This window comes from Cupressus sempervirens, chromosome 10 (genome assembly GCF_028749045.1).
Source record: "Cupressus sempervirens isolate cs-2001-9-10 chromosome 10, ASM2874904v1, whole genome shotgun sequence".
Classification (NCBI taxonomy): Eukaryota; Viridiplantae; Streptophyta; class Pinopsida; order Cupressales; family Cupressaceae; genus Cupressus; species Cupressus sempervirens.
The window spans coordinates 160,859,530-161,003,708 of record NC_143127.1 but is presented as its reverse complement, the minus strand read 5'-3'; the positions used below and the strand labels follow the sequence as shown (position 1 = coordinate 161,003,708).

Genomic DNA, 144,179 nt, shown 5'->3' with positions numbered 1-144,179 from the left:
TCTTATTTCCCAAGCCCACACTTAGTGACTAGCTATGCTCATGCTCTCTCTTCTTAGCCACTCCATCTTCCACATGCTAAAGGAATGACTTAAGACTCCACAAAACCCTCTACTTATTCTAAACCATTCCACAAGTTAGGCTAGCAAGTTACATTAAATAAATACTCATATTAAATACACCCTCAATACATAAGTCAGCTTGGCAACAAACATTAAATACATGAAATAACTAAATACTTAGGACATGCCCCAAGTTTACAATGCATGACTAACTTAAATGAAAAAATTGAAAGATGCACCTTTAGGTATAGGTCCACATACCATCCAACTATCTAAATCCAAGAGCACACATGCCAACTCCCTTGAATTGAAGCTCATAAATACAATCTCCAAAGTCTACCATTAAATCAGGAACATGTTACCAACAACCACCAAAATGGCTCTAACTCCAAGATAATTGTTACAAGCTTCATGTGCAATCAAGACAATGTTCCCTAATATGTCTCAAACATATCTCCAACTGCACAAATGGTTAGTCTACCATTCTGAGCTTGAAGCCCCTACATATAGGATTACAAACTACCCTAGGATGCTCCTTTTTTAGACACCCTAATGCAAAGAAATATTTTCTTAACAGCTAGAAGAACATTTGTCCAGTTTTAGGACATAAACCCTAAACTGGTTCTTCACGTACATGTCTTCCATCACATCAACTTGTACACTCTTACCTTTGTTCCACTTCTACAAATATTTTCTAGAAACAAGTATCTTCACATCTATCTTTGGTGCACAATAGGTCTATATTCCAAGTTGATCTATAACCCTTCTAAAATTATGCAACTCAGCTCGGCTACCAAAACTCAAGTCCCTCCTACCGATCTTTACATTCTACAAAGAACCAAGGAATGCCTCCTACCACCCTTCTCAATAATTAATTCATTATTTACACAATAATGCATTGTCTTATAATCATATTCCCAATATCTACCAAGTAATATGTGATAACTACTCATGTCCACAATATCACACATCACTTTATCAACATACTGTCCAATAAGGAAATCAACAAGACATTTCTCGCTCACTTCAAAATCATTTTTATCTTGTAACCAATATGGACAAGGATTTCTTACTCTCTACAAACCAAGTTTATGAACCACCTCCTTATCAACTAGGTTATCATGAGTACTACCACCATCCACAATTACATTCCAACATTCACCTCCATACTTGCATCAAGTCTTGAATAAATTACTCCTTTTAAAAGGTTCCAACATATTCTTACCAAGAAACACTATTTGAATCAACAAGCTATCCCCCTCCACCTCAAGTTCATTTACTAAATCCACATTCTCATTCACCACAATAACTCTTTTATCACCAACCTTCCTATCAATATTGAGGCATTCAAAGGAGCTATGTCCTTATTCACCACATTTGTAGCAAGAATTGGAGTCCTAAGGAGAAGAAGCAAATTAAAAGTATTCTTCTATTAAAGTTGGGAAAATGGAAGTGTTCACCAGATGAAATCTCTCAACAAGTTTTGGATGCACTCCTACAAGCAATTAATCCACAATGGGATAATGCAAAGAAGACTGCTATGTATATCAGTGAGCAGACACTAAGATAGCTTATGTCGAGTCTTAGCAATAAAGAGGTAAAGGAAGCATTGAAGAAAAATGAAAAGAAACTTACACCTAAGTTCAATACATGTCTTGTGCTCATGAAAGACATTGAATCTCTAGTAAAATTAGTCATTGCCACATGGAAGAACATCTACCAGTTACATCAACCAAGTGACTTTCTATTCATGTTGATGACAAGGTAGATGAAGATGAGGAAGAAAATGTAGAAACTAAAGATGATGAATTTCATGATGCAAATCTGGATGATTAGGAGGAAGAACAAGAAGCTACTAGAGGAAACCTTCCAAAGATTCAAAGCATTAAGGAAACTGATGCAGAGAAGATTGCAGTAGCACTAATGGCTTCATTTCCTCATTCTCTAAGTAAAGCCTTAGTGCCATCTGGCTCTAAGAAAGCTTCTACCAAATTTTTTGTGGTTACCACTACTACACCAAGTACTTAACCAAGCTCTAGACCTGTTCAACAGAATGCTACATTGATAGAAGTGACCAAGATTTCATCTACCAAGCTGCAAATTCCTACATCATTAGGCATGACCATGAAGCAACAAGGTATTCCTACTATTAGTGGCACATCTATATTTGTTGCTAGCTCGTTAGTTTCAACAATTGTTTCTATTTCGCATATATCCATAGCTAGTACAATGACAGTTGAGAACAAGTCTCAACTAAGTACTAAATTTTTAAATAAGGGAAAGCAAATTATCTCTACTATTCTAAAAGAAGAGGGTAAAGAAGAGGAAATTGACTTAGATGAGGATATAGTTATTCCAAATTAGGATATCTCTACCCTCAACCCTGATCAAATGAATACCCTAGGTGAATTATTGTAGAAGAAAGCTAAGCAATAGAAGCTTAGAGGAGCAGAGGAAGAGAACACAAGTTCTTGAAGATATAGAAGATATATTTTTGAATGCTCTAAGTATTGAGGTTGATAGTACTTAACCTATTCTTGATTAGTTAGCAAAAATTGTCCATAAATTTAATGAAGACTTGAATGGACAAGAGAATCTACTACAAAGAGTTGAAAGAAAGTTTGAAAACAAAGTGTTGCAACAAGTTACACAAAGGATTGCAATAGATCAAGTAGAGTTAGCTATTGTTCTTGGTTCACTGGAAACCTCTGTTAATAATGTAATTTCATTATTTGTTAAGTTGAGTGACACATCTATCTTCACTCAAGATATCAAGGACAAATTGTCAAAAATAGATGAAGACATGAAGAAAAGTGCACATCAGCTATCACTTGACCCAAGTTATAGTTCTACCCATTACTCAAATATCATGTACTTGACAAATTTGCAAGCAGAGTTATTAAGGGAAGAAGCCAAGATTAGGGCCACTCTTGTAGACATATAGGGCATGATACTTCCAAACATGGATACATTACAGAAACACATTGCACATGCTAAAACACTCATCCATGATAATAACTTCTCCATAGCTGATCACATGATGGAATTATCAGTAGGAGTTCAGATTGCATTGCATGCAAGCAAGGTATTACAAGAGAATTGGGACAAGAAAATGGTACTCATTGTGAAGGTACATTCTAAATTCTTGTCACATTTTGATATTAACATATAGATAGTATACACCTTTGGAATTTATGTCAAAAAGAAGTACAGTATAAAATATTTATGTATAAAGAAGATTATCTATATAGAATATTATTGATAAAAAGAGGAGAAGGATACTATACTCCAGATGTATGTGTGTAGAAGAGATATATGTATGGGGGAGCAGCATAATATTATATAGATACATGTATAGATAAGTAGAAAATATCTTTACAAAAGCAATTTTTGAAAAATCAGAAAAATAGAGTATGTTACCAAGTTGTAGACACAAAATGATGAAAAAGAATGTTTTAACTTATAATTTTGAGCATTTAGTTTTTGGTTTGTTTCTGTCACTAATGTCAAAGGGGGAGATGTTGACATAAAGGCCAACTTGTCTATTAGTGACTTACACTTAGTCAATTGGTTATGTTCCTATCAAGCTCTATTGTTTCTATCGAGCTTATCTTCCATTCATTAGTGTTAACCAAGTACTCCAATTTCTCCTGAGCCAAGAAGTTAATATACAGTTGCTACTGAGTTCCATAGTTGCTATCAAGCTTCAAAATCTATGTACATTTCATGTTGAGTGTAGCAGTGTCTATTGGAATTTACAATAGGATGATTTACTTCTGAGAGGCGGGGGGGTGAATCAGAAGTAACTAACTTTAACCATTTCAAATCCTTTTAGCTAAAATCATTCACATGCATCTAATTCATCTAATGAACATGAAAGTAAAGACATGCATGAATACAGATAACACACAAATTTGGTAACCTAGAAACCCTCCAAAATGCGAAGGTAAAACTGGAGTGGGGATGACACCCACAAAATATCACTGTAATAATATGTAACTATTCAAGGTTACAATGTTTGACCACTGCCAATGGTCTACCCTATGAAAGGCCTATCCTATTAAAGATTTTACACCCTATTAAAAGTAACATGGTTAAAGGATTTAACTACCTTGCTAAAAGTAGGCCCGGTTAAAGGACTTTAGTACATTCACTTGGAATGCCACCCTGTTAAAGGATTTACAAATGGCTGCTAAGCCAACCTAAGTCCATAGGATTTCCATATCTAATACGATTGCTAGAAAGTATTAGAAAGTTTTGACCTGATAACTTACAATCCTCAATTGTTGATTCCAGATCCTTGTTTTGCTCTGTCTACTCTGATCCTTGCTTGATCTAATATGTCACTCTTCAAAGTTTTGATACTCTATTCTTGATCAACTGGATTTTGCAATGTTGTTTTGCTCTTCTCTAAGTCTTTACACCCTTTTGCACTTTGCTATAATTCACCCATACACTTCTCCTTTGCATATCCTCTCTCACTCATGCATAATGGGGTCTTGTCCTCCTTTTAAAGATTTTGAAGACTTAGGGTTAGGTATGAATCTATGATCAATATTAAATCTTCATTTCTCGCTTAGTTCTTACACTTTTCCTATTGGTTGCATGCCTTCTCCATTTTTATTATTGGCTACATGTTGATTACATAGGTAATGCAAAAGATTTGATCTTATCTTCAGGATCCTTCGAGATTCATCCTATGTCAGCTTCAAGAACGATTTACATTAGAGTTTGTGAAGGCACAAACTCATATGTTTATTCTGTGTTACTCGACACTTACTAGTTTTTGATGCTCGGCACATATTAAAAAATAAAATGGCTCACTCGGCTGCTATAGCAATTCTGTTTCACTCAACATCTATACTTTTCTCGACACCCATAGTGACTTGGCACGTGAACTTCACTCGGCACCTGAACTTCACTCAGCACCTAAAGATTACTCGGCACCTGAACTTCACTAGGCACCTATTGAATTCTCTGGCTTGGCACACACTGTAACTCGGCTTCTATATTATACTCAACACCATCTTGAGAATTGGTTAAGTGTGTTGACACTCAATTGTCAAAACCAATCCGAGACTAATAGTGTCTATCGAGTTACTCAGTGGAAGTAATGGAAACTCTAGTAATAACTAAGCTCTGTAGTGTTGACTAAGTTATTTAGTGTTAACCATGTTCTACAGTGTCTACCAAGCTCGTAGCGTTAGTGATGGGAATCTAGTTTCGCTCGAGCCATGGAATGTCCACCAAATGATTTAGTACATGTTGAGTTTCTCAGTGTTCACTAAGTCACCAGAGCTAACTAAGTCCTTACTACTTAGAAGTGATTAGTATGGACTGAGCCTCTACTTCAACTGAGTACCAGAAGATGTCAAGTGTTGATAGTGGTTTCCAAGTGTCAAAACTTCACCAAGTGTGTTCTTGGAACCCAAGTTACAGTAGTTGGGCTAACTTTGTGGATTATGATGAAATTGATATTGTAGCCAACTCCAATAAGTTATGATTTGGATTGGTATATATGCAATGAATTGTATAATATCCAAAAGCATGAATGTGAAGAATATATGATGAACATAAGTGTGAATTAAGGGCTACAAGTAGTATATGGTGCAACAAAGATTTATCTATCACGGCAAGGTGATTATTACTTTACAAGGAATCTCAACCAGCAAATCAGAGTTACAGATTGGAGATCAGCCACTAGCTCATCCTAATAGGTGTATCAATTAAATCCTTTAATAGGGTAGACTTAACAATCTTTTTATAAATCTCTTTACCGAGTGCATAGTTCATTGTATGTTTTGTAAATCCTTTCAAAAGGTGGACCTAGCAATTCTTATTGCTCCTAATAAGGTAGATCACTAGAAGTGATTAATTGTAAGCCTTAATAGGCCAACTTTTTATACTATAGTACTAAAGCTTGTGGGTATCATCCCCACCCTAGTTTTACTTTCTATTTGGAAGGCTTTTGGGTCACCATATCTTGTGTCAAAGTGTTATGAATGTTTTACTACTTTCATTCTTTCATGCATACAATTAGATTAGAATATTATATGATGGATTAATTAGTGAAATAAGATAAAGTTTTATTGGTTCCTGATTCGCCCCTCCCCTCTCAATAACCTTTCCTACCTTATATTTCCAACAAGATGACATTCATGAGAAGTATAAATGGGGAACTTAAGGCAGGTGAGGAAGAAGTATATTTGGCATTCTTGGAACTTAGATGTTTTTCATCTATGTTTCCATCAATGTCAACAATGAGATTGTTAGCATGAATGCTAATGATATTCCTATGGGGGAGTATATTAGAATTTTTGGATACACGGTTCAAATCTTATGTATTTCTTTCATTCAAAAAATTTTGTCATTGATGTCAACATATTGGTTATTCTATTAATGGTGGCATTGTTATAGAGGAAGAAGCATTTGGCACAGTTTGAGGATTGAAGATTAGCTTATGCATACTTGAGGTTATGTTCTATAGTATGTCTAGATAATACAGTTAAGAGAGTGTATGAAAATATGAATACTGGATAGAGTTATGAATATTTTAGTGATGTGTGTGTGTGTCTGTATATATATATATATATATATATATATATATATATATATATATATATATATATATATATATATATATATATATGCGTTGAAAATAATTATTCAATTGTATCTTGGCATTGATGTTACACAAATGTCACACTCTAACAAAGCACTACTAGTATCAATTGAGCTCAGAAGACTCCAGTATCAACCTAGTTGAAGTTTAGAAGGAACCAAGTTTAGAGATCTAGTGCAAACCGAGTTAGGTCGGTCAATGAATGATTCCGGTATAAACTGAGTCAGGTCAGTTACCAAAGGAGTTCAGTGTAAATTGAGTTAGGTCAGTTATCACACAAACTTAGTGTTAATTGAGTTACTTAGTTTTAGTGTCACCAAAATAACTTTGTTCATTAATTGGTTTATGCAAGACAACTTAGTGGATGTTAATTGTTTATTTGAAGTGGGTATTCAAGCCGACTTGACATGGGATTTCATAGATATGAAAGGTCAAGTTGTGGATTGAAGTATGAAGTTATGGAAATGGAATAAGATGGGATTAAAGGTAGATTTTTTGGCATTAAGGTCAAGTTTGTTTATTAGTGACTCACACTTAGTCAATTGGTTAAGCTACTACCAAGCTTATCTTTCAGTTTGCAATGTTAAGTGAGTATTACAGTTACTACCGAGCAATATAATTGTTACCAAGTTCTACAATTGCTACCAAATTCTAGAATCCATATTCAGTTCACGTCGAGCAGTATCTACCGATTTGATCAGTGACAGTGCAAACTGAGCTTCATAGTATTAATTGAGTTGTCAATCATGGTCTCTAGTGTCTACTAAGCTCGTAGTGTTAGTGATGTGAATCTAGTGTTGATCAAGCCAAGGAAGGTCAACCAAGTGATTTAGTTTATTCCAAGCTCATAGTGTTAGTGTTGACTGAGCCATGTAGTGTCAACCAAGTGATTCAGTTTATATGACAAGTTTTGCAGTGTTCATCGAGTCACACAGTGCTAACCAAGTTCAAGCTACTTCAAAGTGATTAGTATGGATTGAGCTTCTATGTCTACCAAGTGCATGACGATGTCAAGTGTTGAAAATAGTTGTCAAGTATCAGAACATCAGTGAGTCTTTCTTTAGAACCCGAATGCCAATAGTTGGGCCAACTTTATGAATTTTATGAAAACTTGTATTTTAGCTGACTCTAATGAGTTTTTATTTGGATTTCTATATATGTAATAAATTATATCATATCCAAGTGTGATTGTATGAAGTGAATATGAAGAGTAGAAGTGTGAATTGATAAGGCTACAAGTAGTATAAGGGACAAAAAAGATTTATCTATCACAGCAAGGTAATCTTTACACTACAAGGAATATCAACTAGCAAATCAAAGTTGTAGATTAGAGATCAGCCACTAGTTCATCCTAATAGGTTTATTAGTTAAATCCTTTAACAAAGTAGACTTAATAGTCTTTGTCAAATCTCTTTAATAAGTGCATACTTCATTGTATGTTCTTTAAATCCTTTCACAAAGTGGACCTAGTAGTCCTTATTTCTCCTAATAGGGAAGATCATCAGAAGTGATCAATTATAAGCCTTAACAGGCCAACTTTACACTACAGTACTAAAGCTTGTGGGTATCATTCCCACCCTAATTTTACTTTCTATTTGGAAGGTTTCTGGGTCACCATATCTTGTGTCAAAGTGTTATGAATGTTTTGTTGCTTTCATTCTTTCATGCATGCAATTAGATTAGAATATTATATGAAGGATTAATTGGAGAATAAAGTTAAAATTTTATTGGTTCCTAATTCACCCCTCCCCTCTTAGTAACCTTTCCTATCTAATATTTCCAACAATTGGTATCAGAGCTCTTGGTTCTCATAAAAGAATTTTAATAGCTTGAGAAAAGATCAGAGGCAATGGAGGTATACAAGCTAGAAAAGGCTATTAAGAATGAAAAGTTGGATTTGGAACTAGCTATTGGAAATCTAAGAAAAGCAAAGGAGCACCTCTCTCAATCTCTACAAAGAAGGAAAGAACTGGTAGAACAAACCAATGACGATTTCTATATTGAAGAAATAATTGAAGATATATGTCCTGAAAGAAACATAGATGAAGTTGATGAAGCAATCAAAGATCTAATTGAAAAGAATCTTACTCTACAAGAAGAAGTAAGAAAGCTAAAAAGAGAACAAGAAATCTAATTAATCAAACTATGTGAAGTTATGGAACAAAATGACAAAGCCATAGAAGAGATAGAAGAAAAGAATAATGAAATCAATCAACTATCCATTCAGCAAGCAAATTTTATTGATCAACTCACTGGTGCAAATGAAGAACTCAAAACGCTAAAAGACAAACCAATGAGAGGATGATGAAATCTCAAGAAAGAATGAATTAATTGAATGAGAAAAATTAATATAGACACAAAGGAAAATCAAGATTAGGTTATATAGAAGAATGAAAATCATCTAAGAAAGGAGCTCAAAAGAACAAAAGGCCTACTTGCAATCATTGTGGTAAGATAGGTTACACATCAAACAAATGTTGGAGCAATGGAAAACCAAGATTCAATGGAAAGTACTACAATTGCAATAAGCATGGACACAAAGCAATGAATACAATGAGAAATCTAAGTTTGAGGGAAAATGCTATAGTTGCAATAAACAAAGACATAAATCTTCAGAGTGCAAAACTAAGAAATTGAATATGATGGAATAGATTGTAAAAGCTATATTTGGATGGGACTACAACACATGGTGTAGATATCATTATTGTGGAGAATTTGGGTGCATTGGAGAAAATTGTGTGAAACATCACATGAGGAAAATAGACACCACTAGAAGATGTTTTATTTGTATAGAACTTAGACACCTTGCCAAGAACTGTATGAACATTGGAAGAGTTGAAGATGAAAAGAAAGCCAAAGGTGACATTATTAGAAAACAAATGAAGCAACAATGGATGCCAAAGTCTCCTGAAAATGAAAGTCCTAGTCATGAAGTCAATGCCACTCAAGAGTTGGGTGACTCAAGCACCTCAACTTGAACTCCTAAAGGAAATAATTAAAATTGAGATCATGAAGCAGACGTCTCTCATCAGTTCTAGCCAAATTTGGATGGTACTAAAACACATGGTGTAGATATCATTATTGTGGAGAATTTTGGTGCATTGGAGAAAATTGTGTGAAACATCACATGAGGAAAAGAGACACCACTAGAAGATGTTTTATTTATATAGAACTTAGACACCTTTCCAAGAACTGTATGAACATTGGAAGAGTTGAAGATGAAAAGAAAGCCAAAGGTGACATTATTAGAAAACAAATGAAGCAACAATGGGTGCCAAAGTCTCTTGAAAATGAAAGTCCTAGTCATGAAGTCAATGCCACTCAAGAGTTGGGTGACTCAAGCACCTCAACTTGAACTCCTAAAGGAAATAATTAAAATTGAGATCATGAAGCAGACATCTCTCATCAGTTCTAGCCAAATTTGGATGGGACTACAACACATGGTGTAGATATCATTACTATGGAGAATTTGGGTGCATTGGAGAAAATTGTGTGAAACATCACATGAGGAAAAGAGACACCACTAGAAGATGTTTTATTTATATAGAACTTAGACACCTTGCCAAGAACTGTATGAACATTGGAAGAGTTGAAGATGAAAAGAAAGCCAAAGGTGACATTATTAGAAAACAAATGAAGCAACAATGGGTGCCAAAGTCTCCTAAAAATGAAAGTCCTAGTCATGAAGTCAATGCCACTCAAGAGTTGGGTGACTCAAGCACCTCAACTTGAACTCCTAAAGGAAATAATTAAAATTGAGATCATGGAGCAGACATCTCTCATCAGTTCTAGCCAAATAGAAGAAAAGTTCCATATCATCATTTAAGATGCAAAGGGATCACTAAGTAATTACGAAAATTTAAAACTTTACCGAGCTAGGTCAGGTTGCAAGACCTTGCCGAGCAAGGTCAGGATACACTAAAACATTGTGTGGACACCGAGCTATGAATGACTCTACCAAGAATTAAGGTTTAATCAAGTGGAAGATAGACTATCACTAAATGAGTGATCGTACCAATCATTTATGGCAATTGAAAAGTGAAATTTTATTAAAAGGAAGGAAATTGAATTCATTTTTCACCATGAATTTTCGAAGAGCTATTTGCAAAGGGTGATTTCTGTGCTTCCAAGTGATCTATGTGTTTGTTGTTAAAGATTTCTATGTTTTCATAAACCCTACTGAGCATGGTATCTTATAGTAGCAAAACTAGGAAAGAATCTGAGATGTTGGTCTGAGGAGTTGAATGGAAGGCACTAGACTTCAAATTGATACTGGCAATTGCAGAAGTGCTTGACCCAACTGGAGCTCAATCACATATTTTGCCCAAGGTATTACTCATTAATGATATTCGTTCACATTTTCATTGTTTGATACAAGAAATTGGAACCCTAGAGATGGATGAGACTCTAGAAAAGTTATGTGTGAATGGTGTATTGAAGCCCGAGCATCGACATTTGGAGACCAAGGGTTTAACACACATTCCATATATGCCCTGAGACTTTCAGATAAAATGGAGAAGGTTTATCCTTAGCCATGTACACAATGGAAAATTATGGTTGGAGCAGCCTATTCAAATAATAGATAAAATGATTCATAGAATCATAGGGCTTCCAATGTTGAACAAAGTAAAGACTACCAAAACCCTAAGTTAGGTAGAACTGGAAAAAAAGACTCTTGCTGAATGGGATGGAAGAGGAATGAAGATCAGCAATGTGACTGACATGGAGTTAAAATTTGGAATTCATGTGATCACTCATAAGATCTATAGCTTCAGTCCTCTGAACAGTGTGTCTATGAGGCAGTTGATCTGGTCCTCAAGGTAGTGAAGAACAACTTGTCCTTTGACCTTTCCAAGTTAATGCTAACTCAATTCAATAAGAACACGGAAAGCATTAGAAGTGCCAAGAAAAATCTGTATAAGTTTAGTTCACTCATAACTTGTTTACTTTTCTTTGTACAAAAATGCTTCCCTTCTAAAGGTTTAGTCATATGGAGAAAATATGTACTAGTGTTATATCATATTAATGAATATATAGCAAAGATGGGTGAGAACTTTGTCAATATCATGGACAACTATTTTGATTCATTTAAGGAAAAGATGAATAATAGATTGTAGAATACCTAAGAAACTTGTAGAAGACTACAAGGATGATATTTATTTTATGGTAGATTGTGACAAAGTGTACATTCAAGCAGTGAAACCTAAAGTGGTGTGGGTTAAGCCTCTAAGCTATGAGGTTAACATTAATGACACCAAGGATATTATTGAAGCACTACTGAATGATCTTGTGGATCCCAAGGCCACATATTTTGGTACTTATGAAGAAGCCAAATAAAGAATAGAACTTGAAATTAAGCTTCCTTAAGTAGTTAATAAAGGAAAGAAGAGGATAGAAAAATTGAGGCAAGAAAGTTCTGCTCTCCTGCTGACAGAGGGAAAAGAAGATGATCTTGAAGAAGATGATGCAGAGGATGAAGAAGAAGAAACCAAGTTAGAATAAGAAGAGCCTCTAAAGAAGAAAGGAAAGGTTATTATACCCATACCTACTAAATCATCCACTATCATATTCACAAGAAGAGCATCAAAATCCAGGAAGAAGTTGAAGTTGGGAGAAGAGGAAGATGAAAACCAAATTGTACTTCTCAAGTCCCCTCCTACACTTCAAGAAAGGTTGAAGAAGATAGGATAAGGTTTTGGTATGAATAGTTTCAAATCTTTAAAATATGAAACCAAGAACCCCAAAGAGAAGAGATAAATTGAAGACATTCTATTGTCTAAACTGGGTAAGTGGAAATACTCACCAAATGATATTTCTTCACAAGTTCTTGATGCACTTCTTCAAGCCATCAAACCAAAATGATAGAATGCAAAGAAAACATTCACAGGGACATATGAGAAGACATTAAGATAGATTATGTCAAGTCTTAGTAATTAAAAGGTGAAAGAAGCTTTAAAGGAAAATGAAAAGAAGCTGACACCTAAGTTCAATACATGTCTTCTGCTGATGAAAGACATATAATCTGTGGTAAAATCTGCTAAAAAAACATGGAAGAATGTTTAAAAACTTCATCAACCGAGTGAGTTTGTTGTTCATGTTGATGACAAAGATGATGAAGAAGAATATGATGATGATGATGATGTGAAAATAGTAGATGTAAATTTGGATAATGAGGAGGAAGAACAGGAAGCTGCAGAGGAGAATCTCCCTGAGATTCAGAGTATTGAGGAAATTGACCCAGAGAAGATTGCAGCAACAATTATGACTTCATTTCCTCACTCTCTGAGAAAATTTTTAATGCCATCAAGCTTTGAGAAAGCTTATGCCAAGTTGGTTGTGGTAACCACTACAACACCAAGCACCCAACCAATCTCTGCACCTATTCAACTGAGTACTACATTAACAGAAGTGATCATCACTTCATCTATTGAGCAACAAGTGTCACCATCATCAAATAAATGGCAATGCAACAACAAGGTATTTCTATTATTAGTGTATTATCTACTTTTGTTGCTAGCCCCTCAATTTCCACAATTGTTACTATTCCAAATATGTCAATATCAAGTGCAATGACAGTTGAGAATCGGCCTCAACCGGGTGCTAAAGTATCAGACAATGGTAAGAAAATTGTTGCTCCTACTCTAAAAGAAAAGGGTGAAGAAGAAGAAATTAATTTAGATTAGGATATAGTTATTCCAAATTGTGATATCTCTACCCTTACCCCTAATAAGATGAACACCCTAGGTGAACTATTGTAGAAAAGAGCTAAGCAACAAATGCTTAGAGAACATAAAAGAAAGGAGACACAAGTGCTAGAAGATATAAAAGATATATTTGTAAATGCACTGAGTACAGAGGTTGATAATACACAACCTATTTTGAATCAATTGGCAAAAGTTGTCCAGAAATTCAATGAAGATGTGAATGGACAAGATAAGTTACTACGAAGAGAAAAGAGGAAATTTGAGAACAAGGTATTGGAACAAGTAGCTAAGAAAATTGTTATACATCAAGTATAGTTGTCTACTACTCTCAATTCATTGGAAACATCTACAAATAATGTAACTTCATTTTTTAGAAAATTATGTGATACATCTATCTTCACCCAAGGAATCAAAGATAGACTATCTAAGATAGATGAAGACTTGAAGGCAAGTGCACACCAGTTGTCACTTGACCCAAGTTATAGTTCTGCTCACTACTCAAAGATCATATTTTTGACTAATTTGTAAGAAGATTTATTAAGGGAAGAAGCCAGGATTAGGGCCCCACTTTTAGACATCCAAGGCATGATTCTTTTGAACATGTATGCATTACAGAAACACATTGCACATACCAAAACTCTCATCCATGATAATAACTTCTCCATAGCTAATCACGTGATGGAGCTATCAGCAGAAGTACATATTGCATGTCATGCAAGCAAGGTGTTATACAAAAATTGGGACAAGACTATGGCATTGATTTTGAAGGTACATTCAAACTTCCTATCATATTTTGGTATTACCATGTAGCATACATTTTTTGGCATTTATGTCAAAAAGGGGGAGAAGTAAAGTATAAGATCTCTCTCTCTCTCTCTCTCTCTCTCTCTCTCACACACACACACACACACACACACACACACACACACACACAAAAGGAGGAGATATATTTATATATATTGAGGATAAGTATAGCATGTGTATAATATTGTACAAATACATGTACAGATAATTAGAAAATATCTTTTACAAAAACAATTTTGAAAAATCTCAAAATAGAGCATGTTACCGAGTTGAAGAAATGTGATGGAGATAAAAGAATGTTTTGGACTTGAAATTTTGAGCATTCAATTTTGGATTGATAAGTGTTTTTATCACTAATGTCAAAGAGGGATTGTTGACATTAAGGTCAAGTTTTTTTTATTAGTGACTCACACTTAGTCAATTCGTTAAGTTGTTACTGAGCTTGTCTTTCAGTTTGCAGTGTTAATCGAGTGTTATAGTTACTACTGAGAAAGACAATTATTATTGAGTTCTACAGTTGCTACCAAATTTCAGAATTAGCATTCAGTTCGCATCAAGCAATATCGACCGAGTTCATCAGTGATAGTGCAAACTAAGCTTCACAGTATTAACTAAGTTGCACAATGTCAACTGTGGTCTCCATGTCTACCAAGCTTGCAGTGTTAGTGATGTGAATCTAGTGTTCACCAAGCCAAGGAAGGTCAACAAAGTGATTCAGTTTATACCAAGCTCACAGTGTTAGTGTTGACAAAGCCATGCAGTGTCAACCAAGTGATTTGGTTTATATGCTAAGTTTCACAGTGTTCACCGAGTCACACAATGTTGAACGAGTTCAAGCTACTTTGAAGTGATTAGTATGAACCAAGCTTCTGTGTCTATCGAGTGTATGATGATGCAAAGTGTTGACAATGGTTGTCGAGTATTAGAACATCACCGAGTCTATCTTCAAAACCCGAGTACCAGTAGTTGGGCTGACTTTGTGAATTTTATGGAAACTTGTATTGCAACCAACTCTAATGAGTTGTGATTTGGATTTCTATATATGTAATGAATTATATCATATCCAAGTGTGATTGTATGAAGTGAATATGAAGAGCAGAGGTAAAAATTGATAAGGCTACAAGTAGTATAATGGACAACAAAGATTTATCTATCATAGCAAGGTGATCTTTACACTACAAGGAATCTCAACCAACAAATAAGAGTTGCAGATCAGAGATCAACCATTGGTTCATCCTAACAGGTGTATCAGTTAAATCCTTTAACAAAGTAGACTTAACAGTCTTTGTTAAATCTCTGTACTGAGTGCATACTTCATTGTATGTTTTGTAAATCCTTTTACAAGGTGGACCTAGCAGTCCTTATTGCTCCTAACAGGGCAGATCATCATAAGTGATAAATTGTAATCCTTAACATGCCAACGTTATACTATAATACTAAAGCTTGTGGGTATCATCCCTACCCCAGTTTTATTTTATATTTGGAAGCTTTCTAGGTCATCATATCTTTTGTCAAAGTGTTATGAATTTTTTACTACTTTCATTCTTTCATGCATACAATTAGATCAGAATATTATATGAAGGATTAATTGGAGAATAAAGTTAAAATTTTATTGGTTCCTAATACACCCCTCCCCTCTTAGTAACCTTGCCTATCTAATATTTCCAAAAAGAACATCCAGGGAACCACAATGAATATTTTGATCAAGGTGGATCCAAAGGATAAACCATAATAGTGATCTGAATCTGCAAATTAGTTGCTTCATCAATTAGGTCAATCATTGTTACTCTCTAACAATTGTAGTAGTGAAGAAATCTCTTAATAGAGTTGACTCAACAGCCATTTTGTAAATCCTCTAACAAGGTGGAAATTCTAGATTGAAGTGCCTTAAGACCTCTAACAATGCCAATCCTAATAGGGTGATTCAAATCCTTTAACAAGGTCACACCTAATAGTGTATTTTGTAACCTTTAACAAGACTCACTTTAGAAGAGTGAAAATTTTGTAACTATTTGCATTGGTGGTTTTCCCAAATTGGGTTTCCATGACAAATCTTTATGTCTCATATGTTCATGTTATTTTCTTATGTCTTTATCTTTCTACAACTAAGTTACTAAAGATTAATACACATCATTATCATAAGATTGCTATATTAACTGAGCTACAGTGCTTATCTAATTTTAACCAAGTTGTACAATTATTTGAATTTGGAGAAGTTTGTATTGACATCTTAGGGATTTGGAATTATTTTTGTGATAATTGATTCACTCATCCCCTCTCAATTACTCCTCTTATATTTCCAATAATTGGTGTTAGAGCCCTTGGTTCTTACAGGAAAGGTTTCAAGGACCTAAGCTAAAGATCAAGATGTCTTATAGAAGAGAGATCCCTAAGCTTAAAAGAGATAACTTTGCAACATGGTAGAAACTCATGAAGCTACATCTAGGAACCATTGGAGATACATATCTTCATTTCTTAAAGAATCAATATGTGGCACCTCTAAAGCCTTTAAGTGTGGATCAGATGGTGGATATGAAGAATCACAACACAATGATTATTGGTATTGCTTCCTCTATCAATTTTTCTAAATTTGATGAAGTTAAAGATTGTCCTACTACTCATGAAATGTGGAACAAACTAGAAAAAACCTATGGAGGAGATGACAATGTGAAAAGAGCCAAAGCAGAGAGTCTAAGAGGCCAGTTTGATCAAATGGAGATGAGAGAAGATGAAAACATTGCAAAGTACAGTGAAAGAATCAAAACAAGTGTGAGTGCAATCAGAGTTGTAGGAGGAAAAATAGGTGATGTTACAATAGTCAACAAGGTATTAACAACTCTTCTTCTTATTTATTCAATTAGATTTTTAGTTATTCAAGAGATGAGATGTGATCCCAAAAATAATATAACTTTGGATGCACTAGTGGGAAGATTAACAACTTTTGAACTAGATAAGTTTGATAACTATCTTCCTACCTCTCATAACATACAATTGACATTCAAAGCCAAACTAACTCTTGGTAGAAAGGGAGGAAACTCAAAAGGCAAACAAACTGATAGTGAAGAAGATGAAGATTCAGATGATGACCTTGAAGCTATTGAAGCCTTGCTTGCAAGAAGGTTACCAAAAGGCAAAGGTAAATATAAAGGAAAAATTCTATTGATTTGTTTCTCTTGTGAAGAAGTTGGTCACATTGTTGCAAGGTGTCCAAATAAAGAAAACAATGATGATAGAAAGTTTAACAAGTTCAAAGGCAAGAAAGATTTCAAGAGCTACAAAGACTACAAAGACAAAGGTAAGAAATCTTGTTATATTGCTAAAGATTCTGATAGTGATGATAAAGATGAAGGGAAAAGGATGCATTGAATTAATTGATGGACTCAAATGTAATAATGCTTACTGGGTTGAAGGACTAAGACACAATCTTCGAAGTGTGGCATAGCTGAATGACATTGGATACAAGGTAGAATTCATGAATGGGAAAGCCAGGCTACTAGATGGTAAAGGAAACCTAGTTGGAACTAGCAGTCAAACAAAAGGTAATCTACTCTATTTTGATCTTACTAAAAGTTCATGTTTTTTGGCACATGTAGAGGAAAGTTGGCTATGGCATAAAATAATGTGTCATGTAAATTTTGATGATTTGGTTACCATAAGTAAGAACAATAGAGTAAGAGGTATTCCAAATCTCAAGAAACCTGAAATGGCCATATGCAAACAATGTCAGATTGGAAAAATGGGCAAAACTAGCTTCAAAGTAAAAATTATAATACATAAGAAATTGTGGAACTAGTTCATACAAATCTTTATGGACCAATAGGTACAGAGAGCTACACTAGAGATAAATTTTTCATTTTGTTTGTTGATGATTATTCTAGGATGATGGCAGTAATGTATTTAAAAGAAAAATTTGAAGCTTTTCAAAAGTTTAAATGGTATCTAGCTAGAGTTGAAAAAGAAATAGGAAAGAATCTGAAATGCCTAAGATCATACAGAGGAGGAGAATTCATCTCTAATGAATTCAATGAATTAAGCAATGAAAGAGGAATCAAAAGACAAGTACCTACACCCGGTACACATTAGAAGAATGGCATAGTAGAAAGAAGAAATAGATCCATCATGGATTGTGCAAGGACACTAATGATAGAGAAAAATATTGCAACCAAATACTGGAAGGAAGCAATCAACACATCAATTCATACCTTGAACCAATTTCAATTGAAGAAAGCTACATAACAAACACCTTATGGATTATGGTAAGGCTATAAACCTAATGTATGATATTTCAAAGTATTTGGAAGCAAATGTTATATATTGAAAGAGATAAGGAAAGGAAAGTTTGATGCAAAAAGTGATGAAGATATATTCCTAGGCTACTCTAACAAGAACAAAGCATAGAAATGTTTGAATCTTTCTACTCACAAGGTTATAGAAAGTGTACATGTAAAAATTGATGAGTTTGTAGAAAAGAGTGAAGAACAAAGTAGCAAGGAAACTGAAGACTACAAAAACATTGGTTACTTTGAGCCTGATACTTTACCAAAGGTACAAGAAAATGTGATTGGGAAACAACGAATAGCCCACCCTAATAGTCAACACCACCCAAGTCACCTAAGTTTGTAGTACAACCTGAGTTGCAGCCAGTGTGAACTAAGCAATAGTTAGTGCAACTCAATTATAGCCAACAGTAGAAGAACCTAAGTCATACTCAAAGGAAACTAAGTCTCAAATAACAGGACTCGAGAAAATTTAATAAGTTCACAGAACCTTTGAGTTTAGTGAACCAAGTGAAACTAGTCGAAAATCTAGAAGAAAGGAGACTATACTTGCTAGATATGTCAGAAGGCATTATGCACCTGAACAAATAATTGGAAATCAAATAGAAGGTATAGTGACAAGGAACAAGATAAAAGGTACATGTTTGCTTAATAAATTCAAACCCAGAACAGTTGAAGATGCATTGAATAATGAAATTTGGATAGAGGCAATGAATGAAGAAATTTAGAAAATTAAAAGGAACAAAACCTGGACTCTTGTTCCTAGACCCAAGGACAAAAATATAATTGGTACAAAATGGGGTTTTAGAAACAAATTGAATGAAAATGGTGAAGTATCAAGGAATAAGGAAAGACTAGTGTGCAAAGGATATGCTAAAGAAGGTACAGACTATGGAGAAGAATTTGGTACTATTGCTAGACTTGAAGGAGTCAGAACACTACTTGCATATGTTGCATTTAAAGGATTCAAAGTATATCAAATGGATGTAAAATCAGCCTTCTTGAATGGAATTCTAGAAGAGGAAGTCTACATTGATCATCCTCAAGGTTTCATTGATTAAAATAAAAGAGATATGGTCTGCAAATTACACAAAGCTTTATATGGTTTGAAACAAGCTCCTAGAGAATGGTATGAGAGGCTACATGGATATCTAGTAGAGATTGGTTTTCAAAGAACAAATGACAATAGTAGTATGTATATTAAAGAAGGACCAGGAAATAAGATATTGTTAGCAGAAATATTTGTGGATGATATCTTATTTATAGTTCATGATAACTTATGCAAATCATCTCTGAAGAAATGAGAAAAGAATTTGAGATTTCAATGTTTGGAGAGATAAAATTCTTTGTGGACTTACAAGTTCATCAGATAAAGGATGGTATCTTCATTACTCAGTCAAAGTACATCAAGGAGATATTAAAGACTTTGGGAATGGAAGATTCCAAACTAGTTGGAACACTTATTTCTATTGGACATAAACTATCCAAGAATGATGATATAAAGGAGGTAAATCAAACTACCTATAGATCCATGATTGAGAAACTTCAGTATATGGTTCACGCAAGGCTTGATATTGCATTAATAGTTGGTATAGTTGCAATATTTTTTTGCAAATCCTAGAGAAAATCATATCATGGCAGTCAAAAGGATCATGGGGTATCTAAAAGGCACTCAAGACCATGGTCTATGGTACAAGAAAGGAGGAAACTTTGAGTTGAAATCCTTTACTGATGTTGATTGAGATAGAAGCATTGATGACAAGAAAAGCACTAGTGGAGGATCATTCTTTATTGGAAAGAGGTTAATATCATGGACAAGCAAAAAGCATAATTGCATCTCTCAGTCTACAACAGACGTAGAATATGTTGATGGTTCAAGAAATTGTTGTGAGGAATGAAGGAAGAAATCAAGGATCCAATGGTTATCTATTGTGATAACACAAGTGCAATCAATATATCCAAAAATCCAGTGATGCACACCAAGACAAAACATATTGCAATCAAGTATCATTTTTAAGAGAGTTAGTTCAAGATAAAGAGGTCAAATTAGAATATGTAAGCACAAAGGAGAAAGTTGCTGACATATTCACCAAGCCATTACCTAAGGATGCATTTTTTGTATGTAAGAGGTAGACTAGGGGTCATTCCCCTATCTGATGCTCACAAGAGTACAAACTAGTGACGCATCAACCAAACTACATTGAAGATCTGTCAAGTTAATGCAAGAGTTTCATAGAACATTGCATATGAATCAGTATATTAGGTACATTGTAAATTCATTTTATAAAGTCTTTGGCATTTTATGTCAAAGAGGGAGAGATTGAAACATGTCATATTCATTAAGGGAGAGATTGATGTCATGTCAAAGAATCAGAGAAGAATCAGAGGAAGTGATCTATATATGAGCAAGAGAGATAATTTGATCAAATAGAGTCTGAAGACAAAATGATAGAGGGAGAATCTCAGAGGGAGTTCTCATGGATGAAGAATTAGAATCAAACTAAGGATATTTTCTCCAAATTTTTCTTTGCTTAATGACATGTTATGTTTCTATCAATGCCAAATATGGAGATTGTTGAAAACAATTATTCAAATGTATATTGTCGTTGATGTTACAAAAATTTCACACTCTAACACAACACTTCTAGTAGTAACCAAGCTCAAAAGACTCTAGTATCAGTCGAGCTAAAGTTCAGAAGGAACCAAGCTTAAAGATCTAGTGCAAACCGAGTTAGGTTGGTCCATGAAGGATTCAAGTATAAATTGAGTGAGCTCGATTACCAAAGGAGTTCAGTGTAAACTAAGTCAAGTTGGTTACCATAGAACTTAGTGTTAATCGAGTGGCTCAATTTCAGTGTCAAAAACATAACTTTGTTCATTAATTAGTTTATGCTAGCTGACTTAGTGGATGTTAATTTTTTATTTGAAGAGGGTATTCAAGCCAACTTGATATGGGATTTCATAGATATGAAAGGTCAAGTTGTGGATTGAAGTATGAGGTTGTGGGAAGAGAATAAGATGTGAATAAATATGGACGTATGATTAAGGTTAGAACATCCAAGAATGAATAAGAATATTTTGATCAAGGAGGATCTAGAGGATAAACCAGAATAGTGATATGAATCTACAAATTAGTTGCTTCATCAATCAGGTCAATCATTGTTACTCTCTAACAATTGTAGTAGTGAAGAAATCTCTTAACGGAGTTGACTTAATAGTCATTTTGTAAATCCTCTAACAAGGTGGCATTTCTAGATTGAAGTGTCTTAAGACCTCTAACAAGGTTACTCCTAACAGGGTAATTCAAATCCTTTAACAGGGTCAAACCTAACACCATGTTTTGTAACCTTTAACAGGATTGCCTCCTAATTGGGCTCACTTCAAAAGAGTGAAAAAGTTGTAACTAGTTGTGTTGGTGGTTTTCCCAAATTGGGTTTCCACTTTAAATCTTGGTGTTTCATGTGTTCATGTTATTTTCTTATTGCTTTATCTTTCTACAACTATGTTACTAAAGATTAACACACATCATTATCTTAAGATTGCTTTGTTAATCGAGCTATAGTGCTTATCTAGTTTTAACTGAATTGTACTAGGATTTGGATTTGAAGAAGTTTGTATTGACATCTAAGGGATTTGGAATTATTTTTGTGGTAACTGATTCACCCCTCCCCTCTTAGTTACTCCTCTTATATTTCCAACACATATGTACATATAGATATATACATACATGTGTGTGTATCTATCTATCTATATATTTATATATGCATACATACATATAAATATATAAATATATCTACACACACACACACAAATATATATATATATATATATATATATATATATATATATATATATATATAGAGAGAGAGAGAGAGAGAGAGAGAGAGAGAGAGATTCAACGAGGCAAAAACATATGTTAACCTAACCACAAGACATGTCATCTTGAATTATGAAAAGTATATTCTAATATAGTTTAACATGCTAGCACCAAACATAAAAGATATGTCATTCATATGAGAGCTTCATACTACACTACCATAGGACCCAATGATAGGTCACACATAAGATAAACATGTTACATAACATAGACACCAAAAGATAAGTATTTTCTAGGACCGATGGGATCACCACAACCAAGACCATGTCTTGATCTACAATAATCCTAAACCAACTAATGAATAGAACTAGATAGAACATATCCAAAATTTAATACATTTTTTATATAAAAAACTAATGTTACACGACATGCATGTCCAAGTAGAAGAGATACCCAAAAAAACTCTAAGACATAAAATCCAATTAAATCCTTTCAAAACTTCAAATTTATGCACTTATAAAATACCATAGTTATACCAAAGAGATATATTATCATATCTGGAACAATGAATTCTATCCATACAATCTATTACCAAAATAAACCATAAATAATAGACCTAATTTGAACATTAGTAAAGCATCGACAACTGACAAAAGGGTTTTGACATCAAGATAACAATGCCAACAACTTAACAATCTCATCTCAACAATTAGAACCTATAACTAGATTGTCTATTAGGTCCCATTTTGGTGATTTCAAGATATTGTGTCTATTATTTTTGATCCAACCACCTAGCTTCACTTAGCCTAGCATTGTCTTGTCAATTACCAACTCCCCATTTCAATTAAAGCCTTATATACTTGGTATAAAATTCTTTGGCCATTGTGTTATACAATGAATTAAGATTTGGTTACCTTTACTTTTAATCCCAAGTTTAGTTTGGTGTTCCAATGCAATATTTTAATGGGAAATGCGGTCCCATGTCCTACTCTAAATTTTGAATCCCAATTTTTTTTGGTAGGTATGTGAGTGGCCTTTATCTCTTTATTGTAAACATTCATAAGAAAGAATTAAAGAATCATGATCAAGATCTCTTATGTGCTTTCAATATTTGAAGGAAGCATCAAGTTTTAAGCATTCGATACATTTTGAAGGCAATCTTTTCCATTGTAGAAAGAATATCTCCCATGATGGTATAGTAGAGGAGTTATCAGTCAAGAAAGAGATCCCTTTGCATGCACTTCCTTCTTTCATTCTTCAAGGAAAGAGTTATGGATCTTACAAACATTGTAAATATTGGAGTGGCATTCATAGATCTATACATTTCTAAAAAGCATCCTTTATTCTTTCCTACATTCAAAGATTCAAAAAATTACATAAGCATCTTCATTAATATGTGCAAACTCAATATCCATTGTTCTGGCATGGTTTTTTAAGTTTGAAGAAAAAATGGGATAAATGTTTTGCAACATTGAATTTGATCTCATGGATGTGGTGAGGGTAAGTACAAGTTTTAATTAATTTTATAATAAAAAATTTATTTTAATTAAAATGAATTGAGTTGAATTATGTATGTGTATGAGTTTTTTTTTAAATTTACCAATCTAGATTTCAAATGTTTTTCCTTGTAACCCTACATGATAATTTAAGTCTTCAGAAGCATTTAATTGGTTATCACATCAACAAGATAAATATAACATAAAGTTTTTATTAAAAAAATTAGAATGGATGTGGAAAGTGAGAACATGGTAGAGAATAAGCATGTGGGAAGCATACATTTTTCTAATATGAACTTGTTGACATGTATGCATAAATATTTGACATGTATTCTATAACATGTGCATTTAAAATAAACTATATTGCACATGTATGAACACACTTTTCCATCTCAAGTATAACATGATTATTATGGGGAACTTTTCTATTTAATGAACTTGTATGTAACACCACAAACAATTTAAATGATATTATTAAATGATGCAAGAGTCATTTTGGTGATCGTGACACAACACATAATTCATGTTTATTTTGGGAAGCTAAAAGTATGCAATTCAAGTATTCCCTAAAATAGTTGAAGCTTGAAATTAAATTTGATGATTCTACTAAAGAAAAAAATGTTTAATCTATTTGTGACATAAATTGATCAATCAGATCCGTCTATTGTCAAACAATTACTGAGGTTAGAAGTTTGCATCAAGTCATGATTATATGACATATATAAAACCTTGGGTTATTCAAGTTAGAGAGAAATCATGTTTTTGTATTAATTGTTGAGAATACATTGAAGAAGCTAATCAAAGAGGAAGATTATAAAGGGGGGTTGTTGAGAACATACAAGTATGACCAATATGCTTCAATCATTGTTTTATCACTGATGTCAAACTTGCTATTTGTTGGGAAGACAACTGCATATATGATTTAAGTACTATCACTTAAGTTAATTGATGAAGAGGATTTGATCAAAAGATGTAACAATAACACCTAGAGAAAAGGTTGAGTCATGATTATGTAATAAAGTATAAGAATCAATTAAGACAATGATGACATGATGTATTGATAATCTACTTGAGGTTACAAAGGCTAGTTACACTAAGAAGGTTTAGAAGAACAAGTTACACAAAGTTTTTCTACCAAGCTTGACTGAGTGGATAGTAGGTGTTGAGCAAAGTCAGTGCAAGCTGAGCATAAAATTAGTTAGAGTTGAGTAAAAATATATTCTAGTGTATGTTGAGTAGAACAGTGGATGTCGAGTAAAGTTTAGTTGATGTCGAGCAATAGCAAACTTTAGTTCGTGCCGATCAATTTCATTGAGGATGCCTAGTAATGTAGTATGTGTCGAGCATCAGAAGTTTGATAATGCCAAGCTGCTGCATTATTTAAAAGATCATGAATTTGATGAATTTGAGCTGACAAGTTTGTTTTCTTGGATTATATAAACCAAGTGGAAGATAAGGATGATGAGCTGATGGCACAAAATTCAAGGTAAACTATTTTGAGGAAAATTCAAAGAGTATTCTAGGAAAATTTTCTAGAAGAGATGTGGAATGAGGGATAGATTCATTGTATCCTACCTAATCCATCTTAACCCTAAATTGGATGATGGAGAATGAGCAGCAAAATATCTTACTTTCTTATTTATAGGAATGGTTGGTCATGAAGCAAGGTTGTTATGTGTGAGAACCTAAGGGAGACAAGGAATCAATGGTTTTGCTTCATCAAGTGACCTAAGAGAAGAGACTACATTGGCATGGTAAGCAAGAAGACTTAACGGTATGAATGCTTAAAGGGTGAACAAGCTATCAAAGATGTAACGTATGAAGGCTAAGCAGAATTAAGGACTAAAAAATGATCTTTAATCTGCAAATGAAGTTGTAAGTTGTTATTAGATCAAAGCCTTACTGTTACTCCGTAACAATTGTATCAATCTAGGGTAAATCCTTTGGATTAAGATTGACCTAATAGTCATTTGTAAATCCTTTAACTAGGTGACATTCCAAATGAATGGTCTAAAGTCCTCTGACAAGTCTCACTCCTAATAGGGTGATTGAAATCCATTAACAGGGTCACATTTAACAGTGTATATTGTAACCTTTAACAGGGTTGACCTTTTATAGGGCATCACTTCAGAAGAGTGAAAAGAGTAGCACATTACTGGTGGTTTTTCTCAAATTGGGTTTCCACATAAATAATTGTGTCAAGTGTGTTGATGAGTCTGTTATGTTCCATGCTTTACATTTTTGCAAATTTATTTGATAGTAACATACGAGTTTTAAGTGATTGCATAATCTTATGGATGCATACATGAGTATAATTTTTTTTATGGGTTCACTAAGCTGTGAAAAGTTTTATTTATATATATGGACCTTGGATAACTGATTATACGACATATATAAAACCTTGGGTTATTCAAGTTAGCGAGAAATCATGTTTTTGTATTAATTTCATTGAGAAAAACACAAATATTTTACAATGTGAGAACAATTAAGATAAGTATGTTTTACAAAAGGAAATGAAGCAATTAGTTATAATGCCTCCTTATGAATATAGTGACATTATAGATATTTGTAATGATGAAAATGGACAGAGACAAGTGGAAAGGGGGATGTAATAAGTGTTGACTAGGATGATCAAAAAATTAGGAAACATCACATCCCAAACTCCATCTTTCTCTTGTATATTAGAAAGGGTGAAATACCCACTAGGCTTAAGAGGGTTCAAACCTGAATATGTGTAAGGTTTTCTCCATTCAATAAAATATATTTTAGAAGGTTACTAAAAAATACTTGTTGATCAATGAATTCTAATTATTTTTATTAATAATATAAACTAAAGTTTTATATATAATAAACTTTAAAAAGTCCATATTTTTTATGACCACATCCAAAAAAATGTCCAAAGGCCATGAACAAACTATAACCATACCCACATTATCTACAAATCAACTTGGATGGGCACAAAAAAAATTACAAATTATTTTATATCTACCTTCTTGTCATCCAAACCCTAAGAACATAGACCTAGCATGTCAGACTTCTTGCCAAAATCATGCATTTCCAATTTATACACACTATCTCATCTAGAAATAACTATAGTATATGCTACAAAAAAGAGATGACACCTAAGCCTATATAGAGTGTTGTTGTAGTCAGAAAGGGAAGATGAAACATCCTTGGCTAAAGCATAAATCCATGGCCATGACCATTACCACCTCTACATCCTTGCTCATGAGTACCACCCTACCATCTACAAATACTACAACATTTACAATCACCAGCTTGTCTGCACTCGCTATTGTTATGAACCCTTTCTCTTCCCTAATCCTTTATTTGATCTAACACCCTCACCAAGATGAACCTAAATATGTTGAATTTCATCTTATTCCTAGGCACCTTGATAATAATGACCAATTCCCAATAATGCAGGAGATGTGCCCAATACCTTTAGGTATCTACCTTGTGTTTTAGTATGCTCCTTAATGCCCTGTGCAAAATAAATAGGTTCATGTGTTGAGGCACCCTAGAAAACCCAATTTACTCTTTGAGTACTATAAAAACCCTAAGCTAGGTATTGTAAACAAGATTTTATCAAGTCCCACAAACTAATGAGACCTTACACACCACTCCACCATACATCTCACCTCTACCCTCGACCTAAAATTTAGGCCTTGAGCACAAAAGAGGGAAGATATGTTACTGTTTGTACAAAAGAGGACTTTGGAGCCCAAGAAATTGATGTTTAAAAGAGCTCTAAACATAATGAGGAAGAAATGGTTGCTCGAGGTGAAAGCATTCTTCAAATGTTCTTTTAATACATCTCATGAATGTCATCTAGTATTTTAAATCTTTGAAGCTCAAATTCTACCACATCTATATTGTTTCTCCATGCAAAGTGAGTAATTACACATTGTCCTCAAAATCTTTCCAAATCACTACCAAAATTCCTTTGCATTAAATTCCAAACATCCCACCTTAATTATCTTATCATTAAATTGATGACATTCAAAAATATTGCCCTCTTTATGTTATCCACCTCCATCAACAATGATTTATTATATTTTCATTATCATCTCTTGTCATGATGTGCTAGCAATGCCACTTTGGCATTATTTGAGGGGTCTGATTGACAACCACCTTGGAGAGTGAATTTTCCAATGAATTGCACTCTTGATAGATATGGGATAATTTAAAGTTGTACAAGCCCATCAATTTTTTTGAGTGATGGATATTATATTGTCAATCTGCCAAACATGTGATTTTCCTATAGTAATAAAATTGATGATGATCTACAAATCTCTTTGCAAATGCAAACACTCCACCTATAATATGTCATTTCTATAGCTAGTAGCACTGCCCTAGCCTCATATTTGGTAACAGTGCCTCCTCCATCTTTTTTGATTTGGTAGCTAGAGTATATCAAAAGAGTCTCTAGCTACACATCTAAATCTCAAGAGAAATGAGTTTCCTTTTGTAAATCCTAGTAGAAATAGAGAATATTAAGATTGGGGGGCGATGGGGTGAATCAATATTTCAACACTTTTAGCTGAACTATGTATTTTAGTACTTAACTATACATGCACGCACAAATTTAAAAAACTAAAAAGTAAAGTATACAACAACAAGAAACTCATAACACCATGATTTTTTAACTAGGGAAACCCTAGCCAAGGGAAAACCCTAATGGGGATGGCACCCCCAAGAAATGCACTAATATAAAAATTCTCTATTATTACAGTTGACCATGTTAGTATTCTATTATGTATATTTAGTATATGAGTCCTTTTTAGAGGACTAGACCTTGTTAGAGGTCTCAACCCTATTAGGAGTTGTATTACAATAGAGCTCACTGCTCATATAATGATAATATACATAATGAGTTATAAATACTATATCAAAACTGACTATATTGATATCTTCAATATTTGATTAGTTCTTTGTATATCTTACATCTAATTATGTCCATGCAACAACTGATTGCATCTAACTATCAAAATATTTATATAACACCATACATAAAGCTTGCATGTTGTATGCATAATATAATCATACTTTGCATTATCAAAATGTTCTACTTATATACCCTTCTCATTATTTTATATAGTTGACCTTAAAGATGAAATGTGTAAACACTTATCCAAAACATTTTAGCAAAAAAATATAGCCGAGGGTTAACATGTACGATGTTATCTATACATTGTCAAGTAATTGAATTGACAAGGCAATTCAATTCCTCAAGCCAAAATGCTCGATCATTGCCTCATACCCTATACTCTATAATATAGACTTGTCTTCATGTTATCAAACCAAAAAATATGTCAACTAAGATACTAACACCAGTGAACATAGTTACATCATATAGAGACTTCATTATATCCTAATAAAAAATTGTGGTCATCAATACTTGTCTAGTGAAGCTCGCTGACTAAAACAATACCTTTGTTGATAGTATTCTTGAATTATACTTAGGTATTTTTGAACACCCAACAAAGACCAAAACTGTACTTAAGTCCATGTGGCCTTACCTTCTTATATTATTTCCATAAATGACAATATCCATGTATTTGTATCTTCCAACTTTCCAATAATCTCCCCCTTTGGCATTAATGACAACACTTAGTGAAATTTTGATTACATGTCAAAATTGTCAAAATTGTCCAAAACTTAACCTGATCAAAACTCAACCAAAATGACCATCTTTATACCTAATCATTTTGTAATTTACTTCATGTAATTTTGTATATGCTTGAAGTAAACTGCAAAATGACTAGGTATAAAGATGGTCATTTTGGTTGAGTTTTGATCAGGTTAAGTATTTGTAGATGTTGGAAATTTGTCTTAGATCTGGCTGTTGCAGAAACATCTTTGACATTTGCATGGTACACTTGTCATCTTCAAAGTTTGTGAACATGGTTCTTCATGGTGTGTGGAGATGGTTTTCTTCATGGTGTGTAGAGATTGTTGCATCTTGAGGACTCATAGGGTTCTTGGTAAAGGTGTTGTTTATGCTTTTATTTGACATGTTATCCTTGGTGTTAGGATGGTTTCATTTTGATGTCATGGTACACTCTAGATACATGTTTATATTTATGACATGTTATGGTATGTTCATATGGAGCATGCTATCTCTTTGGTTGAGATGGTAAGATCATGTTGTCATGTTTATGTTCTTGAGGCCATGGTTGGAACTTTGACAATGATCTTGGTTTAATTTCTTGGTATTGAGTACATTGATCATACGCTAAATACTTCATGATATTGCTATGTTGTATTTGGATTTGGCATGGATTGATTGTTTAAAGGTGCTCATGGATACTTAGAGATAGTGGTGATGCTGATTTCTCTTGGATTAGAGAAGTATTTGTTAGGATAGTTGACAGTTTCAATAGGAAGTCTAAGGGGCATTCACCTGATATGGACTTGAGAGGAGATTGTTCTTAGATGAGTCTTGGTTGGAGACTTAGATATCTTGATGAGCATTCTCATTCCCCACTCTTAGTCTACTTGGTGTTTTTCTATTTGAGAGGTATAGCCCATTATTTCTCTCAGGTGCATTATATTTATGCTTGTCTTTCATGGATGTGGATCTTGAGCTACAATACATGAGTTAGTTTTGGAGGGTTCATTTGAGAGATGGTTTAGCATTGGTTATCTCCATGTGCATATTTTGTTATGTTGGTTAAGTTTGAGAGATGGTTTTATATTGGGCATATTTGTTGGTTTAGGAATGGTTTTATGAGCTTGATCTTCTTCTGAGAGGCTTACATCCATGATTAGTTATATGGTATGGTTTGGGTGTTGTTTTAGCTTCTTGGTTGGGGTTTTATGGAGGAGGTTGTACTTTCGCAATTTACATTTAGAGGTGTGTGTAGAAGGACATGATACAAGTTATGATTTGCATGGTTTCTCTTTGGTTTTGGTTATCTTCCCGGATGCTTGATTTTGCTTACATTAAATTTGAAATTGGTTAGAGATTGTGATCGATGGTTTGTGCTCATGTATGTCGTGTGAGACATGACATGGTTATTCCTTTATATCTTTCATTTGTTAGTTGTGGAGAACTTGGGAGAGTGTTGGAGACTTGTTCTTATGGGTTATTGGTTTATGTATTGTGGATGTCCATGAGACTGTATGGATTCACTTCTTTGAGATGTTGTGAGTGTATTGGTTATATATTTGAAATTATCTTTTGTAATGGGAGCTTCTTGGTATATGTGTGGCAAGTATTGCTCTTGAGGCTTGTGATTGCAGGTTATAGATTGGATATGTTGATGATGTGAGATTCACTTGGTATATCTTTGGAGGTATGGATAGTTGGATGGGTTTGGCACTTTCTTTGGGTGCTATTTCAACCATAGATATATTTTGACAACTATAAATATGTGATTACCTTTGGATTAGGTTTTTGTGCTTGGCTTTTTAGGTGGTACGGGATTTTATGATCTTCTAATGTGACAGGTTGGGTGGCTTTCTCTTTGGATGACTTCTATGTATGTTCAATGGCAATGGCATAATAGGAGGTGAGATCATTCATGTTTGAGATGTTAGATACTTTGATTTTTTTGTGGGTACCAGGATGGAGCACATGGTGTACTTTGATCCATGATGGTGGATGTGTTAGGAGGGATTGTTCCCTCGTTCATTTATGTGGCTACGGATTGACCTTATGCAATGTATACAACAAGTGGGAGATTGTTGAGATAATGCATGTTGCACAAATTGCATAATATTGTTATATTGTATTATTTTATTTTATTATGTAATGTTGCACCTAGATGAGCATGTAACATGTAAAGATTCTCACAGGATATACTTTATAGGTTGTATTATAACATTGTAATAATATTTCATGTAATTATTTAATATTGGGAAAAAGAAAAAAATGTATAATATTAAATGTGGGATCAATGGTTTAGGTAGCACATGGTTTAACACATGGTTTATGTAATACCACTTGGTGGTTTTGTGGAACTTGCTACTATATAAGAAGCCACAAGGGTAGTTGTTGGTGTGAAAAAAGATAAAGGCAAAAAGGGAAAGAGTCGAGCGGGACAAGGCTTGACAGGTTAGCCAAGGGAGCATTTGTAAAGGTTGGAAGCATGGCATAGGATGTGTGGATTCATACTTGTTCACATAGATTGCTTCATTGTGGCTATGGCTTTGAAGGCTTCCATAGTTGTATTGCAATGGTATTTTTGCTAAATAATACATGGTGATGGATGCTTTTGGAGGCTGGGCTTTTCCCTCAATGAGGGTTTCCCAAGGTATATCTTGTGTCACAATTTTGTGGGTATGTTGTGTATTCTCTTGCATGTGGATTATAATTTCATACTTATTTCAGATCTATTATGGGTTATGTGGAAACAATTATATTCTTTGTTGCAAGTTTCCTTATAGAATGAAGTATGTCATTTTAGAAAAATTTTCAACCACTACAAAGATAGAATCATTGTCTATCTGAGTTCTAGGAAATTCTAGAATAAAATCCATACTAATATCCTCTCAGGGTATGTAAGGAATAGGAAAAGGTGTATACAATCAAACATTCTAACTACTTCCTTTAGCAACTTGACACATGTTCTACAACTCTTCACCATGTCCTAAACATCCTTATATATCTATTGTCAAAAGTATCTTTCTAAAAACATCTTTACTATCTTATCAATCCCAAAATATGCTATGAGTCCTCAACTATGTTATTCTTTATTGATATTCTCCCTCATAGATGACCCAAGTATACATAGTTAAATTCCTTTAAACAACATGTCTTCTTGAATGAAATTATAAATCCACTTATCTTGTCAATCTATCATAAGTTTCTTACAATATTTCTAAGGTTCTCTAAATCAAAGTTAGTTTCATACAAGTTCTTGAAATCCTCGAACTTGAGCACTTCAACTCTTGTCTCTATCAAAAAAAATCTTCTTCTCAATGTATCTGCAACCTTATTAAACTTCCCACTCTTATGTTTCAACACTAAAGAAAATCTCTACATGTATTCAACCCACTTCATATGTCTCTAATTCAATTTATTCTGACTCCCCAAATACTATAAAGCTTTATGATCAATGTACAACACAAACTCTCCAAGCATCAAATAATGTCTCCATTTCTTCAAAGCTTGAATAATTTTATAAAATTATTGATCATAGACTAAATATTTTCTCTTAGCATCATTCAATTTCTCATTGTAGAAAGTTATAGGCTTACCTTATTGGCTCAAAACAATGTCAATGACATTCCCACTAGCATCATAATCAACTTGAAAAACTTTGCTAAAATCAAGTAAAGCAAGTACATGAAAATTTTCAGCCTTTTCATTCAATGTTTCAAAGATTCTATTTGCTCCATGTGTCCATTTGAAATCCTTTTTATTACATCTCATAGTCTCTGTCATAGCATTGGAAACTAAATAAAATTTTGATAAACTTTCTATAGAAACTTGCCAATTCATGAAATGATCTAACCTCCCCAACATTCTCAAGTGTAGGCCAATAAAGAATAAATTTTACCTTTTCAAGATCCATCTTCAGTCCATTAGCAGAAATCACAAAACTGAGATACACAAGTTCCTACTTTATAAAAGAACATTTTTCCAGATTTATCACTAACTTCTCCTCCTTCAACCTCTACAAAACTTGTCTGATATGCTAAAGGTGTTTCTTTTTAGTCTTATTGTAGATTAGTATGTCATCAAGGTATATAATAAAAAACTCACCCAAAAATCTCCTCATAACTTCATTCATCAACCTAATAAAAGTACTAGTGCATTAGTTAAACAAAAAGGCATAACCAACTACTCATACAAACGTTCATTTGTCTTAAAAGCAATCTTACATCCATTTCCTTCTTTGATCCTGATCTGATGATAGCCAATCAATATTTGTAAAGTACTTTGCTCGACTCAATCTTTATATATGTTGTCCATTATAGGCAAAGGAAACCAATACTTTAGTATAATTCTTTTAATAGCTTTAGAATTAGTGCACATTCTCCATTCTGCTTTTTTCTTAGGTGCCAATACATTTGGCACTGCACAAGGACTCAAACTTTCTCTAATAAAACCTTTCTCAAGAAATCCTTGCACTTGTCTATTCAATTCTTAATTCTTTGCAAGTATTAGTCTATGTGGTGTTTTATTAGGCAAACTAGCCTTAGGTATTAGACCCATAAAATGACTTATGCTTCTTATAGGTGGTAATCCATCGAGAACATTATAAAAAATAATGTCTTGAAATTCAGCCAACGAATATCTCATATTAGGTGCATGTTCAAGTTTATCTTGTTTCACAAAACAAAGCAAACATTATGTTTCTTCATGTCTTTCACAAACTAATTTCCCCCAACAAAAAAAAAATCTTACAATAGTACAATGATTCTCTTCAGGTCTCTCAATCAAAGGCAACAATAATTATTTATTTCCATTATCCCAAATAGTATATTGAGTCAATCTACCATCATTCAAAGCTTTGTTATCATACTGCCAAGGTCTTCCTAAAAGAATATGAAAATAATCCATAGACATAATATCACAGAAAACTTCATCAAAGTAATTCCCAATCTTGAATTTCACAAGACATTGTTCACTTACCAACAATTTATGTTCATCTTTGACCCAAGCAATGTGATGATAAGGGTTAGGGTGCTCCAATCTCTGCAATTTCAGCTTGGTTACCAATTCTTCATATGCCAATTTTTCAGAACAACCAATATCAACAATCACCTTGCAACATTTATCTTCAATCTTACATCTAGCCTTAACTTTTTTCCCCCTCAAACCAGGTTCATTATTTAGTTGATCACTCCACAAAGTTCTTCTCATCAATGGTTTCTCTCATTTCTTAGGTTTATTAGGTGCATCAATAACGTATTCCTTAATCAAACCATTTCTGCTACTACTTCCCACTATCTTACCAAAAAAATTATATTCAAAAGCTCTATGTCCTCCCCCACAACACTTAAAACAAGTACCTTTGAACCAAGATCTATCTTCTCTCTTTCCATTATTGTTATTCCTAGAGTAACTAGTATAATTAGCTCTAGGGTAGTCACCTCACTCTGCTTCCATTGTCTTCTTTCCATTCAATTTTCCCTTGTCATTAGATGTGCTATAATATATGCTACTCTCTCCATAAGATCTTCCTCTACTTTGTTGAAATATTCCACCTCTTGCTCTCTATCTATGATCTTGTTTATTTTCCAACTTTTCTTCATCCTTCAAGGCATGTAAATAAGATTTCTCTACACTTTCCATCTTGATAAAAGTGTTTTCATCTTGTATAAAAGTCCTCAAAGCATTCAAGTATCTAGCAACCTTCTCAACTTCATCATCAACATGTTTAGATCCAAGGACCAACTTATAGAACTATTTAGTATAATATTTCACACTCATATCTTTTTGTCTTAGATTTTGTATTCTTCTCAACAAATTAACTTGATAATCAACGAGAAGGAATTTATTTTTCAACTTACCAACCATCTTTACCCAAGTCTTAATATTTTATATTCCTCTTCTCTTTCTATCAGTCTGCAAGTGTTCCCACCAAAGAGATGCATGTCCTTTCAATTTTTTAGTTATTATCTTTGCCTTCTTATCCTCAAGAATACTCTCATAGTAAAAATATTTCCCAATCTCATAGATCCAATCCAACAAAGCATCAATATCAAGTTTACCATTATAAGTAGAAAGTTCAAAAGTAGGTCTTGAATTCACTCTATTCAAAGCTATCAAAAGTCTCTCTTCATCTTGTTCCACTTCAAGTTCAGGATGGTTGCTTCTTCTTCTTCGTCAAGTAACATCTTCAAGATGTGCTACTCTTCTCTAGGTTGTTCCAACAACTTCAAGTCTAGTTGCAATCTATCTCAATATGTCCATAATAACATCATCCACATTTCCTTTACTTCAAATCATTTTGATGATAGTTCTTGCAAAAATTGTAAACTTTTGCAAGTTATAGGTCAAAAACCAAGTATTCCATCCTATAACCAATGTTAAAGAAGGTTCTGCACAATCTCAAGCTTTAACAAGAAAGAAACCTTCACTCTAATACCACCTGACTCAAGGAAGGAGGCGTTGAGATAATGGGTGTTGCACACATTGCATAATATTCTTCTATTGTATTATTTTATTTTATTATGTAATGATACACCTAGATGAACGTGCAATATGTAAATATTCCCATGGGATATACTCGATCAATTGTATTGTTACATTGAGATAATATTTGATGTAATTATTTAATATTGGGGAAAATAATTAAATATCCAATATTAAATGTGGGGTCAATGGGTTAAGTATGGTTTATGTAATACCACTTGGTGGTTTTGTGGGACTTACTACTATGTAAGCAGCCACAAGGGTAGTTGTACAGGCAAGAGGAAAAGGTGAAAAGGCAAGAGTTGACCGAGACAAGGCTTGACAGGTTAGCTAAGGGAACATTTGTGAAAGTTGGAAGCATGACATGGGATGTGTGGATTCATGCTTGTTCACATAGATTGTTTGGTTGTGGCTATGGCTTTGAAGACTTTCATGGTTGTATTGTAATGATGTATTTGCTGAATAATACATGGTGATGGATGCTTTTGGAGGTTGGGATTTTCCCTCAATGAGGGTTTCCCAAGGTATATCTTGTGTCACATTTTTGTAGGTATGTTGTCTATTCTCTTGTATGTGGATTTCAATTGCATATTTATTTCAGATCTATTATGGGTTATGTGAAAATAGTTATATTTTTTGTTGCAAGTTTCTTTGCAAGTGGTATCAAAGCTATGGTTTTATTGTTCTAACCCTAGATTGAATCTATGGGAATGCATGAGAGGATAAAATAAAGGGCAAGATATATGAGTTGTTTATTACAGGTCTGATAGTTTTGAGTTTGTTGTTGTGATGAGATGTTGGTAGATTTTGGGCATGTGAAATTGTTGGACAAAATGGTTTTTTAGATGTTTCATTTAAATGAGAGTTTTAGGGGGATCTTGTAGAAATGACCTCCTAGACAAAAATAGACCTCACCATTGGATCCGGGTCTACATTTTCATAAATTTTGATATATAATATGCCCTAGTTTGGCCATGTTGATAGATAAATACAAAAGTTTTTAGTTTCAGCCCATGATGGCCGTCAAATTTAATCCTATGTCTAATTTTTTTCACAAATTTTGTTTTGCAGTGAAAATGGTAAAAAGACCGTCTTAGTAAAATGGTCATAACTTTCTCTCAAGCTATTGGATTTCAGACTTCCTATAGGCATTGGAAAGCTAATTTAGAGCACTACGACTTGGTGCATGTTTGATTTTGTGATTTTGACATTTTATCAAGTTTTAAGAGCCCAAAATTTAGATATTATTTATTTTAAGCACAAATTAGGGCATAACTTGAGCATAGAGTTAGATTTTGGACTTTGAATAGTCAATGAAAAGATCTTAGAAATCTCTACACATTGGTTCATATTTGGTATAGGTTTGGCATTGTTTATTTGGTGATATATTGATCTGAATAGTTTATGATATATATTGACTATGGTAACATTGTGAATTTATGACATTGTATATTTTAGAGATTTGGATTTGATATCATTGTATACTCAACTTATATTTGAGATTGGTCTCATGATGATATGGTTATCAATATTTGATTTGAATATGAATGATGACTTGTTGCATTTACAAGTTTTGCAATGTTGTAAGTGGTCTATAATTAAAGGTTGCATTTATAGCTTGGTTACGGGTTATCTTTGCCCATTGATTTTTCATTATTGATGCATATTCAAATTGGTGGCTTGGATTTTAGTTGTTTATGCCCTAAGCCACATGATTTGCTGATTTATCTTCATGTAGAAGGGATGAGATGTTGTTACCACGTACAATCATGGTGGAAGATTGTGGTTGACTATTTTATGCTAACAGGTTGAAAATTTTGAGAGTTAGTTGCTTGGTTCATGGATGTGATCATGGTGCCATGGATTTTTGGCATGACAGGATGTTTATTGGTTTGGATTCCTGATTTGGTTATGCTGGTATATCTTCTTGGTTGAGTATCATGGTTATTTGGTTTCTTTTGAGGAGCTCATGATGTGCACTTTTAGTTATTTGATGATATGATGCCTTAGTTGATTCTCATGGTTAGAGGAAGGTTTTTCATCATGATGTCATGGATAGCTTGGATATACAGTTTAGTGGGAGCGTGTGATAGTGATGAGGTGGCAATGCAGGATTAGTTCATGGTTTGGTTTATATCTTCTTGGGTTTGGAGATCTTGGTTTCACTTGGTATTGACACTTTGGTTGTGTAAGTGTAGACCTAGAGGATCTTCATGTAGGAGATGGATTTTATGATGCCATGGGTTACTTGATACCATGGTTGAGTGAGATTTTTTGGCATTGATATATTTATTATGTGTTTGCAAATGTTGGAGGTCTATCTTAGATCATGTTGTTGCAAAAGCATCTTTGACATTTGCATGGTGCACTTGTTATCTTTATGGTGTATGGAGATGGTTCTTCACGTTGTCTGGAGGTGGATTTCTTCATAGTGTGTGGAGATGGTTGCATCTTGAGGACTCATGGGGTTCTTGGTAAAGGTGTGGTTTATGCTTTCATTTGACATGTTATCCTTGGTGTTAGGATGTTTCATTATTATGTCACAATATACTCTTGATACATGTTTAGAGCTGTGACATGTTATGGTATGTTCATATGTTGCATGTTATCTCTTTGGTTGAGATGGTTTAGATCATGTTGTCATGTTTATGTTCTAGAGGCCATGGTTGGAACTTTGACGTTGATCTTGGTTTAGTTTCTAGGTGTTGACTACATTGATCATTTGCTAGATACTTTGTGATATTGCTATGTTGCACTTGGAGTTGACATGGATTGATTGGTTATAGGTGCTCAAAGATACTTAGAGATGGTGGTGATATTGATTTCTCTTGGATTAGAGAAGTATTTGTTGAGACAATTATTTGGTTTCAATAGGAAGTCTGAGGCGTATTCACCTCATATGGAATTAAGAGGAGATTGTTCTTAGATGAGTCTTGGTTGGAGACTTGGATATCTTAATGAGCATTCTCATTCCCCACTCTTGGTCTACTCAACAGTTTACTAATTGAGAGGTATAGCCCATTGTTTCTCTTAGGTGCATTATGTTTATGCTTGTCTTTCATAGATATGGTCCTTGAGCTATGGTACAAGAGTTTGTTCTAAAGGGTTCATTTGAGAGATGGTTTAGCATTGGTTATCTCCATGTGCATATGATTTTGTTATGCTAGTTGAGTTTGGGGGATGGTTTATATTGGGCATATTCCTTGGATTAGAAATGGTTAATCCTTGGTTTAGGAATGGTTTATGAGTTTGATCTTCTTGTGAGAGGCTTACATCCAAGATTAGTTATATAGTATGGTTTGGGTGTTGATGAGGCTTCTTGGTTGGGATTTTATGGAGGAGATCATACTTGCACAATTTACATCTAGAGGTGTGTGTAGAAGGACATGATATGTGTTATGATTTGCATGATTTTTCTTTGGTCTTGGTTATCTTCTTGGATGTTCAGTTTCACTTACATTGGATTTGAGATTGGTTGGAGATTGTGATCACTAGTTTGTGCTCATGTATGTCATGTGAGAGATGCCATGGTTATTCCTTTATCTCTTTCCTCTGTTGGTTGTGGAGAACTTGGAAGAGTGTTGGAGACTTGTTATTGGAGTTGTTCTTGTAGGTTATCAGTTTATGTATTGTGGATATCCTTGATATTACATAGATTCACTTCTTTGAGATGTTGTGAGTAGATTGGTTATATATTTGGCATTATCTTTTACAATGGGAGCTTCATGTTATATATGTGGCAGGTATTGCTCTTAAAGCTTGTGATTGCAGGTTATGGATTGGATATGTCGGTGACGTGAGATTCACTTGTTATACCTTTGTAGGTATGGATGGTTGGATGGGTTTGGCATTTGTTGTGGGTGCTATTTCAGCTATGTATATTTTACAACTACGTATACATGTGATTACCTTTGGATCAGGTTTTTTGTGCTTGGCATTTTAGTTAGTACAGGATTTTATGATCTTCTAATGTGATAGGTTGGGTGGCTTTCTCTTTGGATGACTTCTATGTATGTCCAGTGGTAGTGACATAATAGGAGGTGCTTCATTCATGTTTGAGATGTTGGATACTTTGATTTTGTTCCAGGTACTAGGATGGAGCACATGGTGTACTTTGGTCCATGATGGTGGATGTGCTAGGAGGGAGATTTTTCTTGTTCAACTACAGATTGATCCTATGCAATGTATACAATAAGTGGGAAATTATTGAGATAATGGGTATTTGCACACATTGCATAATATTCTTATATTGTATTATTTTATTTTATTATGTAATGTTGCACCTAAATGGACATACAACATGTAAAGATTCTCATGGGATATACTCGATGAGTTGTATTGTAATATTGTGATAATATTTGATGTAATTATTTAATATCGGGGAAATAACTAAATATCCATTATTAAACGTAGTGTCAATGGGTTAGGTAGCACATGGTTTACGTAATACCACTTGGTGGTTTTGTGGGACTTGCTACTATATAAGCAACCACAAGGGTAGTTGTAGAGGCAAGAGGAAAAGGCAAAAGGCAAGAGTCGAGTAGGAGAAGACTTGATAGATTAGCCAAGGGAACATTTGTGAAGGTTGGAAGCATGACATGGGATGTGTGGATTCATGCTTGTTCACATATATTGTTTGGTTATGGCTATGACTTTGAAGACTTCCATGGTTGTATTGTAATGGTGTATTTGTTGAATAATGCATGGTGATGGATACTTTTAGAGGCTTGGTTTTTCCCTCAATGAGGATTTCCTAGGGTATATCTTGTGTCACATTTTTGTGGGTATGTTGTCTATTCTCGTGCATGTGGATTTCAATTACATATTTATTTCAGGTCTATTATGGGTTATGTAGAAACAATTATATTCTTTGTTGCAAGTTTCCTTATAGGAGGGGATACAATTCACCTCCCAACTACCCTTGCTAAGAGTTACACACAGAAGCCAACCAATTGGAGAAACCACAAGAAATTATGGATAGAACAATTTATAAATGATGATACAATCTTCATTCAACATGTCAGGCATAATGCCTACCTGATTGCAACCATATACATTTAATTATAATCAACAAGCTTAAGAGCTCAAGCTTATAGAGCCAAATCATTTAATTTTCCTTCTATCTAACTTCATTGTACTTTTGCACATGGTTTTAATGCATGGTTTACGTAATACCACTTGGTGGTTTTGTGGGACTTGCTACTATATAAGCAACCACAAGGGTAGTTGTAGAGGCAAGAGGAAAAGGCAAAAGGCAAGAGTCGAGTAGGAGAAGACTTGATAGATTAGCCAAGGGAACATTTGTGAAGGTTGGAAGCATGACATGGGATGTGTGGATTCATGCTTGTTCACATATATTGTTTGGTTATGGCTATGACTTTGAAGACTTCCATGGTTGTATTGTAATGGTGTATTTGTTGAATAATGCATGGTGATGGATACTTTTAGAGGCTTGGTTTTTCCCTCAATGAGGATTTCCTAGGGTATATCTTGTGTCACATTTTTGTGGGTATGTTGTCTATTCTTGTGCATGTGGATTTCAATTACATATTTATTTCAGGTCTATTATGGGTTATGTAGAAACAATTATATTCTTTGTTGCAAGTTTCCTTATAGGAGGGGATACAATTCACCTCCCAACTACCCTTGCTAAGAGTTACACACAGAAGCCAACCAATTGGAGAAACCACAAGAAATTATGGATAGAACAATTTATAAATGATGATACAATCTTCATTCAACATGTCAGGCATAATGCCTACCTGATTGCAACCATATACATTTAATTATAATCAACAAGCTTAAGAGCTCAAGCTTATAGAGCCAAATCATTTAATTTTCCTTCTATCTAACTTCATTGTACTTTTCCTAATCTTAGTCCTCTAATTATATATAGCCAACAAGACTACAAGTTAGTTTGTCATTACAAATTATAGGTCATGTCCCAAAGGAGAATTCAACGACCTTACAAAGAAGCATATAAACTTATGCGGGGAAAAGGATAGGTCCACATTTTTTCTAAGAATAGGTTCACAAGTGAGCAAAATGTAATGATGTCAAACAAAACCTCGAGAAAGCCAAACTTGCATGTTACTTGAGCTACCAAGAAATCAACACACCTTGAACAAAGAGGAGGACAACTCTTGCAAATGATGAAAGTAGATTTTGTGAGCTTAGGTAAAGGATCCACGATAGGTCCACATTAAGGAGCTAATTGTGTGGAGAGAGAAACACGAACAAAAATGACCATTCTTCAAACAACAAACATGAACAATGAAAAAAATTCTTTTTGGTTGATGCAAGATTGTCAAAGTACCCAATATGCACCTGCATCGAATACAACCTTCAAGTTATGGATTACAAGTTAGATAAAAGTGTAATTAAATAATTTTGTATATCAAAGAAGCAATTTTTTTTTTTTTTTTGAATGATGTTGCCTTCATGGGGTTTGAAAACCTCACTCAAGTTGAGTGACAATTTACAATCTACTATGGCTGCACATAACAATGGGATCTCAAAGCTTCTAGAGAAAACTTAGTAACATGTTAGATAAAGAAGCATTCAATAAGGCAATGAATTGACAATGATATGAAATAAATTGTATTAGCTCAAAGCAAGGAAAAATGCATGACAATGTTTACCTTGTTTGTTCAAAACTCTATTGTCACACAAAACCAACTTCCAACCATCACCAAGCTATTTGTGAGTTGTGAACTCCACCAAACATGTATTGTTCTTGAGATATGAATTTGAGAGAGATTAGTTGAACATGTTTTGATGCCAAGACTACAAAAGTAGTATATAAATGTGATTAAAGTGGGTGTGATGTGTGAAATTTAAGAAGAGTTAATGAATTATTACTTGAAAATTTATCTATGTACAAACTAAGTGTGAAGGGACACAATGGCTAACTAGGAGGAAAATATAAGGTTATATACTATTAATACAAAGAGATAGTTGGCTGCCAACTATTTGAAGGCAACATGACACCACTTTTTTAACTCAAATATTGTACACAAGTGTTTATGTAGCCATCAAGAACTTAATTTTTACCAAAGAGAATTAAGAAAAAAATAAAATTCCTTGCACTATTTCATATGGACCACACAAGAGGCAGTGATTAAATGGTCAACTAAAATGTCAAACATCAAAGACAATTGAAAAAAACCTAATTGTCACCCTTAGTAAGATAAATGGTTTTTAGTTTCTTATTTAGACTATCCCCAACTTGTGAGGGTGTTCCCCTCCTTAATCATTCAACCATTCGAACGAGTAACTTTTCCATTTATGAACCAATTGACAATTACACTCAAAAGACTGCTTACACATATGAGGTGTACCCTCTTTAATCATTCGACTATTTGAACAAGTAACTTTTCAGTTTATGAACCAATTGACAATTACATTTAGAAGACTACTTCCACACATCATAATTTTAAAATTGTATGCCCATTATTCCTATACGGTGATATATTGTTGATTGTTGTTGGGTCCATCCTCCACATGAACCTTAGGAGTAGGTATTAATGGACTCCTTCCCCCATATTACACTACTGCTGGACAGAAGAACAGTCCTGCATGGATAAAAAGACGTGCCCTAAACAGCTTTCTGTCATGTGCATCAATAAGTATTGCCAAGTTTGTATTTCGTACTCCAGACAACACATCCTATTTTAGTACACCAATACTGTACAATGGTGTGCAAGACAAATTTACATTGACAATTACATTTAGAAGACTACTTCCGCACATCATAATTTTAAAATTGTATGCCCATTATTCCTATACGGTGATATATTGTTGATTGTTGTTGGGTCCATCCTCCACATGAACCTTAGGAGTAGGTATTAATGGACTCCTTCCCCCATAGTACACTACTGCTGGACAGAAGAACAGTCCTGCATGGATAAAAAGACGTGCCCTAAACAGCTTTCTGTCATGTGCATCAATAAGTATTGCCAAGTTTGTATTTCGTACTCCAGACAACACATCCTATTTTAGTACACCAATACTGTACAATGGTCATCAAGACAAATTTACAGATGGAGGAAATGCAGTACATTAAATTAATTTAATTCTCTACCTCTGCGTTTTGCATACGAATTAAATTGGCCGGACTGTGTGTGTGCTCTATTTTCATTAGGTTTTCAAGAAGCCTTCTACCTCATGCTAGCAATGAGCAGGAAAGCAGGCATACGCTAGAACTGCGAAGGGGATTTACGTTCCATGTCTTACGCGCCATTTTTTTGTGCAAAACCTTCTCAATATTACGTAATGACTGTCAACCCTTCATCGCTTATACCCGTAGAGTTGAAAAGGTATTTTTAATAGGCTCATTCTTTATGACTTTAATGTGGAACATATAACGCATTTAGCAGAGGCATCACCTTTACATCTGGATTGAGTCACCATTATTTATTCTTTATTCTAATAAGTAAACACCAAATTTATTGAAAAGTTTTATTCTGAATTCATGTTCGTTTTCACAGAAACCCACATGGGGAGGACCACAATTGCAACATTTTTTCCTTCTTTTAAGGGCCTTAATGCGGCTACAAAAAGCAGGGACTCCATTGAACATGGCTATGAGGCTACAAAAAGTAGGGGACTCCATTGAAGGTGGCTCCCGTCGGATGGGAGGTAAGGAGTTTTTTTTGAATCCTTGCTTAGGTAATGATTTTTGTCCGTTTCTAAACAGATTCTTTCACTTCCACTCATTATTCATGCCATGCGTCCGCCATAATCTTAATTTTTCAACACATCTATTGTACGTGATGAGGATTATTCTTCATTTATGCATTTGGTTTCAGAATTATGTTGAAGTACAATAATGGCTGAATGAATTATATACCCTACTGGACATGTATATGCACTGATATGTTTAAGAATTGCCTAAAGTTGCTCAAATTTCTTGTAAAAATGTTGTATGAGATTATGTAAATGCACTTCTAGCTCTCTGCAATGGAACTACACGTTACATAAGTAGGAGATATTTTCCACAGCAAGTCAAATTGTGAGATGGGTTCTTGTGAACCACCACTCATGAACATGGGTCAATGAGTTTGACTAAAAAATTGGCACAGTTGAATCCTGATGGCATTAACAAACCAAATGCAATGGACATTGCACTTTATTATATTGCAATCCAATTTTTCAGATGCTTCCTTTAGCATCATCAGTAGTCTCCACAAGAACGTTACGTGTGCTCAAAGTAATAGAAACAGTTTTCATCTTTGAGAACGTTTTCTCTCGAAACAATCTTGGAGATGAATTTTGATGCAATGTAGCAATCAGAGTATGCTAAATTTCTTAACAACTCTAGTTATTGTTCCAGCCTCCAGGGTTCATGACAAACAAACCAAATGCAATTGCTATCTTTTCACTATGGCGGCAAATAAATAATAGGTTTTCCTTCACTTCCACAACATTAACTAGATGTCTTGAGTCTGGAAATACTCTGCTGCCTTAATTTGCCAAGCCAATTCCGCCCTACTTTACATAGATCTCCCGTGTTAGTGGATGTGATCTGTCTCTTCACTAAAAGCATGTACCATATAATGGCCTTCAATCCAACTACATCGAGGTATCTTTTTAATTACTCTATCTTTGATCAATATCCTTACTATGTGAGCTTCGCCACACCTGCCTGCTTCTCCATAGATGTTTTAGAGAAGACACAAGTTGTAGCATTTTTAGATGTGACAAAAAACAATGTTGTTGGAAGTACACAGTCTATATTCATATATGATCTACAGGCACTAAGAAAACATGTTCACAAAACCCCTAGAAGTATAACAGGTATATTAAATCATAAGGTTTAAGGTGTTTAGAAGATAGCTAACACGGGCATGAGGGTCAACCATGCAAACCTGAGGATCAACCATATAATGATATAATTAATGCAATAAGGGTAACTCATGTGATTGAAGTATGTTCTGCCCGCATTCACTGAACCTGCATGTCTGTGTGCACTTAGAACACAAACAAGGCTTACAATGTTAGGATGTGTTCCAGAGTGCTTCATTAATTCAAATTTTTGAGACATTCCTTGCTAACTCTATGTTGTGGACATCCTGCTATAATTTCATTTCTTTCTTTGAGAAAAAAGGCCCACCAAACTACAGTCCCTCCCAACTTACCCAGAGGCCCCGCTGGGAGGCAGATTAGTTGTTGTGGGTGGCATAACTGCTAGAATAAGGTGGTAGAGAGGAGAAATTATCTGGAGGCCCCTCTGGGAGGTAGATTAGTAGTTGTGGGTGGCATAGTTGCTAGAACAAGGTGCAGAGAGAAGAAACAACACATAGACCGTATGCTTCAGAAGGGGTTTCTTGGGTTGAATCCAGATCAGTCTATCTTTTCACCAGGGAAATGGTGTTTTGCAGAGTTTAACCAGGTTTAGAAAATTGTTTCAATAATCCTTAGTTGTGAAGTTTGGCTCTTTGAGCAGTTGTTGGTGGTTGGGTGTCTGAGTGAGATTGAGAAGATAGATTTGACGAAGCAATCGTCACAGGAGGGAATATTTGTTACAGTTGTGTCATCATCATTGGCCAGCAGGAACGTTCCCAGGTTTAAATTTATTTCTAGTAATCCTCAATTGTGGAGGTTGGCTCTTTGAGCTGTTCTTGGTAGTTGGGTGAGATTGAGAAGATAATGTGTTGGAGAAAACTTTGAGGAGGGAGTAGTTGTTGCAGTTGTCTCGTCATCATCATTGGGCAGCATGGAGTTTTCCTCAAGCGAATAGACTGAGGGCGGGCTGAGTTCAGCCCACTTCCAAGAGTTTTTCCTGCCCTTACTGTCTTTGCTGAGGAACATTCCATGCTGGCCATCGATGATGAAGACAGAACTGCAACTACTACTCCATCCTTGGAAGATTGCTTGAACACAAATTATCCTAAGTTTATCAGATTTCCACAATCCATATTTATGTATGTATTCTTTCTGGGATCGATTGTGTAAATATTTTTTAGCATCAACGTTTTGGATCATGCTACATGATCCATCATCAGGATGCAGGAGAGCAAAGGAACATATTGTTTTCTTGATCTCACCTACTTGCCAAGAACTGCTCAAAGAACCAACACAGATTATCTTCTTGATCTCACCTACTTGCCAAGAACTACTTGAAGAGCCAATCTCTACGTCTAAGGATTTACTAGAACAATTTTTTTAACTTGGGAACATTCCATGCTGGCTAACGTGATGATGAAACAACTGCAACAACCGATCTCTCCTTGGAAGATTGCTTCAACATAGATTAGATCTTCTCAATCTCACCCAATTGCCAAGAGCTTCTCGAAGAGCCAACCTCTATGATTAAGGATTACCTTTGAACAATTTTCTGAACTTGGTTAATACTCCAGAGTCCAGAATACCATTGTGACATCTCTTTGAGGCATTCTATCAGACAATTCAGCTGCTTTCACATCCTTTTCTTGATGGGTAATGGACCAAAGCCAATATCAATTGTTATTATTTGTTAAGCTCGTACCAGATGAGAGGCTCAAAAAATTTACCATTGTGTTGTAGGCTGTTGCCTCTTTGATAGGTAATGGGCAGAAGCTGAGATTAACTAATATTATTTTGTGGAGATTAATTTTTATCATTTATTTAAATTAAGAATTATTATTCATTAAGCTCAAATAGACTTGAACCCAAGACTTCCAAGATGAGAGGCTCACAACTTACCCATTGTACTGTAGGCCATTGCCTTGCTGCTTTCAAATCTTACATGCATGTCTGCTAGAGCTTTTCTAACTATAATATCCCACAAAAATCCCTGTGCCATTATGCTTCGATGCATGGTCCAAACCCTATTCCAAACTCTAATTTTGGCACAGGCAAAGAGGACACTAGCAAAGAATTTGTCCCTATACCAGCCAATCGCACTTATTTGAAAGTTTCTAAAGCCTTTTCAGCAATTCCACTTTCTGCAAATCTTGTGATCATTGCATTACATGAAATGACATCTCTTTGAGGCATTTTGGCAAAAAGTTAAAATGCTTTGTGCTTTGATTTGCATACATATATGCCAGGGCACTTCCAAGCATGGTATTTGACAAAAATCGACCTTCCATTATGCTTTGATGGACGTCTATGCATTTACATACCCTGTGCTGAGGCTCCCATTTTATCATAGGCAGGTAGGATGCTGGCGAAGGTTGTTGAATGAGTCTTTACATTTGTTTGCATTTGCTTGAAAGTTTCTAAAGCCTTTATAGGAAATCCATTCCTTGCATATCCTGCAATTATTGCAATCCATGAGACCACATTTTTCCCAGGAAGATTGGCTTGGGTTGTCTATGCTTTTGATGGATGCTCATACTCTGTTTCAAAGCATTGATTCTGACATGGGCAGGGAGGATGTTGGCAAAAGTTGTGGAATATGGCTTTTATGCCTGCCCATTGCATTTGCTTGAAAGTTTCTAAAGATTTTTTACCAAATGCATTGTGCAAATATCTACTGTAGATAACTAAAGTTTGTCACCTTAATTTTGTTGTATTCATCCCATTTAATCTCCTTAGTCTCAAGTTATTGATAGTTAACCTATTCTGTTTTCAAGCGTATTCTGTTTTCACCACACCATTATTTATCATTTTCACGTTAATCTTGCTTTGGTGAATAATTGATTGCATTAAATTTTTCTTTGTAATATCACTCCATATCTAATTAATTAATTTGCCTATAATTAACCTATGCACATATATCTGATTTAAATAAACTAGCCATCACACGTGGATGCGGCTATCCTCCCTACAAACTGTACCGTTGACCAATTTTCAAAAAATTGAAAACATCATGGGTTTTTCTGAAAATTTCAGCATTTGATCTTCATGATCTGCATAGTTTGTAGTTGAAAACAACAAAAAAATTGGAAAAAAATCACTACGTTTTTGTGAATCTGGAAAACAAAAAGTTTGACTTTGTTTTGTCTTTAGTGCATTTTGTTTGGAGATTAGCCTGCCCTATCACACCTTGGCGTGGAATGGGTACATGGAAGAGCTGTTGAAGGTCAATTAGGATAAATTTTGTCACACGTTTGTGGAGATATGAGATCAATTGGTAGGCCACTTACCAATGATGTTTGTCCAACAAATATATTTGTGGAGAAGTGATAACCCCAAATCAACTATGCATCCACTTACAGGATCTGAATTCTACTAAATAAAACCCTCAAGCAGGAAGATAACTATTTATTTCTTATAATATATTATTGCTCATGGAACAATCATGAGCTAATTAATTATTAATTTAATGTACTTAATTAATTGATAAGGTAAGTTAATTTGATGAAGTTGACAAACCAATGGTATATGATGAGACGATTAAGACAAATGAATTATTCAATTGACAAATGACAATAAATTGATTGGTCAGACTGATGAAGTTAGCTGACAACATGAGACTAGGGCAATCAAATTGGGATGTTTATGACAAAGTGAAGGTGGCAAATTGTCGGTGTCTACGCCCAGCAATCAGGGCATTTGATGAAATTACAATTCTTTGAGGGATTATGTCAAATAGTTGGAATTAGTACAAGTGTATTATCGAGAATACAAGATTGCAATAATTGAAGATATGTAATCTTCAGTGGGGTTGTTCGCTACTTCCAATTATGGAAAATGCACAAATATGCTCTTGAATATATTGTGATTAGTTTTGGTGACCACAATTGTCACAAAATCTGTGCACAAATTTCAATAAAGAAGAATTTATGCACAAATTCTCTCTTGAGTGTTTCAAGTTGTAATAAGTTTTTTGGTACCTATACCCATATTGTGTGGATGAAATTTGAAGTTCTTGTAGTTTCCTATTGCATCATGGTATGGAATACGTGTGGCTTTGCTAATGCATTCATTTAGATTCATGTTCGTCAATCAATGGTCATTGATTGAAAATCTTTGAAATATCCATACAAAATGAATCTGTGGTTCTATGTAATTTTTCTTCGGAGATTTTTTTTTGCTCTAAGTTGATTGGAAGGAAAGTTCTGTTTGGAGACTGGCAAAGTGAGCCTAACATTATTATCATTTTTTCATACTGTGCAGGTTCCTTAAATTCTTGTGAAGCAAATTGACATAGGTACAATCAGCTTTTGTATGTAATTGCTCAGGTAGCATGACACTGTTGTATTTTGGAGATTCTTTAACTACTGAAGAAAATTGTTGCAGTGATATGTATCTTTTGAAGAAAATTGGTCCAGCTATTTCATTGGATTACAAATATTCGGGCTTATTATCAAAGTAATTGTTGTATTATTGAGTATGCATTGCATGCTTTATACATTTGATCGGTGGACCAAATTCTCTCCTTTTCACTATACTTAAATCTGCATTCTCCATTTTAGTTCCAGCATTGCTGTGACTATAACTACGAGGTTTTGTTTAACACGTGAAGGAAAATGCAAAGTCTGTCCTGGATATTTTATGTAAAATTTGATGGTACAAGGAACCAATTTTCAACTAATTTTTGTAAGTACATGGATGGAAGCATAAATATCAAACCAGTCCCGTCGTTTCCAAGTTGTATGGAGAAAGTGATTGCAGAGAAGTATAAATAAATCCTGGAATTCACAGTATTTATTGTTGCCAAATGAAATTTTGTATTGCCAGAATGGTCATTATGGCAGCTCTCTATTTCAGTTTTTTTTGCCCCTCTGTTTGTTAGGAGATTTCTTGCTACCTCAATTTTGTCATATAATTCACCAAAGTAGAGCAAATTTGTGATCTGAAAGGTGGATTTTGACATTGTCATTGTGGCCATAAATTCATTGATTAATATTATGTTATGACAGATTATGTCGAAATTTTGCTGTTTAAATCAGAAATCAGCTCAAGATTTAAGCCGTAGAATGTGACCAAAATGAGGTATGACTTATGAGGGTCTACAGGCGGAATTAAGTAGAGGAAACGGTCAGCTGTGACCATGAAGGTAATATAACATTACATTTGGCAGCAATAAAAGAACTGAATTCCAAAGAATTTGTGCAAATATAAATATCTGTTTGCAATTACTCGTAAACTATGGGTGTAGTTGACCATTTGATATTTATAATTCTTGCAAAGGAGAACTTACAAACAATGCAAGATATAAAAACGTATCTTTGCACAAAAGCAATCATCACTAAGCAATTTAAAAGAAAACACATTACAAACTATCTCCATCATTCCAATCAATCAATTATATGTCATTTGTCAGTAACATAGTTCTATTGTTTTTATTGTCCCATCATGCCTCCAAATAATCCTTAAATTTTTAGGGACTAACCAGCAAAGTTTTCCAATCAAGATACATTTTTTAAACATAATTTTTCAAATTAGAATGGAACTTATCCTAGCAAATTAGTCAAACCCTAAAATACAAATCATATGTAAGCAAGTTGGTGCAGGAGCACCTGAAGGCAATAAGTGAGTTTAGTTAAGTTTTTGTGTATGTGTGTGATATAATAAGTCCGTTGAGGCAACACACCTAGTCAGGGTGAGCCTGAGGTGCCCTTTGAACAAATTTGGAACTCTATTAGTTTGTTTACATAGCTATTTTGTGCGTTCTAGGCCTAGGTTCTTTGGTTGGTCAAAGATGGTCAACGCCCAGTCAAAGAGGTTGACCAAGGGCTTGGAACACCATTTCTAACCAAAATATATCCATTGTTGAAATTTTCAGTCATTTGGTGGAAATTTGAAATGGTTTGGGCAAAAACATGAAAATTGCTTAAAATACACTAAAAATGGCAAGTTGCAACTTAATAAATTTTAGACAAAAGTTATCAACTTGGGCAAGGAGAGCATGAAGATAGTTGGGAACTGATCTTTTATAAGATATAAAGCATGGAAATACTGATGTAAAGAGGTTCCAACTCCAAGCAGTTTCAATCAAGTTTGAACAAGTTCTTGGCAAGATTTGCCTTGTTTGCTGAGTGTGCCGTACAGATTTCTTGAGTGTTTCTGATTATGGACTGTGTAAATGGATTAGGTTCTTTCATTCCAGGATTGTACATGTTATTTCCTTCCTTCTTTGCATTGTAAAACAACAGCAAATAGTGTTTGTAGATACTTAACATAGTTTTGACTTTTCTTGTCTTAGTAAGGGTTTGAATCCATTCATGGATTAGTCTTGCTCTTGATCTAACCTTGTTTTGGAGCCATTTAGGCCTCCATTGTTGAGTCTGGAATTTGGATAGCCAAAATTTGTATCGAAAATCTGCAATAACTGCACTAATACATATGATATGGCAATGAAATTCATTTGGCAAGCTGATATATCTAAGATGAACCTTCAAATATGAAATTAGAACAATTTGATCTCATAAGATCAACTTACTAAAATTAGCAAGCTTCAACTCTACACTAGAATAACTCTTATTGAAAACACCAAATTGGATATAGAAATATTTTTGGGTGATGCAAGATTGCTCTTACACCTAGGATACTCCTGTGATGCAAGATTGTCTTGCATTAGACGCTCGGGGGAATTTGAGAAGTGAACATTTCACGTCTCAGGTAGTCAGAGAAAAACCAAGACTATGAATCTTCTCCCTTGCCAGCCATGATGAATCCTCCACTGGACTCACTTTCCATTTGACCAGATACTCTTCATATGTTCTATTTTTTGCGCTTCTTCCAATAGGATTGCTCATTATCTCCTCAATCTCCTTTGTAGCTGAAGTAGTCGTCGGAATACTCCATTGCGCTTCTGTGATCTTATCTTCAATAACTCCATAATATTCTGTCAAATCTGAAATGTTGCATATTGGCAAAATATTCAGCTGACCAGGCAACTCTACTTCATAGGCATTTCGAGAATCATGCTTTTTCAGTATCTTGAATGGTCTAAACTTCTTAATTTTTAGCTTATTATATGTACCCATTAGAAATCTCTCCTTCCTCAATTGAGCCATGACTTCATCTCCAATCTGAAATTTCTTATACCTTCTTTTCACATCTTGCCTTAGCCTTGCACTGTGTATTCTTTCTTATAATGTGCTTCCTCACCACTCCTCATGGATGTTCTTCAAAATATTCTGCAAAATACTGAACCTCAACACTACTTATCTCTCCTTCATACCAATTTCCTCAGTGCAGAATCATCTCTGGGACTGCTCCCATATACAATTTGGAATGGTGGTTCACCAGTACTCATGTTGACAAAATTATTGTATGCAAATTCTGCCTGTGGTAAAATCAAATCCCATCCTTTTGGCTCATCTCCAACTAAGAATCTCTGCAAGTTTCCCAAACTCCGATTCAAAACTTCTATTTGTCCATCAGTCTGTGGATGATGTGAATTGATTGTCAAATCTGTTTTCAACTTCTTCCGCGATGTATGTTAGAAATACCCAACAAACTTGGTATCTCGATCGGAAACTATGTTCTTCGGAAGACCATGTAGTCTCACCACTTCTTCAAAAAACAACTCTGCCACATGAAAAACGTCTCTAGTTTTCTTACAGGGAATGAAATGTGCCATCTTTGAAAACCTGTCAACCACCACAAATATCAAATCATGCCCTCGTTGAGTCCTTGGTAAACCAAGCACGAAATCCATGCTGATATCTCCCCATGGTATCTCTGGTACAAGTAATGGATGATACAAACTCGTATTCTGCTTCATTCCTTTTTCCATTTGACATACTTTGCAACTTTGTATAAACTTCGTAACATCTTGCTGCAACTGTGGCTGGTAATAATTCCAGCAACCAAAGCAATGGTTTTATCTTTGCCAAAATGTCCGACCAATCCTCCACTATGCTTCTCCTTGATGAGATTCTCCATCATAGAGCTTCTTGGGATGCACAATTAGCTTCCTTTGAATCACATCCCATCCTGGATTATAAAATCCAACCATTTTGTCTTGTCAAGTGTAATTGATTTTTGTACAAGCTTTCCAAGCTTCACCAAAACTAGGATCCTCTAGATACAAACTTGTGAGTTCCTTGAACCCAACCACCTCAATCTGCATTTTTGTCAGCAAAAATTGTCTCTTGCTAAGAGCATCTACCACTCTGTTAGACTCCCTACTCCTGTGTTTCAAAACAAATGTATAACTCTGCAAAAACTCAACCCATTTCAAATGCCTCTGGTTCAATTTTCCTTGACTATTCAAATATTGTAGAGCGTGATGATTAGTATACAAAACAAACTCCTCGTGAAGAAGATAGCATATCCACTTTTTCAATGCTTGAAAGATAGCATAAAATTACTGATCATAAATATAATACGTTCTTTTGGCATCATTCAACTTTTCACTACCTTCTTGACTCAAAACAACTCCTATTGCAGTATTGCTAGCATCACAATCTACTTGAAATACCTTATTAAAATTTAGAAGTGCTAAAACAAGTTGTTCTGTAACTTTATGTTTTAACAAATTCAAACTCATATCTGCTCCTACAGTCCACTTAAACTCTTTCCTATCCCTCTCATTGTTTTAGTCAAGGGCCCACAAATATTGCTAAAACCTCTGATAAATTATCTGTAAAAGTTAGCCAAGCCATGAAAAGATCTTACCTCCATGGCACTCCTTGGAGTAGGCCACTCAAGGATAGCCTTCACTTTCCCATGTTCCATTTTTAGATCTTTTGCTAAAACTACAATCTCGGGTACACCAACTCCTTCACAAAACTACAATTCTTCTGATTTATCAGCAACTTTTCTTCTCTCAACTTCTCAAACACCTTATGAATATGCATTATATGATCCTCCACTGTCTTACTAAAGATCAAAATATCATCTAGGTAAACAATGACAAATTTACTCGGAGATTCCTTCAGAATCCCATTCGTGAGCCGCATGAAAGTGTTTGGTGCATTGGTTAGCCCAAAAGGCATGACTAACCACTCATATAATCCTCCCCTTGTCTAGAAGGTAGCCTTCCATTAGTCTTCTCTAATCTGAATCTAATGATATCCACTCTTCAAATCTATCTTTGTGAAATACACAACTCCACTCAAACAATCCATAATATCATCCATTCGCGTCAATGGAAATTTGTACTTGATTGTGATCTTGTTGATAGCCCAAGAATTTGTGCACATCCTCCATTCTCCATTCTCCTTTGGTGCTAATACTGTTGGTATTGTAACATCTTGTTTTTCCCAACCTTAACTAGCAACTATCATATTGTTGATCACATTTTTTTTTCTTCATATTCATGAGCATGAGAAGATAGTTATAACAACTATTTAGATGTTCAATGAAAGAGTTTAACGACTATAGTAAAGAGACATTCAATCAACAAATGTAATATATATAACTGCCATCATAACTAACCATTATTGTAACAAGCTATTTCTCCATAACAATTTAAATAAAAAATAAAAGATACATTGCTTTTCGTAATCATATGAAAGGCAATTATAACAACTACTTCACATATTTAAATGAATCGGTTCAACGGTTATAACAGATTAACTGAATTCTAGTCAATTGAAAAGAGAGTATCTACTTTATCCATATTAACCATCTAAACATATCCTCAATTGAATTTGCAAGAATATAAAATCAAAAAACCCATTAAAAGATAACTTGAATGCAGATCATATTTCTGTCTTGTGCAAGTCCTAACATTTGGTGGAGAGAAGCATTGTTAGGGGCTTTACCTCCCAATTGCGGACCTTTAAGTATCCCCACACAATCTCAACTGAGAAAGGTCCTCCCTACCCAGGATTAGGCTCGGGATACACTGTCCTACCACTGAGCATCTTGGAGTTAGAGTGTCGGCTACGCAACTAGCTAGGTTATGGATACCTTCCATCAACCTATCTACCAACTGCTAGTAATCCTGATCTATAGTGATCACAACAACAAGCATGCCACTAACCTACCTTGGCCAAGCATACTCAACTTCACAAACAAGACCTATTCATTGGACTACCATGAGCTGACCCAGTTTTTTAGGTTACTTGTAGTCATTATTTGTTTATTAGTTACTGATCTATTCCTCTTATCATGCAAGGATAACCCGTTGTTCATTTGTTATCAGCCCGCACTTGTCATCTTGATCTTGCCGGTCATCCTTGATGATTCTCAGTATGGCTGTCTAAAATGTTGTATAATCACAACCAAATACTTGCTGCCCAGCCTGGGCTTATGACAAACATTAATATACAAGATTAATGATGCTTTATAACTGTTTTCTTGACTCTCTGTGGGAGTGCTTTCTCTTATCTTAGAGGCATATAGAAAATGCTCCTGCATAAGCACTGCACCAGTTGGATCTCTTTCCAAGTTAAATCAAAGTTCTGAACAGAAAAATCCTATTGATTGCAACAGATTATTCAAACTCTTATGCATGTTTGCACAGTCAGACTTAATAAATCAATTCATTGGGAGCTATGCTCTACCTTTGATATTATTGCTTTCTTTCGACTTTCAAGCTAAGACTTCGAAACGGTATATAACAAATCGAAAAGAATAGAGATACAGAAATATTCTATGACTTGGTAAGTATTATCACTTCCTTGTGCTAAATGGAAATGAAATGCTTTGGTACGATTCCTTAACACTTGCTGGAAATTGAGAAGCAAAACTATTACTGACCCACAACATTGGGGTTGCAATTGCAGAGCAAGGATTTATGAAAAACAGTCTCCAATACTGATCCACGACACTATATGTCTGCAACCTCAAGCAGTGTTGCACGACACTATATGAATGTAATCACAAACGATGTACGACACTGTTTGAAATGTAATCACTTACAGTGATTATGACACTGTAAAGCAACTATAGACAGTATTGGGTTTGCAATGGAAATGTGATTGTCAATGAGATATGAAATGCAAGGTGTAGAAAGAATTCATAGATAGCAAAATACGTGTGGGCTTTCTGACCATGAAAGATGCGATTGTTTGGCATCAAAAGCCATTGTATAAAGGAACTTTGTCTCTTTGCTACATGCTCGATAATGAGCAAGATGGAAGAAGGTGGCAAAGATGAGTTACAAACAACAGCCATTGGTAACATGTATGGCAATTTCATAATATTTAATTGGCCACCGAAAATTTAAAGGCTTGATGAAGAATATAAAGAAATATAGCCACTTGGAAAATAAATTAATAAAGATTGATGGAGAAGCTTATACAAAGGCCGATGATTCAAAATAATAATATTAAAACATTGCCAAATGTTGGAAATAATATAACATTGACATAGGATGGACATAATAATTTTACTTCTTATGTTTTTATTATAATGATACTCTTCTTAATTAACATTTATTACAATTGTTCTTAGTTGTTTCATGCTAATAGTGAATACTTTTAATAGCTTACTTTTGCTGTTTCCTTCTTCTCTTTCATCCTTGCTTTCATCTCTTACGACAAGGTTCATCCCTCTGCGCACTTGTTCTTGCAATGCTTGTAGTTGTCTTTGGAGGGCTCTAAAACCCTCAGGTGTAACACCTCCGACTCTTCCACCATGTTCCTTCGTGGAGACATTTTTGCACTTTCACTGAAACCCTAGTGTGAACTGACTCATAATCAACAATCTGTCTACAAGCTCAGCCCAAATGATGGTCTTGGTGCAAACTGCCTCACAATCGATGATCCGTCTACACACTCAAGAACTCTTGCTCTGATACCACTTGATGAAGGGTACTCACCTTAATATGACAAGCACACAATAGAAACAAATAAACAACAATGATTTGATAGAAAAAATATGGGCTTCTTATTATTTTCATAAGTGTGGAATTACAAAATTTAGAATTACAATGTGCAAACCCACATGAGCGCCTTCCTTTCAACAATTTGCAAGATAGAGCTGCGAATATCACCCAAAATTGGTCTAGACAACTTGCAGGCCCGAGAAGGTTCTTGACACTAAGCCCTAACTCTTGAGGCCGACCAAGCTCATATTATATTATTTTATTACACTTTATTACATAGAATCGGCTCAAGACAATTTACAAATTATATTTTTGGATTGTTCACTTCTGTAGACCATAACTAACAAATCGTTTACCCAATTGACTATTATAAGCCCTTTTCGGAAACGACAACCCTTGTTCTACAACGATTGATGGCGCAAGCATCCATTAGCCGGGGTTTGACCTTGTTTTGGAGCAATTTAGGCCTTCATCGCTGAGCCTAAAGTTTGGATAGCCAAAATTCATACCAAAAATTTGCAATAACAACATTAATACATATGATATGGTAATGAAATTCATTTGGCAGACTGATATATCTAGGATGAACCTTCAGATATGAAATTAGTACAATATGAGCTCGTAAGACCAACTTACTAAATTTAACAAGCTTCCAAAAATAGCAACTCTACATTGGAATGACCCTTATTGAAAACACAAAACTGGAAATAAAAGTATTTTTGGGCGATGCAAGATTGCCCTTACACCCAAGATGCTCCTACATCAGTGCTCTAGTTAGTGGATTAGCGATGTACATGCTTAAATCACGAGTAACTCTTATTGCATTACAGCTATAGTTGATTGTTAGGTGTGCATGGTTGATCTTCATGCCCAAGCTAACTATCATGAGGACACACTAAACCTTATTATTAATATTGACGCAGTGCAAGGTAGGAGAATCCCCAAAGGAGATGTCCAAACCCCCAACAAATAACCACACAATGGAAACACAACAACAATGCAACAATAATGCGAGACCTGATACCAAAATCACAACTCTTTATTCATAAAATAATTGATTACATGCAATGTGCCGGGCATGCAATGTGTCGAGTTGTAAGGCCTTCTCGGTTAGGGCCAAATACAAACAACAATTACAATATCAGTGCTGCAAGATGCTACAAGATCCAACTTACAATCTCAATTCCCAACTAGTCCAAATCCACAACTGGATAAGAACACCAAGAAGAATCCACACTTGTACCCTCAAGTCCACCAAGCAATCCTCTGGTTCTCAAGCCGTAGCTAGTAGCTCTTCAAAGTTCGCATCTACCCTTCATCCTCTTCTCCACGTTGGATCATCATAATGCCTAAAGACTCTACAAGACCCCCTACCTATAACCAACTAAGCCACAATTCGGCCTAGTTCCTTAAAACAAAATTAAATCCCTCACATTAAATACGTGTTGAGCCACAAGTCGGCTACAACACAAATTAAATACCCCAATATAAATTAAATGCCAAGGTCAACTCACAAAGAACTCGACACCAACAAGAACCAAGACCAAGCTAAGTGCCAGAGAAAACCAAGTTGAGCATCAGCCAAACCATAAGTAATGCCGAACTCCCAAAGCATGTCGAGCTCCAAAGAGTATGTCGAGCTCCCAGTGTCTGTCGAGCTCCATAGAGTATGCCAAGCTCCTAGTGTTTGCCGAGCTCCATAGAGTATACCGAGCTCCCAGTGTCTGCCGAGCTCCATAGAGTATGCCAAACACCACGGTGTATGCCGAGCTCCATAGAGAATGCCGAGCTCCTCGGCCAAAACTATGCCCAATAATGACTGTGTACCACAACTTAAACTAAAATCCCTCCAACATGCAGGATTGCCAGCCAGCCCAGGATGCTTCTGCATCAAATATACCAACTAGACCTTTGGTGTTTGCTTGGCAATGTTTTCTTGGTACCCATAGTTCTAATATGAACATAGGTTGAGTAATATCAACACTACGTTTTTAGTGGATCCTAAAAATGCTGCAACTTATATGTAGAAGTGGGCAGGTGTGTGAGGTTCAACTAGTAAGAAGATTGATGAAAGAGTGGGACTGAAAAGATACCTGGATGTAGTTGGGTTTAAAGCCATTAAATAACACATCCGTTTCGTGTTGGAGACAAATGATACCCACAGACATAGAAGATCTATTGAGGGATGAAAGAGTGGAGTTTCTCACCCCTTAGTAAAAGTGTTTTAGTGAGGATACAAGCTTGTAATACTTGAAGATACGTAACCTTAAAAGGGGTTATTTGCTACTTCTAATCATGGTAACCTCCCCATTGATTTTCTGCACAAATAAGCTCTTGAATGATTTGACATTGTGGTTGATTTTTTGGTTACTCACAAAAACTCATGCACTAAATTCAACAGAGAAGAATTTGTGCACAAATTATGACTTGAATGATTTCAAATTTTGGTAACTTTTTTTTGTACTTATACTACGCAAACAAATTTAAACTTTTTTTTTTGTAAATTTTATTTTAAATTTTAAGGTTCTTGCAGTTTCAGATTTACGTTTTTTTAATCATTGATAAATTTCTGTTGAAATATCCACACAAAACGAATGTCTGATTCTATGTGCCTTTTCCTTTGATGAGATATTTTTCTCTGCTAGAGGATAGAATGCTTCATCTGAATTGTGCTTTGATTGATTTCTAGTAAGAAAGCTTCTGTTTGGATACTGACAAAGTGATCCTAACACTCTTTTCATTTTATCATATTGTACAGGTTGCATAACATTATGAAGCAATTTGGCCTAGGTGCCTTGTGATAAAAAATGAATACAGATTCTATATTGAATTGCTCACATGGTTGGGCCTTGCACTGTTTCATATTGGAGGTTCTTTCAACTTCTGAAGAATATTTTTACAGTTATCTGTATCTTTTGAAGAAAATTGGTCTAGCTATTTCATTGGTTGCAAATATCCTGGCAGTTTTGTCAAATTAGAGTATGCATGCTTGTATACATTTGACTATTGGAGTGAACAGCTCTGCTTTTCACGATAGGCATGATGCATTCCCCATCTTTGATCCAGCATTGCTGTTACTAGAACTACAAGGTCTACTTTAACACATGAAGAGAAATAGGTGATCTTGTAGATATATTACTTTGTTTTAGATTTAAGATCTTCATGACCAGTTTGTGGGTCTTCTGACTATTCATCTCAAGAAGAGGATTGGATGGATTGATATGCCATCCTAGTTAATTGGATGGGTTTACACTATTCTAAACTTGATGGATTTGAAATAACTGCAAGTTTTGAAAAATCTTTTAGTATCGAAAGTATGTGTAAATAAGATTTATTTTGAAAATGTGTTTTTCACAGAAGTTAAGATAGGAAGAGCCAGGCTTGCAACGTTTTTTCCCCTGTAAAGTATCATGGTGCCCCTACAAAGGGCATGTACTCCCATATATAGTGACTGGCACAGCCCACTCGAGGTGCAGGTAAGGATTTTTTTAATGAATCCTTGCTTAGGTAATGAAATTTGTCTGTATCTAAACGGAATATTTCTTTTTCCACACATTTTTTGTGCCATATGCATATATAATTTATATTTTCAATGCATCTCATTTCTGTAATGAGGATTGTATTCAATTTATGCATTTGATTTCAGGAAAAGTTAAAGCACATTTATGCTGAAATATATTGTATTCCCCTTTGGACATCAATATCTAATGTTCAGTCAAAATTAAAATACCTCTGGATATTTAGGTACCTCAACCCTCCCATGTCCTGATTGCAGACCTGTTCACAAGTCTCTACTCCCTATGGGCTTTGTGTCACTTTCAGTATACTAGCTTTATATAACATGTTCAAAATTCTGATCTGTCATTCAAACATTAATACAAAATGCGATTACATTTGGCAGAAAACATATGTAGTAATAATAAACCCTGTTTTCTTGGTTTTAATTCCTCAGTGTAGACAGTAAAAGAGCACTGTTTTTATTTTATCTTGAAGCTAGCTGCAGGATGTGTCGGTGAAAATTTCATCGAAAATTGCATAATCTTTACCACTGCTAGTCTTGCAAGTGGGAAAAGTTTTAGGTGACAATTCAAATACTAAATTATCAGTTGTCTCACCCAGAAATTAAATTCAGTATTGCAAGTAGGAAAAATGTTAGCTCCACAAACTTAGCATAGAGTGATCTTGGATGAGGTTGAGGGGACTTTAGCATGTCAGAAGTTTTGAAGGTGGGTGATGAATATAGTTTCTCTAAGGCTAGCATTGCAGGCAATCTTTGAACAAGGAGGTTAGGAGGTTGATGCAAGTGATTGAAGATTCAGAGGGAGCTTGAGTGGTAGACGGGAACTGCCAAATCATTTGCAAAGTATTAGCAAGCTCTTGTAGCAGCGTGACTGCTAAAGCTCTTTGTTTGGTTAAGCGTTGGGGCCGACTGTATTTTATGAGATTTCTGCCCCTGGGAAGAGAGAATCTTAGCATTTTGTTGTTCCTAAGCGTTATAATGCAATTTGCTCTGAGATGGAGAAATCTGAGGTGCAAGTCCTTGTAAATGTGTTCTTCTCTGTGAGAGAAGTTTGAGGTGCAAGTCCTTGTAAACGTGTTCTTCTCTGTGAGAGAAGTTTGAGGTGCAAGCCCTTGTTGAAGCATTCTTCTCTGTGAGAGAATTCAAGGTGGAACCTTGTTCCACCCTCTGGGAGTAGTAGCCATGGTGGATGTTATTTAAGAGACTCCGTGACTTAGGGGAGGTCCCCATGCAGTTGCTAAGTTTATTTTGGCTAGCAACTGCAACTCAATAATAATAGTAGTAATTTGTGGAGCTGGTAACCCCATGAAAGCAAAATTCACTGCTTATATTTAAGCATCACTGTTAAATGAAATTTCAAAGGGAAGCTTGAATAACATTTGTTGCAAATAAAGTTTAGAAGAGAAAATTTAGACAAATAAAAGAACAGGGAAAAAAAAATGGTTCAGACATCTATTACTTTTCCTATAAGCAGTTGCTGCTTATTCAGCCCCCCCATTTTTACAAAACTTATTTTGTGATTTTAAGTAGCTGTTGATTCATCATTATAGGAAAGATTCCAATTTATCCTTTCCTCCAATTTGAAATGTTTCATGGGATCACTCTAGCTGCTCTAATTTAAGCAGAAAATGTCCATAAGCAGCCCCATGGGGACATGGGGTTAAGCTTTTTTTGTCTCTTTCATCCTCTGGGAGTAGCCATGATGAATGCCATGCTGAGATGACAATATAAAGTTGAGAATTTTTTTGATGAGGTTTTGTTACTGACACTTTTTTGGGTGTAGCCTTTTATGTTTGACATGTTGAGAGATGTTATTACATATAAATAATCTTTCTCTTGCTAAGATGTAGTGTTGAAGTTTTGTAGCAGCGAGATAAATTCTTTATACTTGTGACTAATCCTTTTGTATTCATTATCCTTATCAGAGTGTTCTATGAGTTTTGGTCTATCTCTCTGTTATATATGTCATCATATATGTGTTTCAATTAGTTTGGTGCATAAGATTGTAACAACTTATCTTTGCTATCGAAAATGTTCATGCTAGACTTTCTTATTGACATCGTTTATTTACATTCCTAGTGGCTCATGTTTATGATTGTTGAGTAGATGTCTGGTTGTCTACCCTTAATGTTGTTGATGTCTGTAATAGCATTGATGGATGTCTGTAATAGCATGATGTCTGGAGATCTTTAAATCATGTTGGACAATTATTGAAGATACAATTCATAAAGTCAATTATTATTGGGATTAGAGAACTTATATTCATAGTCATCTTAGTCCTATAATGAATCTAATTGTTTATTTGGGTTCAGCCATAATGGAGCTTTGACAAGGAGACGTGAGGATGCCTAAAGCAAGTTTTTATTCTGGGCCTAAGACCATCCCCCTTGGCCTCAAAGGGAACCCTAGATATACAACCGTTTTGATAACCTTTGATATATGTCCTCTTCCTTCTGTAGACCTTCAAATCTCTGGTGACTAGAAGGGGTCCAAAATGTTAGCTTACTGCTACAGGCTGCACAATCAAATCTCTAATACCATCTGGAATGTCCACTTTCGAATTGTCCTTATATTTCAATAAATAAATATCTCAACTCACAATTATAGCAACACCTTGATCATAAATATGATATCAACTTCAGAAATTTTATTTTTGACTATTTATTTTAAGTTATACATTATACTTAAAATATACTTCAGAAAAGAGGGACGTTGTTACCATTAATTAGTTGATAGACTATGAAAGGTAGGGAAAGTCCCACTAGAGAAATATCATGTCTCACACCTGAAATAAAAAGAAAATTAAAACTTGTCGGTAAATGCCTTATTTCTTTGCAGACAAAAATTACAGGCTTTACCACTGGCAATTCCGTTTTTGACAGACGCAAACTGAATAACTCTATTGGTTTTTGACATTTGATTACAACCATCAAATGTCTTTGCCATACCAGAGACCAGTTGAAGGAGGCTCTACACAGTCTATTTAATGCACACAAACCCTATGAAGACTACGTATCTTCAATTATTAGAGACACACCTTCATAAGGGAAAAATGTCTATGCATTTATCAGTCATAGGCAATTTGCATATGCTACACAAGTAACTTTTCATAACAAACTTATTTGTTATTGTTACAAGTGTTGAAGTTTGGTTTATGCCCTTAAAGTGTTTGATTGCATGAATGAACTTTACGACGTTTAATGGAATATGATTATTACAACATACAAAAGACATTGATATACTGAAGAGGCACTCACATTCTCTCACCAAATGCGACAAGCAGGTTTTCAAGGTGATTAGGTGACATTTCTAGCGTACTCCCAACTTGTGACAAAATGAGAAGCTTTGGGATGGTATGGACATCCATCAAAGGATAAAGGTTAGAAGACTTTTATCAGATGTTGTTGCTGCAACTGCCTTGGTAGACATGAATGCAAATGTCAAACTATAGACAAGGCACGTGAATTGTTTGGCATAATGCCTTAGAAAATGTGTTCACATGGAATGCAACAATTGTAGAATATGCACAGAATGGATTTGTTGAAAAGGCTTTCCAAACTTCCACGAAAGTGCATTTTCACGTGTAAAGCTAGACTCCATAACCTTTTCCAGCGTTCTCCCTCCCTATGCTAAAATGGGAGCTTTGGACCATGGCATATACATCCATTAGAGCATAGACTATAGGGGATAGATAAGATTTTGTTGGACTATAGTTTCAACCTCCCTGGTAGACATGTTCTCAAAATTTGGAAGCATAGACAAGGCAAGTGAATTGTTCGACAAAAATGCCCAAAATAAGTGTGTTTCATGAACTGCAATTATTGCAAGATACACACAAAATGGAATCGATGAAAAGACTTTAGAAACATTCAAGAAAATGTAATCAACATGTGTAATGTCGGACTCTTGCCTGTATTAATATGGGAGATTTGGAAATGAGTATTGGCATCCATCAATGTGTAATAGACATAGGAATTTTGTCAAATGTTGTAGTTACAACTGCCATTCTAGACGTGTGCAAAATATGGAAGCATAGACAAGGCACACGAACTGTTTGACAAAATGCCTCAAGGAAATTTTGTCTCATGGATTGCAATTGTTGCCGGAGATGCACAAAGGGATTTTTTGAAAAAGATTTAGAAAATTTCAATAAAATTCAATTAGCAGGTATAAAAACAAATTCCTCAGCCTTTGCTAGCTCTCTCCTTGCTTGTGCCAAAGTGGGAGCTTTGGAACATGGTATGGATATCCATCAATGCATAAAAGATTCAAGAATTATGTTAGATGTTGAAGTTGCAATGGCTTTGGTAAACATGTACGCAAAATGTGGAAGCATAGATAGAGCATGGGGATTTTCCACATAATGCCTAAAAGATATATCTCATGGAATGCAATGATTGCAGGATATACACAAAATAGTGTTTGCAAGGATGCACTCAAAATCTTTGAATTAATGAAGTGCTCTGGATTCTATAACATATCCTCGTATTGTAAGTTGTTCTTGTGTTATACCTGCATGCATACATGCAGGTTTGATGGATGAGGTCATTACATACTTCAATGACATGACTAATTCCTATTGTATTAGACCTATAAATGATCATATGTGTGCATGGTTGACTTTCTTGCTTGTGCTAGCTATCTCAAGGACTCCCTAAACTTAATCGTTCAGATGCCAATTAAACTTGTGGTCGTTATATGGATAGGTTTTCTAAGTTTTTTGTAGATCACATAAGAATATAGGTTTAGAAGTATAAACAATGACCTTGCTTTTTGAATTGGATCCTAAATATGTTGCGATTTACATTCTTTTGATCATGCATGCATAAGTGTGGAGGTTCAAATTTAAAGGAGATTGATGGAAGATACAAGGATCAAAAAGATTTCTGGATATAGTCAGATTGAAGGCAATAAAATGTTACATTTCTGGATACAATAATCCATGCATAGTTGGATTGGGAGATGAAGTTGACAGGGTATTCTAGAGGTTCAATACATTTGGTTTACTTAATGTTGTGGAAGAGGACAAAATACAATTATATTTTCTCACTGTAGTATAATACTTGCACTTGCACTGAATGGAGGTGGAATATTAGTCTGATTGTAATATACATAATTAAGTATTTAATTTTTGTTTTGAGTTTTTTCTTCTATTATATACAAGGAAGCCACATTACATCTTGTCACATAAAAAAACTCTCTCAAAGAGATAGTGTGTCGATGATATATATGTTATGCTTATATAATCAACTTTGCTTCAAAATACATTTCAGTGTTGTCATGATCTGGCTACATACTGTTGGCAAGTAGTGAGCTATGAAGGCACGTATGTTGTCATTTATGGCAACTCTATCAGATGGTAAAGTTGCTTGACTTACACTCGGTTTTGGTTCTGGTTTGATATGAAAATTGCCTAAGTACAGTTTAGGAAAATTGTCAGCAGCTGAATTGTTTTAAACAGCGAGCTTCACAGGATAAGTATTGTTGGCCACAATTTTGGACAGTGATAGAATAAAATCTGTATATGATATCAGTATGTTCAGCAGAGTTAGTATGACATTTAGCATATGTTTTGGTTGGTTATTATGAAGACAAGTCTATATTGCAGGCTTCAGAATAAGAGAAAAAGATCGGGCATTTTGGCCCAAGGAATTGAGTTGCCTTGTCAAGCCAATTAGTTGGCAATGTAGGGACAACATTGTCGATGATAACCCTCAGCAAGTTTTGGGAATCAGTTTTGGATAAGTCTTTGCACTTTTTACCCCCAAGGTCGATTGGATAGTATAATTGAAGGCGTATATGGTAAGGACAATTTGATGATGCAAAGTATGACATTGTGTTGTATTGGTATGCACATGTTATGTGAACTTAATGTATGATGTTATGATGATGTTTTGATATTTAGATGCGATCAATTGTTGCATGGGCATAATCAACTGCGAGATACACAAAAGACTAATCAGATATAGCAGATATCAGTACGGTCATTTTGGTATTGTATCTATTACTTCTTGTATTGATCGAAAATCTTTGTAGAGTAGCAAGCTCCTTTGTAATACAACTCCTAACAGGGTTGAGTCCTCGAGCAAGCTCTAGTCCCTCTCACAAGTACTGATGTACTCAATGTATGGAAAGACTCTGAACATGGTCAAACCTCCTAGCAAAGAACTTTTAGATTAGTGCATGGTTGTGGGTACCATCCCCATACTGATTCATCCCCCCCTATCAGTATTTTGTAGGTATTAGAACTTAGTTACTCAAAAGAAGATTAACAACTTGAGGAAGATCCTAATTGATACAGATGATTTTCAAAGGAACTTTGAAGAAGCACTTGAAGATCTGAATCAAGGAAACGAAGAAAAGGAAAGACTAAAGATAAAACTCAAGGATGCACAAGACTGCATTAAGAAGCTTAAGGATCAGATTGATGTTTCAAGGATAAAAATAAATTAGCTAGCCAGGCAAATCAAGAAATCAAATATGGTTGTAGAACTCAAGAAGGAAAGTCAAGCACTCAAACATGAATTTGAAGTCGCGTCACTTTAGTTGGTTATGGTAACAAAAGAAAGCAAATCTGAGAAAGAAAAACTTGAACCAAATCTGAAGTGAATGTAAAGATTTGAATACTCATCTTGCAAATGTATAATCTGAACTCAATGATTCAAAGCTTAAGTACAAAGAGCTTGAGAAACACTCTAATATTGTGAAAGGTGAGCTTGTTGAGACTAAGTTACATCTTGATAAGTTGTATATAAGTACTTACAAACTAAATGAGCAACTAATGCAGCAGAAGCCTAATGGAGATATGGCAGAAATATGAGAATTTGATATGTGGAAGGTGAATGTTATATGGAACCAAAAACCATAATTGAGCAAGGTCCTATGCAAGATTTTAATCAGACAACAGATCTGATTGAGGAACCTAAAGAACAGAAGAAATCATTTTAAAGGAAGATTGCAACAAATATGGTGGACACATGAAGAAATATTGTAAAGGTAATACAGATGTCAAACCCTTTATTGGATATTGCTTCAATTGTTGGCTTTATGGACATAAATCACATGAATGTAAGAGACCTAACCAACCTAATGGAAGAACAAATTGAAGCTCTAACATAACAACAAGAAGACCTTTGGGAATTAACAATGTCATAAACAATGGTGTCACATGCTACAAATGTAATAACTTTTGAGACATAGCTAGGGATTGCAGATTTTAAGTTAATCATAATGGACCAAGGTATGGAAACTTTGTTGTTAAATGTTACAATTGCAATAATTTGGGTTGCATACCTAGATATTGTAGGTTCAATGGATTTGTAAACAATATGAGAACACCTAATGTTGGAAGGAGAAATAATAATGTCAGTATAACACAGTATGAGAATCTTGATAAGGCTTTTTTGAAGGAAAGTAATGTTGGTAGCAACATAGTATGGAAGAAAAGAGAGCAGATAACTACAAAAAACAAAGGGGAAACAATGCCAAGCACTGAATCCTTATCTTTAACCTAAATGGCTACTATTGTCTAATGGGGAGCTGATGGGGAGCTTCTTCTTCTTCGAGCTGTTTTGCTCTACCAAGACTATTTCCTAGCCTTCTTAGGGTCTCTCTTCTCTAACCCTAACCTAGAGGATTCCCTCCTAATCCCCTTCCACCAAGAACTCTCCTATCAATTCCCCTTCCACCAAGAACTCTCCTATCAATTCAAATTTCACTTCTCTAACTCTAAAAACCCCAATTATGCACCTTTTGGCTTATCAAGCCAAAACTCCACCAAATGCTACCAGTAAGGCAAAATCAAACCTAGGCCTCCCTCATGAGGTTCTTGACCCATTTCAAGTCATTTTGCACCACCTTGTTAGGTTTCACACACCCAAAACCCATTCTTGTTCTGTTTGTCCTTGTAGCCCAATGAGCCCCTATTTAGCCCTCCTAGAAACAAGGATCCTGCAATAACTTGTAAAATCTTTTAACAAGACCTATAGATGTCTATTAGACATTGTTTCATATTGAGTTGGACTTAAGGATTTTCTAGGTCTTAGGTCTTCAAAGCGTCCGTACATTATTATTCTAAAAAACCCTATTTTTGAGGGTTTCTAGGGCAACGACAGCAACTTCACTTCTAAAGTAAATAAGACTTCACTCTAGACTTCGTCCTCTGGTTCAAGGACACTAGACACTCTCCTCTATCATTTCACAACCTTGATTGGCACACACCAATCCAGTTCTCCCTTCATTTCTCTCCTGCAAGCTTATTTGTGCCTTGCCAAGCTTCTACTAGCTTGCCTAGGGCTTGCTTGCAAAAACAGAAAACAGTCTTCCCCAACCTTCAAAATTCATATTTAAATTATATACATAGGCTGTTACTTGATTCCCAAAGGTTATAGGATTTCAACCGTGGGAACTCAAGTTCTAGCTAGTTTTGTGCGACTTTGCCAAATCCGACCAGTGGGAACAATGAAACTAAATAATTTTGTAAACTTGATAAAATGAATGCTAATGACCAAATCAAGATTGTACAGAGTTATTACATGACCACAAGCGTCTAATCCATCAAAAATAGTAAGCAAATCAATCCTTCAAAAAAATTCACATTTCTTGTCAGCAACTATTCTTCCTTTCATCAACTGTCCGTACAATTGCATAACCAACCCCTTCTAAGGAGTTATCATGTGCTTAAATAACCTTCCCTAACTACCTTGACCCCTAGGTTGAATGCTAGGTTCACCTTATGCCTTCTACACCAAAGTGCAATAAAGTTGTCATTGCAACTTTGCAAAAATGCAAAGTTGTCAATGAGCAACTTTGACATTTTTTGGCAATTTGGCATTTGAGCCCTCTAAACTTGTCCAGTTTGGTTTCAACCCTTATAAAATGGTCCTAGAACACCTAAGGACCCTTTCTAAACACTTCTTGCTCCCTTAAGGCATGTTGCCATATTGTGCCCTTTTGGAGCAATTTTTGCATTTCTAGGCTTATTAGGACCCAATTACCAAAATCATTACTCAAAGTAGTTCCTAATTATTCTCACCTCCTCAGCACACCATCGAACTTCATCATTAGTCCTTATTCTTCAAATGGTTGGCTAGACCATTTACAAGCCAAAATTGCATTAGGGATTTGCCCTTCCCCAAGGTGCTCTTGCACCATACTCCCCTTATAAGAAGAAGACCAAGGTACCTGTGGTGAGAGGAACACTTTCTGATGCCATGCTTCTTGAAGTCACTCTCAGCAATCGAAGTTGCCTCAGCTTCAGGGGTATCTTTCCACTTTAGTAGATGTTCCTTGTAAACTTTGTTCGTTGTATTCTTCTTCACCCTAGAGTCCAATATCTTCTCCACTTGTGGTTGCTTCCTTTTAGGTACCTGCAAGTCTGATATGTCTTTGTGTAGCTTTGTCTGATACTACATTTCATCAATATCTTGACCCTTGTAAGGTATCAAATCTTTAACATTGAAAATGGGAGAGATGAACATGTCTTTTGGCAGGTCAACTTTGTAGGCATTGGAACCATACTTCTCTAGCACCTTGCATGGCCCAATCCTCTTCGTTTGCAACTTGCTTGGGATGCCTTTTTGTAGCCTGGCTTTGCTCCAATAGACCATGACTAAATCTCCTACTTGGAATTGTAGTTCTCTTCTTCCTTCATCCTTCTTTTCCTTCAACCTTTGATTTGCCTCCATCAAGGTCTTCTCAACTTGAACATGTATCTCCTTCATGGACTGCACAAAATCATTTGCATGTCCACCGATGGTGTCATTTGTTGGTAGTTCTCTCAACTCCATTATGCCCCTTGGATGTGACCCATACACTATTTGAAAAGGACTTAATCTAGTTGTTCTATTCTTGCTATCATTATAGGCATACTACAACAATAGGTTTAACTCAGTTTCTATAGGAGCAATTCAAACTACATACAAGATGGTAGTAGACAAGGGACACTTTGATGTATGTGAGATTTTTAGACTACAATTTTTTGGCCACCTAAGAAGGATTAAGCATGCCAAAACTCAACCTTTTAGGTTTTGATCCTTAATTCTTCACATATTATTCACAATTTTCCAAATGTGCACCCACATGCTTGGACTGAAGATATTCCTACCATGGCCTTAGAACACTACAACTTGCAATACAAAGGAAACATATTAAGTAATTGTTTGAATTGTTCAAAGGATTCTAAAGAGAAATGAAACAAAGGTACAAAATACCAAGGCAGGTAGTGAAAAAAATGTAGAATGAGTTTGCTTTATGGTTGAAATAGATGTTACATGTATGGAGGTTGTTGAGCCAAGAGAGATATTCATTCATCGTCTTAGATATGAAGTAAGCCAAGAAGTACTTGAACAATATGTTGAAGTTATGTTGGCATCACCCAAAGACAGGAATCCAGAAAGATTTGGAATATACAAGGGAAAGTTCAGTCAAGTTAGAGAAGAGTTGTATAGAGGCTCTAGAAAAAGAAAAGTAGAGAAGTTTGTAGAGAAATTGTTGAAAAGGATGGTATCAGTAAGGAAGAATGGACTAGGATGAAAAAGGGGAGTGAACTTCCCACAAAGGAATAATTGGGCCGTTCCAACACATATCAAGTAAAGGACAAGACTACAAAGAATGTAGAGGTGCTAGATACACCTATTGTTGAGATAACTGAGGTTGAAGTTACTCCACAACCTTGCAAGGCTACAAGAAGGTCAACAAGGACCCCTACCTACTCTGAAGACTAAAAAACTAGTTGAATTAGTACCTACAATTGCTACAAGGCAAAAGGCAAAGGCAGAAGGTCGTAGCCCTAAGAAAGCTAAGGTTGCACAACAAAAGAAGTCTAATAAAGGTAAGAAATCAGAGAAATCAAACAAAAATTGCAAAGAAAAATGCACCTAAGGCTACGAAAATCAATATTGAAGAAGAAAGGAAGAAGTGGAAGCTAGTTTAAAGAAGATCACAACTAGAATTGAAAATGAAGGCAATTGGATTAGATTGAGAAGTACTATTTTAGGTATGTTGAGGATGACCAAGCTATAATAGAAAACTTAGTTGTTAAGTACTATTGAATTTCAAAAGGAACTTATTAGAGATAAAAGGTAGTATTCTAGATTCCATCTATGAGAAGCTTGATGCAAGGAGACTACTTACATTAGAAGAAGATTAAAGAATCAGGGAACAAACACTATGCGAGCCCTATACATTGATTACAATTGAAGAAATGAAGAGAATTTTGGAGAAAGCAAGACCTATATTGAGGGCAAAGATGAGGTTAGTCAAAATCATGGTTGGCCTACATGAGGAAGTTGCTAATGAAATTGAGAAGACAATTGCAGAAGTATTAGATGAACCTGGTATGAGGTCAGATTACATCTCATAGACCATTGGAATTTCAATTAAAGAACCATCAATGCTACCACATGAGGAAACTTAAGAAGTTAACCAATTTTATAGCAGAGTCAGACAACCGGGTTTCTTTGTGACAGCTATTCTTGTTACTCTTGATAAAACTCTCGAGGAAAAAGAACAAGATCAAGACACATTCATGGATAATGTGGTAAGCAATGAAGAAACACAAGTTATAATGACAAAGGAAACTAATGAAATTGAGTAGATTTATGAAGATGAACATGATAAGGAGAAGAAAGAAAAGGGAAAGGATAAGTTAATCATAGAGACAAAAGTCAAATCTATGAGCAATGAAGGTAAACCTTCATTTATCATACTTGATGCTGGTACACAAGGTGATATTCCATTTGTCACACCTTCAAAACAAGTAGCACAAGGAGACGTCACAAGGTCAACGAAATTAAAACAAATGGTTATTGACCTAGTCCAGCCGCACCTACTCCCTTAGTTTCAATCATTGTTGGCAAGCAATATAAGTCACAATCTTTCAAGACATGGATAAAGAGGATTTTGATGAAGATGCATTAATGAAAATATCACTAATAGCATTTGTTAAAGCTCAAGAAACATTTGAGAAAAAGTTAGAAAAAGCGTGAAAGGATGTTGAGCCAAGCTTTGGACAGATTACAAAAGACATTGCCCACTTAAAGATCTTTTGAAGGTAATGATATAGTTGAAAATATGATGACCATAATTGGTGGCTTTGATGCTCATTACACTTCGCTTGTGGAATCTGCTAAGGCTAAGGCAGAGCATGATTTTATTGCTGGTCAATTCTCAAGGTATGTGCTAACATACAAAATGATGTTAAAAGTCCTTGATGACGATATCATGGGTATAAGTGAATGTGTGAAAAAGGGAAAGCAATTGTACAGTGTTTGTACAAATTATGTTAATGTGTTGATACTAACAAAAGCTTCAAGCAAGAGGAAGAGAAGATGGAGAAGTTAGCAGAAGAATCTGCTAAGACAAAGCAAAGTGTTATAGAGATGGACAAGTCTGTAAGTAAATCTTATGATGTCATAAATGTACTTTAGAAGGAAAGGGATAAAACACTGAATAGATTTACATTATTGCGATGTCTACTGACACCCAAATTGGAGATAACACAAAAGTATTTAAGAGTTATTGGAGTTTTCCAAGAAGACTTTTGAATGGAAAGAGACAAGAAGGCAAGCCTCAAGATAGTGTAGGTTCTCTATTGGGTGGGGGGAATATCAAATCTCTCATGAAGTCCTGTTATGAAATCTGTTGGTCTTCCTTGATTATATCACTAAGGGTTCTCAATCCTTTAGTAGCCCTTGATTTAGTAGAGCACCCTTGTAGGATGGTCAACGATTTATCATTATGCTTTAAATTCCACAATATAGGCGTCCCCCCACATAATTTATCATTGCTATCTATTGTGAGGTTTTCACACATCGCCCCAAATCTTGGGGACCCCCTTTTTTTAATCGCCTTGGCAAATTTTTGGATTGTCCAAAATTTTTGAGTTTTGAAAATTTCACGCCTTGGCACCTTCAAGGCAAATGTGGGGAGGCTTAGCTTATTTTCACCCGGTTTCAACTTGATTTTCCAGAGCTATCAATTCTATCCCTAGGCCGAATAATTTTCTAAGTTAATTTCAACTTGGCAGGATAAAATTGTGAATTTTATACTTAGACGATTTCTTTTGAAAATTTGGTTTTAATTGTGTAAATTTGGATGATTTTCAAAAAGGAAATTTTAATTAGACTTAAGTTTCTGGAAAATTTTATTTTTTTTGGTGAAAAAGGGGATTTAATTTTGTAGGATGAAGTTAAATTGCAAAATCGATTTTTGACTCTAGGGGGCAATTTTATTGTCATAAAATTTTAAATAGCTTAGCAAAATCGATTTGGTAGAAAGTTGCAAAAATTGGCTTTAATTGGATTAATTTGCCTTGAAAGCTTTTAGTTTTTAATGAATTTGGTAATTTAATATTGAAAAAATGGCTTTTGGTTAGCCAAAATCCAAATTTAATGACGTATTAATTACTAAACCCTCATTAAATGGAAATATTTAACACCCTCAAGGCAACATTTAATTTCGTTTTGCAATTTGGAGCTAATTGGCAAATTAAAAAATGCAATTTTCTTTTGGGCAAAATTAAATTTTTGAGCTAAGCACTTAATTATGGGCCTTAACTTGGATTTAATTTTTGTTTTTTCTCTCCTCCAGGACCAGGTCGGCCAGCTTAGAGGGAAAAGAAATTGGGTATAAAGGAGACCTCTCTCCCACTTCTTTTCCACAATTCATTTCTTCCTTCCCATGCTTGGGCGAATTTCCTTGAGGAGCAGATTTTGCAGATTTTTGGTGATTTGTTCTCCTTCTATGTGCTGCGATTTGTGCCCTAGTTGACATTTTTGGGAAAATTGAGGACTTCCATGCTTGGGCGAATTAAGACAAGGGCAGAACCTTCCACTCTTGGCATTTTCTTGAGGCAGATATGATTTTGTGACATGGACAATTCATGGTGAAGGTCTGATTTTTCCCTATTTAGGACTGCATTTTTTTATATTAGAGTTGGCGATTTTGTTGATACAAGGGATGCATATGAAAGTTTGATTGAGCAAGTGTTGGATAGTTTTAGCAGTTTAAATTTCTAATTTGCAAAGGGATTTGAAATTCTTGAACTCATATCCTATGTTCCGAAAAGTCGCTGTAAGATTATTGGTTAAGGTGAATTTTCATCATCTAGAGTTGCAAGGGGTCCTTAAGCTGACATCCATCTTTCGCTCTAGTCTAAGGATTGTTCCGCTTGGTTCTTCTTGCCTTCTGGGCCACCACTCTACCATCCCGTAATAAGGCGACGAGCATGGAGGAATGTAGTGCAAGTAAGAATCCCAAGTGGGCAAACACTAAGAAAGACAAAGAGGATATGATGCCCAAAACTTCCTTCTTCTCGAAAATGAAGAGAATAACCGACACTAATATCGGTACAGTGGACATGATACGGATGAGGGACAAACTAAAGGAAGGACAATCCCCCTTGGCAAAAAGGATATACAAGAGCGGAATTGTACATGCGGCGGCTTTTCCTCCCACATTGCCTTGTCCGGAATTGATTATAGAATGTGCATCTAAATTTGATCTAAACACTAAATCCATCATTTTTGATGAAGGGAAGAGAGTGTTGGCCAGCATTGGCGAACAAGCAATTGAAGAAACATTCAACATTCCCCAGTACAAGGGCATGATGGTTGTGATGATGGACCAAGCAACTAAATCATTTCAAGATAACCAAGAAGCCTATTACACGCAGCTAAAGCAAAATTGGATACGCGAGGGAAGGAAAGGAGTCAACAGATCATCGAGGCTAACAATGGTGGATTTCAAACCAGAATATGGTGATCTCGTTGTTCTGCTCAGTTGGATCATGGGCCTAGCTCAAGGGATGCAATTTGAAAACTGGATGTACTTCTTCATTGATGAGATCGAGAAAGGGAAAAGAAGGTTTGATTGGGCCAGGATCATAAGCGAGAACTTAGAATTGCAACTCAGAACCGTGCAAAACCAAAGGCAATTCTACATGGGCTCCCATCTGTTCTACCTAATTGCTAGATTGTACAAGAGTCTGGGACTTAAGGCCTTAGGAGAAGTTGATAGCGGACCGGGACAGTATTTGGTACATGAATGCTATCCGCAGCTCCATTTGCACAACAACAAGGATTACAAGATATTTTGCGATGCCTCCGCCATGAAGACAGAGAGGGTATTACAAGAGACACTTGCTAAGAGACTTTCATCGGAAGCAAAAGCAAGAATTAAGAAGTTTAGGAGTTGGTTCATCCAATTTCTGCAGTTTACATACATTAGATTGGCAGGAAGTACAGTTTGTCCTAAGAGGCTTCCAAGGTACCCACCCGACAAGGTAGTTTTGTTGGAATTGGCTAGGCAACTTGAGCACTATGATAGAATAATGAGGAACGAACGGAAAACAGGCATTTCATTCTCAATCGTAATTGGCAATGATAGTTGCCCAAATCGGGCCTCCTTTGAAGCCCCAGAGAAGGAATTGGAATGGTATCATCTAGGATGGTACAAAACAAGGCAAGGATTCGATCCTAATGGTCTTATCAAGGTATCTCATGGGAATGAATTCAAACATGTTCCCACCATAGAAGACTTTTGGGCCAATGCCAAAGATGACTTTCATGTGAGAAAGCTAGCTTTCTCGAGATTGTCGGTGAACATGATGAGAGATATCAGATGGAGAGGCCTTGATATTTCAGATCAACTGGAGGATGATGGAAATGTGTTAAGAGAAGACTATGATACAGTAGAAGGAACAGAATTGAATCCAATGGATTGGGATGACCATCAGGATCCTTCCTTGGAGGCAGTCACAAGGACAGTGGAATTGCATACTGAGTCGTGGTATAATGAAGGACTAAGGAAGCTACAAAGACAAAAGGATTCCCCTTACCTATGAGATGATGAAGCCAAAAGAGAGGCAAGCAGAATCAGTCGGACAAAGGAATGAAGGAAATAGCTGGCAACAGGAAATGATTAGAAATAGCAAGAAGAAAGTTTTGGGGGTAGAGAAAGGCAAAGAACATCCAGAGCCTCCAGCCAAGAGACAACATGCTGCGCCATCAAGAGAGAGTATAATTGAGGCTAGAAGCCAAGAGGTCAATTCAAATGATAAAGGGGCCGCGATGGAGGTGAGCTCTGATTCCGAATCAAGTGGCTATAGTGAAAGCACCGAGTACTCCCCTCTCTCGGAGAACCAGCAAGGAAATGATATGGAAGAAACTAGTAGAGAAGAAGATGGACCAATCGACATCGAGGCAATAAGTCAGGAACCCGGGGCCGTTGGTGATGCTTTGTTGGTCGAACCAAATCCAGATTTGGGGAGATGCACTGCACCACTATGGTTAAGACAAATGCTTATGCCAAGAGGCGAGGTGGTAACGACCCATACAACTGAGGACATCCAAGGGTTAATGGAAAAGGGTGATAGCGAGAACCAAAAACAAATGGCAAGAACGGTGGCAAGGGTAAGCAAGAGCGACAATGATGGTCATCAAAAGGTTCAGATTGCTATTCCAACAGTCAACAAGGTAGTGAATGAGATTGTGGCCCAAGAATATGAGATAGTGGAACATAACTTGGGAGGGAATACAGATGATATGGAGTGTGAGGAGGTCCAGGAAGGTATAGCATCAATCAGAGAAAGGTTAAGGAAGGCAAATGAAAGGATAGTAAAGTTGGAGGCCAAGAACAAATATTGGAGAGATAGCCAGCCCATCCAACAGCTGCACCAGGCAGTCCTTCTCAAGACAGCGGGTGCAATTCAGGAGAGATATCAGCTCAGCTACACGAAGTCAGGGATTGGATCCATGATACAATCCAAGATGGGCAAATTTTCTTGCCTTCATCTCGACATTCCAGTCATTAGTGGCCATTATAGACAAGTTCAGATTATTCGAAGAAGAGTGGAAAGGTTTCCTTCCCATCAGAGATTTGGCTATTCCTAGGCTATAGGCGTTCATTGGGCTACCAGAGGCATATTTGCAAAGGGCTAGGTTGGTTGATGAGGGAGGATTGAGTATAGTTGAATCTTGGTTTGTTGCATTAACTACCAAATTTAGAACACTTGAGGAAATACATAATGAGATTGCACGACACAATCCAAGCGTCGACACTCCTATTTCAACCATGATGAGCGACGTTGGGGTGGCACTTGATTTTGAAGACATCAGAGAAGAGGATATCAATGAGATAAGACTTGGATCAAGATTGGATGAGCTAGAAAAGGTTGCTATCAAGAAAAAACATTTGGGCACCCTTTCCTCTCTCAATGCTTTTATTGGATTTGTGAAAGAATATGAGAAGGATCATGAAAGGATACTACAAGCAACAAGTAGCGTGGTGAAGTCAGCAAAACTCAAGGCGAAGCACACACCTTGTCCTCCTATGGAAGAAGTTAATGAAAGGCTGGCTAAGTTCATTGCCTTAGCTAAGAAGATGAAAGAAAAGGGAAGATTTATATTAGAAGATCATTTGATGTAAGCCCAAGTGGCAATTTCCCTTTCTTCTAGAATAGGACAAGTGTCTATTTCTGATTGGCCACCATTTTGGTGCCTTCTCATTGGTTGCCACTTTTTGCACTTTTTTCATTGGTCCATTGATGAGGTAGCGACTTCTCATTGGCCAATGGGGTGGCAACCCTAATTAGGGTTTTGAGGATCCAATCTGGATTGTTGATCTTGTTTTGATCTCCACCGTCCATTGTATTTCTAGCCCCTATAAAAAGCCATTTGCTCTCATTTGTAAAGGGGTTGGAGAAATTGTTGCGAAGATAATACCAAAATTGCTCTCTTCTTTATTGTTGCGATTTGCATGTTGATTAAGAACATTGGGTGTTACTACATGTTTTCTACTTCCACTTAGTTAGATTTCTTTTCAAGTTGTTGAAGCAAAATTTCATTTCAAGTTGCTAAGTAGGAGTGAAGTAGATGGATAGTTGTATGGTAGCTTTGGTAAATGTTTGATAGGGGTCAATACTAGACCACTAGCATCCTAGTGGCTGGTTGGGAAGCTTTGTGTGGTAAGCTAGTTTATCATTCTTTTGAATCATTGCACTTGTGAAAGTGAGGCCTCTGGTCAGCTCTCATTAGGTTTGATCCCCGCCCATTTGCTAACCTTCCATTCATAGGAGTAGGAGTAGAATAGTGAGTAGCTAGGTAGTTGAAGTTTAGGGAAAGAAGTTAGAGTAGGTCGAGTATTAGAACACATCCATTCACCTTCCACCACCATCACTTTTCCATCAACATCATCATCGGCAGACACACCCTCCATCATCACTACCATCAACATTATCTGCCACCCGCACATTTCACAAACCGAGCCACCATCACCTTCATCCCACCAAAGTCCAAGTCATCCTTGAATGAATAGCATAAGGCCACCTACGTGATTACCAGCAAATCACATCAGTAAAATTGAGCGAGTATCCAACGGTGTAAGGAACATTGGAGTTATACTCATGTCTCATGAGAATTAACTTTTCAAGTGAGGAGTCGTATGTTTGATATCCCATATCGAATATTCAAATCCTAATATGTTATGTAAGTGATACAAAACTCGCATCAACACTATCTATTATGTCACACGACTAATGTACGTCCTTACTACATCTAACAGTTTGCAAGATTTAGTACCTTATAAAGCTTTAAAAATCTGTTTGGCTACTAAAGATATTCCTTGTGTTTTGAGATCTTTGACTCCAATCCACCTTCCTTTGTACTCATACAACACCAAGCATAATATATGTTGTAAATGGATAAGATTTTTTGGCAGATCTACACTCTCCCTACCAAAGTAAGGTGTTTATTGTGAAGTTTATAGGATCGATTTTTGCAATCTAATAACGCTCCTGATTATTTATGTGTGTTCCAAATGCAGATTTGAATGTTATATAAATATTTGTAGAAGAGACATGTCTCTATGGTAATAAATTAATCATCAATTAGACAATATAAATATATAACAAATCTTTATATATAATATATATAAGTAGATATTTGAGGGTTTGTCTAATTGATGATTAACCAATAACCATAGAAGGATAATTTCTAGGTCAATTCAATCTGACCAAAGCTACAATATTAACACCCCCCTCTTAGCTAGGAGGATTGTTATAGAACACATTATGATCTCAATATATAGAGATATATCATCTCAATATGATATTCTTGGAATGGCATATTTAAGGATATCAACATATATCCATCAAATTAGATGTTATCTTTCGATATCATCCGAAGTATGACTCAACAAGAAATATTAATGATATATAATTTATCATACTTATATTCTCTTGGTATGTGCATTGGCATCATGTCCTTGATGCCTACCAAAAGAATATGTAATATTCTAGAAAGGATATGTGTTATTTGATCTCCAACACACTCTGGGACAACAATTGAATTTAGTCTATCAGAAAAAAATCATAATCTTAGCAACTTAACATAATATCCTAGAAAGGATATTTCTTATTTGATCTCTAACACACTCTGGGACAACATTTGAATGTAGTCTATCAAATAACAATCATAATCTCAACAACTTAGAATAGTATTCTAGAAGGATATGTGTTATCTGATCTTTGACACACTCGGGGAGAACAACTAAATGTAGTCTATCAGACAATAGTGATGATCTCAAGGACAACTTAATGTAGTCTATAATGACAAGTGTCATGATCTCCATCACTTTTTGGGACAGCAATTTAATGTAGTCTATCATGATACATTTGTATCATGATCTTTGACACATTCAAAATATGAAGTAGAATTTTATATAGCGAACCATACTATTTATTACTATACATCTATTAAAGCATATGGAGCATTATTGCTCTGTCTTTCCATATAATTTTTTTGCCTTTACGATTTACAATTTTGTATATTACTATGGAATAGTAAACAATGCGTATTCGTATTATAAATATTTTTGAAAATATTATTCAAATCAAAATAACACCTGCACAACAACTTAATGTAGTCTCCGTCATGATAACATGTCAAGCCATTTTTAAGATCGTCACCTTACAGTAGTGACCTCACAACACAAACATTGATGAAAGATCGTCACCTCTCATGATGTATTCCAACAGAGTCATGTAGTAACTCACTTGATATCCATTATGAAACAAGTCAGAGGGTGGATCCACCATAGCTGTTCCTAGAGGGTGGAACAAGGGTTTTCATTTGAAACTTCCACAGAGAAGAATGTATTACAAGGAATATCACCTCGAACTTCTCCCTCTTAGTTTGTAGACTTTTTCTGTCCAAGATTGCTTCTTAGGTAATGTCAAACATCCTCTAAAAAAAATGTCAACCTCCTGACCTCCTTCTACAAAGTGTAAACTCCCTTTGAATTTGATACCACCCTTCTAATCTCCTGGCAGCAAGTCATGTCATGCTTCCCTAGTCAACAAGTATCCTGATAACATAAGGCCTTCTAGCCTACATACATGATCATTGGAGAATCCATCTCGACATGGTATACTCCATCTGAATCAATATGATCAAAATCACCAAAAGTTTGACTTAAGCATATCTTCTATCTGCCCCGTCTCTCTGTCCAAGGTTGCCTCTAATGAAATGTTAGACTCCCTCTTGATATAGGAGGATACTCCATAATCTCAATCATCAAGGATATTCACTTCAAGAGCCTCACTTTATCTAGTCTGATCATTAGTTGACTAATGAATTCTAGATCACAGCTTCTTTGGAGCTACTGTCACAAGATTTAGTCTGCACAATGTTTGGTAGCATGTGTAAAGCACCAACCTTCTTTTCCTACAAGAACATCCTTGGACATAAAGGAAAAGATCAAGGCAAATAACTTACAGTATGTATAGAATTACAAGAGAGAGACTACAATGAGTTGATAAAACTAATACTCAAGGATAAGAATAATTATCTGCACGTGAGGGTCCATACACATTAAATAAGAGATTCACCTTCTTAGATTATTTGAGAATGAAAGATCTCCCCTCTAAAGATAGTTTAAGTGGGAATGGAAGATTGTTTATTATTCCTCCCCCCCACAATGTAAAATTCTCACTCTTATATCGTCAAATAATTTTGCATCACATCAATTGTGGTAAAACTTCTTTCTGTTCTTTTTCTTTATTGCAAAGCATCATACATTATCCAATAAATTCCATGTAGAATCCATTACTGCTTCCTCAAAAAGCCAACTTGGTTTGAATTCTTGTAATAGAGAGCAACCCTCCATCCATAGAAGCACTTTCACATTATTATTATATATTTGATGAAATGCCTCTAATCTCTCACGACCCTTGATAAATTGGAGGAGCTCGAACTCTGTCCCCCAACATGTAACATGTGGTGGTTCACAGGTAACATACTTTTATAGTTTGAGCATAGTCAAATTTGAAAGACATCTTAAACTTGGAACCTCCTACATTATCACGATATTCCACAAGGGTTGCTTCTTAAATCAATCATAACACTCTAAATGCCTTAGCAATGAGGTATGTTTTGATGAGATGCGTAACTCTAAAGCACTTTACCTCTCGTCATAACAATATTAAGATATTGTGACTTCTCTTTCGAAAACAATTTTGGATCAACCATCAATGATAAGTGAGACATCTCATAGTCTCCCTTGAAGTTGTACATAGTTACCTTTGATTTGATTAATTAATTTCTTTTATTATGTTCTCAATCTCATTTTAATCACACTTGTAATTCATTGCGCTTCTAATAAATTCAATTCCACTTTAATTAGCTTACTTTAGCAACACATACTAAATATTATTAACCCTTTTTATGAGGCTCTGTATATTCATCTTTTTTAGTGTGCATCTTAACCTCTCCTGTCATCAAACATGTAAAATCTTACTCTCGAAATCACCTTTATTTCTGTTTCTGTCTCAGTTATTCGAACTTATAGCAAGATAAATCCATCATCGTCTTTCCCATGGTTTGGTATCTCAAAAACTATTGGCCTCTAGACCTTGAGGACTTCTTCTGTTTGTCTTGGTGTTCTGATATTTGGCACAATGCAGATTGGGATATTCAACAACTTATTGAGAGATATAATCATGTTCTCATGTTACGTGTTTATGGCTTTTAATGTTTATTGTGCATCCAATAGTCTCCTGATCAATAGATGTAGGCTCCGCTTAATTCTTTAGGTGTGTATTGAGCGTTATATCTATAAGAAAATCCGTAGTTTTGTGCACTTGTCACTTATCATTCACATTGTATTGGAATCAACATTGACACTGCTCACATTGGAAACACCGTAGTTCTTCCAACCCATCGAGTTGCTTGATGTTGCATATGACGATCTGACATACACAACAAAACTGGACTGGATACATTGTTAGTGCAAATCGAGACCTTGAGTGATGTAGAGAGACTTTAAAACCAAACCAAAAGGAAATGATTGTTTATTTGTATATCTTTCCAAGGAATCTATTTAGAGGTTATAAATCGTTTAGATGTGTCAGTACCAAATACTGCAACATGACTATTGTTAGGGAATCTGAAATCTGTAAATAGTCACTTTCACTAAAATATGCATAACTTCTTCAAAACTGAATGAAATTAATCCAAATAAAAAAGAGAATGAAGATAAGTCATACAACTATCCAAATATATAACTTTTATAGGGTTTCCAGGCCGTAACTATCTGTACAAAGCCTGGAAACGGCATAAAAATAGTGAACACCAATCAAAATAGCTAGGAATGAATGCACAAACTTATACCAAAATGTTCTCCTTCTTCTCATTCTGATTTGGAACAACCAATACAAGTTATTTTACCATTTTAGGCATTTAGAAACCATCCAACTTCCCCTATGACCTTTCATCTTCCTTTTGTTTTTCAACATTTTGCAATATTACAATTTTGTAATTTTGCACTTTCTTGACAACTTTACATTTTATTGCATTTATGCATTACCATTGATTCCATTACATGGGGTATCACATCTAAAAATATGGACTTACATTAAATTATTACAATATTTCTTGGGATCATCTACAATATCTTTATGAGTAGGTGCTGTTGCACCATACTCCCGACCTTGAAATATTTCCATGTCCCACGGAAATGTGGTGGTGATAACTTGCAAAAGAAATTTTGCTTCTTTGCCTCCATCTATTTTTATTCCCCTTCTGCTCTTTCTATCCAAGAATAGTGACTCCCATCAATGGAGTTCAAGTGGCTGCCTTCAAGGTGTTTTAACTATTAGAAGTTCACTTCTCTATGCTGCATCACACACAAACAACTTTGCATAAAAATGATGCAGAGAGACTTTAAAATCTTTAGAAATCAATTAACAACTTCAGGCTTCACATGCATGCATGGAGATTTTATAAATTTTGCTGAACAAAGGGTCAATGCATGAAGATGTTGCCCATTCAAATCTGCAAAGACATTTGGCTTTCCTGTAACAAGAACATAGGCATATAACAGAAATAAAGCATGAAACAAACGAGGATCCTCCAATGGTCATCAGAGACCATTGGAGGTCCAGATGACCATTGGAGGTCCTTTAAACCTCCTCCATGCAAAGGCCACTCTCAAAACAACAGAGAATTCCGGCTGATAGGAAATGGAAAAAATAAGAAAATGTTAAGCTATTGAGATCTGATTTTCAGATTTCTTCCAAAAGAAAGATCTAAATACAAGCAAAAAAATGGTTGTAGAATACTATATGATCATAGCCATGTAACACTAGAAACTCCAGAAAATTAAAGGAAAACTCAAGGACTTCATTCTATTCACTTTCTCCCAAAAAATCTCTCCTAAAAAAAATCTCTCTTCTCAATATGCACTTCTTTCTCCTTTTTGAGTAATCCTTCTATTGTAATTCCCAAGAAGTCATCATAGCTTTCTTGTGGCAGTTATATTTTGAATGCAAACACATGATGCTTTAGGAATATTCATCATTTTCTACATTTTGATTTTTCCCCATAAAACATTTTAAAAAATTAAAGACTTTTAACACACCCAAAAGATATTAAAATAACCTAAACTAATATCCTAAGTGGATAATGTTTGGTAGGCTTATAAGAGTACCACCTAAACATTTCCACCACATGAAAAAGGAGTTTTATTTTAAGAAAATAAAACTCTAAACTCACACACTAACATTTCAAATTTCAGATTTTAAACTCAAATCTGCCTGCTATTTTCTTTGTGCCCTTGCACCATTGAGCTCAAACATCAATCCACTGTGCATTAGACTTTTGCGTTACAATCACATTGCTAGCCCAGTCTCCTCAAAAACCAACATTAGAAGAGCATCACAATAGATCGATTACACATTCTGAGTTGTAACCAATGCCATACGAGTATTCTTCATTGAAATATTGCCAATTATAGAATTTCACTATCTGCCAAATTCAACATCGCCCATATTCGGTGTGCAAGTCATTCGCAATATCTTAGTTTCCACAGATAGCTTCCCACTCCAATATGAATTCTCTTTGGTGATAAAGGTGTGAACAATGTTCTACCCAATCTTAATCTCCAACCCCTGGGGAAAAAATGAAGAATGAAAAGAGAACCAAAATTAACTGACAAATCCAATAAGGCAAATAAAATATGGTGTGATAAAGCAAGATAAAGGTATGCCTGGGGTATTAGATGATGAATATAAGATATCATAACTAACTGGCTTTAAGATAGCACCCCATCTGAAATGGCTATCGGACTTCTACCAAAGTTCGACCCTTCCAAGAAAGACTATGCAGAAGGTAGACAAGGACGCACAACATAAAATATTGATATTATCATGACTGGTCCACAACAGATGCTTGGGCCACACAAAAACATAAAGAATGAAGCACAAGCCAATATCAATCTTCTCGATGCATAGATTGAGAGTCGGCACTGCCACATGAAAATAAATAGACCAAGAAAAGACCAACAACTCTCCATTCTACTCAACATAGAATTCACAACGACCATTGCAAGATGGTAATATAACAAATTATGAAGACAGAGATTTAACACGCCGGGAGTTGTTACAGTGAAGAACTGAAGAAAAGACTCTTTGAATCAATGATATATGCTGCTCTGAATTCTTTGCAATATGTGGGGGTCATGCAGGGTACATACACTTGACAAATCATGATGCGATCTCAACATATATAAATATTCAGATTCCAGTTTGTGCAAACCTTTTTTATTTTATTTACACAATCTTGAAAAAACACAGTGCTGGCAACGTATATAGAGTGACAGATTCTAGTTACAGTCAAACAGTTTTGAAACAATAAAGAGATAATTTGCGACATCAAATATAACAGAACATTGATAAGACAGAGGATGTTGTTGAGTGATGAGCACGTACTCAACCTTGAGCATTTCCTTGCAATATGACAATCACAGATTTGGATGATTTCTCATGCAGCTACAAAACCATTAACAATAGGCTTAATACATTCTCCAACTTGGCTTTGATACCATGTTAAGTTCATAGAATTGATTTCTGCAAATGGAATAACGCTCCTGATTATTTCTGTGTGATCCAAATGCAGATTTGAATGTTATATAAATATCTATAGAAGAGACATGTCTCCATGGTAATAAATTAATCATCAATCAGACAATATTAATATATAACATATATAAAAATATTATAAATAATAATACAAAATATATATAAGTAGATATATGAGGGTTTGTCTAATTGATGATTAACCAATAACCATAGAAGGATAATTTCTGGGTCAATTCAATCCGACCAAAACTACAACATTAACATTTATTCCATTTTTTGATCTTATCTATTTTCTGCATTTCTTTCAGATTGGATTTGATTGCAAATGGTATATACGATCTAAATCTCCCCAGCGAAAGGCAATACTAAACCAGTTAGGAGGTTGAGGATTCCAACTGAGCATCACTGATTTAGTTAATGTGATCGTACTTTCTAAGGCTTCACAATGTAGTTCCAATTTTCTCATTAATGCTACAACATTGTCCTCTTCAACATAATGATAAGTAAGGCAATATCAATATCAAATTGAATATTAACCAACTCTTCACCATTAGGCAAAGTGATCCCGTTAACTCTTAGTGAAAGTGGGCTGTCTTTCAATGTACTACATGGCTTCTGCAACAAAGTACAAAAATTGCAGGAGCAAGGCAGAAACCTTGCCTAATAGATCTAGAAAGAGAGAAGGTTAAGATCTGATTCCATTCACTTCAACCCTAGCATTGACCATGTGAAGCTCATAGGAAACCCAAGACTAGTCAACATTATATCAACAAAGCTCAATTCCACTCTATCATATGCCTTTTCAAAGTCTATTAAGAACTTAGACGAGATTTTCCCTACTCATTATTTCTGAGTCTGTTGTAAGATTTTCCAGGACGCATGCTCTTGGCAAAAGTAGTTTGGGTGGGGTTGACCACACTAGGTAAGATGCTTTCCAGTCTCTTGGCCAAAACCTTAGCAAGGATTTTGTATGACACATTAAGTAATCCGACGGGTCTCTATTTTTTGAGTAGAGATTTTGATGCAGGGGCATCTAATGGTGTAAGGACAATCCTGTATCACCCAAAAATATGGTTAGTGTTAGTTTCTGTTTAATGTGTTTGTATTCTTGGATACCCATTTGGGCCAAATACAAATTCCAACTCTCATAGTTTTCTATTAGATTTCTAGGTTAGTGTTTTTGAACACCTCAGGATACGTGTCAATGTAGAAAATGTGTTATTTTGTAATAGAGCCATAATTATGATGAGTTAGAGGGTGTAAGTTGGAGGGATGATTGTACTTGTAATTTCAAGCACTCCAGAAAAATAATTATGGCAAAAGTTTTTACGGTTTGAAAGTTATTGTAGTTTTAAGTTGCTTGGAGACCCCCCTAAGAATGCTTCAAAGTCAGATTTAAGGCACTAAAGTGCCTTGTACAAGCTTGAAAAATGGGGGAAGAGTGAAGCCATTCGAAGGGCTTTAGAGCGCTCAAAGAGCTTTCCGAAAATGTAAACGGTTCGTCAATCAGAGTCCCAGATCAAAAGTAATGCCTCTCGGAAGTTGGACTACCATTTCTGGATTCCTCTAATTTTGCACCGACTTCTGACGTGTCTTCTAGAACCTTTTGCTTTGGTGGTGGATGCCAAATAACATTCTAAAATGTATTCCTAACCTTAAACCTAATTCGGGTTACTTAAGGTCATTTCTTGCATTGTAAAGGCAGTTTTTGTGGAGTTTGAGATAAGGTACTATGAGAAGGGTTTTTCTCCATAATCTGATTTTGTTGTAAGCCCATAGGGGATGTAGTTGAGTCTATTTTTTCTGTAATGAATGCACTAACATATTATTTTTGATAATACCAGTCTCCTTTCCTCTTGTGTTCATTTTGTCTTGGGTTGTGTCCTCATCAGATTTGTCACTGCCCTTATAGATCGGTTTGCTAAGTCTAGAATTAATATGTGAAAGGCTTCTTTGTGCACATCTAGTAGCTCTTCTCCAATCCAATCAGTATGTCTTTGTGAAGAAATTCCATCTAAGCTGGTTTGAAGGAGAGCAAAAGGAAAACTTCTAATGAAACTAAATGATCTTTCCAAAAGGAGGTCGGTACTGAAAGATTAATGTTGTAGAACACAACATTGAAGGGTCTATTGCTTAGATAATTGACATCGTCCCTAATTTCAGAATGTTGAAGAAAGCAAAATTAATGTGATGGCTTGGTAGGGGATTGTGAGGCAATGAGGTATAAATATTACCTTGTTTGGATAAAATTTATCCATATATTTTGTGATCCGGTGGCATGGTCTACGTATACGAGGGTGATGTTGAACTTCCATTATGAATCCTTGTGCGCCACATTTGGTTAACCGTTAGGCTTTAACATTTGGTCCACCTTTAAAATGATGAGAAAATTTGAAGTTTTGTTTTCACAGTTTGCTTTGGGTGTCTAATTGATTTTGATGCCTTTGAAGAGAAGATTTTTAAATTTGACACCTCATTTTTCATATGGCATAAAAAGAAGTGATCATGAACTCATTTGACACTCCATGTAGACCTTGCAAAGTTGGGTGCCCCTCCATCTGCCTAATTACCATACTTATGCTATGTTCAAATACCTATTCTTCTAATATTGAAATCATTTACAAATCTTGTGCTTATTCAAGCAACACCATGAGACTTACAATCTTATTCAAGCTCCTTACGAGTGACCACACTAGAAACAATAATTGGACGACCAAGAGTCACAACTTAGAATCGACCTTTTACAATGAGACAAATACAACCCATAGAAGACCAAGGGTCACAACTTAGAATTCCACAAAGATGTCCCTCTTGGGATTTGAGCCAAGGTCTCCACAATGAGAACTCATTGCTTCAACCAACTAATCTAAACTCCTTGGACCAAATACCTATTCTTCTGAAAATTGGGACGCTATAATATCTCTTTCGACAAAAGAGCATATGGTGTTGTATGGATTAGAAAACATATCTTGAAATAATGTTTTGCCAAATCAAACTTTAAATATTAATAAGTTGTTATCTTGTTGATTCTACACATCATCCTATTTTATTTATTAATGCCATAGTTTAAAATACTGGCGAAATATTGCCAATCTCCCAATATTTCACGAAGCATATTCTTGGGCCATAATTGCAGAAAGTCACTCTATTTATTTCAGATTATATCGCAGTCAAGGCAAAAGATTGCATGAGATATCGTTGACAAGTCTAGGCGGGATATTTTAGGTTTTGTATTATGTAGTTTCTCGACTCTCATTTTCACTTGTGACCTAATCGAGCATTCGTCTAGAATCCACATTTGACTGCACCTTTGCATCCGATGACATCGCACCTGGCTCTAGACTCCACATTTGACTGCATTCGTTCGACTTTTGTTTTTCTACATTTGGTTGACTTGGATTTGTTTGGACTTTGCACATTTGACGACACCTAGTAGAGGTGTTTGAGTCTTGTGAGAAGTATTCGCAAGACTCATTTTGTAGTTTCTTTGCATTGATTTGGATTGTTTTTCTCCTAGGTATGTAGTATTTTACAATTTTGTAATTTGTTTTTCAAGTTTTAATATATTTTGATAATAAGTTTTGTTTAAAATTTAATTTATTTTATAACAATAAAATCAAAATATATTATATTTTGGTAAATAATTAAAAACTTAAAACACATATAATAGACTATAACATGTATAATTTTAAAATTTTATTTTATTATTTATATATAATTTAATAATTACTATTTAAATTCTTACTGTAATATTAATTATTAATTTAGTAATTTACTGTACTCCAAATTATGGTTTTTAAAATTTATTATAATATTAAATTTTCTTTTTAAAATTTTTTTTGGTAAAAATTTATTCAATCAAAACCAAAATTTACAGAAGGCCTCAGGCCTAAAAGGACCAGATCCAAACCCAATAACAATTAACTTCTATCCTTTTCCACTAATTGCTCAAAAGTCCCAATATACTAAGTTGGAAGTCCATCCCTTCTTGAAATATTCCAACCATCTCCTTTCTCCGACACCCATTTTGCCAACACATCAATCACTCCATTCCATTCCCTTGGAATATGATAGAAAGAGATCCAATCCAAAGAGTTACTCAGATAAAGAATCTCACGAATAATAGTGGCTAATTTCCAGTTAACATCATCCACACTCTGGTTATTGATCATATCGACAACAATCTGAGAATTTGATTCACACAACATCTTCCTCCAACCTAAAGAGCATCCCCGTTCAATAGCAATCTTAATGGCCAGGGCCTCCATCAGGTTATTGGAATGAATTCCTTCAAAAACAGAGAACAGAAAAATAACATTACCATCTTTATCTCTTCCAATCTCCCCCCACACCTGCTTGCCTAGGAATACCACGGGAAGATCCATCAGTATTAATTTTAAGGATGTCTATTGGCGGCGGTCTCCATTTCCCCACCCTACAAACCTTTCTCTTGAGAGGCTGAGATCTCTTACCGCTAGTGCCTTCCGATCCTTTGTCCACTAGTCCCAAATTCTTGACAATACTGTAGTCCCCAAGGTCCACAGGTTTAGTCATATCACACTTAGCATAGATAGTTTCCTAGAGTTTGCTCATAATCCTCTGCCACAGATTAGTGACTCCCAAACTAGAATTACAGAAAATCCTGCAATTACGTTCCAGCCAAAGATTCCAAAGAATAAGAGTAGGTCCAACAACCCAAGCCACTTGGAGGAACGTTGTTTTTGCCAGAGGTCTGCCAAGGCTATCCCAAAATTCAATAAGAGACTTAGCATGAATGCACACATGACACCACGCCTCCCACCGCTTATGCTAGATTTCTCTAGAGAGAGGACATAAGAAGAATAAGTGAGAAACACTCTCTCCATTCAGCCTATAGGGGGAACAGAAAGAAGGGCCTTGGAACCCTCTTCTTTGAAGGTTATCCCAAGTAAGACATTTCTTCTGAGCAACCAGCCATAAGAAAAAATTACACTTCGGCCAAGAGAATTTATTCCAAACATTCTTCCACCAGGGAACTTCAATTATTCCATGACATTGATTATCCAGCCAAGCATAACCTTGGGCCACACTGAACTTGCCTTTAGGACTTGGACTCCAAGCAAGGCTATCCTTGTCCTTAGAGGAGTTGCACAACCTATCAGAAAGGAGACTAGCCAAATCAGCCCGAATCTCCAAGGAACCTCCCAAAGGCCACTCACTTGGGTCCTTCCAACAAACCACATCCACCGATCCACACTGTTTGATAGTCTTGAAGTGAGTCACTTTGGTCCATCTTGCTGCAGTGAAAATCTGACCAAGAGCCTGAAAGTGAGGGTAACTGGAAAGAATGGGAGGATGGCCATCCCAAGAATCTTGCCAAAATAGTGCACTCGAGCCCTCATTACATATCTAAAAAAGTCCTTCCTTGATAACAGGAGCTCCCTTTTTAAGAGTATCCCAAATAAAGGAACCCTTTCCATCCAGAGCCAATCTAGGAATATCCTGATACTCCACTCCCGGAAAGTATTTTTGGGCCAGAATCTTAGCCCAATCCCAATCCTGATTATTACACCACCTTCAGTATAACTTAGCAGCTAAAGCCTTGACACCAAGAACCATACATTTAAGGCCCAAAGCCCTAGCAAACTTTGGCAAGCAAACCGTGTCCCAATTGACTAAACTCCACTTAGAAGATAGAAGATTACCTGACCAAAGGAATTGTCGAGACAGAGCATCAAATTCTTTCATAACCCCAATGGGAGGAGCTTGCACAAGACACCTGTAAATGGGAAGAGCCTGAATCACTGTCTTGAGAAGGATAACTCTCCTGGCGGAAGAGAGCCACCAATGAGTCCAGTGGCTCACCCTACTATGAAATTTGTCCAAAAGACCTTGCCAATACTCCTTTAGTTGAGTCCCCAGAGCTAAGGGGACTCCAAGATAAATCAAAGGAAGAGAGCCAATTTGAAACCTGAGAATCTTGGCAATCCTAAGCTAGATCGACTATGGAGTCTTAAAGAAAAAAATGGATGACTTACCTTCATTAATTTTCTGCCCAAAAGCTTTCAAATAAGTGTCTAAAATAATTCTGAAATTTCTAGCCTCATTTATGATAGTCAAGCCCATCAGTCCAATATCATCCACAAATTGGAGGTGCGTGTACGCGGGAATATTATTGTTTCTCTTCCACCCATGGACAAGTCCTTGCTTGGCTTGAAATTTTATAAATCTTCCTAAGCCCTCTGCCATAATAATAAAGAGATATGGAGAGAGAGGATCTCCCTGTTGAAGTCTCGAGAAGCAGAGAAAAGCTCAATAGGTTCTCCATTAATAAGAACCGAAAAGGATGGGGAAGTCACACCTGAGAATCCAATCAACCCATTCCATATCAAATCCGAAAGTTAGAAGCACACGCTGCAAGAACTCCCAGCTAACCTGGTCATATGCTTTTGCTAAATCTAGCTTAATAAACATAGCCTTTTCCTTAGATGTGGCCATAGAGTGGATGGTCTTTGAAGCAATAACCACCCCATCAAGAATCTGTTTGCCACCAACAAAGCCTCTCTATTCCTTGGATATCAAAGTAGCCAAATAAGGCTTGAGCCTTTCAGCAATCAATTTGGTGATAATTTTGTAAGTGACATTGCATAAAGCAATAGTTTTGAACTGATCCAAACTGTTCGCCCCATCAATCTTGAGAATGAGAGCTAGGAAGGTAGCATTCAAAGACTTGAGCATTTGTTTGTTCTGATGTAACTTCTGGACCACCTCAAGAAGATCAAATTTAATAATCTCCCAAAATCCTTGGAAAAATTCAATGGGAAAACCATCCGGGCCTGGAGTTTTACCTTTCTTTATACCAAAGACCACCTTCTCTAGCTCTTCAAGCAAAATAGGCCTTAACAAATTCCTGTTCATATTGCTAGAAACAAGTTGGGGAATACACTCTAAAATAGTCCTTGTCTCCACTATTGAACAAGGTTCCTCCTTAGAGAAGAGTTGGGAAAAGTGTCTAATGGCCTCTAGAGAAATCACCTCTTTGGAGGAGAGTCGATCTCCAAAAGCAAAAACAAGAGAAGAGATAGAATTACCAGACTTGCGAGCTTTAACTGTGTTATGAAAGAAAGCAGTGTTTCTGTCTCCCTCCTGCAGCCAATCCACACGAGACTGTGTTTCCAAAAGATTTCTTCCCGAAGCTCCCATTCCTCTGACACCCTTAGAGCCGAGGATTCTGCAGAAATTAAATCCAGAGTCATTCCTTGGTTCCTTATCTGACGAGTGACACTGTCCAACCTAGCCTAGGCCGCCCTCAATTGACCTTGAAGATTCCCAAAGCACTGTTTGTTCCACTTTTTAAGCTTGAATTTCACATGCTGAAGCCTCTTCTCAAAGGAGTACATGGAGGTACCATGAGGGGGCCTACCCTCATGCCACCAGGCTATCATAAGATCATGCAGAGAAGGCTCCCTCAACCACATCAGCTGAAACTTGAAAGAGGGATTTTTAGAAGCCTTAAAAGGAATGACAGAAAGCTTAATAGGCCAGTGGTCAGATCCTCTCCAATCAAGAACTTCTGATTCGATAGACCATCTGATATCGATCCAAAAACAAGAAACAAGGAACCTACTTAGCCTTTGCGAGATGGCCTCCGTCTCACTCCTCTTGTTATTCCAGGTGAAAGTACTAGAGCCAGGTTTAACATACACGAGGTTCAAAGAGCCAATATTATCTCTAAGCATACTTGAAGAAGGGCCCAATCAAGCACTCCCACCTCTCTTTTCCTCTAAATTGGTAACAGTATTAAAGTCTTCAGCCACAATCCAAGGGAGGAATGGAGCTAAGGAATGAACAAAGGTGATATGAGACAACATAAGAGATTTACTCGCCAAATCATTAGGAGCGTAAATATTGGAGAACATGCACTTTTCTCCCGTCTCAAAATGAGAAGCCATCAAGGTGATAGAGGACCTACTTGAAATCCACCATAGAGGAGTCACCTTCCTAGGATTCCAGAAACAGGCAAGTCCACCCGAGCAACCTTGAGCACCCACTCCTTGCTAGCTACCATGGGGCCACAACTTTGGCCCACAGCTATCCAAATCATCAATTGTAAGCTTAGTTTCTTGAATGAATACAATATTTGGAGAATGAGAATCAATCAATTTACGAACAACCTTTTGTCTAGGGATGTTGTTCAACCCCCGCACATTCCATGAGAGAATAATCATTTAGAAGAGTGCGAGAAGTGGGAATCAATGGGCTTCACAAACCCTGCCTCAACTAAAGTCTCTCGCATCATCTTAACCTTCTCCTGATCAGTCTTCCTTCTACTCATAGAAGACTTCTCTGAGAGCCCTTTTTAAAATGGTTTTTGCTGTAAGCCTAAAGAAGGTGCAACTTTAGTACCCTCTGTGATGTTTGGCGTCCCTTTCTGGCCAAGGAGCGTAGAAGCTGTGATATTTGGGGTGTCCCTAGGTTGTGATCCGCTAGGGGCATCACAATTTTCCTCCTGAGCCAATCCATCCAAAGGAATTGGTTGACCTTGTTCCTCATCTGGTACCTGGGCTAAACTCCTTGCCTCCCCCACCTATGTTCTTTGAAGAGAACCATCTCCCGAAGGCAGCTCAGCTGGTATGCCTTCCTCTTGTACTAAACTATCTAGAACATTAAAACTGTTAAAAGTGCCATCATTTTGTCTGTCCATCCAGGTCCTCTTCTTCCCTTTTACTTTATTGTGCGGCTTAACTGGGATAAAACCTTCCTTGTCTCCAGAACCCTTTGGCATAGGGGCCTTACCCTTATCCACCTTAGGCGCTGGCTCAGTAGCAGCCAATTGTTGAGAAAATTTATTTTGGGGACACTTACATTGTAAATGCCCATACTCTTGGCATATCCTGCATCTAAAAGGTAAAGTCTCATAGTCCAATTATTGAATCCATGAGGTAGGGCCCAAGCAAATTTCCATAGAATCAGGCAGTGGATTATTAAGATCAACCTCCACATGAATTCGAGCATATGAAATTACCTTTCGATTTTGAGTTTGTGTGGCTGACCCTATCGGTTTCCCAAGCAAAAGTGAGATCGAATGAAGAATATCCTCTCTCCAAAATTCCAAGGGAAGCTGTGGGAGACGAACCCACATTGGGACGATAGAGGGAATCTCCTCAGCAGAGTTGAACCTGATGTGCTTGGGTTTGATGAAGAGTCCAACCTGGTTAAAGAAGTATGGACCACCTTCAAACACCTTATTCCTATCTGTCATATTTGAAAAAATAACCATAAAATAGTTGTTGGCTGCTAGAAGAATCTCCATATCCCCTTTTGGATTCCAAATTCGGTGCGACCATGATTCCAACATAGGAAGAGAAAGACAAAGACCCAGAAACTTACAGATGAGCGCATGCTTGCCCCAGTATTCTACATCTTCTGAAATCTGCTCTGGTTGAATAACCAAAAGTGGTCGATCATCAGATCGCTCTAAACACCCATTCGTTTGCTTAATATGGACAAAACCCTTCGACGATGAAGCATTCACCCCAGAAGGGAGACTGTCAGTCTGGTACTTAGCCCCCATCCGCATCAGTATGGAGGAATCAGCAATCTCCATATCAGTGGACAAAGCTTGGGATGTAAGAATCTCCGATTGCCCCATATCAAAAACCCCAGAAAGTTCAAACTCCGATCTGAAAATTTCTATCCTTCTGGCTTCAGCAAAAAACCATGCAAACAGCCCAACAAAAGAGAGATTGCACACCCCAGGCAGCCCCAGCCGACCCCAAACTCACTACAAAACAAACCTCAAAACCCCTAAAACTCCCACACCTCCCTACAAACACAACCTGACCCCGACACAACACCACCAACCAGAGGGGCAAGGATGAACACGTCCAGTGGAGAGCAGTAGCGACACCAAGGAGTAGGCCACAGGCACGCAAGCCCTAGCCGCGCCAAATACCAGCCCACGGGAGTGAACTCAGAGTCATCGTCGCCATCATCCTCTATCATAATATTAAATTACGAATACTATTTTATTTATATTTATTTTTAAATGTTACAAGTTATAACAATATTTAGTATTCACTATATTTTACTATATTTTAATAGATTTATAATTAATAGATTTTAATAGATTTATAATATATTATATATAATATATTAATAGATTTTCTATCTTAGTTGTCGGGTTTAGACCCTGCTGCTCGGATTTGGGTCCAAGTTCGCGCTTGGGTTCGTTGCAGATCTAGGTAGGGTTCTTATTTTGGATTGTGGGTCCGTCCGGTTTTGCACCACATTGGTGTGAACTCGAGTGGACCCATAGTCCAAAATAAGGATCTTGCCTGGACTCGCAACAAACTTGGCAAAACCCGAACGAACTTGAGAAGGCCTGTAGCGAACCCAAGAGGACCCATGATGAACCTAGGAGGACCTGCGGGTTTCTCTTTTATATATATATACACTCACGAACCCACACACGAATTTAAATGGGAATTTTTAGTTTTGCTTGAACTTGAACTCCGAACTCAAGTCCGTCCCTGAACTCGAATCGGCAACTTAGATTTATAATAGTAATTTAATAAATTTATAAAGTATTAAATTTGATTTATCGTAAATTTAGATGCTTTCTAATAATAATTGCTTGTTTTTTCTATGTTCTCAAACTCTGCCTATTTCTTTAGTGTGGCTAGTGGTAGACCAAAGGAGTCTTTATGGAAACATGGGATCCCAATGTTAAAGTTTGTAGCTTCGATAGAGATCTTTATCTCTCAAAATTTGGATGTTATTATCGTTATTATTATATTCAGCTGAAAAGGAAACTTAAGTTTAATTTGTAATATTAAATGTAAATGACATGTGTCATTCTCATGCATTGAGGCATGAATATTCAAAGAGTTATTATTAGTTATAGGAGTTATTAGGAATCTCAAGAGACCTTTCAGTTATAATGTAATGAGTCTCTCCTATTGTTATATATTTGCATCAAGCAAAGGATATTGTACACTTGAACATTTCATTATCAATAAAGATATATTTTTGTTGTGCGGCTGGTTTTTCCCTTCATTCCCGAAGGGTTTTCCCAAGATATTTCTATTCTTCTTTGTTTCAATTTTGTCTCTTTCTTATTGCTGGTTATCTGCATGGATTTCTGGGCTCTAGTTTTAACATGGTATTAGAGCTAGTTGTTCAGTGCCTTCCATCTAAACTATCATGGGCAGCTACGTTTTTGTATTGTCACCATGAGATATATCAGAGTAGGATGTCATGTCTTTTCTGATTGAGTGAAAACTGGAACCTTCATTTGAATTATTGATGACTGGTTACGTTAAATTTTTAAATTTTTTTTTTTTATTGCGTCTCCCCTATCTCTGATATATCAATCTGATACATATGTGATACCAATCATTGGAGGCGGAATATGTTGGTTTGAACTGCAAAAATTTTCTTGATTGATATTTGTATAACTTTTCATCATCCCTTTCACGACGGCTTGTTTGCATGTTTCTATCAGGGCATCAGGTCATTTACTTTGCATAAATGTTCTTTGTGATGAAGTATTTGTAATGTCAACTTTTTGTCTTTGCCATTTTTTATTTGTTATGGATAATGGAGCTATCATTTTGGAGCTATATAATATTGTTTAGTTAATAAATGTGTCGGTTGGCTCTTTCTGGCATTATCGTATGTGTGGAGTGCATTTCATTTCAAATAGAGAACTCCCTGCAACTGCAACAAAACATGTTTTGCTGGTCACAACCTTCGTCGCCGAGTTTTTGTTAAGAGAAGGGCACGAAAGGCCTTTGACGTTTCTCAAATACAATAGAGATGGGGATTTGTTCTCTTGCGCGAAGGATTATACGCCAACTGTCTAGTATGCTCACAATGGCGAACGCCTGGGGATGTATCAGGGTCACAATGGTACAATTTGGTGCTGCGATGTCTCAAGGGATTCTACACATTAGTGTTCTTTCTTGCCAGTGATTGCGTGAGGAACCGTGCCAGGCATTCTAGACTTTCATTAGCGGTAGTTCGGTCTGATATTCGTGTGTGGTGTTGTAGCCTTTGTCTAGAAGGCACTTTTATCTCCATACTCCCTGGCTCGATCAAATCTGGGAGATTGAAGGTGTTTTGTGTGTTCAGTAAATCAAAAAGGGAAATTTTTTATTATCATTGTCGTGGATGTCGTGTGACTAGAGGAATTTCATTTGTTAGACAAAGATATCATGGGCTCCACGGTTTGGTCTTTCAAAGACTCGTCCTCATAATTTTTTTTTTTGTATCATGTTTATGATAGACAGTCACATTTTGGATGGTAAGAGCTCTTTCCTATTTTTAAGTGAATCTTTCATGAGCTGAGAGATAGCTTTCTTTTTTTTTTAATAGGTATAAGGTTGTCTCATAGTGGCTCCTACCACTTCATAATTTACATGGAAATGAGTATTATTATCATTGATCATGGAATATTGATTCAGTGAGTTAAAGAAGATTATGATACATCATACAATTATTATGAGTAAAAGTGTTTTATTTTGGAAAAGCATTTAAATTTATGAATTTTTAAAGTTCTCTCTTTTTGTTGCAGGATGCAACAAGATAAGGATTATAAATCCACAGGGAGATATTGAGCCTGAGATTTTAGCTTCAAAGGGAGGCTTCATAATTAAGGGGGAGTACTTATGGAATCCCCATCACTCTCATAGATGCTTGTGATGCTTGTGGTATTTGAGACTTAAATGGAATCAAGTCTTAGTTTGTTATACCTATTTCTATTCTTGTGTGAATAAATGAGATTGTAAGATTAGCTATGATAACTCTTTCACTATGTGATAGTGAACATCGTGTTGAGAGAGTCCATGATGTCATCACGATGAGAGATTTTGTGATGGGAGTTGGATGTCATGTTAAGAGATTCCATGATAGTTCACGTTGAGAGAGTTCGTGAACAAAGGCTTAGCTGTGAGTCTTGCAAATCATTTAATGTTGAGTGATTCCATGAATATGATTGATTGTTACAGGTTTTCATGTTGAGTGATTCCATGAATATGATTGATTGTTACAGGTTTTCATGTTGAGTGATTCCATGAATATGATTGATTGTTTCATGTTTTCATCGGATATATGGGATGAGAATTTATCAGTGACATTTTTTTGGTTGCAGCTTTATATGAGTGTCCAGCTAAAGATCTCTCTTTTGCTAAGAGGGAGTGTTAAAGTTTGTAGCTTCGATAGAGATCTTTATCTCTCAAAATCTGGATGTTATTATCGTTATTATTATCTTCAACTAAAAAGGACACTTAAGTTTAATTTGTAATATTAAATGTAAATCTCTTGCATTGAGGCATGAATATTCGAAGAGTTATTATTAATTATAGGAGTTATAGGAATCTCAAGAGACCTTTCAGTTATAATGGAATAAGTCTCTCCTATTGTTATATATTTGCATCAAGCAAAGGATATTATACATTTGAACATTTCATTATCAATAAAGATATATTTTTGTTGTGTGGCTGGGTTTTTCTCTTCATTTTTGAAGGATTTTCCCAAGATATTTTTGTTGTTCTTTGTTTCAGTTTTGTCTCTTTCTTATTGCTGGTTATTTGCATGGATTTCTGGGCTCTAGTTTTAACACCCAGGAGCAAACAAAGCAGATATCAAGTATTCATTGCTGCAAATGCATGACTTTTGATGTAAGTTGATTGAAATATCATCTTGCAAAGATTCTATGCAATGATATTACACTGTGTGACAAGTGTCCAAAAGAGGCTAAAATAGAGGCTCTAACACACCTTCAAAAATATGCACAAAATAAGGCAGCAAAAAAGAGGATATTCGAGGCCATGGCAGCTCCAATGGAGACTTTTAGTTCTATAGGATCACTAACAGATGGAGAGGCTTCTTCTATTAGGCCTTGGATATCAAGATCGAGAAGTGTTGGTGGATCTTAATTGGACTTTGGGTTCCACGTAACACTCCAAGTGCTCAACCCAACTTGCTAGGCACAATATGGAACAAAGAGATGCATGAGAAGACAGTTGGCAATTACAAAGATTTTGGATTTGCAATGACATTCCCTTTAATGCTTTATGTAGTCCGTATTGGGATCAGATGGTAACTTCAATTTTTTTGTCTGGTAAGGTTCAAACCCCTAATTTTTATGAGTTTAGTGGGCTGTTGTTAGACAGCGAGGTAAGAAACATTCATCAACTTGTGGAAGAGCAAAGAAAAGTTTGGGAACAAAAAGGTTGCACTATTATATCTTATGGGTGGACAGATGGTAGGATTAGGACACTCATCAACTTTATAGTTGCTTTAGGGGGCTAGTTGGTATTTTTAAAATCAGTTGATGCCTCTAATTAAGTAAAAAATGCAAAAAAATTGTGCAACATGTCGGATGAGGTGGTAATAGAAGTGGGAGTGGCTAATATCATCCAGATTGTGATTGATAATGCAGTTGCGTGTGTGGCAGCTGGTAGATTTTTGATGGAGAGGCATCCCACATTATTTTGGAGCCATTGTGCTGCCCATTGTCTTGACTTGCTTCTTGAGGATCTAGGGAAACAAAATTGGGTGGAGAAGGTGGTTGAAGATGGAAGGAATATTGCGAAGTACATCTACATTCATACATGGATCTTGAGTCTTATGAGAGAGCACACTAGTGGTAAAAATCTTGTACGAGCAGGGGTCATGCGCTTTGCTACTAATTTTCTAAACTGGCAAAGCATATCTGAGAGATTATTATACTTGAGGCGCGTGTTTCTAGATAAGAAATGGTTAGAGAGTCCTTATGCCAATAATCTTGAAGCAGAGACGATTGTGAGGATCGTGTTTGATGCTAGCTTTGAAATACTAATGGAGGAGATCCTAAAAGTAAGTATTCAAGTCTTCATTGATGATTTAGTATGTAATTTGAAATATTTGCATTGGCTGATTTTTGTATAATTTTTTATGTCTAGGTGTTAGAACTGTTGATGAAGGTTCTACAAATTGTGGATGGGGATAAAAACGCCATGGGGTTTTTATATGAGGCTATGGATAGGGCCAAAGAGGCCATTCGATACTCATATAATTCAAATGAGACCAAATATAGACGCATATGGAACATCATTGATTTGTAGGTGGAATCGACAACTCCAACATATTCATGCAGTTTCCTACTACTTGAACCCAAAGTTCTATTTCTCCAACACTTTTAGAGCAGATGCAGAGGTTCAAATTGGCTTGGACACATGCATTCGAAGATTGGTTGCTGATTTGGACCTTTGAGACCTAATACTTGATGAGTTGCAGAGCTACAAGAGGGCCCATTGTTTTCTTCTCTTGATTGCAAACGTAGGAGATGCACCTTGCAGCCAGGTAAAAAAGAACATGTGTTTAGTATTATTATACCATTTGTTTCAGTCATAAGTTTATTGGAAGTTTTACCACAGGATAAATGGTTTATTTTAATCCTTGCAGCTTTATGGTGAGAAGATTATGGTGCCACAACGCTTAATCTTCAAAGCTTGCCATCTGAATTTTATTGCAGCCTTGTAGTGCTTCTGGCTGCAGAGAAACTAGAGTACTTTTCAAAACATACACACAAAGAAATGTAATAAGTTGACTCAAAAGTGCTTGAATGACCGTGTTTATGCGAACTACAACCTTCGCTTGCACAAGAAGGTGGAAGGGCAAGCTTCATATGCAGCACTTGACCTAGATGACATTGATCCATATTCAACATATTGGATTGCTCCTCCTGATGGTGAGGATGCACATTAGGGAGATCCTTTATTGATAGAGGAGTAGCTAGCCGAGTTTGAGATGGAGGCAGATGATTCTGATGCGGATATGGCAGCACATGAGGAGGAACATGAGCTTGGTCATCTATAGAGGCTTTTGTCAAGCTTGAGGCACCTATTTAGGCACCTGTTGAGGATGTTGCTACAACAACTACTTCAACACCACCCTCCCAGCAGCAGTGATCTCTTTTGAGCTTCACTCGTAGACACAATTTATGATTGCTAGTTTTGGTTTTTATTGATACTGTAACTTGAACTTATGTATTCAGAAGTTGCAGTTCCATCATCATGGAGTTTGACTTCTATATGTTTTGAACTTATTTATATTTAGATGTTGTACTACTTGTTTTTTTGGTATATGATTCTATCACTATGTTAATCTACTAAGTTTTAGTTGCTGTGAATTACTGTTTAACTTGAAACTTTGATCAATATATGGTGGATATCTCAAATCATTATATGTTTTACAAATTTGGTGTGTATGTATGCGTATTTAAGAATATTTTAAGAAATTGTATATTTTCAAATGTTCGATACAAGTGCTGATTTTTTTGCCGAGTTTTTGTTGATTCTGAGATTTTCAGTTCTTTTGGGTCAGCTGAGATATTGCCAAAAATGAATTTTTAAACAATGATTAATGCAACAAGTACTACTATCTTCTTTTTTGCAATTGACCTCGATGCTGTATTGTTGGGTTTGAATTTTAGATCACATGACAACACAAAGATCATCTGGGCAGGTCTCCATTCGACTGCTTAGCTTAAGCCTTATTTTGGCCAGTAGCAATTGCTCAGTTTTTTAAGTAGCAATTTGTGGAGCTCATGGTCCCATAAATATTTAATTTTGATGTGTATTTTTATGCAGCCATCTTAAATTGTATTTCTAAGTGAAATTCAAATTAATAATAATAATTTTTGCCAGTAAAATTTAGAGAAAGAGTTAGAGGGAAATGAGAAGGAGGGAAATTCTTTTCTCAATTTGCAGTTGTTGCCCTTTTTTTTCAAAGCTTTGTTGTCTATTCTTAAGCAGTATGTGTCAAAATGATCCAATTTGTGCCTTTCACGTAAATAAAAATTAGCATGGAAACACTTCAGGCTGCTTAAATTTTATAGCAACTGCAGGTGGTTATGAGATTAGACAATATTGATAGAAGGCGACAGTTACAGCTTGCAGTACATTAAAGTAAGTTTATTATTTATCATCAGTATTATGCATGCCAGTTAAACTAGCATGCCTGTGTGGATGACATATTTACCTATTTTCATCAAATTTTTGAGTGGCCTTTTTGATTGAGACTGGTTATGTTGGTTACAACAAGGAGAGAGCAAGCAATCACCAGAACTATGAAAGGCAGTTCTATTTCATGTTTCATGTGCTATTTTTATGCAAACGCTTCTTATTATAACACAATGGCTGTTAAACTTTTATTGCTTATACAGTGACATCAGAAAAATATTTAAACTAAATATTATATTTTTTAAAATTATCAAGGGCTGAGCCATAAAGCAATTATTAATTCTAGTTTCAAGTTGCTTTATTACAACCTTTCCTTATAAGCCAATGGCTGTCAACCCTCCTTTCCTTGAATCGGTAGCATTGGAATTTTTTTTTTGTGTGTGTTATAAGTGAATATCTAAGTGCAAGGGTATTTTGAATTTCCTGATAGATTCATTTTTTATAATTTTATTTTGGAGAATATAATGCATGTAGAAGAGAGGTCACTTTTCAGTCTCACGATTTGTTTAATTTTAGTTTCAATTTTGGGAAAAATTTCTTTATATATATATTTCTTGAAATTTTGTTTTTTTTTCACAGAAGCCAACATAGGAAGGGCTATCATTGCAGCATTTTTTTCCGCTGTTAAGTGCCAAGTTGCTACTCCAAAGAGCTGGAACTCCCATAGAGCATGGCTGGCACGGCCCACCCCAGTGGCAGGTAAGGATTTTTCTATGAATCCTTGCTTGGGCAATGAAGCTTGTTTGTGTGTAAACAGATTCTCTCACTTTTCCACTCATTATTCATGCCATGTGCCTATCATAATTTGTATTTTTTAACACCTCATTGCTGTAATGAGCATTGTATTCCATGCTTGTGTTTGATTTCAGAATATGTTAAAGCGCTATTGCCTGAATAAATTATATTCTCTATCGGACACCAATATCTGTGGTTTAGTCATTCTGTCAAACAATTCAGGTGCATTGTTTATGATTCCACATCCTAAATGCATGCCTGCCAGGGCTTTTCCATCTATAATATCTGAAAATGATAGCTGTACTGCTGTGCTTTGATGTATGCCCATCCCCTCTTCCAAATGTCCCATTTTGGCACAGGGAGGGAGGACACTGGCAAAGAATTTTGCTTTATACATACCGTTTCACATTTTTTTTTGAAGGTTTTTAAATCCTTCTCAAAAAATCCATTTTCTGCGAGTTCAGCACTTATTGCATCCATGAGACAATATATCTTTGAGGCAATTCATGACCCATGTTTCTGCTTTCCACATTTTGTGTGTATATCTACTCCAGCATTTTCAACAATAATATTTGACAAAAAGCCACCATCATTATGCTCTGGTGGATGTCCATACTCTGTTCTAAAGCTCCCATTTTATCATAGGCAGGAAGGATGCTTGTAAAGGTTGTTGAATTGGGCTTTATGCCTGCCTATTGCATTTTCTGAAAAGTTTCTAGAGCCTTTTCCACATCTTTTTGTTTATATTGTGCAATCATTGCAATCTGTGAAACCACTTTTTTGGCTGGATACTGACATGAGTTTTCTATGCTTTGATGGGTGTCAATACACTCTTTTGAAAGCTTTCAATTTGACACAGGCAGGCCGGATGTTGGAAAAGGTTGTGGAATTTGGCTTTACACCTGCCAATAAGATTTGCTTGAAAGTTTCTGAAGCCTTTTCATAAACTTATCTATGTGTATATCAAGTGTAGATGACCAAAGTTTGTCACCTTAGTTTTGTTATAATCATCCCATTTAATTACCTAGTCTCATGGTATTCACCAACTCCATCTTTCCAACCAATTCCGTTTAATCACCATAGCATTATTCTATTAACCAATGCATTTGTTTCAACCAATGAAATCTATCATCATTTGTCAACCAACCAATTCTGTTATGATATTGCTATCTTGATTCAACTGTGCAGTTTTTGAGTCTAATTCATTGACCCATGTTTCATCAGTAGTGTTTCACAAGAATTCATCTCTCAAGAGAATGAATTATACATTTAGCGGATGGCGCTTGATTCGTAGGCTAAAAGTGTTGAAAAGTCAAAGTTGACTTACTTTTTCCAAGCTTAATTTTCTGATGTTTAAGGGAGGCCTATATGTGCTTATTGCATCTAGTTGATCCCAATACCACAATTCAAAAGCACATTACTAGTTCTGTTGTCAAGATATTTGCACATCTCATAACACCATTTGATTTATCAGCTTCATGTTTACAGTTTAATCACTTTGTTGATTAATTGATTACATTATATTATTATTCCTAATATCACCCTGTGACTAATTATTTAATTAGTCTTTATCTAATGTGTGCACATGTATCCAATTAAGTTAAAGAAATAATTATAATCATGCTCACGTACATTTCATTCATCAATCAAAGTCGTTTAACTAATGTCTTAGTTATCTTAGTCTTTAATTAATTTATGCGTATATATTCAATTAAATGAAATAAATAAAGTGTTTTAAAACTCGCCAAATACAAAATTTGCCAAGATCTGTAAAAAGAACTCAATAAAAAATCGGAAGAAAACTTAGGAACTTAAAAAACAGTTTAAGTTCAATTAGAAATGCATTTCGTTTGCAGAATTTAATGAGAAGATGCATCTAATGACTCGGTTAATGATAACACAAAAAAAAACCAAGCTGAGTCTAGATATATTTGAACTCACAAAATTGCATTCTGAGGAATGCTGATGGCTGGAAGCAAAATAGTAAATAGTTTCTGTAAAACTGAAAGCAAATACATCATTATAATTACATCTTCCTCTTTCCAAATCTAGTAAAAACTAAGATAAGTACAACTAGAGGGTCTTCTCCTAGAAGTCTGTACTGGGCGTGACTGTGTTGTTATATGGAACCTAATCAGTCTTGAAGGTTAAATTTTCTCCACTTTTATTGGCGTAGTTTCCCCTCAAATTTTGTCAATGAGGGTTTTGGGGGCAGTGCCCCTAGCACACACCCTGACACGATACAGGGTGAGTTGGGGGCAGCGTTCTGTGAAGCCAAAAATGACCCTTGTAATTGCTCAAAGGCTTAAGTACCCTATTCTCCCCCCAGCCCTTCGAACCAGGCAAATTTCGAACCAGTCTTTGGTTCTGGTCCCGGTTCCCTTTTGGGTTCAAACCTAGGCAAGCTAGTTCCTCCAAGCTGAACCTAGGTAGAATCATGGACGAACCAGGGCAGACACATGTAGACCGAGTGCGAACCAGGTCCAGATCCATTGAGATACATTCTATAATTTAGTGCAGAAAATAATTATTACAGAATTTGAATAAAGATCTTTAACATTACAAAACAAAATTTGCTTCAGTTAAGATATTTATTCATCAAATTAAAATAGCACTCAATATATCTTCCAGTGAAATTTTTATATCCAATCGCTGATAATGATCGCTGATAATGACCCCTATCCGACTAATTGGAAGCTTTGTATTGTGATAAATGAAATTCTAAACATGAAACAACATCTTCAATAGGTGAAGGAAGTTGCAAGCTACTGATATAACATTTTTCTAGTAGGATGTTAATTAGATACTAACAAGCTCTCTGTACAATGAAAAAGTAACAAGGATTCAACAACTTAGAAAGCAGAATGTCATTAGTGCATCAGGTTCCGTTGATATGGCACTATTTGTGAATCAACTCTAATACCTTTGATGATGAGAAGAAGATGAAGATTTAGATAATCCATTAGATGATTAAAACTTAGTATAAAGTTCTAATTCTTGAAAGTCAAAAAAATGATACTTGGACTTGATATTATTTTAATATTTTGGTGTTGATGATAGAAATGATGTTATGATTAGAAGTTTATAGTTTTTTTGTTGTTTTTATGATACTATGTGGCATTCTAATCTTAATCCGTTCTTTTTGGCTGCATACATATGCATATGGATGTATGTATGTATAATTTTTATATGTTTTTGTACTAAAGAACCCAAACGAACCCAAACCGCATTTCAAAATTTTGTCGTACCAGAAAACTGGTTCTTCGAACCCGAACTCGAACTGGTAACTTAGCTCAAAGGAACTGAGAGTTATTTTTCCCCCTCTTAGCAAAATACAATTGAAGAAATTAGAAATGAATTTTACTGAGGCTATTTTTTTGCCTACAAACACTGATTTTGGATTGTGGCCAAGTTTAAAACTTAAGTTTTTGGTGCAAGTAAGAGTCACAAAAGCTCGCCTGACCCAAAAACTTGGTGAGTTCTTGCAACTCTGCAAGTATGCAATCGATGGTAATTATCGTCACCGACGTTTCATTCATCAATCAAAATGGGTTAACGAATGTATTAATTATCTTACTCCTTAAATTAATTTATGCAATTAATTGAAAAAATTAATTGTAATTATGTATTAATTATCTTACTCCTTAAATTAATTTATGCAATTAATTGTAATTATCTTTCACTGACACTTCATTTATCAGTCAAAACTGTCGAGTCAATTCAACATCTGACATCTCACTTATGTCAATTTAGTTCCATTTTTCACTCATCAATCAAATTTGTTAACTAATTTATGAATAGTTTACTGAAAAATCAAGTTAGTTAATTGGTCACTTAGTTGATTGCTGTTTTTTTGTATGGATTAATGGAATTTGACGGTCACCCTACCTATCATATGAATTTTTATCATGGTTTGATGCCTTTCATTTTGTGTTTTAAAAAGATAATAAAAAGTAGAATTAGAAAACAGCTATAAATTAGTAATATGTACTACAATCTCAAATTTACTAAGCGAGTTTCTAAATTACTGTTCTATATTGAAAAGATTATAAATTAATATAAATATATTATAAACAATAAAGAAATGATATATATATATAATCAATTAATAATTATTTATAATAAATGTTAAATTTTAACTAAAATGATAAGCTACTAGATTCAAATAAGAAAATAAAAATAATTCTAAAAACTCATATTAGAATATTTTTTTTAACATGAACATTTATATTCTAAAGTAATGTATTTTAATATTATAAAGTAAAATACTGTATGTTACCTATAATAAGTTTTTATGGGTTAGAAATTAATTGGAGTGTCATATACACGGTTTCATAAAAATATAGCACATCAATTCATATGGTTCAGTACACTTTTAAGCTTTTGTATATGGTCTAAAAATGAAAAAATAGCCATTTAGGCCATCAAATTCCAGGCCTGTTGCCTAAGCACTTCACCAATATGATGATGATTTGATTCAAATGGTCATAAATGGATAAAACAAATCAGCTGCTCCCCAAATTTTTAGGACTGGTGGATTTATAGATTTTGAGGTGAAAATGTGAACGGCCAAGATTGATTCACTTTCAGGATAACAATTAGAATTATAGTAACTATGATTGAATATTTATCTCAATTGATTGATTAGTGAAGTAATTTGATTGGAAGTTAACTTGATCAATTTATTGGTTATCTAATTTGATTAATGAGTACAAGGTGCAACTGACTAAATGGACTAAATTTAGTTACCTATAATAGTATTATGTATTTGTGTGTACTTTCTTCCCCTATTACATTTTTCTAAATCGTTCCTCTCTTATTAAACCTTGTGTTTTTGTGTGTTGTATCCTCATTTAATGTGCTGCTTCCTCTCTCTTTCCACCCCTTTAGTTATCCGCGAGTCTTTTAAGTCGTCATCATTTTAATGATGGACTGTGGATTGTGATCCAAAATGCTGATACTAAATTACAGACACACAATCAAATCCGGAAGAAACTATGGCATAGGCTAATGGACTGCGGAAATCATATAAAATTGATTAGTGAAATATGTTGTGACATTGCTATCAGCATTCACAATTCTACTTGCTGTGGAACTTTTCTACTACTTATCAAGTGAAATAATATGTGATAAACTCATTTGTTAACTTTCTTTGATGAGTGAAACGTAGGTGAGGATAATTAGAATTATTTATTTTGTATAATTGGTTATATGGGCATGGACTAATCAGGAGCCAATTAATTATTTACTTATTTTATAGGTTAAATGAGACTAATTAATATAATATAATTAATTAATCAATAACGTAAATTAATATCATGAAGTTGATGAATCGGTGGTGTGATAGATAGATAGATAAAATTTTAACGTCCACGAGGCCAAAAATAGCCTATGGGACAGCAAGACAACTCAAGATAGTGATTAGATGATGCAACATAGAGAATTAGTTGAGTGACAAATAACGATAAAATTGATCGGTTGGACAGATGGAGTAACTTGACAACATTAGACTAGCCCAATTAAAATGGGGTGATTATGATGGTGTTAAGGTGGCAAAATCTAGGTGTCCCCAGCTCTCAAGGCATTTATTAAAAGCACAAATCTTGGAGGGATTTTTTCAGTCAGTTCGTTTACCTTTTGTATGCTGCCAAATTTTGCATATATATGTCTATGAGGGAAGTTGCTACGGTATATGCTAAAATTCCTCTTTGATGGATGCTCATAACCTGTTCCAAAGCTCTTATTGTGGCACAGGTAGAGAGGATGCATTTGCTGGAGAGTTTCCAAAGCCTTTTCAATAAATCTATTTTGTGCATATCATAAAATCATGGTATCCCATGAGATCACATTTATTTGAGGGATTGAATGAATGAATGAAGGGTTTTTAATAATGTCCACAAGGCCAAAGCAGCCTATGGGACCCTGGAGCAGCACAATGTGCACTGTCTATAGTATATACTTCCGCATTTTGTATGATGTGTACCAGGACAATTGCAACTACAACATTTGACAAAATTCCGCTATCCTTTATGCCTTGATGGATGTCCATACCTTGCTCCAAAGCTCCCATTTTAGCACAGGGTAGGAGTATGTTGGTAAAATGTAAGTTGGTCGATTTAGAGACCTGTGAATATGCTAATTATGAAAACTTGCCTGGGACAAAAGCAAATTGCCTGTGAGGGATAAAAGAGTGGATTATCTTCCAATGTAAAGTTTTCTTGGGAATACAAGTTTGCAATAACTGCTAATCTTCAGAGGGGATGTGTGCAGCAAGCACAGGGTGTAGTGGTTTCTTCAGCTAGCCATTTCTACGTAATGCTATGAGGTTGAGGTTGAGATGAGCAGTGGAGGTCAATGACCTTTTATGATTGTAATAATGTGGAAAATATGCATTGTGATTCAATCTATATGTCTTGCATGCAATGGCATTGCCAGTGCTACGCATGAGAGCATTTTCAGTTTCACTAACCTATTTCCTCATTGTTAGGAAATGATAAGATTGATGAGACCTTTTCCTGCATAACTCTATGATATAAAGCATGTGTACACAAACAAGTGTACAGAATAATTATAATGCAAAAACTCAGGCTTGAAATTTTCATCTTATTAAAGCGCATTTGTAAAGTGCATATGTGGAACATGGCATGGGGTAATTTTTCTTCTGTACCTTATTGTGCGTATGAAACTTAAAGTACCTTGAAGTTACCTACTGCATCATGGTGTTTGGTATGTGTGGCTCTGCTAACTAGTATTCAATCAAATTCATGTTCGTCAATCACTGATAAAAATTCTTTGAAACATGAATTTTGGTTCAATTTGTATTTACTTATGTTATTGGTCTGATTTCTGGATTAGATTGTGACGTTTCAAATCATACTACATGATTCAATTTTTACTTATGTTGATTTTTTCCTCTCTGCAAGGTCTTGATTGCTCTCATTAATCATGCTTTGAATGATTTGCTGGAAGCTGGAAGGAAGCTTCTGTTTGGACACTGCAAAGCGAGCCTAAAACTCTTTACCATTTTATCATATTGTGCAGGTTACTTGAAAAACAGTCCAGCTTCTGTATTGACTTGCTGACATAGCTGGTTGAACCTTAGAGGTTTCTTCATCTTCTGAAGAAAATTGTTATATCTGTATCTTTTGAAGATCAGTCCCAACTATTTCTTTGGAGTGCAAAGAGCGTGGTGTTTTGCCAAATTAATTGCGGTACCGTAGAGAGGGTGTGTGTATATGACCATTGGAGTGAATGGCCTTGCTCTTCGGGATACTTCAGCTGCGTTCCCTATCTTTAGTTTCATTTTTACCTAACTATGGAGTCTGCTTTTCCTTATTTAATATTCAAGCTCTCTTTAATAAGCTTTGGGTATGTTTGCTCGCCGTATTTCTCAAGGAGAGAATTGGATTTATTGATATGCAATCCAAGTTATCTGGACAGGCTTCTCTTTTTTCAGTTTCCAATATAAGGAATTTCGAAGAACCTTTTGGTTTCAGAAGTATCTCCGAGGCATGGAATTTTTTCTCTTTCTAGTTTCTGTAACATGTCATGAGCATTATTTCTGTATTTCCTGTAAGGATATACTAAATAATGATCTTTTTGAATGGGTTTGAAGAAAGATTAGGTTAATGTTGCTACCTGTGTTATTAGTATTTTGATTTGCTATTAAACTTTCACTCTTGGCGTAGTATTTTTTTTGCAGTCTTTCGAAATTCATATTGAGAGCTTCCTACTCACTCAGTTTTATTAACTATTTGTGTTCTCCGCCTTCTCTGGAGTTGAATGTTCAAATATGGTCAGAATAAAATCCTTTAAAATGCTTTAGTGTGGGTGAGAGTATAATCGATTCTTCTTTAGGATACAAACTGGCATTTATCCTAGCAAATTTGATGAATAACTCATTTGAAAAAAGAATAAAAGAAAATCACATATAAAGGGGAATATAGCAGTATAGAGTTTTGAGGCGTGAATTCTTGTGTCTTCGCATAGAATCATGCAAAGTATGTAATCATATAGTTAAAATTTGCAAATTTTGATAAAGCTTATCATCTATGCATCTTAAATACAAATTATTTAGTTAAACCTTGCAAATTTTGGATAGGTTATCATCTAGGCATCTTTGAAACAAATTATTTTATGGCAAGTTTCATTTGAGGATGAATCACTCGGTTATAGATACACGTCAATCTACGCCATACATATGATAGACGTTATCTATCTATGCCATATAGATAACGAATCAACATTGATGTACGTGAATACAGTTTGTGCTGCTAGACTGTTAAATATGACGCTTTCATCAGTTTTAGTCAAACATTGATAATGATTGGCTAACACATGTTTCCGATCTTATTAATGGGAAAACAATGTTCAATTGAAGGCAATTTATTGGTTCGATCTGAGATTCAATTACCATTATTAAATTGAAAACTTATTTTAGCAATAACTACATCAAGATCAAAAGATGATGAGTGTATATCAAACATGGTGTTAGTGTACACTTTTGATTATGCGATATCTTCGCATGTTTCAAGGTGGGTCATATCCACGAGTGGGTTGAATGTTAGTAGGTTGATATTAAATGTGTCAACTACAATGTAATGATGACATAGTTAACTTGTGGATCATAGAACTTAGGCCTATTTGCTATAGTTACACTTATTTTTGCTTTTTTAACATTGATTGGTGAAATAAAATCTAGTTGGTTTCAACCTTTGACTTCGGATCATTGGAATGGGAGTTCAAATTACTAAATAAAATGCTACATATTGAGGGATGTATATTTTGGACTAATTGCCAATGTTCTCATTTGGGATTAGTGACACGGTTTAACCACTGGTTGTTGTATTTGATATTGACAAGTTGATCAATTGGTACATTGACAACCCCAACATGTAACACATGGTATTATTAGATCTTGGTTTTGATCAATTGGTACATTGACAACCCCAACATGTAACACATGGTATTATTAGATCTTGGTTATAGGTTCAAATCTCTTCAGGCAATGTTGAGGGGCAATTGTTGGACTAACTACCAATGTTCCTTTTTAGGATTGTTGACATGACATGGCTTAACTGTCTCTTGCATTCTATAAATATAGTGGTTATATTGAGCATTGACAGGTTGATAATTTGGTGCAACGACAACCCTAGCGTGTAACAGTATAGACATTATTTGGGGGTCATGCCTCCTATAAGAAATGTTTTTAATTAAGGTAAAGAGGGGTGTTGGGAGGTCCTCAACCCTTGTACAACATAAACAATAAGCAATAAGGGCTTAAATAAAATAAAATAAAACCAACGAGAAATTACCTAGGAAACCTTGAAAAGTTGAAGGTGAAATTCTAGGGTGGTTTGAAGTTAAAATGGTTCAAATCTCTTTAGACAACATTGAGGGGGAATTGTTGGACTCACTACCAACGTTCCTCTTTAGGATTCGTGACATGGCTTAATTGCCTCTCGTGTTCTATAAGTCTAGTGGTTATATTGAGCATTGACAGGTCGATCATTTAGTGCAATGACAACCCTAGTGTGTAACAATATAGACATTCTTTGGGAGTCGTGCCTCCTGTAAGAAATGTTTTTAATTAAGGTAAAGGGGGATGTTGGGAGGTCCTCAACCCTTGTACAACAATGACAATAAGCAATAAGGACTAAAATAAAATAAAATAAAACCAAGAGAAATACTCGAGAAACCTTGAAAAGTTGAAGGTGACACGAACTCTAGGGTGGTTTTTGAAGTCAAAATGTTTTAACAGTTCTTGCTTAACTATTGAGTGATGATTTGCTTGTCTTAAATTTCCTAACTATTGAGTGATGATTTGCTTGTCTTAAATTTCCTTTTTTGGGAACAATACTAAAGACTACTAGTAGATCCATTATTCAAACCCTTATCCCCTTCGAATTGGTCCTTTCATGCTTCATCCATAGTGGTACCATGATTAGCATAATAATTGGCTAAATTTTTTTTCAATCTTTATGTTTGATTTGTTTTTACCACTCAACAATTTTGTAAGATAAGTTGGTCATAGTAGGAATCTTTTGTTTTTATCCATAAGCACAAAATTTAGTAGATAGAATTTTTTAATTTTTGTTTCTGCATGTTATTCCATTGAAGATGCATTTAGTGCTAGTTATGCAATACCTTGCCTTGATTTTGTATCATTGCTTATTTGTGAGAAAACAAAGTTGGTTCAAATGGGTTGAGTATAATTTAATCACAAACACTTGCTACATCCCAGAATACTATACATCAAAATGCTTAATATTAAAGATGATAATATAGGTAAACACAAGGATTCCAGTCACATGTGTAGCCCAAGGACAAATATTCACATGTTTTTGCACATTCTTCATCTTCCTCTAAGTGGTCACTATTGAAGGATGATAAGTTGAAGTGTGTGTATTATAATGGTGTAAGGTATGATGAGCATCAACGTAATGTAAATAAGATTGATGAGCTATGGAACCTTCTCCTAAAGCATATGTGGAGCCTCTTCCATCCAATTCATCTTCAAACACTGTATTACATGCACATTTTAGGTCCACCTCTGTCATGTGGTGAAGACAATATGAAGGGACATGTTCTCTTTATTAGTTGTTGACTTCTTGATTTAAGATCATACATAATACAACTTCATCTATGGGAATGCACCCTTCATGTCTGAGTTGCATTTTGTCACACATCTTGACAGGCATTAACACTTACGTAAGTGTTAGTAGGAAGGTTTCTATTGAGGTTTATGATGACACATTGAATAATGTGTTAACAATTTTTAGAGTGTGTGATGAGCACTTCACAAATATTGCATTGTTGGTTGATAAATTACACACTCAAGGGTACATTATGAACATATTAACTTTTCTCTTTAATGGTAGTTGAGTATTTTTGTTATCCCATCTAAAGTGTTAGATTTTGCGAGAAGCGAGAATTAAACTAGGATTTAATGTAGGACATTGATCACATGCACCTCCAAAACATAGATGATTGGGGATCAAATTTACTAAATTAAGAGAAATTTGAATCAACAGAAAAATAGATAAAAAGAAAGAAAATTTTGAGCAGACTCTCAATACTCTCACTAATCATCACATAAGATAGACACACTCCATTAGTCTCTCCCTCAAATTTCCCAACATATTTTGAATGTACGAATCGACTTCAATACCACTTGTAGGGAGTTTGGGTAGTCATTTCTATCAAAATGTGCGTTTGTTCAAGAAACCGAGTCTCTCATGGGAGGTTCTTAAAACATTTCATGAATTGTGAGGGGATATGTCAAATATGTGTGAACAATGCTCAAAACAAATACTCCTTTGCATTAACAACTCATGAGTAGTGAGATGACAAAGTATATAGCCTTTGAGATCATCTGCATACCCAACATATATGTGGGGTTTTTTATGCGAATCTTGATGAACTTTCTAGATTGTTTCTTTGCGAAAGCGTTAAAATCCATAAAATTCTCAAAGACCCCAAACTTTTGTCTAAGAAAAGAAACTCACATGTATCTAGAAACGTCATTAGTGAATGTCAACACCTATTGCAATATGGTTGTGGAAATGGTCTACCTAAATCATTATGTCATCAATTCATCCATAATAATTTTTTAGAATTCTACATCATTCAATGACTTGATCTACATATCTATGTTGGCATGAATGCCTTAAGGAGATCACTAGTATGCTTTGGAAGATGATTGAGTATTTATGTGTTACATTCATGACTTGGTTTGTCATTTATGTCAACATATCAACTTTTTGCATAGTTTAGGCAGAGTAGTAGAGACAGTTTTATTCGACGTAGTTTGTAGATGAAGAGTTACATCCAACACGATTAGCAACATATTCTCAGATATGTATAGATGCTATGTTTATGTTCACAGAAAATATTATGAAGTTGTGTGCGTTACAAAGGTTTTGTAGAGGATTGGTTACAAGCTAGGGTATTGAAAATTGTATTGTTTTGTTCATGTCGTATTTTTTTGATGGAGTTAAAGCTTGTTTAACAGGCTTGGATGTTGGTTAGAGACATGTTCGTGATGCTATGTTCAAGATGGCATAATTTGGTTTTCAGTTTGTGAAGACTTGTGAAGGATAATGTGTGGGTTATTCCTTGGAAGTTGATTGTGTTATAGTATTGATGTAATTCACATTGTAACATGCAGAACTTAAATTGTAATATGATGGTCCTATATTATTCATTGTACATTGGGGAGCCTCAAGGTCAACTCAATTAGTTATTAAAACTTGGTATAAAGGAAAGATGTTTCCTTGGTTGGAAATCTTCATATGTGGTCATATGTAATGAAATGTGATTATATGTCAAGTTGGATGCAAATTTTGCTAAGGTCAAGGCAAAGATAGATGATGGTGGTGTTGTAGAACTTCAAAGGAACTGTATTGGCAAGATAAGTTGTTATTTTAATTAGTTCATTTTCTTGGAAATGTAATACTAAATTGTTTAGTGAGAACAGTTATGAAGTAATTTGGATAGTGGGTTCAGTTAACTTCCTATTAACTCTTAACATGGTTGGAACATCTCCTAGCAAGGTTGGAAACTCCTCACAAGGATTCATAGTCTCTTAACATGGACTCATATGTAGTGATTGTATTTATTTGACTCCTAATCGGGTCACATCCTTTCACAAGTAACATTAATATTAGTACATCATCTTGTGGGCATCATTCCCATAAGTGTTTTCTCTCTGATCAAGAGTTTCCCTAGTTAACATATCTTGTGTTACTTTGCATGATTATCATCTTGTGGTTGTATATCTTTTGGTTACATGTTCCATATTTGATAAAGCTGATAAAGATTACTTAAAGTGCATAACTGATTCACCTATGCCCCCTCTCAATTATATTGGTGAACTTTACTTTCTAACAATTGGTATCAAAGCACCAGGTCCTTGAAGAGAAATTTTAACAACTCAAGGAGATCCATGACTACATTTAGGAAAGAAAGTTCAAAATTTGATGGAGTAAATTATGACAACTAGAAGGATAAGATGAATACTCACTTTCTATGCATGGGAGTAGCTTACTAATTGGTTACAAGGGAAAGTAAGCCATGGGTAGAAGAAAATAATCTAGAATCATGTACTCCAGATGACAAAGATCTATTCATGTACAATATGTATTCTAGAGAAGCATTGTTATCAACTTTTAGAATCAGAGTATCTTAAGGTAAAAGGCTTATACCCTACACATGAAATTTGGATTAAGTTGCAACATTCATTTGAAGGTGATGAATTTGCAAAGAAATCTAGACTTCATAATTGGAAGAATATGTAGGATAATGCCAAGATGATGGAAGATGAATCTATTAGAGCATATTTTGGTAGAATGCTTGAGATTGTTGTAGGAATCGAGAGTTGTGAAGGAACTATGACAAAAGATGAAGTGGTAGGGAATATATTGGAATATTTGACCCCTGAATGTACACACAAAGTTGAGATCATTGAAGAAGTTATTTTTGTGACAAAATTTTACCAGAGAAACATTACATGGGAAGTTGCAAGTATTTGGACAAAAGTTGAAGCAAAACCAAGGAGCAACTAGGACAAAATCAGCTTTTAGTGTCAAGAAAGACAGAGGTAAACTTACAAGGAGTGTGAGAACAAGTGGAGATTATGGTAGAGAATGGACAATCAAACAAGAAGAGGATAAGAATATTGATGAAGGACTTGCATCACTTATGAAAAGGGAACCTAAAGGTAAGAAATTTTTTGCTTGTTGGACTTGCAAAGAACTTGGTCAATTTTCATCTAGTGGTCCTAAAAGAGAAAAGGTGATGAGACCTAGGAAGCCTTATAAGTCAAAGTTTACACAAGATTGCTTCTATGTGGATGAAGAAGATGATTTCAATTTTAAGGTGATAAATTTCCTAGAGAGTGATGAACTTGGATTTGTCTCTTTTAAAGAAGAAATCCCTGAGAAAGAAGAGAAAGCTCTAGTATCACATGTTGAAAATAAAAAGTCTAATTGGATTATAGATAGTGGTTGTTCTCATCATATGACAGGAGACATGAATAAATTTGTTGAGTATAATAGTTATGATGGAGGAATGAGTAGAGTTGGAAATAATGCACCTTTTCAAATTAAAGGAAAATGATCTACTACACTTGATGGGAAAACTAACACTGAGGATGTCTAATTTGTTGATGGTTTGAAACACAATCTTTTAAGTGTTGGGAAATTGGTGGATAAGGGATATTTGTTGCAATTCACAAAAAAGACTTGTATAATGAAGGATAAAGATAGTTGATTGGCACTGGTACAAAGACAAGAGATAATTTTTTCAATTGAATCCTACTAAGATGACATGTTTGGTTGCAAAAGTTGATGACAATTGGTTATGACATAAGAGATTTTGCCCAATTAACTTTGATAACATTGTGAAGATAAGTACTACACATGCAATTAGAAATTTGCCTAAGATTGTGAAACTATCTAACATGGTTTGTAAGGAATGTGTGATGGCAAAGCAAACAAAGAGTTCATTTCCAAGCAAGATGTTTACTACTACATTGAATTTGGATATTGTGCACACAAATTTGAGCATTCCTGCAAGAACAAGAGCATTATGTACTTTTTATTGATGATTTTATAACAATGATATGAGTAGCATTTCTTAGAGAAAAGTTAGAAGCTTTTTGAGAAGTTAAAGTTATTTAAAAATAGAGTAGACGATGAGTTAGGATCACATATTAAGTGTTTGAGATTAGATAGAGGAGGAGAATTCATTTCAAATGAGTTTAACATTTTTTGGGAGAATAACAATATTAAGAGACAACCTCTAGCCCATAAGACACCACAACAAAATGGACGAGCAGAAAGGAGAAACATATCAGTTGGAGAGACAACTAGATCAATGATGTTTGAGTAAGACAACTACAATATACATTGAATAGAGTACAAATGATGCACGGTACTAGTAAGTCACCCTATGAACTATGGTTTCAACATACACCTATTATGAAATACTTTAGAATCTATCAAAAGAGATGATGGCATTGATAAAATTGACTCTAGAAGGGATGAAGGAATGTTCTTTGGATATTCATTGAAGAGTAAGATGTGTCAGAACCTACAATTGGAACAATTGTTATGTTGTCATTGATGTCAAACCTTACTGCTGAGATAGTTGCTACCTGAGTAGAGTGCCATATCATTTGATTGATGAAGAGGATTTGAAAATAAGACATAACAAGAAGACCTAGTGGAAAGGTTGAGTTATGTAAAACTACAATGGACACTTAATTAGTTGCTACATTGGCAAGATAATGTGTTGTTTAATCAATACACTAAGTGGAGAAGATAGTTGAGTTGAAGCCTAGTTGAGTGATCAATGAAGGACCAAATGCATAGTCTAAACTGAGCAACAGAGCAGAAGATTAAGGAACTTACAGTTGAAGTCAATTTATGCTGTGTTGACCGAGTGAACAGTAGAAGCCGAGCAAATATAGTGTCGATTGAGCAATAGTAAAGACTAATTATCAAAATATTCAGACTGAGTGAAGACAATATAAGTTGAGAAAGATAGATAGTATTGAGTGAGTTATCTAGTGATGACAATATTGGTTGAGTGTCAGCATTTGATAGTTTGTGAAGGAACTGAGATTCCTAGCCAACATAGTTGAATATTTGGATTGGTCAAAGCACATGAAGGATACACATTGATGAAACAGAGTATTTAATTCATGATAAACCATGTTTGAGCATTTCTAGACATGGATTCAAAGAGAAGTTTTGAAAAGTATCTAGAAGGTGAAGGAGGAAACAAAATAATGGAAGGATTTGATGAATCTAACCTACCCCTAAGATCAACAGTGATGTTTAAGTAGAAAAAGATCAAAGCTACCTATTTAAGAAGACATAAGGATAATCTAGAGAGCTTGGAGAATTCGTTGGTTCTATTGATTGGCGAACTTGAGGAGAAGGCTTGAAGAGATTAGCAGAGGTAAAGTATAATTGCTTAAAGGGTTTTCAAGTGAATCAATGATGGAGATATTAATGAAGGCTAGTTAGTAGATCAATAGATGAGCTACACTATGATCTATATTTGAAAGTGAGTTGTATTTATCCTATCAACCTATTGTTACTTTATAACTATTGTATCAGTTAAAATCATTTAATCAAGGTTGACCTAACATTTATTTGTAAATCCTTTCATCAAGGTGACATTCTAATGGGATGTTCCTAAGTCCTCTAATAAGGCCACTCCTAACAGGGTCACACCTAATAGTGTGTATTGTAACTTTTAACAGGGTTGGCTTTTCATTGAGCTCACTTTAGAAGAGTGAAAATTTTGCAGCATGTTGCTGGTCTTTTTTTCCAAATTAGGTTTCCATGTTAAATCCTAGTGTCATACTTGTGTGAATGTTATTTGAAATGTTTAACCATTTAATGTTTTACATTCTGTAAGTAGGTTATGGGACATATAAGTGCAAGTTTATGTTATTGATAAGATGTTGTAGAGACTAAGTGGACTAATGAATAAATTTGAGTTGTTGAAAGTAGTTAAAAGTCTATTTGGAACATCTAGAGTTGAGGATAACTAATTCACCCCGCCTCTTAGTTATTCTAAATCATTGTAACAATTGGTATCAGAGCATGTGGTGGTTGTGCAAGGAAAAGTTTAAAGAGACTTAAAGGTAAAGATCAAGATGTACAAAATGGAGATACCCAAGTTGAACAAGGATAACTTCCCTGCATGGAGAAGTTTGATGAAGTTGCACATTGCTAGAATTGGAGATTCAACAATATACTTCCTGGAGCATAGCAACATAGCAGTACCACCACCTATGACATCCCAATAGATAAATGAGAAACAAGAACACAATCCTACAATGTTGGAGATTTCATATATCCTAAGTTACTTAGAGTTTGATGATATAAAAAAGTGCACTTTTGCAAAGCAAATGTGGCACAAACTGGAAAAGATCCACGGAGGAGACAAGAATGTACTAAGAGCCAAATCAAAAAGCTTGATGACATAAAGATGGTAGAAGGTGAGAACATTGCTCAATATGTTGGAAGAATCAAAGAAGTGGTGAATGCTATTAGAGGAGTTGAAAGAAATATTGATCATGAGATTGTGATCAACATGGTATTGTGAACTTTACTTCCTATTTATGCTATTAGAGTTTTTGCAGTACAAAAACTCCTGGTAATGATTTAACCTTGGATAGTGTAGACTCATTGCTTTTGAATTGTCAAATTTTGATAATTTTACTACCCCTTCTATTGAATGTGCTTTCAAGACACAATTGGTTTTACATAAGTCTAAGAAAAAGAAAGAAAAGAATGAGGTTAGTGATAGTGAATCTTCTAATGATGATCTTGAGGATCTTGAAGCATTAATGGCTAAAACACTTGTAAGAGGCAAATGAAAATTCAAAGGTAAAGTTCCTATAATTTGTTTTTCATGCAATAAAGTTGGTCATATTGTTGTAAGATGTCTTGATAGGGATGACAAGGATGAAAGGAAAGACAAAAGGTTCAAATGAAGAAGAGATGGAAGAGACAACAAAGGATTAAAAGACTACAAGGGTAAAAGTAAGAAATCATATTACATTGTTGAAGAAGAGATTGATAGTGATTCTGATAGTCATGACGAAGAAGTTGTTTATGTTGCATTGAAATATGATTCTGATGAAGATGAGAAAACTACACTTATTTCATATGTGAGTAAAGGTGATGTAAGGAAACTTGGCAACAAAGAATATAACCGTTTCCACATAACCCATAATAAATCTGAAATAATCACGAAATTAAAATCCACATGCAAGAGAATAGACAACATACCCACAAAATTGTGACACAAGATATACCCTGGGAAACCCTCATTGAGGGAAAAACCCAACCTCCAAAAGCATCCATCATCATGTATTATTCAGCAAAATAACCATTGCCATACAACCATGGAAGCCTTCATGGCCATAGCCACAACCGAGCAAACTATGTGAACAAGCATGAATCCACACATCCCATGCCATGCTTTCAACCTTCACAAATGCTCTCTTGGCTAACCTGTCAAGCCTTGTCCCGCTCAACTCTTGCCTTTTATCTTCTCCTTGTCACTCTCTCTCACTTTTACAACAACTACCCTTGTGGCTGCTTATATAGTAGCAAGTCCCACAAAACCACTAAGTGGTATTACATAAACCATGTGCTAAAACCATGTGCTACCTAACCCACTGACCCCACATTTAATATTGAGCATTTAATTCTTTTCCCCAATATTAAATAATTACATCAAATATTATCACAATGTTACAATACAACTCATCAAGAATATTCTATGGGAATCTTTACATGTTGCACGTCCATCTAGGCACAACATTACATAATAAAAATAAAATAATAAAATAACAATATTATGCAATGTGTGCAACACCCATTATCTCAACAATCTCCCACTTGTTGTATACATTGCATAGGGTCAATCCGTAGCCACATAAATGAACAAGGGAACAATCCCTCCTAGCACATCCACCATCATGGATCAAAATACACCAAGTGCTCCATCCTGGTACCTGTGACTAAATCAAAGTATCCATCATCTCGAACATGAATGATCTCACCTCCTATTATGCCACTCCCACTGGACATACATAGAAGCCATCCAAAGAGAAAACCACCCAACTTGTCGCATTAGAAGATCATAAAATCTTGTACCAACTAAAATTCCAAGCACAAAAACCTGATCCAAAGGTAATCACATGTATCCGTAGTTGTCAAAATATATCCATAGCTGAAATAGCACCCACAACAAAGTGCCAAACCCATCCAACTATCCATACCTCAAAGGTATAACAAGTGAATCTCATATCACCGACATATCCAATCTGCAACCTGCAATCACAAGCCTCAAGAGTAATACCTGCCACATATATACCAAGAAGCTCCCACTGCAAAATATAATGTCAAATCTATTACCAATCCACTCAACACATCTCAAAGAAGTGAATCCATGTAGTGTCAAGGATGTCCACAATACATAAACTGATATCCTACAAGAAAAAACTCTCATAACAAGTCTCCAATAGTCTCCAAGTTCTCCACAACCAATAAAGGAAAGAGATAAAGAAATAACCATGTCATCTCTCACATGACATACATGAGCACAAACCAGTGATCACAATCTCCAACCAATCTCAAATCCAATGTAGGCAAAACTGAACATCCAGGAAGATAACCAAGACCAGAGAAACCATGCAAATCATAACCTGTATTATGTCCTTCTACACACACCTCTAGATGTAAACTGTGCAAGTATGATCTCCTCCATAAAACTCGAACAAGAAGCCTCAACAACACCCAAACCAAACCATATAACTAATCATGGATGTAAGCCTCTCACAAGAAGATCAAACTCAATAAAACCATTCCTAAACCAAGGAATAACCATTCCTAATCCAAGGAAAATGCCCAATATAAAACCATCTCCCAAACTCAACCAGCATAACAACATATGCACATGGAGATAACCAATGCTAAACCATCTCTCAAATGAAACCTCCAGAACTAACTCATGTACCATAGCTCAAGATCCATATCCATGAAAGACAAGCATAAATATAATGCAACTGAGAGAAACAATGAGCTATACCTCTTAAGTAGCAAATCGCCGAGTAGACCAAGAGTTGGGAATGAGAATGCTCATCAAGATACCCAAGTCTCCAACCAAGACTCATCTAAGAACAATCTCCTCTCAAGTCCATATCAGGTGACTGCCCCTCAGACTTCCTGTTGAAACCATCAACCGTCCCAAAAAATATTTCTCTAGTCCAAGAGAAATCAACATCACCACCGTCTCTAAGTATCGATGAGAACCTGTAACCAATCAATCCATGCCAACTCCAAATGCAACATAGCAATATCATGAAGTATCCAGCTTATGATTAGTGTACTCAATACATAGAAACTAAACCAAGATCAATGTCAAAGTTCCAACCATGGCCTCAGGAACATAAACATGACAACATGATCTTACCATCTCAACTAAAGAGATAACATACTCCATATGAACACACCATAAAATGTCACAACTCTAAACGCGTATCAAGAGTATACCATGACATAATAATGAAACCATCCTCATACCAAGGATAACATGCCAAATAAAAGCATAAACCACACCTTTGCCAAGAACCCTGTGAGTCCTCAAGATGCAACCATCTCCACACACCATGAAGAAAACCATCTCCACATACCAGGAAGAACCATCTCCACATACCATGAAGATAATCAAAAACTCCACGAGTCCTCAAGATCTAACCATCTTCACACACCATGAAGATAACAAGTGCACCATGCAAATGTCAAAGACGCTTCTGCAGCAACAGGATCTAAGACAAACTTTCAACATCTGCAAACACTCAATAAATATATCAATGCCAACAACTCCCACTCAACCGTGGTACCAAGTCACCTATGGCATCATAAAATCCATCTTCTCCAAACCAGGAACTAATCCTGCACTATCACCCCATCACTGTCACAAGCTCCCACTAAACCGTGTATCCAAGCTATCCATGACATAATGATGAAAAAAAAAATCCATCCTCTAACCATGAGAATCAACCAAGGCATCAAACCATCAAAGAACTCAAAGTGCACATCATGAGCTCCTCAAAAGAAACTAAATAACTATGATCCTCAACCAAGAAGATATACCACCATAAATGAATCAAAAAATTCAAGCTAATGAACATTAAGGATGTACCTGTATAACCAATCATGTCATGCCAAAATCTATGACACCATGATCACATTCATGAACCGAGCATCTAGCTCTCAAAGTGTCCAACATGTTAGCATAAAATAGTCAACCACAATCCTCCACCATGACTGTCCCTGATAACAACATCTCATCCCTTCTACATGAAGATAAAATCATGTGACTTAGGGCATAAACAACCAAAATCCAAGCCACCAATCTGAATATGCATCAATAATGAAAGATCAATGGGCAAAGACAACACATAACCAAGCTATAAATGAAACCTGTAAGTATAGATCGCTTACAACACTGCACAACTTGTAGACCCAACAAGTCATCATGCATATCCAAATCAAACACTGATAACCATATCATCATGAGACCAATTTGAAATATGAACTGAGTATACAATGACATCAAAACTTAAATCTCCAATGCCATAAACTCACAAGTTACCATAGTCAAAATATATACCATAAACTGTTCAGATAAATATATCAACAAATAAATCATGCCAAACCTACACCAAATCTGAACCAATGTGTAGAGCTCTCCAAGAGCTTTCTGTTGACTACTCGAAGTCCAAAATCTGACTCCGTATACTCAAGTTATGCCCCAATCCGTGCTCAAAATAAATAACATCTGACTTTAGGGCTCTGAAAACCTGACAAAATTTTAAAATCATAGAACCAAACCTACACCATCTTGTAGTGCTCTGAATTAGCTTTCCAACGCCTATAAGAACTCTGAAATTTGATAGTCTGAGAGAAAGTTATGGTCGTTTTACTAAGACAGTCTTTTTACCATTTTCAGTACGATTTTTCATTTTTTAAATTTTTCAGTGACGAAAATTTCGACGGGATTAAATTTGACGGCCATCATGGGCTGAAACCAAAAAACTCTTTCATTTCCTTTGAACATGGCCAAACTAGGGCATATTATATATCAAAATTTATGAAAATGTTGACCTGGATCCAATGGTGAGGTTTGTTTTTACCCAGGAGGTCATTTGTGCAAGCTACCCCCCAAAACCCTCATTTTAAATGAAACATCCGAAAAAATCTTTTTGTCCAAAAATTTCACATGCCCAAATCTTTTAACATCCCATCATAACAGCAAATCCAAAACCCTCAGATCTGCAATAAATCATTCATATATCTTGCCCTTTTCTTTTATCCTCTCATGCATTCCCATGGATTCAATCTAGGGTTACAATAATAAAACCATAGCTCTGATACCACTTGTAAGGAAACTTGGCAACAAAGAATATAACCGTTTCCACATAACCCATAATAAATCTGAAATAATCACGAAATTAAAATCCACATGCAAGAGAATAGACAACATACCCACAAAATTGTGACACAAGATATACCCTGGGAAACCCTCTTTGAGGGAAAAACCCAACCTCTAAAAGCATCCATCATCATGTATTATTCAGCAAAATAACCATTGCCATACAACCATGGAAGCCTTCATGGCCATAGCCACAACCGAGCAAACTATGTAAACAAGCATGAATCCACACATCCCATGCCATGCTTTCAACCTTCACAAATGCTCTCTTGGCTAACCTGTCAAGCCTTGTCCCGCTCAACTCTTGCCTTTTGTCTTCTCCTTGTCACTCTCTCACACTTTTACAACAACTACCCTTGTGGCTGCTTATATAGTATCAAGTCCCACAAAACCACTAAGTGGTATTACATAAACCATGTGCTAAAACCATGTGCTACCTAACCCACTGACCCCACATTTAATATTGAGCATTTACTTCTTTTCTCCAATATTAAATAATTACATCAAATATTATCACAATGTTACAATACAACTCATCAAGAATATTTCATGGGAATCTTTACATGTTGCACGTCCATCTAGGCACAACATTACATAATAAAAATAAAATAATAAAATAACAATATTATGCAATGTGTGCAACACCCATTATCTCAACAGGTGATAGATGGATAATTGATAGTGGTTGTTCACATCACATGATTGATGATAAAAGTCAGTTTGAAACTTTAGAATATTACAAAGGAATCTGTGTTAATTTTGGTAATGATGTACCATGTCTTGTGAAAGGCAAAGGATCAATAAGATTGACTAACAAGATCAGATGTGATAATACTTATTGGGTTGAAGGACTTAACTATGAAGTATTGCACAGTTGAACAATCTAGGTTACAAAGTTGAATTTCAACTCTAGAAGGATAAGATCTATGATGGTTTTGGTGAACTTATTGGAAGTGAAGATCAAACAAGAGGTAACTTGTTCTACTTAGACCTATCTGATGATACATGCTTGTTTGCACAATATCAAGACATTTGGTTATAGCATACGAGGCTATGTCATGTCAACTTTGATAATTTGGTAAGCATTAGTAAGATGAAAAGAGTGTGAGGATTACCAAGATTGAAGAATCCTGATAATGTGATGTGTAAACAATGTCAATTGGGAAAAATGACAAATTCTAGTTTCAAGAGAAAGACCTATACATCTGATGATATTTTAGAGTTAATTCATATTGACCTTTGTGGACCTATTGGAGTGCAAAGCTACTATGGTGACAAATGTTTTATTCTATTTGTTGATAATTACTCTAGAATGATGATTGTGATGTGTCTTAAAGGGAAATCTGATGCATTTTAAATGTTTAAGTAGTGTTTGGCTAGAGTTGAAAATGAAACAAATAAAAGCTTGAAGTGTCTGAGATCAGATAGAGGAGGTGAATCCATATCCAAGGAATTCAACATATTCTACAATGATAGAGGAATCAAGAGACACATGTCTGCACCAAGGACCCCTCCATATAATGTTATAGCTGAAAGGAGGAACATATCTATCATGTATTGTGCTAGGACATTAATGATGAAAAATAATGTTGCATCAAAATACTGGAGATAAGCTATAAGTACTATTTTTTATACTTTAAACTGAGTACAAGTCAAGAAAGGTAGAAATATCACACCTTTTGAGTTATGGTATGGATATGCACCTAATGTTAAGTATTTCAAAGTTTTTGGAAGCAAATGTTATAACTTAAGGACAATAGACATGGAAAACTTGATGCAAAAAGTGATGAAGGCATATTCTTAGGTTATTCTACTAAAAGAAAGACATATAAATGTTTGAATTCTAACACTAACAAAATTGTGAAAAGTGTAGATGTGAAAGTTGATGAATATGTAGAAAAAGAATGAGTTGAATGTAAGGAGCCTAAATATTAAAAAAAATTCATATACATTAATGAAGGAGATCCTAGCACCCTACTTGTGTATGAGAAGAAAGTTGTCAAGTAAGAATAAATAGTGCATGTCGAGTTACAATAGCAATGTACCGAGCACCAGACAATTAGTGTCAAGAATTAGGAAGTGCATGTCAAGCATCAACAAGTGATTGCCAATCAACTAGACAAAGAAGGTGAGATACATGAAGTGCTACTTGAAGTGACTATATAAGATGAACCTGAAGAGAAACAAAAAGAAGTAAGAAGACAAGAACCTATGCTAGCAAAATATGTGAGAAGACATCATGCACCAGATCAAATCATTGGAGATAAAGATTTAGGATTTATGACAAGAAAAAGAATGAGGAGTGGTACATACTTATTGTGTGAATTTGAGCCTAGACCAGTCAAAGATGGACTTGAAAATGAAGATTGGATTGCAACCATGAATGAAGAGATTGAGGAAATAGAGAAGAACAAGACTTGGGCATTGGTATCTATTGAAGTTGATGAAAGCTCAACCCCACAGCTCCCAAGAATCACTTGCATGCAAACACCTGTCACAAAAGAGAGAAGCAAAAAGCTATGGAGGTTGGAATTGCCAGATCCATAGATGAGACATTCTTGATGAGAAAAATGAGAAATTGCTATTATCAAAAGTGAATCAATAAATTATAAAGAGATCAAAACCCTAATAGGAAACTAACCTAGGTTGCATGATAATAATTAATTAAAAAATTAATTATTAAATGCCCAACGTTTAGCTTAAGTAAACTAGAGATAATAAGTGACTTAATAATTAAATCAATATGATTTAATTAATAATAAAATACTTTATTACTCTAACATCCCCCCTTAAGATAAACTTAGGGAGTAGCTAAAAATCTAGAAACTATTGCTAAAAGTAAATTGGGTCCTGACAACAAGGCTTGATGAGGTACCCAAGCACAACCAAATCTCTAAAAAAGAGTAGAAATTGAGAAAACCACATGGGAAAAACCCTACTCCAAAAAGAGATGGAAAGAATGTTCCAGAAGATAGGAACAAAAGGATGATCATGAAGAACACCATTGAAGCATGAAGCTGCAAACACTACCAAACTACTGATCTGAAAAACCTCCACTGTATAGAACATAACCAAGTAGAGAAGACTAAGTCTGAAGAGTTGATCAATCAAAGATGGAAGGTATCTTCATGGCCTCCAAAAATAGGAATGAAAGAATTTCTATATGGGAAATGACCCATCTCACCGAAATGCATAGGTATCCAACAACTGTAATCACCTAATACATATGATCAAATACTAAATACATAACTCACTCCATCAAACCAGAAAAAAAATAGAACCAACATAAACCCCCTATAATGTTAAGAGGTAAGACATGAACATTGAAACTGAATGCAATATGTCATGCATAAAGAAGAACTAGGAACATTGAGACTGCAAAAGAATTACAAAAACCTATACTGGCACGTGTCATTGACACATCATGAGGCTAATGTCATGGAAGGAACACTCACTTGACAAAGGAAGATGGCAAATATGTCCAACATAAACCAACCCTCCCCCCCCAAGGCACTTTATAATGTAGTGTGAGTACAATGACACACAAAGATGTCCAAGATCCTGAAATGCAATAAAGTGACATTTTATCTTAGTGCATTTGCAAAATAATACAAAAGGATGTCAACAAAGATCAAAAGAGACATAATGCTAATACAAGAGATAGTACAACCCATGAAAATCCATCTTAAGAAACAAAATTGATCTTTGAACTGGAAATAACCAAGATATCCATCAGAATGCAAAAAAGCAAAAAATTGAATGGGATGTCCCTGGAGTAGAATTTGGAAAATAGAATGTCTCAAGATATATCTCTCAGAGTGCAAAATAGTACCTCTAACTTTGACTACATAAATCATAAACCAAGTAGTATCAACAGTCCAAATAAACGACACCATTAAGACGGGCTTAGAATTAACTTTTCAGTGCTTCTTTCGGATCAAAAAATGAAGTCCAAATGAGCAAGTTATGGCCAAAAAACCACATGTAGGTCAAAAAAGCACTGGAAAAGGGTAAAAATACTGCCTCGAGATTTATGTCAAAATGTCTCAAAAAGTGTGCCCAATAGTACCAAAAATTGCCTCAAGAAACGTGTTAATTTCATACCAAAATGTCTCAATTTACGCACCCAAAAATATTGAATTTTGTACCAAAATCACAAGATCGTCATCTTGGGAAATGTGCCAATAAATATTGATTTTCTTATCAAAATCCATAAAATCCTTGCCTCAAAAAATGTGCCAAAAATATTGATTTACGTGCAAAAAAAAAGAAAATTGTTGCCTCAGAAAATGTGTCAAAAAAATTATAAAATCATTGCCTCAGGAAACATGCCCAATTTGGGAGCAATATTTTTTAGCCTCAAATTTCAACTGTGTCCAAGTTAGATAAATTCTATATGAAAATATAAGTTTTTGAGTGCTTTGAGCTCAACGATGATGTTCATTTGGGCTCAAAGTGCACTGCAAAATGGTGATCTCCCAGATTCAATACAAAAAAACTCTAAAAATTAAACCCTCTGAATAAAAGGCATAGATTTGAAAGCCAAGACAAACTTCTCATAAATAGAATAGGGGCATGAAGATCTGAAGCTCTGATACCATGTTGAAGTTGATAAAAGCTCAACTCCATAGCTCCCAAGAATCACCTGCATGTAAACACCTGTCACAGAAGAGAGAAGCAAAAAGCCATGGAGGCTAGAATTGCCAAATCCATAGATCAGACATTCTAAATGAACAAAAAGAGAAATTGTAATTATCAAAAGTGAATCAATAAATTACAAAGAGATCAATCCTTATAAAAAGAGATCAAAACTCTAATAGGAAACTAACCTAGGTTGCATGATAATAATTAGTAAAATAATTAATTATTATATGCCCACAGTTTAGCTTAAGTAAGCTAGAGATAATAAGTGATTTAATAATTAAATCAATATGATTTATTTAATAAGAAAATACTTTATTACTCTAACACCTCCCTTAAGATAAACTTAGGGAGTAGCTAAAAACCTAGAAAGTACTGCTGAAAGTAAATTAGGTCTTGTAAACAAGGCCTGATGAGGTACCCAAGTACAACCAAATCCATCAAAAAAGAGAAATAGAGAAAACCACATAGGAAAAACCCTACTCCAAAAAGAGATGGAAAGATTGTTCTAGAAGATAGGGACAAAAGGATGATCATGAAGAACACCATTGATGCATGAAGCTGCAAACACTGCCAAATTGCTTATCTGAAGAACCTCCACTATATAGGACACGACCAGGTAGAGAAGACTAAGTCTGAAGAGATGATTAATTGAAGATGGAGGGTATCTTCATGGCACCCAAAAATATGAATGAAAGAATGTCTATATGGTAAATGATTCATCTCATTGAAATGCATAAGTGTCTAGCCACTGCTATTGCTTAGTACATAGGATCAAATACTGAATACATAACTCACTCCATCAAACCAAGAAAGCAATAGAATTAATTATTATATGCCCAAAGTTTAGCTTAACTAAACTAGAGATAATAAGTGACTTAATAATTAAATCAATATGATTTAATTAATAAGAAAATACTTTATTACTCTAATAGTACCTAGACCAAAAGACAAGAATATTATTGGTACAAAGAAGGTATTCAAAAACAAGCTGAATGAGAAAAGTTAAGTCACAATAAACAAAGCAAGACTAGTTTGTAAGAGATATGCACAAGAAGAATAAATTGATTATGGGGAGACATTTGCCACAGTTGCAAGGTTAGAAGGAGTGAGAACTTTTCTTGCATATGTTGCTTACAAAGGATTCAAAGTGTATCAAATGCATGTCAAATTTGCATTTCTGAATGGAATACTCAAGGAAGAAGTTTACATTGAACAATATGAAGGATTTGTTGATCCAAGCAAGAGGAATACGGTATGTAAGTTACACAAAGAACTTTATGGATTGAAACAAGCTCCTAGAGCATGACATGAAAGGTTGCACACATATTTGGTAAAGATTGATTTTGCAAGAACTAATGATAATGGTAATCTATATTTGAAGACCGAATTTGGAACAAGGATATTGTTAGCTGAGATATTTGTGGATGATATCATATTTGGAGTACAGGATTCATTGTGCCATTCATTTTCTAATGAAATGAAGAAATAATTTGAGATATCTATGTTTGGAGAGATCAAATTCTTTATTAGTTTGCAAGTGTATCGAATGAAGAAGGAAATATACATTACATAAACCAAGTACATCAAGGAGAAAATGAAGACTTTTGGATGGAAGATTCAAGACCCATTAGTACAGCTATGGCTACTGAACATAAACTTTCAAAGAGTGATGATTATGTTGATGTGAACCAAACCATGTATAGATCAATGATTGGAAAGATGCAATATGTTATTCACAAAATATCAAAAATTGCACTATTGCTACTAGATTTTCTACAAATCCTAAGGAGAATCATATGATGGTTGTGAAAAAAATACTGAGATATCTGAAAGGAATAGAGGATTATAGATTGTATGACAAAAAGAATGATAAGTTTGAACTAAAGGTATATATTGATGCAGATTGGGTTGAAAATGTTGATGATAGAAAGAGTACAAGTAGTGGAGATTTTTTTCTAGTAAAAAGATTAATTTCATGGACAAGCAAGAAATTTTTTTTTTATTTCTCAATCCACAATAGAAGTTGAATATGTAGCAACAACAGTTAATTGTTCAAACATAATGTGGATCAAGCAAATATTTAAAGGAAAGAAAGAAGAGATCATTGAACCTGTTGTTTTATTATGTGATAACACAAGTGCTATAAACATATCTAAAAATACTGTGATGCACACTAGGAGCAAGAACATTGCTATCAAGTATTGTTACTTGAGAGAGTTGGTACAAGACAAAGAAGGAAGATTGGAGTATGTGAATACAAAGGAAGAAATAGTTGATATTTTTTACTAAATCTTTACCTATTGATGCTAATGAATTTATAAGAGGTAAATTAGGGGTGATTCTCTTGAGTGAAGCTACCAAATCTAAGATGGAGCTCTGTTGATATAATACATTGCAAATTGATGCAGAAGGTCACACTTTACAACCTGCCTAAAGCTTGTGAGGAGTTTGAGTTGTAAAATTGATAAAATTACGATCATAAGCAAGATGATAATCTAGTTTAGAGAAATGAAAAATAGATATGTACATGTTGAATATGTATGAGATAGATTGAAGTGTCTTTGACATTGTTGTCAAAGAGTGAGATAAGTCAAGCAGTTATCATCAATAATGAGAAAGAGGGAGAGTGTGTACACTTACCATACAACATGAGAGAGAAATCAAATAGTTCACACATTAGAGTATATCTATCAAAGATGGAGATCGTGTTTTGACATGATAGAAAAAGTTGTTATTTGTCGCAATTGATGTCTAGAGGTTTTGCATATCAGAGCTGCATAGATGAGAATTAGAATGAAACTAAAAGATGAAATCAGGGAGATTGTTGGACACCTAGATGAGAATCAGAATGGAACTAAAAGATAAAATCAAAGAGATTGTTGGAGACTGAGTTGGGAATCATAATCAAACTAAGGATATTAATGAAGACTAGTTGCTAAACATAGAGGGATTTGATTGAAGTAAGTCAAGTATTTTGGATTTCATGGTAACTTGAGGTGTTTCCATCAATGACAAAGAGGGAGATTGTTGCAACCTACAATTGAAATAATTTTTATGTTGGCATTGATGTCAAACCTTATTGGTGAGATAATTGCTACCTAAGTAGACTACCATATCATTTAATTAATGAAGAAGATTTGAAAAGAAGAGATAACAAGAAGACCTAGTGGAAAGGTTGAGCTATGTGAAACTGTAATGGGCACTTGATTAGTTAGTACATTGGCAAGATAATGTGTTATTTAATCATTACAATAAGTAGAGAAGATAGTTGAGATGATCAATGAAGGACCAAATGCATAGGCTAAACCAAACAATGGAGCAGAAGATTAAGGAGCTTATAGTTGAAGTCGAGTTGTGCTAGTGTCGATCGAATAACAATAAAGATTGCCTATCAAAAAAGTCAAATTGAGCAAAGACAATATAAACAAAGAAAGACAATTAGTATTGACTAATTTATCTAGTGATGATCGAGGCCAAGAACACAATATTGGTCAAATATCAGCATTTGATGGTATGTGAAGGAATTGAGATTCCTAGCTGACATAGTTGAATTTTGGATTGGTCAAAGCACTTAAGGATAAGTATTGATGAGCTATAGCATTTAATTCATGATTAACTGTGTTTAAGCATTTCTAGACATGGATTCAGAGAGAGGTTTTTAGAAGTACCTAGAAGGTGAAGGAGGAAATGAAATGATGGAAGGATTCAATTAATTTTACCTAACCTTAAGATCAATTGATGTTTAAGTAGAAAAAGATCAAAGATACCTATTTAAGGAGACATAAGGATAACCCAGAGAGGTTGGAGCAGTTGTTGATTCTATTGATTGACAAAATTGAGCAGAAGGCTTGAAGAGCTGAGCAAAGGTGAAGTGTGATTTCTTGAAGGGTTTCCAAGTGAATCAGTAATGAAGATATTAATGAAGGCTAGTTAGTAGATTAGAAAATGAGCTACATTTTGATCTTTATTTGCAAAGTGAGTTGTATTTATTAGATCAACATGTTGTTACTTTCTAACTATTGTATCAATTGAGATCCTTTAATCAAGGTTTACCTAACAGTCGTTTGAAAATCCTTTTATCAAGGTGACATTCTAATGGGATGTTCCGAAGTCCTCTAACAAGGCCAAGCTCCTAACAAGGTAATTAAATCCTATAAAAAAGTTGCACTAAAAATGTGTATTGTAACCTTTAATAGGGTTGGCTCCTTACATAACATAACTCACTTCAGAAGAGTATAAATTTGGTAGCATGTTAGTGGTGGTTTTTCTTTTATTTGAGATGTTTTAGTGTTTAATGTTTAACATTTTTAAAGTAGGCTACCATTGGGACAAATAATTGCAAGTTTATGTTACCAATAAGCTATTGTAGAGACCAAGTGGACTAATGAATAAATTTGAGTTGTTGAAAGTGGTTAAAAGTTTTTTTCGAAGATCTGGACCTAAGGATAATTGATTCACCCCCTCTCAATTATTCTAAATCATTCTAACAACTATGGTCTCGAGATATATATACTATGAAATACTTTAGAATCTATCAAAATAGATGATAACATTGACAAATTTTACTCTAGAAGGGATGAAGGAATGTTCCTTGGATATTCATGGAAGAATAATACATATAGATGTTTTAATCAGAGATTGAAAACTAATTTTGAAATCATTAATCTGAAGGTTGATGAGAAGTTTAGAATTTAGGAAATAAAGATTATGACTTTGATGAAAATATTAATCAGAGGCCTAAAAATCAGAATGTTGAGTAGGAATTATTTTATGAGATTGACGTTGACTTGCATATAGAAATACAAAGAGAAGAATAAAGATAAGAACCTAGAGGAGAACTCAAAACATATAAGGGAACACCTAATAAATATGTTGTAAATAATTACCCTGTGAATCAGATCATTGGAAGTGCAAACAAGGGAATGCTGTCAAGAAACAAAGTAAGTGAATAATTATGTTTGATATGTCAAGTTGAACCTAAGACTAAAGATGAAGCTTGCAAATATGAATCTTGGATAAATGTTATGACAAAGGGAAGTTTGGAAAATAAAAAAGAACAAGACATGGGAATTGTTCCCTAGACTTAAAGAAAAGAATCTTATTGGAACTAAGTGGGTATTTAGAAACAAGATGAATAAGCAAGGAGAAGTGGTAAGAAACAAAGTGTGGTTAGTATGCAAATGTAATTACAACAAGAAAGAATTGATTTTGAGTAATTTTTTCCCCTTGTTGCTAGACTTGAAGCAATAAGAATATTTTTGGCATATGTTTTTTTATTAGGAAAATAGTTTTCGAAGGGGCACTGAAACCTTATACAAAAAGAAACTAAAGCTATAGCATTAAGTCCAAAGATACAAAATAACAAAAAGAGATAGATCCAACACTTGAACAAAGCCAACTATAGAAGGAGAACATAACTAACAAAAGAAAACCAAAAAGACAAAAATAACTAGAAAAAGGGCACAAAATGGAACTTAACTTATTTTCTAGATCATATCAGTTGCTTGCTCCTCTAGCTGGTCCATCTTCTCAATGCCTTCTTTGATTTGGATAATATTTGAAGAGGCTTCAATGGTCATTTTCCTAGTACTGGCCCTAGTCCTCCTCCTGGTCTTCCTTGTTATCAACAACAACACCTTGATCTTTAGTGATAGTGACAATAGCTTTCTCCCTCAGACTACCTTCCAATTTACTAATGATAATTTTGATATGCTCATTGGAGGCTTTGAGAATTTTAGAGATTTGATCTGCCATAATCTTGAGGGCGCTCTCAATACTATTCACTTTATTGTCCAACTCTAACACTTGATCCTCCAACCTTTAGAAAGTATCCATGTCAATTAGAGAGCTAATAGGAGGTTTGTCCCACTCAACATCATCTTGAAACTTGTCACCATCAAATGTGCCTTCCACTAACCCCATCATATCTTTCAAATCAATGACCTAATGAAACACACACTTAATGGACCTAAAATTATCCAAAAGATTATTCTTGACATTGTTCAGTACGTCCATGTCGTCCTCTTTATTGTTGTCACTAAGAATGATCATAAAAGGATCAATGAGCACTTGGAGGTCCACTTTACCTAGGTCAACCTCTTCAACCTTCAGGTCAATCTTCTCCCTTACAATCCCCAACCTCATTGTATCTATGCTCATATATTTTTAAGCTAAAATTTCCTACCTTTCAAAGGTGCGGGGACTTCAACAACAACTTTAGCCTTCACAATCTGGGTGGGTACAAAATCAATGTCTCGTTCCTTTGGAGAGGATGCATCCACATAATGATACTTAGTAAAATTCAGTGGAGAAATTGATCTTTTCTCACCTTTCATCTTACCTTTACACATACTTTGTTTCTTCTTGGCTAACTTGGCAATCTTGTTGGAACCCTCTTCTTGAATATATGTGTCCATTTCATCACCATCATCCTCATACTCATCAGCTGAGATGAAAATCCTGTCTTGTTTCTTGGGCATAGGGGTCCCTCCATACTTCAAGTTCTGCATTGCCTTCCTCTTCTTATCCACCACCTTTCCTTTCTTTTTCTTACTGTAGCTAACATCCTCAGTTTTAGTATCCATAGACTCCTCTTCAAAAAAATCCTCATCTAACTCCACCTTTTTATTTTATTTTTATCCTAGAAGACAAATCCTTCTTTAGAGTTTTTCTAGGGGTTTTACAGACAAAACTCTTACCCTTCCCCTTGGCTTTCTTTTGGCACCAACTCCTCATCCTCTAAATGAAAAACTTTACTTTCTTCAATGTTAGAGAGGCCCCAAGACTTCTCTGACTCACTCTCTTCAACATCGTTTGTCTCTTTCACCTCAGGGAATTTTCCAATAGTATGGACTTTAATGTGCTCATATATGAGCATCATTAAGCCCTCATGGAGTAGAGGGTTAGCTATAATTTTCTTCCTTACCCAATTAATACTAGCATTCATAGAAGATAAAAGATAAAATAGAATGGAAACCTTAATACCATGCCTGAAATGATTCAATAAAAAAAAATGGTGTGAACATAGCCTTGAGAATATACCATCCAGAGTCATGTAGTAAATTATAGCTTGCAGGAGAAAGTACCATAATTTTTTGATGCATTCAAGATGAAAGTAAGTCTTACCTTCTTTCTTCACCAAAACTTACTCTCACTTGAATCCTTAGGAAAGTCATCAATGGTTGCATCCAAGAATTCACAATCCCTATAAAACTTATTGCTAACCATTGAAATTCTTGTCACCCTAGAGATAAGCTCCTCAGTTAATGTGATGTTTTTACTGCCAAAGTTCAGAGTACCTTCATTCCACTTACATAATTTTAGTTGGGTGAAATTCAGATTACCTCCATAGAGCCTCACCATGAAAGTGGTAAGGCTTCCTCTCTCCAAAATTTCCTAGACCTTTGTATGCCTTTTTCATTTGTCATAGTTTGATGGTTAATGATGCCTATGCTGCCCCCCTATGGCCTTACTGTGATTCTTGAAAAATAGAGAGAATCACAAAGAAAACTCACAAAATAATGCAAAGAAAGATGAATGACAATGACCCTCAAAATATCCCATAAAGTGTACAAAAAATGGAGTCATTAAATTAAGTGTCAACCTTTCTCTCTTGCTTAAATTTTGATATCAGCAAAATGTCACTTCTAAATGTGCCCATTCTTACTAATAATTGCTCCTATTTTCCCATTAATTATATCATAATCAATAGTGGATATGAAATTCATAGGTAGGCCATCGTCACCCTACCTAGTCATCTTGGCTTCCAACCTCATTGTCACATTAAATATGGCATTAGCCATTGTATTAGACTTGCGATATTCATGGGTTATATGATAACTCTCCATTGAATTCAGAATATAAATATTTTTCTTAGTAATATTTTTAATGTTCCAAGAAAGTTTAGAAACAATATTTAAACAATTGACAATATTCATAGAGACTCCTTCCAACCATAACTTAGATATCCCTTGAACTTTAGCTAATTTGGTTATCTGGAGAGCAACCATTGCCTCAGTGAAATGGTTAGTTTGGATTCCCAAGGGGAGAGCCACTGCTACAAGAAAATGACCATGATGATTCCTTATCACTCCCCCACACCCAACCAACCTAGGATTTCCCTTAGCTTCCCCATCAAATTTGACCTTGCACAAATTATATAGAGGGAAAGACCATTTTCTTTTTAATCTTCTCTTATCAGTGGGGTTCCCAAAAAACATGTTTTCAATCGTCCTCTTGAAGCCATCCCCTCAGCCTTTAATATTGAGGTTCTTAGTTAAAGTATTTTCAATCTTTGAATAGACCACCATAGGGGGTTCCATATTATCTCTAAAAATATTATTGTTCTGGTCTTTCTAGATACCCCAAAAAAATATGAGGTAGAGAAAAAGTCCACAAATATTTAAACTCCTTCGAAGATAGACAAGGTGGACACCATTGAGAGAAGCAATATGAGATGGGAGTGGGAAGAGCCCAAGAGATATTGATCTTACTCATGAAGAAAGACTAAACATCTCTACCAAACAAGTAATGAATAAAAAGATGATTCGTAATCTTAGCCTATGAACAAAAAATAATGCACACGTTAGGAATTTTGAATGAGGATCTAGAAAAAACATGTTAATTTTGGGAATTAGGACCAAAATCCATGCCCTTACCCAACAAGGTCAATTAGTTGAGTCTCCATCCATGACCTGGTAGGAAAAGAAAACAGAATAGCACCTAGAGGAAGTTGCTTCTCAAACTAAAGAATCATGGTTTTCATTCAGTAAAATAGAAGGTAAAAGTAACATTAAAGGCTGAAGAGCTAGGAAAATTCCTAAGTTAGCCCAACTATTGTCCCTCTAATAATCAGTTACTCTCACTCCAAACCTTGCAACACACTGATCATTCCAATATTTATACATGCCAATATTCTACAAAGATCCCAGAGGGAGCCAATGATCTTCGCAAAATTGGATAGAATTCCCATTGCTCGACTTCCATCTAACCTTCATAGCCACTATCTATATAGCCTTCAAAAGCCCGTTCCAAATATAAGATCCTTTGGGAATGTCCTCAAAGACCATAAACTCTTGAAAAGTGGATGATTGAGCATATATTTAGGAGATGAAAATATTGCTCTAGGCCCCATTACTTTGAAAAAATATCCAAACTCATTTGGCCAACAAGGCTTAAAAGCCCTAATCTTCCTTAGACCTAACCCCCCAAAATTCCTAGGAAGGTAAACCTTATCCCACAAAATAAGAGGAATATTTTTATTATCTCCATCTCTTGACCAAAGAAATATTTTTTGAATCCTTTCAATTGCCTCAAAAAATTTGGCAAGAATTTGAAAAAGACCAAGAGCATAGATGGGAAGGTTTTGGAGAGTAGATTTAAGAAATTGATCCTTTTCCACTTGACCAAGAATGAACCCTTTCCAACCTAACAATTTTTTATTAAATTTATCCACTAGACCATTCCAATATGACTCTGGTAGTTTTAACCCTAGAGGAAGACTCAAGTAGGTGGATAGAAATTTTGCAGTATCATAGCATAGAATGCCTGCAATCCTACATTGTCTATTACCAAGGGTGTTAAAAAAAAAAAAGAGCTCTTGTTCCAGTTGATAAGTTGGCCTATTGCATGGTAATAATAATTCAAGATTTCCTTCATGTTTTTATCTTCTTTAATAGTGGATGCTCCTCCAAGAATGGTGTCATCAATAAATTTTTGTTGAGAGAAATTTTTATTATCTGAGGATGGTTTAATGCCTTCTACTAGCTTAAGAATAATTATAAATAAAATCAAACTCCCTAGATATTCTACAATAATAATTAAAAGGACAAGAGAGGGTCTCCTTTTCTCAAGCCTCTAGTTGGTTTGAAGAAAGAGGACGGGGCACCATTCACCACAAATGCCAAAGAAGCCATGGAGACCAATTAGAATATAGGTTTGTAAACCTTACTGTCAAAACCAAAGGTGACAATGATCTTCAAAAGAAATTTCCAATCCACTCTATCATAAGCTTTGGAAAGGTCAAGTTTAAGTAGAAAACCTTTATTACTAGCCACTACAAGAGAATGAATGACTTGATGAACACAAATAATGGAATCAAGAATCTGTCAGCCCAGAGTGAAACCAGATTGTTGAGGAGAAATAATCCTTGAAATAATCTCTTAAATCCTTAGAGTAAGGACCTTAAGTATAATCTTATAAAAAGAGTTGCAAAGACTAACAAGTTCTTAGGCCCAAAGAATTCTCGAAGAACCTTCACCACATCATTGTTAACAATATTCCAAAAACGTTGAAAGAAGAACATGGGGAAACCATCTAGTCCTAGAGCTTTATCACCTTCAAAATAAAAAAGTAGCATTTTCCACCTCTTTCTTTGTAGGGATAGCACTCAACCTCTTATTCAAATCATTCCATATAAAATTTTGAATATTATTGAAAACTTGATCCTGATTTTTCTTGGAGATGGAGGGATTTGTAGAAAGGAGGTCCACAAAAAACTCTTCACTTCCATTATGATGTTGGCTTCCTCTGCAATAAATTTTTCATTTTAAACCAATCTAGAGATCCTCTTAGTAGGCCTATGTTTAAGAGTAGTAAGATGGAAGAACCTAGTATTTCTATCGCTCTCACACAACTAGAAAGACTTGGATCTCTATCTTGAGAAAATATCCTCTTTAGAAATAATATCGTGATAGGAAGCAAACACAAGTTTTTCTATAGCTATTGTATCTTGATCATAGCCAAAGTTTTGAATGGTTTCCTAAATCTAGGAAATCTCCATTAGAATACCAGCTTTAGATTCAAAGATATTAGCAAATCCAACTTTATTGCAGAGTTTTAGCTTATCTTTAACATTCTTTAGTTTTTTAGCTACTCTCAACATTGCTGAGCCCTCAATTTTGATAGACCACCACTCTTGAATCTTATCCCATATGCTAGAATGTCCAATCCATATTTTCTCAAATCTAAAAGTAAAACTTCTTTTATTAGTCATAGGATCTAAAATTAGATAAATAGGAGAGTGATCCCATCCAATTCTATCAAGAGCCAACAAAGAGAAAGAAAAGCAAGAAATCCGATCAATAGTAATGAAGGCTCTATCAAGTCTTACCTTAATTTAGTCCATGCCAAGTCTTCTATTCAACTAGGTAAAATCCACCCTTGGACTTCTACATCAATTTCCATCCCTACCTTTTTCTCTTGAATTTCAAGGGGGGTGTTAAAATCTCCCATAATAATCCATCTTCCATTCAAAATCCTAAGTAACAAGGTTTTAATCCTCTCCTAGTATCTTGATCTTCCTCTCTTAGACTTACGAGTATAAAAATTTAGGACATACAAAATATCATCTTCCCTATTATCAAAAAAACTTAATCAACATGATATTGTCATCTCCTTTGAATTTGCAAGCATTCCAAACAATAACAAGCCCACAAGAAGCTCGGTTAGAGCTGGACCCAACAACTTAAAAATTCTTTCCAAGTTTGATTAACTCCAATATTTACTTGATCATTTTGGTTTCTTGAATCAAAATAAAGTCCATTTTTTGATCCCTAATAAGGTTCCTCAACACATCTTTCTTATGGAACCATTAAGGCCACAAATATTCTAAGATATGTGCTTCATTTATTTTTGTTAGAGAAGGCCTCCTAGATGATCAATTGTGTGCCATCCACAATATTCTTACATGCTTCTTACTCTTAGACCATGTTAGCCTCTTTCCTTCCTGGTGTCTTTGGCTTGGCACAAACATTAGGATTAAGTTTTCTTTTGGTTACTTTTGGAGAAATTGGATATGAATCTCTATTGTTTTTCTTTCTCTAATTTATTTTTTTTACTATTTTCTATTCTTCTGGATTAGACATTTCTTCCCCTGTGCATTGGTTGAAAAGGGGTTCCATATTCTTGACTATTGATTCCTTGTGTCATGTATTTAACTTCCCTATCCACCTCAAATAATGCATGGTTGGACATCATGCATAATCATCTAAAGGGTGACACTTTCCATGGATTCCTTCTTGTTTTGGATATCACCCTTATCTTGGGAAAGGATCTGAACTGAATCTAGGAGAATCAAAACATTCTGAAAGATCTTCTTGAAAGAAGTTAGAGGACCTGCATTCTGCTAGGTTCCCCCCCCCCCCCCCTCCTAGTTCTCATTCTAGGGATTGAGTTAGCTCTTTATGATCCTCTTAGGATTGAATATCTTATTGCACTTGGTCATTCTTCATAGTCTCTTGATTCCCTATGGTAGAGGAAGGGACTATTTGATTCTCCTTTTTCTAGGATTTCCTAGATGTTTCTTTAGCAAAAAAAGTTGGACACAACTTATCTATGTGACCCACCTTATTGCAATGGAAGCAAGAAAATGGAGCACTCTCAAAGTCTAATTTTTGAATATGTTTTTCAATCTTGGAATGGATTTTCATGACTTATGACATATCTTTGTCTTGTTCCAACCCCACACAAATTATGGCATAAGTAAGCCTTCTATGAGAAGTGTTATCTAGATCAATGGAAAAAATCTCACCAAAGGATCCAGAATTGCCTTTAAAAACATCTTCATACCAAATTTCCAAGGGTAGTTCTAGAAGCCTAACCAAAACAAGTGCTTGAACAAAAAAGGAATCATTTAAGACTAGGTTTGGAGACCATTTATAGAGAACCAACATGGCATTTCCAATAACCCAGGGTCCTCCACAAAATATCTTAATAAAATCGTCTTGATAGGTAAAAGAGAAAGAGAGAAATCCTTTTTCCATGGCAAAAATTTCCACACTGCCCTTAAGATCCCATTTTTTCTTAGCAAGGATTCTAATTACATCAATACTAGAATGAGGGCCAATAAACTTACCCATCAAAGTAGAAGACATCAAGCCAATATTATGATCAACTAACTCATCTAACACCACAATCACAAATATCCCCTTCTCTTTATTTGATATATCATTAATTTCTGGGAATCTTGACTTACCCGTTGGTTTAACTTTGAAAATAGTCAACCATGGTTTCAAGAAAACTCGACCATCTCACAATTGAAGAGGGTCCTAGTGAAGACCATCCTTTTTGAGAACCTCCACCACCTTCTAGGGAATCTCTAGAGCAACATCTTTTCTCTGGGAAAAAAATTTTCCAGGGTCTTTTTGAAAACCCCAAGGGTCCCCATCCACATGGAACTCACCCTCCTTCCCTGCAATATCATTGATAGAAGCTCCAACCTTCTCCAAAATGCTCATTCCCTTGCCTGCAAAATTCATGCTCGTGCCCAAATTCAAATTTCCTCCTACAACCACTCCTCCCATCCTTTAGGGGTAGATGTTATTCATGATTGGAATTAGATGAAAAGAAATGCATATTTTTTTATGGCATATGTAG

General features: G+C 35.3%; 1 protein-coding gene and 1 long non-coding RNA gene across 13 annotated transcripts; both read left to right on the top strand.

Moving 5' to 3' along the window:
- Positions 1 to 43,315: 43,315 nt before the first annotated feature.
- On the top strand, positions 43,316 to 111,630 carry LOC149533088 (uncharacterized). Of its 11 annotated transcripts, none has more exons than XR_016357126.1 (8): positions 43,316 to 44,192; positions 44,364 to 44,514; positions 49,921 to 50,115; positions 60,234 to 60,565; positions 60,833 to 60,951; positions 103,283 to 103,343; positions 103,977 to 104,096; positions 111,174 to 111,630. It is a non-coding gene; the product is annotated as an uncharacterized LOC149533088 (long non-coding RNA). The 11 variants fall into 11 exon arrangements; XR_016357120.1 differs by lacking the exon at positions 103,283 to 103,343 and having other exon boundaries at positions 43,643 to 44,192; positions 49,921 to 49,954; positions 50,044 to 50,115; XR_016357125.1 differs by lacking the exon at positions 103,283 to 103,343 and having other exon boundaries at positions 43,323 to 44,192; positions 111,056 to 111,630.
- On the top strand, positions 98,994 to 102,518 carry LOC149533089 (uncharacterized). 2 transcript variants are annotated; one of them, XR_016357115.1, is made up of 3 exons: positions 98,994 to 101,250; positions 101,337 to 101,736; positions 101,839 to 102,518. XR_016357115.1 is itself a non-coding variant. In XM_089804914.1 (2 exons), exons 1-2 carry the CDS (start codon positions 100,768 to 100,770, stop codon positions 101,496 to 101,498), a joined length of 645 nt encoding a protein of 214 aa, XP_089661040.1. In that variant the 5' UTR covers positions 98,994 to 100,767; the 3' UTR covers positions 101,499 to 102,518. The 2 variants fall into 2 exon arrangements, 1 of the variants encoding a protein (XP_089661040.1); XM_089804914.1 differs by having other exon boundaries at positions 101,337 to 102,518.
- Positions 111,631 to 144,179: the final 32,549 nt, after the last annotated feature.

Bases quoted from the DNA above. Each gene is read 5' to 3' on its own strand.
- LOC149533089 (XM_089804914.1), top strand. From the start codon at position 100,768: ATGTCGGATGAGGTGGTAATAGAAGTGGGAGTGGCTAATATCATCCAG. The intron at 101,251-101,336 runs GTAAGTATTCAA...TTTTATGTCTAG, and splicing joins TAATGGAGGAGATCCTAAAA to GTGTTAGAACTGTTGATGAA.